The 144,179-nt window shown below is 41.1% G+C and overlaps 1 protein-coding gene across 1 annotated transcript; it reads left to right on the forward strand.

The window, feature by feature from the left end:
- The first annotated feature begins 2,967 nt into the window (after positions 1 to 2,967).
- Positions 2,968 to 44,668, forward strand: prodhb (proline dehydrogenase (oxidase) 1b). The gene is made up of 14 exons (XM_057831733.1): positions 2,968 to 3,369; positions 10,026 to 10,234; positions 20,419 to 20,444; positions 20,616 to 20,723; positions 20,796 to 20,860; positions 20,952 to 21,068; positions 21,157 to 21,230; positions 23,278 to 23,359; positions 23,862 to 23,954; positions 24,019 to 24,165; positions 28,681 to 28,856; positions 29,022 to 29,120; positions 29,189 to 29,277; positions 42,890 to 44,668. Exons 1-14 carry the CDS (start codon positions 3,055 to 3,057, stop codon positions 43,078 to 43,080), a joined length of 1,791 nt encoding a protein of 596 aa, XP_057687716.1. The 5' UTR covers positions 2,968 to 3,054; the 3' UTR covers positions 43,081 to 44,668.
- The last annotated feature ends 99,511 nt before the right edge of the window (positions 44,669 to 144,179 follow it).

Here is a 144,179-nt window from a genome sequence, read left to right on the forward strand (position 1 = left end):
AGTGCGGCAGAGTACTATCTGCCGCAACCTGTGCCTTTTCACTGCGGTTTTATTTCCCATCAGCAAAACTAAATATGTCGCTATCAAACATTAAACTTTAAGGGTTAAAGACATTAGCCAGACTGTGGAAAATCAGGTCAAATAAACGTATCTGCAAACATTATAATGGCGACATGCAGATGTACGGCAACCAGCACGCTCCAATTCCATGTATCAACCCAGTTTGTTATGGATTGCGCATTCAGAGGTGAGGCTTTACTCGTTGCTGCCGCACCTCTCGTTTCATTTCTGTTAGGGCCTCCGCCCCTCCCTCCTGACACCTAACCCACCTTGGGCAGGTGCACGTGTTTTTATCTGTTTACAGGTTGAGACGGGTGGAGCGGCCACAGGTGAGGGCAACTAACAATCAGCCTGCCTTAAAAGCCAGTGGACGCCACCACCTCGTCGCCCAATCAACTCGTCTGGTTCCACCGTCAGTTGTTTCTCGCATTGCTTTGATACGTTCCTCTGATCACCGGCTCACGACTTGTTTTTTCTCTCGCCCCAGGACCTGTTCTCTGCGCGCCCCTTGCCGGATTCCACGCCTGTCTCCCTCCGAGCTCCCTTGCCTCACGCCAGCTCAACTACCCCGAGCCAAGTCACCAGCCCTCGCCACATTCTTGTGATCACTAATAAAAAGATTACGCATCTCACCCCTGTGTGTCTGCTCCGGGATCCTCTCTTGCTCACGCAACCCTAACAATTTCTTTATTTGAACAGGAAATAGGCAAATTCAGCAATTTTGACAATAAAAAATGTTTGAAATGAGTCATACATAAAGAGCAATGGACAAATATTAATATAGATTTGATGCCATAATTATTTTTTTGTCATGATGACAGGTGAGGCTCTGCCTCCCCTGACTGCACGTCACTGGATACACATATGTACATATATATATATATATATATATATATACACACACACACATTAGTTTTCTGTTTTTACACATTAATGAATCTATTGTTGTATTTATCATGTAAGAGAGTCGATTAAAACACTTATGAATAAGCATTGCTTAATAATTACGTTATGTGATTATAACTTTTAAATAGGTGTTTTTTATTCTATATACATATTAGCTTTGTGTTTTTACAAATTACTGAACCCATTGTTGTATTTATCATGTAAGAGAGTCAATTAAAACACTTATTAAAAAGCATTGCTTAATATATATGTAACGTGATTGCACAAATAATATAACTTTTGTTCCTCTGAGGTTGCCGTACACAGCGAAAATCTATGGAGTTGATTTTTTGGTGTAAATAATTTTTGAGTTGGTTGGTGTTGATTTGGGTGTTGTTTCAACACTAGCAGTGTCATGATTTCTCTTGGTGCAGTGTCAAGTAAGTGAGTTGAACACAGACAACCCTGGCAGGGTTATATGTACAGGTAGAGTTAATCAGCCACACTCAATTTAAGTGCACATGTCAGAAAACAAAGCAGGCGCAAAGTCTTGTGGGTGAAGTGACACCGCGGCTGTAAGTAGTGTTGTCTGTAAATAAGTGGAGTGTGTTCGGTTGAAAAACACATGGTAGTGAGCCTGAGTTCTGAGCTTACTTGAGGGATTCAAAGTCCCTCTGTTACATCTAGCGAGTGCAACAGTAGGGTACAATTGCCAGTCCGGCCCATGTTCAGCACTAAGGTTCCCCACTCATCTAGAATATTAACAACATCACAATGAATATTTAAAATTAACACTCCTATTGGTCGAAAACAAAAGGTAGTTACACATTTTGCATGTAAAAGGTTTGAATAGGTATTGCTGAACTTGCTCAAGCAGTAAATTAAGTCTGACTTAAATAATTTATGCATTTTTCATTTATGACATAACTTAATAGTTACTTAACGCAGCTGTGTGTAACCACCATAAGGATCTTGCATAAATACTATTTATTTTTTTGTTTAGTAAGGTTACACATTTTGCATGTAAAAGGTTTGAATAAGGATTCCTTAACTTGTTCAAATGGTTAATTAAATCTTACTTATATCATTTAAGCATTTTTCATTTACCTACATAACTTAATATTTACTTAAAGCATGTGCGTAACCACTTGAAATAAGGTTCTTGCATATCATGTTTCTTTTTTTTTGTGTGTGTGTTGTTGCTTACCAGCTAATTAGTTTCTCGATGTGTTGACCACTCACTTATTTGGAAGAAGACTCCTTTTTTCCTTTTTAATTACCATTTTACAACTTTTTTTTTCAATTAAATTAGACTCAAACTATTTTAAGTAATACTGGAGACCAGCTTTGTGATACTCTACCAACCTCTTTGTATGAGTAATGAATTTAAACATGTGCTCTGGATCCATGTGTAAATAATACCAGTATGCTAGTGTATTTTCAATTTTACCATTGTTCATTATTTTCTAAATACTGCATATAAATACAGTATATATCCAGTTTCTTGACAGTTTATTAGTTTTTTAGTAGCAGCCACATTCTTTTACTACTTATTAGGTAGAACCTTCTCTCTTTAAATCTTTTGTTTACTTAAATTAGACTTGTTCTAAACACTGGAGTAACTTTGGGCTACTACACACCTCTGTATATATGAGTAATAAAGTTACACAAAGTGCTCGAGATAAATGTGTAAATAATTGTGCTAGTGCACGCTTTTTACAATTCTTCATTATCTTGTAAAGATATGTATAGTTTACTACCAGTTAATCAGTTTTTGAGTAGCTACTGCATTCGTTTTGTACTCAATTATTTGGAAGGCTTTGTTTTTCTTCGTTTCAATTGAGTTACCTTTAGTTATTAGACTCAAATTGTTCTGAAGTACCACTGGAGACCAACTTTGGGCTACTCTACCACCTCTGTATTGTGTAATAAAGTTACACAATGTTCTCTGAGCGAATGGGGTTGGTTATCGGAGAAACAAAACACGTTTAAACGCGTCACAGACACACCTCCTGATGCAAATGAGAGCGTGAAGCCTCCCTCGAGTAAACACTCCAACGTGACTTCTCTCTTTAGCTTCATAGACTACCAGAAAGATACTCTCCTCTCATGTTACCGGCTGCATGTGTCACGCGAGCCCGGGCCGAGGCGCCCCTCAGGCGGCTACTCACCAGCCGAAGACCGCGGCTCTCCGATAGCGCCAAACCGGCGATTCGAGCCCAGCACACGCATGTCGATGTCGGAGGTCGACATGTTGACGCAGAAGGACATTCTGCTGTTTCGGGACGGCCGAGCAGTGGGATATCCGTGGACTTCGAGCAGACCAGAGAGGCTTATAAGAGCAAGGACTCGTTGGAGCTACTTAGAAGTCTGGTGGTTCTCAAGATGTGCTCATACGACTTCCTGGTTGATAAGAATCAAGAGGTAACAGGCGGCCTTGCCTATTGAACCCATGTTGCCCTAATAATAGTGTTAAGTCACCCTGCTAAAATGTCTAGCATATGGTTTCTGTACCAGCAAGACCTGGACCAAAATGCAACTAATCCAGCTGGATTTGGTGATTTAAAAAAAACAAAACAAAACTGGTTTTGCTGGAACTGGAATTCAGCATTTAACAAACTGTTACTATTACAATTGGTTAATATTAAATGTAATCTTTTTGAATGAATCAATTCATTATCATACTGGCTATACCGTAACTAATGTGAAGCATCTACTTTGCAAATAAGAAGGATATACTGTACACTTTTGTTCAAACTAGGGTTTCCAACTCTCTGAAAAACAAATAAATAAGGGACACCTCATTGGTAGAACCGGTCGGTAATAATAAGGGACAAAACGCGTCCCTTGAAAGATGAATAAGGTACATGCTTTTGTTTCTGAATACCGGATGATTCCTTTTTTCAAGGGACAGTTGGCAACCCTGGTTAAAACTATCTGGTCCATCAAACAATAATACTATACATACTGTGGTGTAACAGACAGTACTAAAGTGTAATATCAAAGATATAACCATAGATGTCAAGTTAAAACTGGGAGGACAGACTGTGAAACTCATCTTTCAGTGCCATTGACAGCGCTAAATGTCCAATCCGTTTTGACTAGGAGGGCTGTCAGCTATCATCCATCAATGGCAGCCAATGAGTTAAATCAGGCACAGTGACTGGCAGTTTGATGTAAGAAAAAATGAAAGAGCAACACTGCAATATGTCTATTAAAGTGGAAGTTCAGGATTTTTGACATTAAGCTTAATCTTCGAGTTAGCAGGGGTTTAGTTAGTTGGTGGAGTTGATTCTAACAAATTCCGTTTCTTTTGTAAGTTATTTGTTAGTTTCAGGGCTGCGGAGTGGCTAAGGTAGCGCGAGTCAATAGCGCCATTATAGCATGCCAATAAAAAAAAGATAAAGATCTACGAACACATCCAACATTGTCAAATAAATTCAAAACACAGATCATTGTTCCAAAACACCCATGCGGCTGAAACAATGTCACACCAAACTGCCGTAATTCATTTTATTCTGCTGGACTATTTTTTTACAGGCGTAATACGACCCCAATAAAGAGGAGTGCTTCGGTCACTCGTTCTCATGCTGCATTCAAGCAAGGTGGGAAGTCGCACTTATCCCACTTGGAGGGTACCAGTTGTGACTTTAAAGCATACCAAGCAAATGTAAACAGCAAAGATGGCTGATCGCCACAAGTTGTTTTTTATTTTGGCCTTCAAACGACATTTTGACCTCCAGCAAACCTGACTTCTCCTAAGCGGTCAAATAGTGGAGGCGCAGTAAAGATTTCAGTCTGCTGAGTTAACTGACAACCGGCAGCATGCACGAACGGTGTATTTAGAGGCTGTGAAAACATAGAGAAGAAATGGGCAAATGGCAATTGGCATGCAATAATAGTGCCATTGACTTGAGCTAGCTTAGCCACTCCAGAGCCCTGAAACTAACAAATAACTTGCAAACAAAACGGAATTTGTTGAAATCAACTCCACCAACTACCTAAACCCCCGTTAACTCGAAGATTAAGCCTAATGTCAAAAATCCTGAACTTCCGCTTTAATGATCATTTTATACACTTTCAGCGATTCTTGAAAAAAATAAAAAAGGTGCCACATCAGTTTTCTCCCTTAAATCCGATCACTGTCTACGTTTATTGTAAGAAATCATGAACATGATCAGTGTATTGGTATGTATTGGCGGGATTTTGGGAATGGCACTTGCTGAGGCCAGAACAAGTGGCCCCATTACAAACAATTTATAATTAAAGATAATCTGAGAAAAACAATATTTCAGAAGTATGTCGCAAAATGATAACTCTTCTCTTAAAAGAGCACCCAAGAAGAAGCTTTCAGTTTCAAAATGGTTGATAATGCCTGCAATGTTGAAACAGGAAGTGACATTTTGAATCACCACAATAATAACATACTGTACACTTACAAAAGACTACATTACTTACATCAACACAACATATGCTATTTACAGTAGGATGTGTTGATAATCCTATAAGCTAAATAAGGATGGCAGAAGCAGAACATTAGAACATCTTTCTGGAGCATTTAATTATGTTTACGATGTATCAAAACAAATATGATAGAAATTTTTACAATTCAATACAAACAACCCATTTTTGCCGGCATATTTTTATACAGTTTTTATATTGGAGCTCACTAGACTATGTACCTGCTGAACAGTCTGGCTGCATTGCACAATACGTAGCAATTTAACATACAATACAGATGAATATTCAGGATTGCAACAGTCCTGGACAAAACTACAAAAGATGATTTCATTTATCACAAGCTCTCGTTTCATGATTCGTTTTCAAATACGAGTCTAAGAAAAACAACTCTTGGTTGCGTGCGAACCACAGGCAGGCATGTAACTCCCACCTCTCACATTACAACTTGTTTTCCCAGCAAGCTAGTGAGTCTGTTTGTGCAGAGCGTGTTGCTTTCATTTACCTTCATTCTCTCGTCAAAGTTATACAGGCTGACTGGCCGCAACGCAACATCAGTTTGCTTCTAGTCACCGGTACCTCGGTTCAACAGTTTTCTATACAGTAGAGCTTCTAAAGTTGAACATGAATGTGAAATAATGCCTGGAGCAAGAATGTGTTATGTAATGCAATGTGTTAGTACATCTTGTTCTTGTGGGTTTATTTTGGTACCCTTCTGGGGCAGAGGAAACGTTTTTAAGTGTTGGACTGGTTGCCGGTCGAACCCTGAACATCAGAACTGTGATGCAGAATTGCTAACTTTTCTTGACGTTGATTGTGACCCTCCATTTGAAGTGTTTTTGGAATAGTTGCTGCCATTTCATTTCAAAGCTACTTTATTTTTCTGACGATAAGTCACACTAGCCAAAGATGCACAATGAAGAGGGCAAAAACAAGTTGCACTGAAGTATAAGTAGCATTTTTGTGGGCTTAATTTTTCTCCAGAGACCAGGAACAAACATTACATTATAATAATATTAAATGGAAAATAAAAGGCTAAACAGGTATCTGTTAACATATAATCAGTTATTTGATTACTATAGCCTAAACAATACAACATAATTTGTTTACCAAGCTTTCGATCTTACTCAAGATCACTACCGAATCCATTAATTCAATCCTCATCTCCTGTATCACTTCACGCTTTAGTGTAAAAATACATACTGGATATACTCCTGTATAGGTCGCAATTTTTAACCAAAATTTTTGCCCAAACATGCCGGTGCGACCAATACAATGCTCTGACAAGGTATGTGTATGTATGAGATTCTGACGGTATGTTAACCTTAAGCCAAAATATCACGGTTTCACGGTATCACTGTATTGCAATTACAGCTCTAAAATGTGTCACTTTGAGATATCTGGGTTAAAAAAGAAAATTCAATCGAACAGGATTTTTATTTTTCAAAACGTATTAGCAAATTGGAACATAAGTATAATTTCAAGTTAAAAAAAAAATACCAAAAAATAATTGAAATGTTCTAAATAAAATTGAAATAAATGCAGTCCTTTAGGTGAGCCAAAATCCACAGCCACAGCTCAACATTATTACCATCAAAAGTAGTTGAGTTATTTTCCATAAAAAGCACGTGTGTATGGATCGTATCATGTTTACGTTATACACACACTCTCTTTCTCAAAGCAGACAGTTGCCAGAGAGAAAAAAAGCACGTTTTACCACCGCTAGACACACTAAATACACTGGAGTTAACTCTCGTAGCTGGTGGGAAACGTTCATGACAGTGTTTACTGACATTTAGTTTTGTATAAATGCGAAATCATATTGGAGGTGTTCCCCCTCGGCAGCCACCCTCCTCAAACATGTTTTACATGTCGGTTGGCCCTCCTTCTCTAATCTGCGGCCATCTGTAACTTTTTTGTAGCCGAAGTATTCCTACACAATTCCATTCAGCCATCGTGTAGCAGAGCTAACTCACTGACACTGAGCAACAAACGGTGGGGGAGGATTGAGCCTTGCAGCTGCAAGCGGATTTCTCCCTGCATTTTTGGGACATAAAAAATAGCTAATAACTTAGTAGGGTATGATGGAAATTTTTTGCATTTTGAAACCGTGATTTTTTTTCACTATACGATATACCTTGAAACCGGTAATCGGTACATGACCCTTGCCCAATTTAGACAGTCGTAAAACTGAAAAAGCATACAATTTAGAATTAGCTATGAATGCTAATTATACACCTAAATTATAAGTAAAAAAATCTACAAATGTCTAGTATAAAATTTACAACATGTCGCAAAACAAAAATATACACTGTAATTTAGACAAACAAAACTTGGCCAGGAAAGAAATAAAGCGTTAACCAACATCACAGCCAAAGCTGCAACTGCGTAAGTCTCAGCCATCTTGGCTTTCATAACAAACAATGTCGCCAAGTGAGCTCAAGAGGGTGCTCTAGGACAGTGTTTTTCAACCGGCGTGACACTCGCACTAGTGTGCCGCGAGAAATCATCCAATATCGCATTTTATCTCGTCGTGTGGAGTAGCAGTTGGAAGGATGGAACAGGTAGAAAGTCGTGTCGGTCATGTGCAGATGCGCGAGGTATTGCTCTTCTCGCGTTAAAGAACTGCTCGGATTTCTAGCCATCAGCCACCTTGCTGTCTGCGACAGTGTGGACCACAGCACGTCTACTGTACATCATTGGATTAGACTCGTCAAGTGTCGATATACACGAAAGTGTCCTTTCCATTTTATCCATATGTGAAGACCGTCAATCCTCCCCGTGTTTTATTCCAACACATTGTCGAGGACAGCAAGGTGGCTGATGTCTAGAAATCCCAGCAGTTCTTGAACGCGACACGAGCAGCTACCTCCAAGCGAAACAACTGTCGCTTTAAAACAAGTCGATGGACTATTTTGTTCGCCTTCGTGAAAACACATAGAAACAGGAGAAAAACTGCAAAGTTCAATAATGAAGCCCTCAAAGCCAGTTACCTTGTTGCTGAACTTGTTGCTAAATCCAAAAAGTTCTACACTGTGGCAGAGATATTAATACTACCTGCCTGCAAAGCCATTGTCAGTGAGATGCTTGGCCCTGATGCGGTTAAAGACATTGCTAAAGTCCCTCTGTCTGATAATTCTGAGCTTTTTAAGCCTAACTGCTTTAAAAAAAATAAAAACAGGGAGAGACTGAGAGCTGTTGACGAAGATTCCAGCCAGGATATCAGCTTTGTGTTCATCTGAACAGGCTCAAATTTCACACTAAGTAAGTAAAAATATTGAGAATTTTTTAAATAATTGAATATACTGTACAGAAAGTAATTTTGGAACGTTTTTGGTTTGTGGTGTGCCGCAAGGATTTTTTCAATGTAAAAACGTGCCGTGACTCAGAAAAGGTTAAAACACTGCTCTAGGATTGTGCAAAAAAATTCCTGATGATAAGATGAGAAAAATGTTGGAAAATGGTAGTGATAGTAGTGATGAAAAGGAATTTGAGGGCTTCCATCCATGATGATGAAGAAGAGTTGCCATAAAACAGTTAAGAAAGTTAAGACAGTTAAGATGAAAAGACTAGAAACGTAATATATTTACCACATTGTCATTGTTTGTGTCGTGTACTTAGTTTTTACTATGTAGCCTATAGAAGTTGTTACTAAATAAACATAAAGTCAAAAAATAATAAAATGCAACAAGTTTTATTTGTTTCATTCAAATTGGTATCAAAAATTGTTCCAAAATTTTGTCAAAAAATTTCCCATTTTGTGGTGCGACCTACAGTATACAAGGGTTAACCTAAAATACTTACTTTTTTAACCCCAAACTAGGGGTGCGATCTATCTGCTGGAGCGACCCTTACGCGAGTATATACAGTACATAAGTCTTACAAGTATAAGTCACTGGCCTAGTCGAACTATGAAATAAAAGTGTAACTTATGGCCCAAAAAATACAGTAACTGCCATTGTTAAAATATTTGAGCAAATTCGAAGGCAAGCCAGGCATCACAGAATGGATTGCATTTGATTTTTGAGATCATGCTGTTTCTGTTCTGGGTCACAGGAAAGCTTTCAGACTATCCCAAAAGTCTGTACCCTAAAGTTTTTCATTTGCAGGCAGTATGATTTTGCATTCATGAGGCATATATAATATATGACGGGGCTCTAAAAAGGCTCCCCTTTAGCTCCTATCACCTCTCACTTTATTGGTTGAGTTAAAGGGGTTGCCTTTCTTTATGAGTCCCTGTTTTACAGAAATGTCTGCCTTGAGACTTGCATGGAGAGTTCCCTTACTAATAAAGGCGGGTATCACTTCTTTAAAAGTTTTTGCACAACTCGTCTTGTCAGGCAAGACGGTTCCTTTCAAAACAAGCCGAGACACAACCTGCCGCTGCAGACACGATGTGACTGACGTTCGCAGCGTAGTGTCTTCCATCATCTAAGTGTTGTCAAATTCTCCTGATGAGGCGTCACAGGCACCACCATCATGTTAGAATATTCAATAAACTTTGAGACTGAGGGAAAAAGTGTGTACTATCTGCAGCGGCTCTTTGCAATTCACTAGACTGAATGTGTTTAAATGATTCATGAAAGCTACCGTGTTGCATCACTTTCTCTCTCTCTGCTCAGATAATGGATTTCGGAAAGAAGGTATTGGGTCAAAAAGCCTTTGATCAGCTGATGAAGATGACGTTTTACGGACAGTTTGTGGCTGGCGAGGATCACAAAGCCATCAGGCCTCTCATCCAGAAGAACCTGGCTTTTGGTGTGGGTTCAGTGTTGGACTACAGTGTGGAGGAGGATATCAGCCAGGAGGAGGAGCCACAGACAGCAATGTAGTAAGAAAGTTGCATTACTGTATTTCCCAAAAGAGAACAAAATATCTTGTTTCAGCAATAGTCATATTGTACTAGGAAACATAAATTCAGTGGTGTTAAATGAGTTAATTCAGCAAAAATGACATGAATGAACTTATTTACTACTGCTTTTATGTCTACTGCTATTCATGGCAGCCAATGAGTTAACCCTTTATAGAGTAAGTTTTTTTTTTTTATTAAAAAAAAATAAAGACCTGGCGTCCACATAGGTGGACGTCATCTTTTCGGTCATTTGACATGTGTCTGACCCAAAATGTGATGCTTAAATATATGGACAACAGGCATTAAGTAGGATGGTGATTATTTAGTTATTGTTGATAATTAAAAAAAAAAATTTAATGAATAAATATAGTTTTAAATTATTAACATGTCAACAAAACAACATTAGAATGAATGAAAACAGAAATACACTCATGTTATAATCCCCAATAACGCTCTAAAGTTTATTAATAATAAATTAATAGTAAAAAGCATAAATAGCTAACTATATTTTTAAACAATGCCTTTATTGATTTCAGTAAAATAAAAAAAGAATAGCCATTCTAAATAAAGACAATAATGCAGTTTTATCCTTTTCATGTAAGCCAACTAAAAATAAATAAATTGTACTATTTTTTTAAATTTAATTTTTAAAATAAATCAATATGACAATATTTACTTTTAATCGAGTGCCCCAAAAATGGGAAAATAAACAGCCATATGGGGGAAGTACAGTGCCGGCCAAAAGTATTGGCACCCCTGCAATTCTGTCGGATAATGCTCAATTTCTCCCAGAAAAAGATTGCAATTACAAATGCTTTGGTAGTAATATCTTCATTTATTTTGCTCGCAATTAAATAACACAAAAGTTAATGAAAAATAAAATTTAATCATTATCATTTCATACAAAACTCAAAAAATGGGCCGGACAAAAGTATTGGCAGCCTCAGCCTAATACAGTGGTTCCCAAACCGGTGTTCTGCCAAAATATGCTACATCAGCGAAACGTCCTACATTAGTCGAATTTGACACCCAAAGTACTACCGTGCGCTCTAAACTTGTTTTGTTTAGATGCATACAGGAATAATGTACTAAAAAAATGCCTGCAGAAAACACTTAAATGTAGTTTTATCAAATATGCACGGTTTAAATACGCTACGTGACTAATGTGGTCAACTGCTTCAAAGCTAACACAAAAAAACACAATGGTTAAAAGTATGAGAGGGTAATACATGCAAAAAGTATCTTTGAGGCATTGAAAAGGTTCTAAATAACTAAATAAAAACAAAAATAGTGAGTACTCGCCGCTTCTAACCGATGTGCGTATGCGTGTGGATGCATGCGCAAGCGCCCTGAGCATTGTGTAGACGTTTCGCCGTGTAGTAAGGAATGGCCGAACATCGGTCCTCAAGGATCCCTGTGGGTCCTGGTTTTTGGTCCTACAGATCGAGCACAGACCGTTTAACCAATGAGGTATCTGCTAAAACAAGCAGCACCTGACTACAATCAACTGATTACACTTGTAAAACACCAGATTGGTACACATGTGTCGTCCTGCTTTGTTGGAAAGAAATCCAGCACCCACAGCGGCCCGATGTGGAATAGTTTGGGAACCCCTGGCCTAATACTTGGTAGCACAACCTTTATACACAATAACTGTGAAAAACCGCTTCCGGTATCCTCCAATGAGTTTCTTCCAATGCTCTGCTGGAATTTTAGACCATTCTTCTTTGGCCAGCTGCTCAGTGTCTCTGAGATTTGAAGGGTGCCTTGTCCGAACTGCCATTTTCAGTTCTCTCCACAGGTGTTCTATGTAATTCAGGTCTGGACTCATTTCTGGCCACTTTAGAAGTCTCCAGTGCTTTCTCTCAAACCATTTTGTAGTGCTTTTTTAAGTGTTTTTGGTCATTGTCCTGCTGGGAGAGCAATGACCTCTGAGGGAGACCCAGCTTTCTCACACTGGGCCCTACATTATGCTGCAAAATTTGTTGGTTGTCTTCAAACTTCATAATGCCATGAACACGGTCAACCAGTCCAGTGCCAGAGGCAGCAAAGCAACACCAAAATATCAGGGAACCTCTGCCATGTTTGACTGTGCGGATCGTGTTCTTTTCTTTGAAGGCCTGGATAGTACGGGTTGACACTGTTGTACCTTCGGACTGCAGGACAGCTTGAACTTGTTTGGATGTTAGTCGAGGTTCCTTATCCACCAGCCGCACAATCTTTCGTTGAAATCTCTCGTCAATTTCTCTTTTCCGTCCACATCTAGGGAGGTTAGCCACAGTGCCATGGGCTTTACACTTATTGATGATGTGGTGCACGGTAGACACAGGAACATTCAGGTCTGTGGAGATGGACTTGTACCCTTGAGATTGCCCATGCTTCCTCACAATTTTGCTTCTTAAGTCCTCAGACAATTCTTTGGTCTTCTTTCTTTTCTCCATGCTTAATGTGGTGCATACAAGGACACAGGACAGAGGTTGAGTCAACTTGAATCCATTTTAAATGGCTGCAAGTGTGATTTAGTTATTGCCACCACCTGTTATGTGCCACAGTTAACTAACAGGTGCTGTTATTTACTCAAATTAGAGAAGCATCACACAACTTTTCAAAAGGTGCAAATAGTTTTGTCCGGCCCATTTTAGGAGTTTTGTGTAAAATGCTAATGATTTAATTTTTTTCCCCATTCTCTTTTGTGTTTTTTCATTGCTAGCAAAATAAATGAAGATATTATTACCAAAGCATTTGTAATTGTAATCATTTTCTGGGAGAAATTGAACATTATCTGACAGAAATGCAGGGGTGCCAAACCGTGCCAATACTTTTGGCCACCACTGTAAATACTAGAGTTTCACAACTGACAGTAAGATAACTAACATTAGTCATTTCTGACAAACATAAAAAATACTCCTATTAGTATAGTTATATTTTGTCTATTGGTGATGCTCCACCATTTGTGTTAAAACACTAATTGTTTGACGGGTTATCAAACTGCGACATTGATTGTTATGTAATATTAAACACAACCATTGTGACCTTTGTTGTTGCAATGGCGCTAATCCTCACAGTTACCACATGTAAATTATGTAAGTATTTCCCACCTCAATGCCCAAAATATAAACCAACTATATCTCCCCTGTGATTGGCTGCTAAAATAATTCATTACTTCTTAAGAATTTTGTCACATGATGAGTGAGCGTGCAGCTGATGTAAGTGAGCTCATGTAAAATCGTGTTTGACCTCAATCTAGACAGCAACAGCATTCGGAGAGCTCTGAAGTCAGTCATCGACATGATTCATTTCCTAATAACATTGACACCCAACTAGACAAATGGACTTGTCAGGTTAACGCTAATAATAACACTGACCTTTTACTTTTCAAAGATGCTCAGTTTAATGAAGGTCAGAATCAAAGAAAGCTCGCAGTGCGTCAGTAGAACTGTTTAAGTGATGCTGACGTATGCTGACAGCTGATTTAAAGTTCAAACTTGCCATACATTATTAATAACATGAGGCGGCTCAATGAACTCTTTACCATGACTTGCATGCGCTCTCTCAACATGTCATGTGTTACACATTATCATAATGTTGAATTGATTGTTGAAGCAACTGAATTAATGTTGAGTGGACTGCTCAGCTTTTTTGCTTCAACTTTTTAAACATTCAATGTGACACATACGATGTAAGACTTAATTATGAAAGAATACATGACTGTCTCATTCTTAGTAATAAGTTAAAATAAGCAACTGCGATAATCTGGTTGCAGAATCGCATAATCCTTCTTATAATTATAGATATGACTGTGTATAGATTTAACCAATCACACTCAAACTTATGTTAAATGGTAGTCAATACCCACCTTACACAACTCCAAAGTTCACAAGTTCTATTAAAATAAGTAATACAGGCAATATGTCACATTAAAATGTGGAAAACTCTTTGAAATTATTCATTTTGTCTTAGTTTATGATTTAAAGGGAAATACAACAGCTACTGTACAGTATATCATGTGCATTTCAGTAGAAAAGATATTTTTTAATCAACCGAAAAACAAAGAATAAATATTAATATAAGCCAGTTATTCGAGGAAGCGGCCACCCGATATGGGGGTAGACATTTTTCAATGCTGGTAGTTACTGTTTTAACCAATCAAATGAGATTCCCCACCCGTCATCGTGATGTCATTTACATCCATTATCACATGTACCTATGCTCGAGTCTTATCAGTGTGTATGTGCCCGGGTATAACTGACAAAATTAGAGGTCGACCTATGTGATATTTTCAAAGGCAGACGCCGATAAAAGAAAATCAGCCGATTGCTGATGTCTAAGGCTAAGTCTACACTACGACAGATAATGGCCTTAAACGTTCAATTTATTATACTATACGGCATGTCGGCTACACTAATGTACCTCTTGTCCGAATATTTTATTACACGGGCTAGAGAGCTAGCTGATTTCTTAAACACTGGATACCTGGTCTAATGTAGCTGCCAGCTACTTGGTAAAAATCAGAGCCAATGGAAGTGGCGTCATGGATCGTGCCATTGCCAATTTTTTTTGCACCCTTTTTTTGTGTGGCATTACAGCATCGTAAACAATGTAGGGGAATGGTACAGAGGACGCGACTCTCCTGCTCCTCTTTTTACAACTGAAAGAACTTGTAAATTCTACACTTGAATGTCCTGAGAAGACATCGAACAATGCCAAAAAATTATAATCTTCCGGTTTAGAGGTGACCCGCGCGCACGATGACTTCACACACGAGACTGCTCCTTTTTGCCCAAGCGTAGTTTGCGCACATGCAGGCGTTCTTTGCAGGAGCGTGGCATTCATAAAGGCACCTTAAACATAGTACGGACAGGTATGAAATATTGACCGACGTAAAAGGCAAAAAAAAATTATCCGTCCTAGTTAAGCCTGAACGATATATCATTTAAACATCGCCATCGCGATGTGGGCATGCGAGATAGTCCCATCGAAAGGACGTGCGATAGTTTTTTAAATTTTTAATCCAAAAACTTCATGATCTCCGCATAGCCTCCCTCCCTCTCTCAGCTCTTTGTTCCTCAGTCACTTCGGCACTTGCTTATTAAAGTTAACGATGTTGACAGCTGGTTTTCTTTGATGTTGCCAGAGGAGCGCGGACTTCACACCGCTGCATCTGTCAATCATCGTTTAAAGGGATCCAAGGATAGAAAGACATATAGTTCTGAGAATATAAATGCTCGTACGAGTTATACTAATTTGATATTAAAACCCTCTTAATATTTTCGTTTTAATAAAATTTGTAAAATTATTTTAACTTGTACGTCGCCATTATCGTTGTTAACGTCACAGGGCGGCGACGTCACATGGGCTCGCTGCCGAACTTCAACAGTGTGACTCGTGAACTACATAAACATGTGGTCGGTTCTGCCCTTCAAATTTGAACCTGAACGTAATATTGATGAGAAGGATAACCCTGTCGATATTTCACAAAACGGGATGAGAGGTGTAGCTTACATGTGTCAAGTTAGCTAGTGACAGCTAGCACTCCTTGTCTAGTGACGGAGCAGGAGAGTGATGTGAAAAAATGTTTGCAGATCTTCACCGTAATAATAATAATAATAATAATAATAATACCTGTAATAATGTAACGAATCAGGTTCTAATGTGGCAGATGTGTTTGTCGTGGTGTACCTGAACGCACCACATGACTGACGTGACAGAGAGCGAGAGGTGCATTAGAGTTTTTATTTTGTCTTTTAATGTTCTCTTGTTGTTGGCAACAGCTGTGGCGGACAGTTGGCGTGTTGTGTTGCACAAGTTCTGAAATAAATGATTAATAACCTGATGAAGCTGGCGATTCCTTTGGCGAGGTTACAATAATAATAATTGTCACCTTAACTTATAAAGACGAGCGAACGGAGGTCTTAGGAGGACCGTCAAGATCGTAGACATTCTGCAGCTGTTTTGTTGAGCCAGTTCACGGACGTGCACACCACGCTTATATTCGTCTATCATTTCCATCTTCATTTCAATGGTAAGCGTCAGCTTTTTCCTTTTTTCACCAACTGCACTAACATTCTTGGAACCCATGTTGATTTGTCTCACAAGAAAAACCGCTGTGCGTCAGCCTTGCGGGAAAACCAAGAAACTGCAATGTTGTAATAAATTATCATATTTCAAGCATGTCGTCGGATGTAGAAACAAATAGCAATACAAATTTTACGTCGGATGTCGAAAAGATCGTGTGTCGAAGCGATCGTATGATGGGGTACCACTGTATACTTTCTTTTTTTTAAGCACGTTGATCATGAAAGACAATTGAAACACATTATATAAATGTATATATTAGAAGTACTGGTAAATTATTTTCTCTGGTACTTTTTTTAATACTGGGTATGTTTAAACAGACAAAATTTCTTTAATCCAATGAGCGTTTGTATTAAAATTATGATCAGATGCACTGTGTTCATGGACACTGAAAATATTGATCGGATTAGGTCCTGTGTGTTCATGCATCATAACGTCAGTGGGAACAAATTATTTTGACATGCACGGATTGATACCGTGTTCATGTGGTGTATTTAATTTACTTACCGACTTAATTTCGGTAAGAAGCTAATTTAGTAAAGAAGATTTCTCGTCAGTTTACACATTTTTTTGACGCCAGCGTAATAATGAAATGTACACATTTAAAAAAATCTTTTTTTTTAACCAAGTTATCGGTAGAATAGTTTAACAAAAGCTTACCGTTTGTATTTTGATGCGTTCTCTTTTTGTTTTTGTAGATGAATTAATAGGTCTAAAAATGTCTTTTTTTTTTTTTTTTTTTTTTTACTACGGAACAAATGAAAATGAAGTCCATATCTGCTATGTTTTTTTGCTACGACAACAAAAGCACATGAACAGGATGTAGTCGTAATTACCAGTGTGGTAGGTTTCATCTTTCCCAAAGCGTGTGAAGGCAGCTTGACCAAATATACCAAAAAAAAATAGTAGAAGAAGCGGAAGCCCTACTGACTTCTGTGTCAACAAAATATCGTTCTGTCCATTGAGACCAGGGGTCGCGTTAACCGGAAATTTTCCGTCGTTGACCGGTTTTTTAAAACGGTGACGGAAAAAACTGAAGTCCGTCAGTCATTTTGACAGGTTGCAATTCACACCCCAGACTACAGGGTGGCGAGTTAGCATATTAATTGGCTATTGTCTCTCTTAATGCATGACGTCGTTGGCTATTCTGTCAGAATATTGTAGTGTAACCGGGGTCTGGCGGCGGCACCGTGATTGACACATCAACGCGAGGTTCATCACATGACGTCACAACTCCGCCCCCCTGACCGGAGCCGCCATATTGTGTGTCAGCCCGTCATGTTTATACATTACCGCTACGTACATGCCTCCTATTACGGCGTGTTTTTCTGCTCGTTAATATTAATAATCAAAATGGTGAAGGCGTGTGTGGAGGTTGGTTGCTGTAACAGAGAAGATAGCCGGAGAGACTTGAAGTTCTACCGTATTCTGAGAGACGCGAAGATGAGAGCGAGATGGACTGCTGTAATTCGACAAGAAATCTGGGCACCAAACGATCACCACAGACTATGTAGTAGTCTTTTTATATCTGGTAAGATGCATTTAATATATATTTAGAAGATTTTGGGCTGACAACCACAATTAAGATCATTGTGTGACGTTGGTGATTGGGGTCTATATCGTTGCCTCCTTTTCTTTGGGGGCGGAGTTGTTGGCGGTAAGCAGAGTAAAAAGGGAGAAAAATACCACGACTTCCGTGTCTAATTTTTCACCGCCAAGCAAGCGTTACAATATTAATTAAAAATGAATGAAAACTAAATACTATTGAATATGTCATCATTATCATTTTAAAAATTTAAGTGATGGGTAAAAATAGACTATGACCGGATTTTTATGACCCTGTCAGTCAAAATGACAGACAACGAAAATGTCTAGCGCAACCTCTGATTGAGACATTAAACTTTAGCGTTATTTCATGTATATTTCCCCATTTTCCACCATCAAGTTTTTCAATTTCAACATTTTAAAGCTCCAGCAATGTGTTCGTCACATATACAGATCAGTGTAAACTTGTGGAAGTTGTGCCTACCCAGTTTTCCGCTCGCTCTGCTTTTACTAGCTTCTGGGAATAACAGAAAATCATATACTGTCATCACAGATAAGGCCAGTTTGTTCCAAAATTTTGGAATAAAGTTTTTTTCATCCGCACCAATTGGGTTATCAATCGGCATAAACCACCCGTCTCGTTCGGAATAGAATCTTGATCCCAATGAGCTGGATCGAGTTAGAATATTCAGAATGAGCCATGTACATGAAGCATTTTTAATCGGGCTAGAGCTGCAGCGATTAAACAACATAATTCGATTACAAAAAAGCTTCGAATCAAATTTTACTGCTTCGAGGACTTTAATTAGAGTGGCATTGTAATGGTTTGTTTTGAAAGTGTTGGCATTTAGTTTTATTGACTTGGGTGGATAAACTGCCCTCTAGTGGCAACAGTGAATATGACATAACTAATGTAACATGGCTGGATCCAGCTGCTCCCTTTTAAGACCAACATAAGGTTGTTCGTAGTTGTTAGCTCAAAATGTTTTTGTTTGAGCTCATATGATTGTTTATGCATTCGTAATTTAGCAAAGAGGTACGCATATTTAGCAGTTTTTTTTTTGTGGGACTATGTGCTTGAACGATTTGTTAAGAGCATTGTAAAAACAGAAAAGTTAACATTTTCTAGCATTTAAGCTAGCGGACTTTTGCTATGCAAGTTAGCCAGTTGTTATTTTGTTGTACTTCTATCCTCATCTATTATTATTTTTTTTAATACCGTTTGAGGCTGAGCGCAGGTATTTTAATTTATTTTAAAATGCATTTATTGCTCATGTGAAATTAAAGTGCAATTCTGCATAGTTTGAAGAAACACTCAGGAATGTTATTTTGTCTTTGCATTTAATGCTCTTTTTAAATGCAATCTTAGCAAGCCTCCTAAAATTTACTCTGCAATGCATTAAATGTTCCATATCAGATTACTCGAGTATTCGAACTAACTAATTGATAGATTAATTGATTACTTGAATAATCGATAGCTGTAGCCTTAAATCCAACTCGGTTTTTAATCCGAATAAGAGTGTCCATGTAAGGATACTTACTTGCCACTAGATGGTGCAAAATCACAATTAACAAAGAACTTCACCAACACAGTGAGCATAACAGTTTTTTTTTTTTTTTTTGAATTTATTGTCATTGTCATCATCATCATCAACAAATTGTCATCATCATCATCAAAATCAAAATCATAAGTTATCTTATTAGCGTATTGGCCCGAACATAAGAAGGAACTTGTTATAAGACGACCCCCTCTTTTTCAAGACTCAAGTTTGAAAAAAGACTTTTTGAACACCAAATTAATTTTTATACAGAAAATAATGACAGCACATCCTAAACAAAGGATTAGAACAATGTATTTGAGAGTACAAGCATGTTATTTTGCCTCATTCAAATCTTAATGTCTGAACATTTAAATATGTAAACTAAAGTGCAATCACATTCGTAAATGAATGGCTTCTGGTCTTTGAAATGTTAATAAACCAATCTATTGTGATAAAACAACAAAATTGCAATAACTGCATTAACCATCAGAGTCAAGTCTAACTTTAACTGTAGTCTTGAAACAAATCTGTATAAGGAAAAACATTGCAATAAAAATGCAAACTGGTTAAACTAAAAAGAGTAGCTGAGATCTGTCATGACAGAACATCGCTTCAAAGATATCTGGCGTCATCTAGCGTCGTGAATGGGTATAATGTCTAGAACGCGAATGTAAGACGACCCCCTCTTTTTTTAATATATAGTTTTTTGTTATTTCAATGCAAAAAACACCGTCTAATATTCATGCCAATACGGTATATCGGCTAAATATTGGCCGATGGCTGATCTTGTAAAAAAGTCCATATATTGGCCCGCTATATCGGCCGGCTGATATAACATTAATCCCTCCATTATCAGAGGTCAAAGAAATTCACAATATATGCATCCTTAAATACTTTAAGAAAGCATCTTTTACTTGAATATTGTTTATAATTGATGTTGTCTTTTCCTTTAAAATTCTATTTGTGTAAGTTGTTCCTTTACACTTGTTTCTTCTTATTTAGCTCAAGTGAATCCAGTGCTGAGAAAGGTCAGTCAAACTGTTTTATTATACTGTAGGTACGCCTGTTTTTAAATGATGTTCAATAAAAATCATGGACTGTATCGCGAACATTCTGCAAGTTGTTAAATTTTATCTCTATACTTGTTTATTATAAATTGTGTTGGTGTGCCTAATGGTGTGAACTTTTGTCACTGTCAGGTGAGCACAATAAAGACACGCTTGGTGGACCCCAAGCATATTTCTACGCAGACGAGAGTAAATGCGACCAACATATGGAAACATTCATCAAATGTATCCAAGCATCTGGTAAGAAACCTTGTGTAACTGTTTAAAAAAAATGAACAATATAAAATGAAGTCTATCCGCTATCTACATTAGGCGGGAGTTCAATGGACGGCTTCTCTGCCATCAAAATGACCGCTCTGGGCCGACCTCAGTTTCTGGTGAGTTGTTTTAGCTCAAGGACATCAATGTGTCAAAATAATCACCTGTCTTGTTATAGCAATGTGCTGACTGTTCCGTTTGTTCTTCAAGCTGCACTTGTCTGCGGTTCTGGTAAAATGGCGGCGATTTTTCAACTTTCTGGCATCCAGGCAGGGTCAAGATGGAATAGATGATTTGGAGAAAAAGTTGGATGTTTTGCAGATTCAGGTGACTTGCTTCTCCTTATTTTCATCTTTCCTACACACAATATTTGCTCTGTTAGTAGAGTACTTTTAATGCTAACGTGTCCTTGAAGGAATTTTTAAGCAGTGTGGGTGCAAAAGATGACTTCTACAATGTGTTAACTACACAGAGTGACAAAGATTCAGGGTGAGTATGAGTTTTTGAAAGTTGGCATTTTAAAGGTGAAGTTCAGAATTTTTGACATTAGGCTTAATCTTCGAGTTAGCGGGCTCCAATGGAGGAATCTGACCTTTTAGCCGGATTGCCGGAATCACGGCAGCCAAACGGTTGGACCCGCGCTGGCGCAGCTCCAATGACCCGGGCCGGCGAAACCCCGACAACCGGCCAAGAGGCTAAACTCTGCGCGTTCACCGTAGTCTTAACCCCTTGTACTGACTCCATTTTGAAAGCTGGTAAAAGGCTTCGAAACACAAGTTGACAATTTATTCAGGTCGACAGCGATCATAAGGCAAGGCAAAACAGCAACAGACCCAGGCGAGGAGGCAGACTGGAACCAGGGTGACCATACCACAAGTCAACAAAAGATTTCCGAGAAATATTACAACGATTAGTGAAACATTCAGTCTTTTTGAAGGCTCTCGGGGGGCGGGCTGTGGGCAGGAAGAAGGGTGTGTTTGGGCCTTGTTTAGTATTATTGTCTGTTTGTGGATTGGACAGGAGGATTCGGGAGTTACAGTTGTCAGGGCAATGAAGGTTGTGGATTTTGCCACCTGAGCGCCGCATAAGTGCTGAGTGTTCCCTTCTTGGTCGCGGGTTCCTTCTAATCAGATGTTGACAAGATGACATGAGAAGATGTTCTGGACTGTCCGAAAGAACTGATTGCGGGAGTTGGTGGTGCAGACGTGAGCTTGTAGATGTCTTGCGTCGTCGGCGTCAATCTTGCTCAGTCAGTTGCATGAAGCACACGTTGGGCTTCTGTGATCAGAAGGCGTCATGTATCTCTTATGCCCTATGTCAAATATATTCTGCCTGTTTTCCTTAAACTATGATATAAATGCTCTTTATTTAATATTGAGTGTATTAAAGTAATACAAACAGTCAAACAGTAAATACGAGAAAAGGTACTGTTCCCTCACCATTGGATGTCAATAACTGTAGTATAAACAGCAACATTTATAATCCAGCAGCTCTGCAGGGAACATGCTGCAGAGCGGAGTGATATTTTTTCCACCGGTTTGTTTATGTCGTAGACAGCAGCAAGTGACCATAGTTTATATTGTTCCTCGTTCTTCATAGGGAATATGTAGAAACTTTCCTTTGCCCGTTTCTTCTTTTTCCAAAGCCTTTAACTTCACATTTCACCATGTTGCCGTTCTTCAGTCAAGACTCAGTAGACTGATGCTGCATTTGAGGGAGGTGGGAAGTCGGCAGTATTCCAACCTCCAATCAGGAAAAATATCATTGGAACGCCACTTGAACTGGGAGGCCCGAGTCGCGAAGTCAGGAAAAAAAGTACCCCGACTTCATGAGTTGCTTCAGTCTGACGTCACTGGACAAAATGACACTGCTTGTCGAAAAGCAGACCGTCAATTGTAAAACTAAAAAAGGCAGTTTTCAGTGTTTACTATTTATCTCAGCCATCGTTTTTCCTCCACTATTTGATCGCTTACGAGGAGGCAGGTTTGCTGGGGGTCAACATTTCTTTTGATGGCCAAAATAAAAAACAACTTGTCGCAAATAGCCATCTTGCTGTTACATTCGCTTGGACGCTTTGAGGTCGCAAGTGTTACTATCCAATTGGGATTAAGTCCGACTTCCCACCTTTCTCGAATGCAGAGTGAGCATGAGTGGCCGAAGCACTTCTCTCTAATGTAGTAACATTACGCATCTTAAAAAATCGTCAGATGGCAGTTTGATGTGACATTGTTTTGGCCGCATGGATATTTGAAATGATCTGCATTTTGAATTTATTTGACTATGTTAGATCTGTTAATATCATTTTTTATTGGCATGCTAAGACAGGACATTGACTCGCACTAGCTTAGCCGCTCCAGAGTCCTGAAACTAATAAATAACTAACAAACTGCACATAATTTGTTAAAGTCAACTTCACAGATTAAACCCCTGGTAACTCGAAGATTAAGCCAAATGTCAAAAATTCTGAACATCCGCTTTTGCAGGAATTAAAGAATTCTTGTTAACCAGTGATATACCGGACCTGCTGTTTTGACAGGACTATCGACCTCATCGGGTGGGAAAGCATCTTCAGTGACAGAGCAAACTTAGGGGAACTACTTGTTGTTCCAAATGTTCAGGTCAGTCAAGCTGAATTGCAGGATTTAAAAGTCAGGTGATTTTTAAACTCGGAGGGCTAGCTGTTTCAGTGCCATTGTCGGCGAAAGACGTCCAATGCATTTGAACAGGGCTGCTCGGAATTGATCGGACGGATCAGAGAAATTTCTTTTTATTAAAGTTTTTTAAAATTGAAACATAACCCTGAAGAGCATATTTGTAACTTGTACTCAGTTTGTCGATGAACAATTTTTTCATGACGATGACGTTACGATGATGAGCTAAAAATGTGGCTTGGGAGACTAGAATCTTTCACTAGAATCTTGCCCTAAAGTTTGGTAAAAAATGGTTACACAGGTCCTGACAAACTGATTAGTAAACAAAAGCTTTTGCCTTTGTGCTTGGTGGCAGTCATTATATAATCAAATCACACTTCCTGTTAGCCAATGATTTGTTCAATTATTTACTCTGGTCATTCCATTAGGGGTCATTAGTATCCAATAGTCTTTTCACTTGTTTGCTCAGCTTGGTGAACTGGAGCCTCTGCTGAAAGACTTCACTGAAGAGGATGAAGGACAAATGAAGAGAATTCTGCAGCGCATGGATGTTTTAGCAAAGGTAATTTCTCAGAGTGTAATTAACAGTGGCGACAAGCATTGATGTTCTTATTTTTTTTCTACAGCACGCTGTAAAGAATGGCGTCCGCTTAATGGTGGATGCAGAACAAACCTACATGCAGCCGGCCATCAGCAGACTAACACTAGAAATGCAGAAAGTTTACAACAAGGACAAGCCCGTCATCTTTAACACCTACCAATGCTACTTGAAGGTCAGAAAGCAACAATTAACTCTTTTGTGGCCACAATTAACCAACAACTATTTCAGTCATTTAGTCATTTAGAGACACTGTTGACCCCCAAATTATCCACATCCTTTATATAGTAAATACTCTTTACTTTATTTGTTTCATTTTGTATTCATTGATTCATTAATCTTCTGTGCCGCTTATCTTCACGTGGGTCGCGGGCAATGTTCCCTCTAATTTTCCATGTGTCTGAGCAAGCACGCAAGCGCCCTGAGCACACTTAGGACCACTGTGAGCAACATCATATGTGTACACTGTGGCCACACACAAGTATCATGCCTGTTCAAAACCTTGGATCATAGCAAGTTACATGGCTTATTAAAAGAATGGAATTACAGCAGCAAATTTCATTAGTTTACTTTTATTGATTTAATATAAATGATTTGGCCTACTTAAAATGAAAAAGACAAAAACCTTGTTGTTCATGAGATGTATACAATGTTATATGTGTGAAAGTCCTGCTTTAACCATAGGAAGAGTCCTGCTTTGGCCTGGGTAGGGTCAAGTTGTGGCATGAGTGAGTTAATGAATAAAACATAATGAACAACCAGAATGGGAGTATATCAAACTCCCACATTAAAACTGTTCAGACAATAAGGACACTCAAGATTCCTACTTTCCATGTCGAAGCAGCTTTACAGGAGTTTAAAAAAAGAAAAAAAATCTCATCCATTTTCACCGCTTTTGCTTCCATTTCCAAATACTCTGACAGCCATTCTATCCTAAAAGAAGCACATTTCTTTTTTACTTTAGCTAGATGAGTGTAGCGTCACTGCCCGTTCGTTTCGCCATGCTAAAGGGTTAGCATTTGCCTCTTAAGTCTGCTGCACTGTTGTGGCAGTCCTTAAACTGCCTGTGACAGGATAAAAAAAGTCTTAAATAGCATTATTATGTGAATCAAAATCATATTTTGAGACTATTCGACTAAATACAACAATTTGGCAAAGCGCAGATGATGGGAAATTCGTCTTTTAATCTGCCATTTCGCCCCGCCTGTCATTATAGCGCTCTCGCATCCTCAGCTGGGTGATGACGTTAGCAGAGTAACAATTTCTGCTGATTTAGAATTCAGCCCATTGAAGGGGAAGATTCAGAACGAGGAAAATGTGACAAAGAGCAGCAAAATGTCATCATTGTTTTAATATCTCTCCTCCAATATTTTTATTGGATGTTCTTTGTATCTAAGTATTTTTCACCAATTGCTAAATAAATGGTATTGTCATGACAAATAACATTCGTGTGCTAAATGGTATATGAAATATTACAAATGCATTTTATCAGTACGACAGGGCAAAATTACTAAATAATGTTCAAAACTACAGACTTCTTAAGCATCCCGAACAGTATTTTATGCCACCGGAGTTAGTCCAGCCTTTATCGGCTTCGGAGACGGAGAGAGCGTAAACAAAACAGGAGGTGTGACAGCTCGGCGACATGCTAACCTGAACCGAGCGGCTTTCTCGCCTTTCGAAAACGAAAAATCACTCAAAACTACCCGGACTCATGTCACACACAGCGGTGGGCTGATTGTCTTCACCTATCGGCCAGCCCCCGGTGGCGAGCAAGTTTCAGCTCGTCATTCTGCTGCGGCCCCGGCAGGCAGGCAGGCAGTGCTTGTCGCCGGTGTTCTTCCAAATTTTGCACCCTTATGATAATTTGCTCCCGAAGCTATTGTGGTGTCGAATAAGCCCTCTTTTACATTCAGTTGGACTTTCAATGTTATCCAAGGGTGCTAAAGAAACAAGTTACATCGTAAACATACATGTGTAACACAAAAATGGACATAATCGAGAAGGAGACGAGAGCGGGGGGCTCCCCGAGCCCAAGCCTAAAATAGCGAATTCTCGGTATACGCGAAGAGGACCCAGGGGGCCGGATCGGCCAGCCCCCGACGGCGAGCAAGTTAAGGCTCGTCGTTCTGCTGCGGCCCCGGCAGGCAGGGAGTACTCGTCGCTGGGGAATGAACCCCGAAAATAGCACATTTTCCGTGGACAAACCGGCCGGTGTCGGAGTGGCGGGCTGCTCGGGTGCAAACTGAGGAAAGCGCTCTATGGGCGGCCACGCCTTAATTGGCCGGCGACCATGGTGTGCGACAAGCCTTCTTGGTGGAAAGGGAGTATTGAGTATTGTCACCCACAAAATGCAAGCCACCTCCTTACTGAAACATTTGCTATGATCCCAGTATGTGACATAATATAAAACACGAAGCTTACTTACTTCGTTGTCCGACCAATGGTTCCTCGGTTGTCGGACTTGTTTTGCCTATTGCGGCGAACAAGGATCTTATGAAAATCCAAAAAGCCTCACACCACTCTCCCTGGTGTAACAACAAAAGCCTGCAGCACATTGGGCTCGCGTGACACAAAAAATAAACAAATTTAATCTGCAAAATCAGCTGAGCCGTAGTAGAATCCGCAGTCCTTCTGCATGTGTCCTTAGGTAGACATTGATAATATTACCCCAAATAAGGAGAGAAGGCACTCAATTTGGTTGAAAAGCTTGCAATGAGAAAGAGGAAGCTAATTAGCTTCAGCCATCGTTCTAAAAAACACCTCCTTCCCCTTTCTTTTTATTCAGGACGGCCCTAGTAACAAGAGCGATGCCACCCCTAAAGGGATGGGGAGCAAAGCGGGCGACACCGCTATGAATTTGGTTGGCTATGTGTATGCATGTAGGTGGGATTAATACATGAGTGTCAGCACATTCAAGCAAAGCAAAAACTGTCTTGTTGTTGCCTCTTGCCTTTGGGAAGGCAAGAGTCTTCAAGGCTTCTTAAAGAAAAACATTCCCTCTTATAAGCAAAGCATTTCTTCTTTGCAAGCAGCAAAGCACTTCTTCATTGCAAGCAGCTACTGATTAGAGCAATTATATTATACCGTATTGTTCGGACTATAAGTCGCAGTTTTTTTCATAGTTTGGCTGGGGGTGCGATTTATACTCCGGAGCAATTTATGTGTGAAATTATTAACACATTATGATATCATTTCACATGTTATTTTGGTGTTTTGGAGTGACACTGATGGTTTGGTAAACTTGTTAGCATGGTCTTTATGCTATAGTTATCTGAATAACTCTGAATAGCTATGGCCACATTTGCGTTCTGCCTTTGGCAATGTGTGTTCAATTGTATTATTGACTTTTTTATATTGAAATGCATGCTTTTAGTTTGTGGCGCTTTCACGCCCACGTGGGGGCGCACTCGCACTTGTTTATGCGAAGAAGAGCGCTCACACGCCAGAAGAAGACGGATAGCTACGCGGTGTCTCTGAGTGAGTGGGCGAGAAAGAGAGAGAGGGAGAGACACGGCTGCGAACCTACGTTCATTGTTTATGCTTGTAAAATATCTCTACAAATGCAACGCCTGTGTGAATCATCTTTTCTGTTGTTATTGTGTATTTTCCACCCGCGATCGGACATTTAGAGCCAGTTGTGTGGTTGTTTGAACGATGTGCTAATGCTAGCGAACGCATACTAACCGTTTGTGTCATTGCTGTAGTAGCACCTAATTATCATTTATTTACGTTGATGCGAACCTGTTCGGTATTGAGGACGAAATTGATTCAGCAAATTATACGGACTTCCAGCGTCGTCATTTGGGAGTTTAGCTCGCTGTATAGCCAGGACCGAGTGGTAGCGTCCTGGTGAGGACAGTATATTCGCATTTCGTTGTTCATGCACTGTACACTGTACACTTATTCAGCATGTTGTTCTCTATTGTATTTTTATATTAAATTGCCTTTCAAGATGACATATCTGTTGTATGTGTTGGATTTTAATTTCCCCCCAAAATGCGACTTATACTCCGGTGCGACTTTTATGTTTTTTTTTCCTCTTCGTTTGGCATTTTATGGCTGGTGCGACTTATACTCAGGTGCGACTTGTAGTCCGAAAAATACAGTAAACATCTCAATAACTATCACATCGAATGCATTTCATGAAGCAATAGCATTTGGCAAGTAATAAATTGCAACAATATGATTTCTTAAATGTTAAAAACTGTCTTGTCCTTGATGGTGAAACTGGGCCGGGTTAAACCGGTTAAAATAACAAGGCAGATTCAAACACAAACATGTCTATAGCTATGAATCACTGAAATGTCTGTTTACTGCAATCAATTATGGAACATACTATTATAGCAATCAATACAATACAATTTAATAACCATTTAATAATTATCTTATCAGCATGCTACAGTGTTGGCTGTATAGTGACACAGTTACTCGGTTGATGTCACATTCACCTTCTTCCTCAACCTGAGGCTCGAGCCGGAAGTCACTCATATTCATGGCTCGGGATTAAAAAAAAGTAATAAATATATTGATCGCTTTCACACACATCCAAGCGGTCCATTTCATTCAGGAGCATAAAATACTGCGTGTAAAAGAAATAAACATGCTTTTTTGTGTCACGGGCACTTTAAGACCTTATAACACTATGCTGTGAGGTTTTGTTTTGGTCACCATCAACGTTTGTGCACAGGACGCTTTTGACAACATAACTTTGGCTGTTGAGTTGTCTCGACGCGAGGGCTGGCACTTTGCTGCCAAATTGGTGCGAGGGGCTTACATGCACCAAGAGCGGGAAAGGGCATTGGAATTTGACTATGAGGACCCCATCAACCCTGACTATGAGTCTACTAATGAAATGTACCACAGGTGAGTATAAGACTAACTTTTCAACAACAATGTTTGCATAATAAAACCTAAAAATGTCATAATTACAGAAAATATTTACTTGTGTGTTTATGTACTGTATATGTTAATTATTTTTCTTTTCAATTTTAAAACTTATTTAACATTTTTGTGTTTGTCTATATCCAGATGTTTGGATTTCGTACTAGATGAGATTGCCCTCAACAAAAATGCCAACGTTATGGTCGCGTCTCATAATGAGGACACAGTGAAACACACGTTACGGAGGTACATTTTCACTTCTGCTCATGCCAATACTCGTGATTGTTCATTTTTTTCCCCTATCTAACCATCAGAATGAACGAGCTGGGTCTGTTGCCCAGGGAAAACAAAGTGTTCTTTGGCCAGCTACTGGGCATGTGTGATCAGATCAGCTTCCCACTGGGTGAGCCAAACACACACAGACTCTCAGCTAACCTTTCGATGCATTCTCACCACTTAATGTGATGGTTTAAGTCCAAACTCTACCTTGTGAAAATTGGCTTCCCGACCCAGCGGTGACATATGAGGCGAGCCACCTCGCCATTGACGAGTTGTCTCTGTGAGCCGCTGCTGTCAGCTTTCGCCTTGTTGTTTGTCAATCAATCACATGAGGAGAGGCAGCAGGAAGTTGTCCGCTCCACTTGAAAGGGTCTTGCTTTTCTTGTAAGACGTGTGATTTTTTTTTGGAGGAATGGCGCAGCCAATGTGGCAGGGTTTTTGAAACGCAGGGCTTTCATACACTAGAGGAATGGAGCGTGTGGATAGTTTGGGAGAAAAAGAAATTAAATCTGATTTTAAAAAAGATCTTTGAACATTGCAGTGTTGTTTTTGGCAGCCCATTTAAGTTAAGTCTTTTGGATGATAATACTTATTAGTCCTTATCATATTTTAGTCATCTCTAAATGTGTTTGTCTTCATCTAGTTTTTGTTGATGAAAATTCAAGATTAATTTGGTCTAGTTTTAGTCAACGTTTCAACAAAATATTTTCGCCTGTAAAATTTAAAATTTTACACCGAGTATAAATAAATAAAAGTTTCCAACTATTTCACTTGAACATTAACACTCGAGCACATATTGCAGTGTCTACAAGGACAACGCCAACTTGGTAATGATATACACTCAGTGGGGAAACAGTACATTGTTTTCAATTATTTATACCCACCTGGACGCCACGAACTATATGTAAAAGAGTTGTCCGAGGGTTTAAGAGGATGCTCGCTGGTAGCATTAGCCTAATGCACAGACATTAAAGTGCCTGTGACAGCATAAAAAAAATCTTAAATAGCATTATTATGTGACTTATAATCATATTTTGAGACTTTTCGAAGATATACAACAATTTGGCAAAGCGCAGATGACGAGAAATTAGTCGTTTAATCTGCCGTTTAACCCTGCCTGTCATCATAGCGCTCTAGCGTCCCCAGCTGGAGGATGACGTCGGCTGGGTCACAATTTCATCTGATTGAGAATTCAGCCCATTCAGGGGGATTTATTCAGAACGAGGAAAATGCGATGAAGAGAGCAGCAAAATGTCATTGTTTCAATCTCTCTACTCCAATATTTTTACAGGATATTCTTTTTATCTAAGTATTTCTCCCCAATTGCTAAATAAATGGCATGGTCATGGAAATAACAGTCTTGTGCCAAATGCAATATGAAATATTCAAAATGCATTTATTCAGTACGACATGGCAAAATTACTCCATTATGGTCAAAACTATCGACTTCTTGCACCTCCCGAACGTTAGTCTGGCTTTTTCACAGCAGCAGTATTTCGCAAGAGCCCGAGTGTCGAAAGAGAACGCCACAAAGGCGAGATTGTTGAAATTATGAATTTAAAAAAATAAATAGATAAAGCAAATGTGACACACAGAAGGGCTTGCTAAAATTTGTTTAAATATATTGTTCTATGTAAATTTGAATAATTTTATAGTCATCATCATCGGTATCATTGACAATCATTGACAATTACAAAATGTGATATGATTTGCCCGAAGGAACCGAAGAAGAAGACAAAGGCGGACGGGAAGAAGCATATGCTTTTCAGTTTCCCGTCCCCCATACAACTAAAGACGCACATTCAGACATGGTACATACATCAGATGGCCACAAAACTGCAATAAACAATCTGGGTTTAGTAACTCAGCGTCCAGTCAGGCAGCTCGATTAATTTCAGGGCGTACAAGGTTATGGCTTTGTCATGTCCCTGACATTATTGCATCTGTTTGCTGTGGGAACATTTTGTCGTGGCTATGTGTGTGGCAAAAGTGATTATGTGTTATCACAGCTGGTGTGAGTAGCGACACAAAATGCTTTTCTTATAAGTCTCTTAAAAGGATACATTGCTAAGGTGTACATGGTGGCAACAATGATAGCCTTTGTTATCTTTAGTAGATAATCCTTAATGTGTTCAAGATTCTTGTAGAGACTCCTGCCGTTGATAAGTTTCAGTTTACCGTCCACATCCTTGAGCTGTTATATTGGTCCGCCGTGCAGTATTTACAGTTATCTATACTTGCACTCCTGCTGCTTCGCTACTGTGCAGACGTCTCTCTGCTTTGCTCCTGCTTCTCAAGCTTCAATCATCTTTTTAATCATTTTTAATCACCTCTAAATTACTCAGCAAGTCTTGGGATTTTCTTTTAATCTTGTTTATATTGAAACAAAGGCTTTTTGAGCATTTTTGAGCCTTTTAAAGTGCTTTTTTGTCGTTACTGGAACACAAGTCTGCCTTATCGCGACTGGAACTGAGGAATTCGGCTAACGGAAGCTAAGTAGCAACATGCCTCCCCTGTCAATGGATGATTACCACAAACTGCTCCAGAAGATAGCAGTACTGGAAACAAAAATCTACCGGCTTGAAGTGAATATGGAGGTAAATGGACAACTTGGGAATGAAACCACTCTGCCGATCTCCCAAAACAGCGAGTGGGAGCGGACCCACAGAATGCAAACAAACACCATCGAGACTCAACGGGACCCTGGCAGAACCCAGCACTGGCAGATTTACGATGAAAAGGAATGGCCACCTCTGCAGAAGACTGCGTCATCTACTCCGGCACCAGAAAAGAAATTATCACAGATCAAGGCAACAACAAAGGGTCAAAGCAAAGTGCCTCAAGCTGCTGGAATTCTACTGGAAAATAGATTTACGCCACTCTCCGAGACTCCTGAACCCGGGAAAGTTGGAACACCCAGCTCGAAAGAGAGGTACGATGCTAATGCATGTGCTAACAGGCTACAGAGAAAGCGACCCACTGGGCCCCGCACTCTGATAGTGGGCGACATTGCTGTGAATGGGATAAAACACTTTTGTAGCAACAATACCAAAGTATGTTGTTTTAATAAAGCAACTGTGTCTGATATCACAGCTAGTATCCTGAGCATTGCTGCTCAGCATCCAACAGCCACTACTCTGATAATACACACAGGAGCACTCGATATTGCGAAGCAAAAATCAGAGCTTTTTTTTTTTTTTTTTTTTTAATTTCATTTCATTTCAGGCAGTTACATTCATCTTCACAAATACAGATCTTTGCTTTCAAGAAACAACAGAGACAAAAAAAAAGACACAAAACAAAACAAAACAAAATGCCTGAAAGGGAGTGGGACGAAGAAAACTTAAACTTTTAAAGCAAGACTTCACTGAACTGATAAACAAAGTCAGTACTTTAAATACTGAGGTGTTTTTCAGTGGACCCATACCCGTGCCCAGGCTGGGGGATGAAAGTTTCAGCAGAGTGATGATGCTCAACAAGTGGCTCAAAGCTACATGCGCTGGACAATCGATGTACTTCATTGACAATTTCAACATATTTTCAGGGCGCAGGCATCTCTTTAAAAACGATGGCCTTCACCTAAATAAGTCAGGAGTGCGGTTACTAAGCAGCAGCATGTTTTATCTCTTGAGGCACAGACAGTCTGCTTATCTCGAGGAAAGGAGGCAAGCTGTCCCAAAACATCTGATAAACATTGAGGCTGGTGAGCACGCAGGATCGTCTCCTCCAAAAATGGAGCCTACAATCGCTGAAGGAGAAGTGACTAAGCCAGCACTGCCAGGCTGTGACCAACCCTCTGCTGAGGCTCCACTGCCTCAACGGGAGGAGACCCTGGTAGCAGGTGATCGACCTCCTTCAGACGAGACCCAAGAAGCGGCTCCATCAGCTCAACAGGAGGAGAACCACCTGACCGTGCAATCCTCTGCTGACGAGGCCCCATCCAGCCTCAAATCCTCACACTCCAAGACGCCAACACGCCGCCGACTTCAGGATAAGGCCCCATCCAGCCCCAAATCCTCACACTCCAAGACGCCACTACGCCGCCGACTCCAGGATAAGGCCCCATCCAGCACCAAATCCTCACACTCCAAGACGCCACCACTCCGCCGACTCAGTCAGGCTAAGGCCTCATCAAGGCCTAAATCCCCACAGTCCCGGAAGCCACCCCGCCGACGACTTAGTTTGGATGGAATAATGAGTCAACCTGGTCTGGACTCCATGGATCTAAATAGCAAGGTTAACCAGTCTCTTGATCTCCTCAAGTTCATGTCTTCGCTTCCACCCTGTACCTGTCACACCCGACAGGTGCCAGGGGAAGATGGCAACAAACCAACCAGCCTCCCCTGGAATTCTCTCGGGGCAAAGCCAAAGCACTACAACTCTGGAACTACACGGTATTATCCTTCTATGGAGGAAGCCATGTTTGCGACACCAGTATGATATGCACCGGGTCCAGGCTGTGACAACATTACAAAGACTGTTCTGTCCCAGCAAAAGCCGGGGCCCTATGGAGTACAGTCTGTATGCTCAACAATCCCAGTGGTAATAAACAACACAAAAAGGGCTAGATTGGTGAGAAATAAAAAACGTTCAATCAACTCTGCCAACCTGTTAAGCATAGTATGTCATTCCCAAAACTCACCAGTGAATCCAGTCTGGCATCTCCAATTGGCTCTGCTAAATATAAGATCTTTAGCTGGCAAATCTTTCTTAATTAATGATTTTATCAGCAAACATAACCTTGACATGATGTTCCTAACAGAAACTTGGTTAGATAAAGATAAGAGCTCGACAGTTCTGATTGAGGCAACCCCCATAAACTTCAATTTCTTTAGTGCGCCAAGAACCCATAAGAAAGGAGGTGGGGTTGCCAGTCTGATCAGGGACAGTTTCCAATGCACAAATATTTCATGTGGTCAGTTTGATTCCTTTGAATATATTGTCATTCAGCTAAAAAGCCCTTGCAGAGCTGCCTTGGTAACACTTTACAGACCACCAAAGTATAACACAATGTTTTTTGATGAGTTTACCAAAATGCTGTCTTCTGTCTGCATGGACTTTGATTGTGTTGTTCTAGTGGGTGACTTTAACATTCATGTTGATAATCCTGAAGAAGGATGTGCTATAGAGCTTTTAAATATTTTGGATACATTTGGTTTATCTCAGCATGTCACAGTTCCAACACATAACAGAGGGCACATACTGGATTTAATAATATCCAAAGGTCTTAACATCTCTGAGGTCACAGTGAATGATGTTGCTCTGTCTGATCACTACTGCATTATGTTTAAAATGACCACCCCTGTCCATCCTCTGAAAAGGGAAACAGAGGTGATTAGGAAGCGTTACATAAGTGATAACACTTGTGCGTTATTCACACAGGCCTATGCCTCACCATTAACCCCTACAATAGCTCCAGTGGAAGAACTTGTAAATAGTTTCAGTTCCAGTGTGATGACTGTAATTGACACTATTGCCCCGATTAAGACAAAATCTTTGTCAAGAAAGAAGAGGTCACCCTGGAGAAATGCCATACTAGCTATAAAACAAAAGCAAGTTTGTAGACGAGCAGAACGCAGATGGCGAAAAAACAAACTCCTAGTTTTTTATGATATCTACAAAGACAGTCTTCGCAAATACAACCAGGAACTGAAAAATGCTAGACAGTCATATTTTTCAGAGATCATTAGTAGAAACACTAACAATACCCGCACACTATTTTCTGTTGTTGACAAACTGACAAACCCACAAGCATCAATACCTCAGGAATTGGCATCTGAGGTGTCCTGTAATAATTTCGCGGCATTCTTTACACACAAAGTACTAAAGATTAGACAGACTGTGTGCAACTCCAGATTAACAAATGTTACACTAAATGCCTCCCAAAATGTCCCCCCCGTCAATCTTAGACAGTTTAGCCTCTTGGACTATGCCACTTTAACAGAAATTGTGTCGAAATTAAAGCCCACAACATGTTGCCTTGACATCCTTCCTTCAAACTTTTTCAAAACTGTTTTTCATTGCATAGCCCCAGACATACTTCAGATTATAAATACTTCTCTCCAAACAGGAGAGTTTCCTCAGACTTTAAAAACTGCAGTAATAAAACCTCTCCTAAAAAAACCTAATCTGGATGCCTCAACCATTAGTAATTACAGGCCAATATCAAATCTGACATTCCTGGGGAAAATTATCGAAAGGGTTGTGTTCGAACAGATCCAGAATTATATGATGCAAAACAATCTTTTTAACTCATTTCAGTCTGGATTTCGACCACAACACAGCACCTAGACTGTGCTTATCAAAGTCCTAAATGATATTCGTCGGAATACCGATGCAGGCAAATCATCTGTTCTGCTACTATTGGATCTCAGCGCCGCATTTGACACGGTTGATCACAACATACTACTCAGCAGATTGGAACAGTGGGTAGGGCTTACTGACACTATTCTTCAGTGGTTCACATCCTATCTACATGATAGGGATTTCTTTGTGTCAATCGGAAACCATCAGTCAGAACGAACCAAATTCACGTGTGGAGTCCCTCAAGGGTCAATTCTTGGACCACTCTTATTTAACATCTATATGCTTCCGTTAGCTCAGATAATGGAACAGTATGACATCTCCTATCACGCCTATGCAGATGACACACAACTGTACATTTCTGTGTCCCCACATGATTATAGTCCCTTAGTCACCCTGAGCAAATGCATTCATCAAATCAATGAATGGATGTGCCAGAATTTTCTCCAGTTAAATGTGCAGAAGACAGAGGTGATCATTTTTGGGCCAAAAAAGGAAAGGTCAAAGATAAGCAGCCAACTTAGCACAATGTCACTTACAGCTACAAATCAAGTCAGAAAACTTGGCGTAATTATTGACTCAGACCTAAAATTTGATAGCCATTTAAAGTCCGTCACTAAATCCGCTTATTACCACCTAAAAAATATAACCAGAATTAAGGGGCTTCTGACTCAACAAGACATGGAAAAACTTATGCATGCATTCATTTTCAGCAGATTGGACTATTGCAACGGTATATTTACAGGTCTTGATAAAAAATCAGTCAGGAAGTTGCAGCTGGTACAGAATGCTGCAGCCAGAGTCCTCACAAATACAAGGAAGCTGGACCACATTACACCAGTTTTGAAATCGCTACACTGGCTTCCAGTAAGTCAAAGGATAGACTATTAAATACTACTGCTCGTCTACAAAACACTTAATGGCCTTGGACCAAAATACATGCTTGACTTGTTAGAGTCCTATGAGACATCTAGACCCCTAAGGTCGTCTGGAACCGGTCTTCTGCATGTTCCAAGAACAAGAACCAAGCAGGGTGAGGCAGCATTTAGTTATTATGCTCCTCACCTCTGGAACAAGTTACCCGAACGTCTGAAGTATGCACAAACTGTTAGCTCTTTTAAATCAGGGCTAAAAACGCTTTTGTTTTGCACTGCATATCTATAACTGTCTATATATTTCAATCTACCTGCTTTCTATTCCTCTTGTTTTTATCTCCATTGCTGATTTCAATTATTATTATTTGTAGTAGTTTTCGTTTTATTTTTATTTTATTTATTTATTTTTATTCTGTGATTAAATGCGATCTTTTGTCTTCGTTTCTACGTTGTGTTGATTTAAATGTGATTTTTATGATCTTCATGTGATGTAAAGCACTTTGAATTGCCTTGTGTTGAATTGTGCTATATAAATAAATTTGCCTTGCCTTGCCTTGCCTTATCCAGCTATTGTAGAAGTTGTGGTCCAAAAGTGTGGTTTCAGATATCATCATTAATTTTCTTCAGCTGGTCAAGACTAAATCAGCCAAGGTAGCCCCCCACATTTTTACCACACCAAATCTGGCCCCCTTTGCAAAAAGTTTGGACACCCCTGTTTAACTGATGATCCGTAGACGAGGCCAGCTTCTTTCACTTGGTACCAGCTAAATATTATTCAAAAAATAATGATGAAATAAACATCTTGAATTTGATACTGTATGTTGTCGGCGATTAGCCTTGCAATGATCTTAATTGTGGTTGTCAGCCCAAAACCCTCTAAATATATATTAAATGCATCTTACCAGGTAAAAAATGACTACTACATAGTCTGTGGTGATCGTTTGGTGCCCAGTTTTCTCGTCGGATTGCAGCAGTCCATCTCGCTCTCCTCTTCGGGTCTCTCGGAATACGGTAGAACTTCAAGTCCAACCGCCACACACGCCTTCACCATTTTGATTATTAATGTTAACGAGCAGAAAAACACGCCGCAATAGGAGGCATGTACGTAGCGGTAATGTGTAAACACGACGAGCTGACGGACAATATGGCGGCTCCAGTCAGGGGGGCGGAGTTGTGACGTCATGTGATTGGGGTCTATAGCGCTCTCCCGGTGTAGGTTCACTATCCTCTTCCACTCGCTCTCGCTATATAAGCTATATAATTGGCCGAGGAAATGCTGTCCCGTGAAATGCCTGTTTAAAAATGTTCTCGTTGTTACTTCTTGCGTTCGCTTAAAAGTGCCCATTTAAAAAGGAAAAGCGATGGATGATACTCCACGCAGAGCATATTATTAACAAATGTTAAAGTTGTATAAACATTTAGCAAGAATAAGGAACGTCACTGACAAGCGCAGGCCCCCGCGAGTGGATAGTGAGGGGAATAGGATAGTGCACCTACACCGGCAGGCACAGGAAGAGGACCGATGAGGGTGTGCAACAAGCTGCCGGACAAGGAGTATTGTCAGCCACAAAATGCAAGCCACCTCCGTTTTAAAACGTGTGCCATGATCCCAGTATTTGACATAATACAAAATACGATGTTTACTCACTTCCTTGTAAGTCAAATGGTCCCACAGTTGTCGGACTTTTTTTGGCCAATCTCGGGGTGGGGGTTTTTGAAACCCAAAAAGGCTCATAAGCCTCTCTGCAGCAACAAAACCCTGCAGCACATTTGGCTGGCGTGATGCAAAAAATAAACAAATTAATCCGCAAAATCAGCTGAATCCAGCTGAGTCCATCTGCATGCTATAAAGCAATGCTGTATTGTGAGATGCTGACGTCACATTCGCATTCCTCCTGAAGACAGCAAGTTATTCATTTTCATGGCGAGGTATTAAAAAAATGTAAAAAAAATAAAATAAAATAAAATAAAATATATATATATATATATATATATATATATATATATGTGTGTGTGTATATGTGTGTATATATAGTATAAATCGATCGCTTCCACACACATCTAAGCGGTCCATTTCCTTCAGGAGCATAAAATACCGCGTGACAAATGAAATAACATGCTTTTTGCTCTCATAGGCACATTAAAGGCTAAAGCAACATTGCATGTTTATGTGAAAGCTGCATGGAGACTGGAGACTCTGGTGAGTTGGGGAGGGGGCGCAGCACGTCACATGAGTGACACAAACAGACACTGCTACGATGCAGGCTAACTACACATAAAATGTCACACATTGTGAACATGTAATGGAAACTATTGCGCATTTTCGCCGCATTCTCATCTCATCAGACAAAAACTGTCATTGTTATGTTTTAGTTTCCCAAGCCGTTTTTATCTTGTCATTGTCACGTCATCGTCACATAAAAAGTGTTCGTCGACGAAATATTTTCGTTATTGTCATTGTTGACGAAAACAACAATGGTCCAGTGTCGTTTTTGTCAAAGATGATAATGAAAATATTTTAACACTTTTTCATGACGACAACGAGACGATAATGAGCTAAAAAAGTGTTTTGGGAGATTAAAACATAACAAGACGAATGCCCATTTTCGTCTGATGAGACGACAACGAGTTGAACATAGTTTCTGCCATACTGTATGTTCCCAATGCGTGACATTTTCATATTGTACATGCGTCGTGTCACTCATGTGAGAGGTGCTGCCCCCCCATCCTTACCAGTGTTAGGATGTGCTTCAAGTAGGGTATGATTTGTTTTCTAGTCTTGGCAAGAGAGGAAATGCAGTTTTGCTTTGCACAGTAGTTGTGAATCGTAGTGAACATTTAGCGTCACGTGCGTCGTTTTAAACTTCCGGACAACTTTTTTTTTTTACATACAGATAGTTGCATCCAGGTTTGTATAATAAATTTAAAATAATATACAGTTTTCCTGCTGAGTGTTTATTATCATGACAACGTTGCCATTGTCCTTGTAGATGCTACAATATGTGCTCGTCTTTCAATGTTCATTCGAAATAGTTGGAAAGATTTATTTATTCATTTTTGGACGTTTTTGAAGTTTTAAATTTTACAGACGAAAACATTTTGAGTAGTCATCCACTAAAACTAGACGAAGACAACACATTTTGAAATGATTAAAATATGACTAAGATTCAGTGTCATGGGAATGGCGTACCACAAGCAACGTGTCACTTTTGCTCATTAATATTCATGACGTTAGCAATTATTGCTAGGCGGGCCAACCTCTCGTTTGTCCCTAATAGTAAATGCATGGAAATGGTGTATGAACGAGATGATTACTGAGCTAAACCTACTAATTCTGTCCGAAAATGATAACCGTGGTGCCAAATTCACTGGTAAAGATGTAGAAAAACATACAAGTGTTCAGTTAAAGCAATGGCTTGAGTGTCAAGGGCTGAAAAAGACGGGGAAAAAGAGCTGACCTAATCCAGAGTTAGCTTTTTTATCGACACCATTTTCTTGTGTGCATTGCCTTACGTCACTGACAATGACATTCTCCTGTTTCAACAATCTATCGTTTACCACCATATGCCCTGTCTTTCTTATATATTATATTCTCTGGTTGTTTTACGTCTTTGACCGTTCTTGCGGGCAATTTACATTGCTGTTTTTGTGTAGCGATCGCAAATGCTAGCTACTCAGTGACAACCAACGAACACTTTTAATTTTTTCATTAATAACAAATCTTAATTCTATTATTCATTTACACTTCCTCCTCACTATTTTTTTTTTTTACAACAGAAAAGGTAACAGTTGCAGTCACATATAATTTTAATTTTTTTTTAGGTCATTCATTGTCAGACAGAAGCAGCGAGGCAAAACGCTACGCTAAAAAATAAGTAAAAATATCAAAATGGCTTACCTCTTCGTCCTCTGTTGGACCATGGCCCTCAAGAAAATGTTTACTGCATACAAAATGTGAATGGCTTCACCTCACTTGCATTAAACTGGTCTTTTGGACGTCAGCGCAAGTTCATCCATTATTCACATGTTTTCCTCCGGGTTTTTGGTTCCAGGAAACATATGAAGAAAACATCCTTCATATGTCGTAATGTCTAGAGTCGTTTCTAAAAGTTCCATAGTAGCAGTGTTTGTTCGGCATGTTCTTTTTTGAAAAATTACCAGAGAAAATAAGCAGAAATAACATGGATTGTATGCGAGGGCCTGCCTATAATGACCCACTTCCGCGTTACGATGGCAATGTCACGGCCTAAAAATAGCATTCGTGCGGTACGCTATTGAGGTGCTGAGGGTGCTGCAGTACCCTCTGGTGTTGGGGAGGAAAAAAAGTGTTTTGATAGATTCTTTTTTTGTTTGTTTAGATAAATCAATAAATAAAACATAATGAAATAATAGCATATTTAACTTTGGAAATTAAATATATATAGTGAAAAAGTTTTGTTGTTGTTGTTGTTAATAACATGGTCACCACCTGACAGCTACCAGGTATAAGGCCCGATTGGAACGGAAAAGTTAACTGTTGACAGAGGACGCATTAACATGGCACAAAAACAAATTAGCGATTTTTTTCTTGACAAAAACAGCGAAAATTTTCAAAATTCAATTTGAGGTAAAAAATTAGGACTATGATTAAAGATGTCCCGATCGATCGGGTCCGATCACGTCATTTTCAAAGTATCGGAATCGGCAAAAAAATATCGGACATACCTTTTTTTAATATATATATATTTTTTAATTAAATCGTTTTCTAATTGTATTTAACGTTACAGAGAAAATGTCTTACACTCATCCAGAGTCTTTAGTTTTGGCTTAAATTAGGGCTATAATTAATTTATTTTCAATTAATCACGTTAAAATATTTAACGCAATTAACGCATGCGCTATACGACCCACTCACTCATTATCGCGTTCAATCTATAATGCCGCCGATTTACCTATATATAGAGCTAAAAGGCAGCGTAAAATGAGTTGAGTGAATTTTGTCAGCCTTTGGCGCCTTTTTTAAATTGGCTAAAGCCTTAAAATTCCTCTCTCAACAATTAGAAATATTGTTGGAAAGCAATGTGGGGAAGAAAGGTAGTAAATGATCTTTTTCTTTACACCATGTGTTAATTCCCAACGCAGAGAAGATATATCAATTGGTGCCCATATGCACAGTCATGGTTGCATTTCCCTTCATGCATTTGGGCAGAAGTTAAATGGCTACAGTATCATTTACTGAAAGTTCAACAAATACACTAGATGGCAATATTTAGTCACAATATACAAAGTCACATTAAGAATTACAAGTCTTTTATCCATGGATCCCTCTCACAGAAAGAATGTTAATAATGTAAATGCCATCTTGAGGATTTATTGTCATAATAAACAAATACAGTACTTATGTACTGTATGTTGAATGTATATATTCGTCGAGTTTTATTCATTTTTTTCTTAATGCATTGCCAAAATGTATATGATCGGGAAAAAAATATCGGGAATGATTGGAATTGAATCGGGAGCAAAAAAAAAGCAATCGGATCAGGATATATCGGGATCAGCAGATACTCAAACTAAAACGATCGGGATCGGATCGCAAAAAAACATGATCGGACCAACCCTAATTATGATTTATGATATTTGATAATAGTGGCTAGCGAGGGTTAGGTAGTGGAGAACTTCAAATAGCTTGCATTGTAGCCATATTATTGTTTGTTGTTTGTTGGCTATTCATGTGCAATTTATTTTATTGTTGTGAAAAGGGGGTGTTAAACCGAGGCTTATTGGACCTGTTAGTTTTCAAATGTGTTTCTGTGTCATTGTGCCATCTCGCTGCGGGGATTTGTATTATAATACACGTAAGCTTTTTTTCCAATACAAAAACTCTGACACACAGTGTCTGTGAAATAGAACGCTGTCTTTGTCATGGATTAGTTGTAGTACGTTAACTATTCAGCATTTGTGTATACTGCCATTGTGCATGCCTTGTATGGAGAAAAAGTGCGAGCGTGATAAATTTGGACCAAAAGGCTGCTTTTGGATGGGAAAAAAACAAAATAAGATCCTCAGTACCCCCTGCTGGGAGTGGCTTCCAGCACCCCTGCTAAGACTAATAAGTATTTTTTTTCCCATAAGACTAACCCTGGTAATACACCGGCGTGTCAACGCACCGCTGAGGCTCGCCCCCAATTACCACAGGATACATTTTACAAGCAGAGCGTCTGTGGAGCGCCTCGATATACACTACCTACCGTTCAAAAGTTTGGGGTATAAGCGACCCCAAACTTTTGAACCGTAGTGTATCATATGGGATTTTTCATTACGTACACTACGGTTCATAAGTTTGGGGTTGCTTGGACCCCAAACTTTTGAACGGTAGTGTATACTGTATGTCTTCCAGCCTTAAGATGAAAATTAAAAGGGCTGCCAAAAACAGCACTGCCTTGGACTGGAAATAGGGAATGATCACAGCCATCCTAGCCATTAATGACTGTGAATGAGTAACATTAAACACAATTTTATTGGGTTAAACACCCTTACACTTTCCCATGTAATCTCTCATGGCTTTCCACCCAACCTCAGGTCAAGCAGGCTTTCCCGTCTACAAGTACGTCCCTTACGGCCCAGTGAATGAGGTGATGCCCTACCTGAGTAGGAGAGCCCAGGAGAACCGAGGCTTCATGAAGGGTGCCCAAAAGGAGAGAGCGCTGTTATGGAAGGAGCTGAAACGTAGATTGACCTCCAGGGAGCTTCTCTATAGACCGCTATACTGAAAGCATCAAGTTTTTCTTCTCTTGCTGTCTGTATCTCATTCTTTTATTTCTCCCAATACCGCTCCCTCCTTTCCCCCATCACTTGTTGATGATTCCCATATGCTCTATCTTCCTTTACATTTATGTTCATTCTTCATTTTACCCTTCTCTGGTCTGCAAAGCACTTGTATCTATCAAGTGGGCATCTTAAGTGCTCCAACAGGACTCGTGAAATTGTCAACAAGTAGAGGTTGCCAATTTTTTTTTCCATCCACCTGTTCATCTCATGCAAGGACAAAAATCACGCACAAATAAGTGTTTTCATTTAAATGGTAATACGTGAATTGCCTTTTATTGATAAGGTGTATGTACAGTATATTTGAAATTTAGGCCTGTTCATGTGTTCTCATTACATTGCTTGCACTATTACTCTGCTTAGTATTCAGGTAGAGAGTCATCTTTTTATACATAAGCCTGCAGGTCTGTGCACTTGGTTTTATGTTGACACAAGATAACACTCACTGAATAGATCCACACAATTTAGTGAGACCCATCAATTGGTGCTGTTTTTAACTCTCCATGCATTTGTTTTTATCCGACAGTTATAGCTTTCTAAAACTGATCCTTACAGGAAACATCTAAGGACAGGGACTCCTCAAGTTACGAACGAGTTCCATTCCTACCGTGGGGATGTAACCCGAATTTCCGCTTAAGTCAGATTTCCCCATTAAAGGTAGAAAAAAAATCATCAAAATAGAAAAACTAAAATACATACATGAAAAAAATAAGATGTACTTAGTACTGTACTGCCGAGAGGGCGATGGAGAGATAAGGTTTTTTTAAATATTCAATTGCAACCGAAAGAATGGAACATGATTACTAAAGGCCTTTGCCAACGCCAGCAAAACAAAAATAAAAAAACTCGCCAACTCCTTCACCCCTCCATATCTTCAGTCAGACACACAGTTCGTTTAGGTATAGGCTAGAAAACAACACTCAACACATCAGCATTGCAACCTGATGCATAGAGGTAACCTGATTCATACATTACCGTCCTTATTTTTATGTGGCGTGAGTCTTAAATTTTTTGGATTTTGACTGTTGACAACGAAAGACGAAAACGTAAAAACACTAAACTGCTTTTGGCGACGAGCAAACAACGGTTTTGGTCTAAACGCAGTCATCGACTTCATAATCGTATTGCCGGGGCGCGGGGCCAATTAATCGGGGGCCTATCTCCGTCAAAACTGACCAAGTGGAAACCCAGACAAATAGCTTTTTACTTGGAAAATTCTTTTGAATAAATGCATAAATCCCTCAATTCTTTATAGATATGGATGTTAAACAGTCTCGATTCTTGGTTAAAAGCAAAAAAAAAAACCAGGCAGTTAGAATTTATTTTAAGTAAATATATCGAATGTGCTGCTTGTCTTTAAGTCACTGTGGCACCGCCTTACCACAACAAAGAGCTTTTTATGTTGAAATTCTTGTGAATAAATGCTTAAATCCCTGGATTCTTTATAGATATGGAAGTAAAACAGTCTGGATTCTTGGTTAAAAGCACAAAAAAAAAAAAAAAAAAAAAAACGGGCAGTATAATTTATTTTAACGTAATCATGTCGAATGTGCTGCTCGTCTTTAAGTCACTGTGGCGCCGCCTTATCACAACAAAAAGCTTTTTCCGTTGAAATCCTTGTGAATAAATGCTTAAATCCCTGAATTCTTTATAGATATGTACGTGAAACAGTCTCGATCTTTTGTTAAAAGAGCAAAAAACCGGGCAGTTAGCATTTATTTTACGTAAATATTGCGAACTATGATGCCAATGCCGTTTTTTTCCCCACATTTCAAAAATGCATGTATGGTACAAAAAATATAATAATTACTTTGAATCCTCGAACAAATCACTCATTAGACAATCCTTCCTGTTTGTATGCGGTACAGCTTTCGTACTTTTATCCTAAATCCGGCATTAAATCGCTGCATGTGTCGCTGCAACCAACTGCAAATAACTAAGCGAATTCTGGGATGGGCCCCTTGCTTGAAGGCGTTGCGCAGTGGCTGGCAGAATTGTCCTGTCAATACAGTTATGAAGTCTGTGACGCAGCATATCTTTACCGTTGTTCATCAATGTCTCCACTTTCTCCAATATTTTTATGACGTTAAGCTTCATTTCCATGGTCATTGCGTTTCTTTTTTCTCGACCTAGAAAACCCAACTTGCTTCCTTGCTTGCTTGGGCCCATAATGTAAAAAACGGAGGGCAAAAAAGCCAAACACAGACAAGCACTATGCACTCCCTAAGCAGAAACTATAGTGCTGGGGACTAAATGGCGAATGAGGCACGGGCATCATAAAGTCAAAAGAAGGTTGAAGACATCGTAACCCGTGGACTTCCTGTATACAAATGTTTCACAGTGGAAACAGTAAGATATAGTAACATTATTAATTTTAGCAGAGGATAAAAAAATGTCTGTTAGTATTAGTATATTGTGTATCTACATGTGTTGCTCCACTGTTTATGCTTTGATTGACTATGATTGTCTATAACTGTCAATGTCAGTCAACACAGTAAAATGTCATGGCAAATGAGGGTTTTAATTGCATTTAATACTAAATAAAGTTTTGGTTTAATAATGTGTCATGCTCTACTGTGAACACTCAGTATTGCAAGGGCAACACATCCCCATGATAACTCCAGTAGTGGCGGATACAGGTATTTCAAGGAGGGGAAGCTCAGTGTGTCCGCCTCTGAGTGCTTTCTAACGGAGAAGGGGCTCAGCAGCACCCGCTGCTTAGTAGGGAAAGAAACTAGAGTGACAGAAATGACTCTACAAACACAAGCAGCTACAAAAAAAAAAAACAAAAAAAAAAAAACACCAGAAATAGAAGCTCGATTTTTCGTTAGTCGTTTTTAACAAAGTGTCGCTCAGGTGATGAGGAAAGTTTCCGGTTCAACTCAGAACAACGGAATAAAAAATTGAAAAATTGTTCCCGTGGATGTTAAACAACAAGATCGCCGATTTGCTCATTTCGCTGTCAATCAAAAAGGCAAAAGAAAAAGAGGCAAGGTGGATATTTAGAATTTCTTTAAATATAAGATTTCAAAAGCTTTCAACCACAACTGAGCTTGAACCGAGGATTAATAAGTATTTGGTCAATACCAAAAGTTCATCTCAATACTTTGTTATGTACCCTTTGTTGGCAATAACAGAGGCCAAACGTTTTCTGTAACTCGTCACAAGCTTTTCACACACCGTTGCTGGTATTTTGGCTCATTCCTCCATGCAGATCTCTGCTAGAGCAGTGATGTTTTGGGGCTTTCGTTGGGCAACATGGACTTTCAACTCCCTCCACAGATTTTCTATGGGGTTGAGATCTGGAGACTGGCTAGGCCACTTCAGGACCTTGAAATGCTTCTTACGAAGCCACTCCTTTGTTGCCCTGGCTGTGTGGGATGATTGTCATGCTGAAAGACCCAGCCACGTCTCATCTTCAATGACTTTGCTGATGGAAGGAGATTTTCACTCAAAATCTCTTGATACATGGCCCCATTCATTCTTTCCTTTACACAGATCAGTCGTCCTTGTCCCTATGCAGAAAAACATCCCCAAAGCATGTTTCCACCCCCAAGCTTCACAGTGGGTATGATGCAATTCAGTATTCTTTTTCCTCCAAACACGAGAACCTGTGTTTCTACTAAAAAGTTCTTTTTTGGTTTCATCTGACCATAACACATTCTTCCAGTCCTCTTCTCGATCATCCAAATGCTCTCTAGCGAACTGCTGACGGGCCTGGACGTGTACTTTCTTCAGCTGGGGTACACGTCTGGCAGTGCATGATTTGAGTCCCTGGCGGCGCATTGTGTTACTGATAGTAGCCTTTGTTACTGTGGTCCCAGCTCTCTGTAGGTCATTCACTAGGTCCCCCCGTGTGGTTGTGGGATTTTTGCTCACCGTTCTTGGTATAATTTTGACGCCACGGGGTGAGGAGGGAGTTGAAAGTCTGTGTTGCCCAACGAAAGCCCCAAAACATCACTGCTCTAGAGGAGATCTGCATGGAGGATTGGGCCAAAATACTAGCAACAGTGTGTGAAAAGCTTGTGAAGAGTTACTGAAAACGTTTGGCCTCTGTTATTGCCAACAAAGGGTACATAACAAAGTATTGGGATGAACTTTTGGTATTGACCAAATACTTATTTTCCACCATAATTTGCAAACAAATTCTTTAAAAATCAAACAATGTGATTTTATGTTTGTTTTTCCACATTCTGTCTCTCATGGTTGAGGTTTACCCATGTTGACAATTACAGGCCTCTCTAATATTATTAAGTGGGAGAACTTGCATAATTAGTGGTTGAGTAAATACTTATTTGCCCCACTGTAGGTCTGAAATTTCAATCATAAAAGCATTTCCACTCATAGAGACATAATCTGTGGGGGAAAAAATCCAGAAATCACATTCTATGAGTTCTAAAATATTTTTTGTAATTTATTGGTGTTCATAAGTATTTGTACTCCTGAGAAAATAAGTGCTAATATTTAGTGCAGAAGCTTTTGTTTGCAATTACAGAGGTCAGGCGCTTTCTATAGTTCTTTACCAGGTTTTCACATATAGAAACAGGGATTTTGGCCTATTCCTCCACACAAAACTTTAGATCTGTCAGTTTTCCGGGCTGTTGTTAAGAAACACTAAGTTTCAGCTCCATCCAAAGATTTTTTATTGGATTGAGGTCTGAAGACTGGCTAGGCCACTCCAGAACCTTGATATGCTTTTTACACAGCCACTCCTTAGTCAGCTTGGCTGTGGGCTTCAGGTCATTGTCATGTTGGAAGATCCAGCCACGACTCATCATCAAGTCTCTGATTGAGGGAAGGAGGTTGTGTCTCAAAATCTGACGATATATTTCACCATTCATCCTCTTCATACAGTACAGTTGTCCTGTCCCCTTTTCTGAAAAGCAGCCCCAAAGCATGAGGTTTCCACCCCCATACTTCACAGTGGGGATAGTGCTCTTGGGATTCTACTCATCCTTGTTTTTTGGTCCTCACACGACAAGTAAGGTTTGCACCAAAGAGTTCTACTTTGGTCCACATGACTTTCTCCCATGATCCCTCTGCATCCTTCAGATGGTCCCTGACAAAGTTCAATCAGGCGTTCATGTAACGAGCCGGAGGTTAGTTCATCCCATGAGACACAGCAAAAGGAGACTGGACGGGGCTTCCTTTTCATTGCCACAACTTGGTTTATTTAAAAAAAAAAAAAAAAAAAAAAAACAAGAAAATGAAAACAAGCTAAAAAGTGAGTGGCTTCAGGGCTGGACTTCTTGGGGCATGGGTTCCCCCAGGACGACGTCACTGCTCTTGGCACGGCACACAACGGTGGGCACTGCAGAAAAATACTACAAAAATAAAAGCACGGCAAACAGTACTTGGGTGAAAACGGGCAGGCCGATGTGATCCCCTGGGGTTGAGCCCACTAAACGACCGTAATTGGTCAGCCAGAAACTTGACTATAAAATCTCTCTTTAAAAAATCTAGAAACAGTCAATGAAAAAAAAAGAAAATTATTTATTTATTTTTGCAGTCACTGTTTCGGGGTCAACATTTTGTCCCCACCCCCTCCAACAAATGTCAAAACTCCGCCTATGGTCGTAAACAGTGATAAAGAAGCTGATTCTGAGCAAAAGTTGAGCACAGCAGCACATATTTTGTCAATGACATGTACACACAACAGTATGCATTGGATCACTTATTTTTTGACATTTTACGGGAAACTTCCCTTGCAGAACTCCAGCCATGAATTTGGGCTATCGACTTGTCAAATATTACATTGCATGTGACACGTTGCTCAACACACATCACAGACGTCTGATGCATTAATCATCGTTCAAAAGAAACTAGTTAAGTTTTACTGTAGAGAAGCACCAAGAGCTGCCATTCTATTGGTTTAATGAAGAATTGCGTTCTTTTTGATGCAAGGCGTGCCTTTGGCCATCCAGCAAATTCTTTCTTAGAGACAGCTGCAGTTTTCTGTTATGAAGATAATTTTGAAGGCAAAAGGCCATAAGTCAGTAAACTTGGTACACACAGCGTGGGCTCAGTAAATTCTCCCTACATTAAAGCATGGCAGTCAGTAATGGAGGCAGCCAGAGCTAATTTGCTTTACATAATGAAAGCAGACTTTGTTTTGTGTAGGACATTCTTTTGGGTTCCTCAAGTTGACTGCTGCGTGGTTCCACATGATTGTGTTTGTTAAATGGTGAAACTGTGCCCTAGGTAATATGCTTTTCTTGCAACCAAGAAAATGGGTTTCAGCATGTGGTTTATATGCCCAAACTGCCATGATGTGAAATGGACTGTTCAATTAAAAAAACAAAGCAAATCTGATGGATTTCTTGGCTGCCAGTTGGATTCTCAAAGCCATTGATTAAATCACTGAGATCCTGTGTTGAGTTTTTTGCGGTATGTTCTCCTCTCATTCCGTATGGGAATTCACCACATTAATTCAGGTCATTGAAGACTCTAAAATGGCGATTGTTGTCCGTCTGAATGTGTCTTGCAACTGGCTGGCAACCAGACCACGGTACGACTGAAATATTCTCATTGGCTGCCAGTGACAGACGTCCAATCATTCACTGTCAATAGCAGCTAATGAATTAAATAAAATACCATTATCCCCCAAATGTGCAAATGGTTATTTTTACTTACAAAAAGAGGAATTGAAGAATGAAACCGTCTTCAATTGAGTGTTGCTCCTACTTAAAAGCATTTGTCCTAATGATGGCTTGTGTCTTGACAAACTAATATCATTTGTAACTCAAGGCATCTCTGCATTTAGATTTTTCATCGGCTGCAATAGATTGTAATTGTGATGTTTAACTAAAAAATGTTGATTACTTGAGTTACAGTGGTATGAAAAAGTATCTGAACCTTTGGAATTTGTCACATTTCTGCATAAAATCACCATCAAATGTGATCTGATCTTTGTCACACAGATGACAAAACAGTGTCTGCAAACTAAAACCATCCAAACATTGATAGGTTTTCATATTTTAATGAGGATAGCATGCAAACAATGACAGAGGGGGAAAAATAAGTAAGTGAACCCTCTGCCTAAGGAGACTTAAAGACCAATTGAAACCATTTTTTACCAAACAATTTAAGTTAAGTGTGTGCTCAATCACTGACGAGTGGTTTAAAGCTGCCCTGCCCACTATAAAACACACACCATCCATCCATCCATCCATCCATCCATCCATCCATCCATCCATCCATCCATCCATCCATCCATCCATCCATCCATCCATCCATCTTCCGCTTAGTCCGGGGTCGGCTCGCAGGGGCAGCAGCTTTAGCAGGGAAGCCCAGACTTCCCTCTCCCCAGCCACTTCAGCCAGCTCCTCCGGCGGGATTCCAAGGCGTTCCCAGGCCAGCCGAGTGACATAGTGTCTCCAGCGTGTCCTGGGTCGACCCCGGGGCCTCCTGCCGGTGGGACATGCCCGGAACACCTCTCCAGGGAGGCGTCCAGGAGGCATCCGAACCAGATGCCCGAGCCACCTCAACTGGCTCCTCTCAACGCGAAGGAGTAGCGGCTCGACACCAAGCCCCTCCCGGATGACCGAGCTTCTCACCCTATCTCTAAGGGAGAGCCCGGACACCCTGCGGAGGAAACTCATTTCGGCCGCTTGTATCCGGGATCTTGTTCTTTCGGTCACGACCCACAGCTCGTGACCATAGGTGAGGGTAGGAACGTAGATCGACTGGTAAATCGAGAGCTTCGCCTTTTGGCTCAGCTCCTTCTTCACCACAACGGACCGGTGCAGAGTCCGCATCACTGAAGACGCTGCACCGATCCGCCTGTCAATCTCCCGCTCCTTCCCACCCTCACTCGTGAACAAGACCCCAAGATACTTGAACTCCTCCACTTGGGGCAGGATCTCATCCCCGACCCGGAGAGGGCATGCCACCCTTTTCCGGCTGAGGACCATGGTCTCGGATTTGGAGGTGCTGATCTTCATCCCAACCACTTCACACTCAGCTGCGAACCTTCCCATTGAGAGTTGGAGGTCATGGCTTGATGAAGCCAACAGCACCACATCATCTGCAAAAAGCAGAGATGCAATGCTGAGGCCACCAAACCGGAAACCCTCAACGCTTCGGCTGCGCCTAGAAATTCTGTCCATAAAAATTATGAACAGAATCGGTGACAAAGGGCAGCCTTGGCGGAGTCCAATCCTCACTGGGAACGAATTCGACTTACTGCCGGCAATGCGGACCAGACTCTGACACCGGTCGTACAGGGACCGAACAGCCCTTACCAAGGGGCTCGGTACCCCGTACTCTCGGAGCACCCTCCACAGGATTCCCCTAGGCACACGGTCGAACGCCTTCTCCAAATCCACAAAACACATGTAGACTGGTTGGGCGAACTCCCATGCACCCTCGAGGACCCTGCTGAGGGTGTAGAGCTGGTCCACTGTTCCACGGCCGGGACGAAAACCACACTGCTCCTCCTGAATCCGAGATTCGACTTCCCGACGGACCCTCTCCAGCACCCCTGAATAGACTTTACCGGGGAGGCTGAGGAGTGTGATTCCTCTATAATTGGAACACACCCTCCGGTCCCCCTTTTTAAAAAGGGGGACCACCACCCCAGTCTGCCAATCCAGAGGCACTGTCCCCGATGTCCACGCGATGTTGTAGAGGCGTGTCAGCCATGACAGCCCTACAACATCCAGAGCCTTTAGGAACTCCGGGCGGATCTCATCCACCCCCGGGGCCTTGCCACCGAGGAGCTTACCAACCGCCTCAGTGACTTCAACCCCAGAGATCGAAGAGCCCACCTCAGAGTCCCCAGACTCTGCTTCCTCAAGGGAAAGCGTGTCGGTGGAATTGAGGAGGGCTTCGAAGTATTCTCTCCACCGACTCACGACGTCCCGAGTCGAGGTCAGCAGTACACCATATTCACTATACACAGTGTTAATAGTGCACTGCTTTCCTCTCCTCAGACGCCGGATGGTGGACCAGAATTTCCTCGAAGCCATCCGGAAGTCGTTTTCCATGGCCTCACCGAACTCCTCCCATGTCCGAGTTTTTGCCTCGGCGACCGCCGAAGCCGCAGTCCGCTTGGCCAGCCGGTACCTGTCAGCTGCCTCCGGAGTCCCACAGGCCCGATAGGCCTCCTTCTTCAGCTTGACGGCATCCCTTACCGCTGGTGTCCACCAGCGGGTTCGGGGATTGCCGCCACGACAGGCACCAACCACCTTACGGCCACAGCTCCGATCGGCCGCCTCAACAATGGAGGTGCGGAATATGGCCCACTCGGACTCAATGTCCCCCACCTCCCCCGGGACAAGGGAGAAGTTCTGCCGGAGGTGGGTGTTGAAACTCTTTCTGACAGACGTTCCCAGCAGACCCTCACAATACGTTTGGGCCTGCCAGGTCTGGCCAGCAACTTCCCCCGCCATCGGAGCCAACACACCACCAGGTGGTGATCAGTTGACAGCTCCACCCCTCTCTTCACCCGAGTGTCCAAAACATGTGGCCGCAAGTCCGATGACACGATTACAAAGTCGATCATTGAACTGCGGCCTAGGGTGTCCTGGTGCCAAGTGCACATATGGACATCCCTATGTTTGAACATGGTGTTCGTTATGGACAAACCGTGACGAGCACAGAAGTCCAATAACAGAACACCGCTCGGGTTCTGATCGGGGGGGCCGTTCCTCCCAATCACGCCCCTCCAGGTCTCACTGTCATTGCCCACGTGAGCGTTGAAGTCCCCCAGTAGAACGAGGGAGTCCCCAGAGGGGGCGCTTTCCAGCACACCCTCCAAGGACTCCAAAAAGGGTGGGTATTCTGAACTGCTGTTTGGTGCATAAGCGCAAACAACAGTCAGAACCCGTCCCCCCACCCGAAGGCGGAGGGAGGCTACCCTCTCGTCTACCGGGGTAAACCCCAGCGTACAGGCACCAAGCCGGGGGGCAATAAGAATGCCCACACCGGCTCGGCGTCTCTCACCGTGGGCAACTCCAGAGTGGAAGAGAGTCCAACCCCTCTCGAGAGGATTGGTACCAGAACCCAAGCTGTGTGTGGAGGAGAGTCCGACTATCTCTAGTCAGAACTTCTCTGCCTCACACACCAGCTCAGGCTCCTTCCCTGCCAGAGAGGTGACATTCCATGTCCCAATAGTTAGCTTCTGCAGCTGGGGGTTGGACCGCCAAGGCCCCCGCCTTTGGCTGCTGCCCAACTCTCTGCGCACCCGACCCCTTTGGCCCCTCCCACAGGTGGTGAGCCCATGGGAAGGGGAACCCCTGTTGCCTTTCCGGGCTGTGCCCGGCCGGGCCCCATGGGGACAGGCCCGGCCACCAGACGCTTGCTTTCGAGCCCGACCTCCAGGCCTGGCTCCAGAGGGGGGCCCCGGTAACCCGCGTCCGGGCAAGGGAAACCTGAGTCCATTAATATTATTCATCATAAGGGGTCTTGTGAGTCATGCTTTGTCTGGCCCCTCACCTAGGACCTGTTTGCCATGGGTGACCCTGCCAGGGGCTTAAAGCCCCAGACAACATAGCTCCTAGGATCATTGGGACATGCAAACCCCTCCACCACGATAAGGTGATGACTCACGGAGGAGTAAAACACACACCTGATAAGAATTGTCTGGATGAGAAGCATTGTCTGATTTGCATCATGGCTCAGTCAAAAGAGCTGTCTGAGGACCTGCGATCAAGGATTGTTGATTTGTGTCAAGCTGGGAAAGGATACAAAACCATCTCTAAAATTCTGGATGTTCATCAATCGTCAGTCAGAGAAGTTGTCTACAAATGGAGAGAGTTTGGCACCGTTGCTTCTCTCCCAAGAAGTGGCCGTCCACCAAAGGTGACGCCAAGAGTTCAGCGCAGCATACTTAGAGAGGTAAAAAAGAACCCTAGAGTGTCTGCTAAAGACTTACAGAAATCACTGGCACAGTCCAATATCTATGTGCACCCATAAACTTTATGTAAAACTATGGCCAACAATGGTGTTCATGGGAGGACTCCACGCAGGAAGCCACTGCTGTCTAAAAAAAACATTGTTGCTCGTTTAATATTCGCGAAAAGGCACTCGGACACTCCACAGAAGTTTTGGAAAAATATTTTTGTGGACTGATGAAACCAAAGTTGAATTGTTTGGGAGTAACACACAACGTCATGATAGTGGAGGAAAAATGGAATAGCTCACCAACATCAACACCTCATCCCCACCGTCACGCATCAATCAGTGTTCATCAATCGACAATCAGAGAAATTGTCTACAAATGGAGAGAGTTTGGCACTGTTGCTTCTCTCCTAAGGAGTGGCCGTCCACCAAAGATGACGGCAAGAGTTCAGCGCAGAATTCTCATAGAGGTAAAAAAGAACCCTAGAGTGTCTGCTAAAGACTTACTTACTGGTACAGTCCAATATCACTGTGCACACATAAACTATATGTAAAACTATGGCCAAGAATGGTGTTCATGGAAGAACTCCACGGAGGGAGCCACTGTGGACTCATGAAACTATGTCATGTGTGGAGGAAAAATAGAAAAGGTCACTAACATCCACCAACAGCCTCCCCTCTGCCTGGGCTGCCGGCTGTGGGAGTGAAAGGAAGGGGGGGGGGGGGGTCGCGGCTCAGTTCTTTCGTCGCCCCGTGGCGGTTCCTTGGCGTTCCCCTGCCTCCGCCTTCCCCGCTCTTCTCTAACTGGATATCTGCCCTGTGCTTCATCGCGGGTCGCTGACTGGGCACTGGTGTATCGGCTGGGTGTTGTCCTGCACCGGCGGGGGACCCTGCCCTGGGCTTGGTGGGCCGCTGGGGGTCCCGTGGCGTGCCGTGCCGGTTGGGGGCTGCGGCTGTGGCTCATGGACCGGGTGGGTGGGCGGATTGTGGGCGTGGGGTTGGTGGTGCGTCCCCTCTTGCCATCCCTGAAGGCCGGTTGATGGGTGCGCGGGTGGCCCGGGGGACCACCCTGGATCCCGGGGGTGGGGGGACGATGGCTCCTTTGCTGGGCTGCGGGAGGAGGGATGGGCTGCGCTTGACCCCCGGCCCCCGCCCGCCCTCCCTTGCTCCCCGGACTGGCTAAGTGGGGGCCGTGGCCCTGGGTTGGCGCCCACGTGGTGAGCTCCGCGTGGCTGTCGCGTGCCTGGTGGGGCTCACGTGCGGCTGGATGTGATAGGGCACGCTCAGGTGGGGGATCCTGGTGCCGGGATTGGCGATGGGGCGGCGTAGGGTTGGATGCCAACGGGCTTACACTCACAAGGGATTCACACGATTACTGGGTTCTAGTTCACAAAGCTGATTTGTGTATACTCTATCCCTTTCAATCATTTAGCTTATAGACTCCCCTACCCCCGTCCCCCTCTTTCCCTGGTCAACAGGCCCCTCACATGGTGTCAACCGGAAATACATCTAGCTGACGATAGCACCAACATATTTGTAAATGGTCTAGATGCTCAATGTATTTCTTGTTGTAGTTTGTGTTTTTCTTTCTTCTCTTGTGTTTCTTTTCTTGCCTGGTACACCAGACTCACCGCTGTTCCAGCTATTGAATCTGGCCACCATTCACGCGGATACAATTTCCAGGGCGGAGCAAGCCACAGCAAACAGACAGCGGAGTGGACCAATCAGCGACGGGCAGACGTAACGTTAGTAAAATGACGAGAGAAGGACGAGGGACTTGCGCGCGGAAGTAAACATACAAAGAGAGCGGAGTTTATTCAACATGGCTAGCGCGAGACAGACTGTTGTCAATGACTCGTGTCGATGTGTTTATGGTAATTTAAAACGGATTTTACCGTGGATTGGAACATATTCTCAGCTCTCCCGTTCACCATCTGTGTTGGAGACTACTTTCGACGCGCAAGAGTGACGTTGCTCGTTAAGAACCCGTCACGCAAATAAACAAATCTGATTTGTCGATTGATTTTGTACCTGCTCGAAAGGCTATTAATGGGATGGTTCCCAGACTATTTCTCTCAGTGTTTGAAAAATACAGGGAGAATAGTCTGGCAGAGCCAGGCAATTTCTTTTCTTCTGTTCCCCCATAACCCCTTCCTGTTCGCTGCTTTGTCATAATGAACGAGGTATGTTGAGTGATCACAATGGGAGTATGTCAGACTCTCAATTAACAAAATACAAGTTCTGGAGTGGCCATTTCAAAGTTCAGACTTGAACCCCATCGAGATGCAGTAGCATGACCTAATGACAGCGATTCATGCCAGACATCACAGGCATCTGACTGAACTAGCAGTTTTGTCGAAAAGAATGGGCCAAGATTAGTCCTGATCGATGTTCCAGACTGCATCTGGTTAAAGTTATTGCCAAAGTAGGGGCCACAAAATATTATGTGATGGTACACTTACTTATTTTTCCCCTTCTGTCATTGTTTGCATACTATCCTCAATAAAATATGAAAACCGCGCAAATGGTGACGAAAATAATTACGGAGATTCGTGACCAAGAGAGGCTTGCTCGCGGGAACCAAGCTAGGGCTGATGAAGACTGAACCACCTGAGCGGGTTGCGGCAGAGGTGGGCTTCCGTGTCTCCCTCGGCTATTTCTCCTTAAACAAATCAGACAGTCACCCTAATCAATGATCAAACAATTGATTGACAGCTTTACCCAAGTGTTACGTCGACTCAATGACTTTTAGGAAGAAAATTCATGTGAAAAAAAACAAACAAAAAAAACAAAACAAAAAGAAAAAAAATACTGTACATGTACCACAATGTGAAATGCCTACTCTATCTTGTAATGATGTGAGTCCTTGGTCAAATGGGGACGGGACTTGATAAGCTTAGGCTTCTCCCGTTAGCCCTTGTCTGTTCTTCGGTTTTCTTTGGGTTAATCAAATCACAATGCTATCTTGTAACTGTCAATGATACCGACGATGATGATAATAAATTCCAAAACCTATAAATGTTTGGGTGGTTTTAGTTAAAGCAGACAGTTTTTTCATCTGTGTGATTTTGACAAAGATCAGATCACATTTGATGGTGATTTTATGCAGAAATGTGAGAAATTCCAAACGGTTCATATACTTTTTCATACCACTGTATCTGTCTGTCTGTCTGTCTGTCCATCCAATGTCGGTAAAATATGTTATTTCAACAACAACCATTATTGAAATATGTGAGATGACATGACTGCATCTATACCAAAGGAATCCCCCATGTGTCACTGCAATCTGATGTGAGCCAGCGAGTAAACAAATGCGTCCTATGAGTAAACAGATGGGCCTGATGATGACTAATCTCACCGGCCTGAGATGAGGGGTGCAATCTGAAGCAGTGGAAGTGCAAAAGAAGGATGGAATGCAAAGTGCGCACTATATATTACAGAGTCTCCACCGCATCAAAGTCATTCAAATCACTGACTCACTGATTCTTTTCCAGACATCATTAGAGAAAAGTTTGTTTCAACACAAACACTTTTTATAGAGAGTGAAGCTCTCACGGGGCATTACTGTATAATACTGCGTTGAAGTCATGGGCAACAACTAACCTTGACATTTTAGTCAGCATTAATTAAAAGGAATTTAGCAGGACAAATTCAAGATTTTTGTTACATGATATGTTTGCTTTAACAAAGTTTAAGGCTTAATTGGTAATGAGTCACTGCCAATGACGGCGAGACGTACAATACGGCGAGACAGCAATTCACTGCGCTTAGTTTTAAAGGAATGTCTGTGCTGTCAATTCAAGCAAAAGACAGCTTTGTTAGTTAATATAATCCTGTTAACTGAATTTTTACCACAGCATTAAACAAATCTAAATTATAACTGACACTTTAAACCTTCAAATTAAATGAGAGTTGTTTATTTTCTTTCAGAATACTGTAGTTTTTGCCACCCAGACTTACGTGTGCTGTAATCAGGGCCAGCCCTGTCTAATTAGGTGCCCTAGGCCAGTGTTTTTCAACCGGTGAGAGAGATCGTCAGGTGCGACGCGAAAGTTTTTGGTCGTGAACTGTGCAGATGAGCAAGGTATTTCTCATGTCGCATTCAATAACTGCTCGGATTCCTAGCCATCAGCGACCTTGCTGTCCGCAACAATGTGGACGCCAGCACGTCAACTGCACATCATTTGGTTAGACTCGTCATGTGTCGATATACTCAAAAGTGTTCTTTCTATTTTATCCATATTTGATGACCGTCACCCCCCCCCGTGTTTTATTCCAGCACATTGTTGAGGACAGCAAGGTGGCTAATGTCTAGAGATCCGGGCAGTCCTTGAACGCGACACGAGCAGCTATCGAACAGCGGCATGGTACCAAGAATGTTTAAACGTCATCTGCAAACGAAACACCCGTAGCTTCAAAATAAGTCGATGGACTATTTTGTTCGCCTTCGTGAAAACACAGAGAAACAGGCCACTTTTTGGAGAAAAACTGCAAAGGTAAATGGCAAACCCCTCAAAGCCAGATCCTTTGTAGCTGAACATTTTGCTAAATCCAAAAAGTACCACCCTGTGACAGAGACATTAATACTATCTGCCTGCAAAGCCATTGTCTGCGAGTGATGAGGTTAAAGCAGAGGTGGGCAAACCGGTCCTCGAGGGCCGCAGTGGGTCCTGGTCTTTGTTCCAACTGACCCAGCACAGATAGTTTAACCAATGCTGTTTCAGCAGAAATGCGAAGCACCTGACAGCAATCGACTGATTGCACTTGTAAAACAGCAGATTGGTGAAAAGGTGTCCTCTTAATGGGTTGCAACCAAAACCCGCACCCACTGCGGCCCTTTGTGGAATAGTTTGCCCACCCCTGGGTTAAAGACATTCCTCAAGCCACCCTGTCTGATAATTCTGAGCTTTTTCAAGCCTGCTATGTTAAATAAATAAAAACAGAGAAAGACTGAGAGCTGTTGAAGAATAAGGATATCGTCTTTGTGTTCATCTAACCAGGCTCAAGTTTCACACTGAGTAAGTATACATACTGAGAAATTATTTTATAATTAAATATACTGTACTGAAAATAATTTTGGAATATTTTTGGTTTGTGGTGTGCCGCGAAAAGGTTTAAAAACACTGCCCTAGGCCAGGGGTGTCCAAACCAGTCCTAAAGGGCCGCTGTGGGTCCTGATTTTTGTTCCTACCAATCGAGCACAGACAGTTTAATCCTTTACACTCCGCACTGTACAATGGGGGACGCCAGCGCTCCCTGGATTTCTGCATCAGCATTATCGCATCGTAACTAAATGAGTCCGAGGTGACTGAAAAAAATCCAGAAGAAGCTTTTTATCCTCTCGCTGCTGGAATAATCAAATTCTACACAATTATATTGGAAATATGGCATCACAACGACAAGGTAGGGGTAGAAGAATGTGTGGAACACCAGGAGAAGACCTTCCAGTCCGTAGGAGGTGAGTACAAGCAGTAAATTATGCCAAGTCTGATGAGGAGTCTCCAGGAAAGGAGGACATGGATTCAAAGAGGAAGGAAGAGGAGATGATAAACCGGGGCCGGATGTGTGAGGGGCCCGGGGTGGGAACAGCCCACCCAGACGTGAGTCGTGCCCACCCAATCAAAATTCGGGAATATCTATTGTAGTATCGCACTGGATGTAGAGAACGCATGGAGAGTTGGTCTCACCTACTTTTTTATTGCAGGATTAACGGTTACTGTTGGCCGCAACCACGCCAAACAAGCAATCACCAAAACAAGCTGTTTTTCCAACCTCGTTTGTTATCCGCGTGCTTCCTCTCGCTCCTCCAGACACACATTCTCGCAGTCGGCATTAATAACGTCACCAGTCACAACAAAACGTCGACATATTGAAATGGGGGCAAAACACGAGTCACAAGCAGTTGCTCTGTCGTGCATTGTCGTACAAACGTGTTGAACTTTTGTCTTATATGCGGGTTTTTTTTCTGTCGGAATGACTAAATGTTACCGTGTTGCGGGTTGTAACACAAAGAAGAGTACGGAGCCGCATTTGAAGTTCTTCATTCTTCCTCGTGGGAAGAAAAGGACAAGCAAATGGCTGAAAGCAATCAATCGAGAAGCAGTAAAAGAAGACGGTTCCGTGGACCATTCTCGCCAGTGGGAACCTAAATCCAGGCAAAATTACTTTTGCAGCCGACATTTTATTACTGGTGAGTAAACTTTAATCGATTTTTTTCCCCCCAAGTATGTAGCTGCTAGGATTCAATAGACTAGGCACTGGTTATTATTACCATAACCGACAACTCACAAAGCGTTATTTTTCTTTTGCCGTGAACTGCTCTGATCGGTCAATCGGTATATTATTGGCCTGGTGGGAATTGGTTATTTTGCCGTGATGTGTTCACGGCAAAATAACGCTTGGAGGCGAATTACCGGTTACCGCAGAAATAATCACTCCGTATACACTACCAGTTTTCTTAGCTCCACACAGTACATATTCCACGTAATTGATAAAGGTCAACTTACTTGGTGACGTTATGAGGTAGTTGTAGATGTTTCTGAACTCCACTGTAGGCAATTCCTTTGTATTTTTGGATTGTTTATCCAGCTATCACCCGTGACTCTGTATGGGCAGATTTGCAGGCCAATTCACGTTAATTTTAAGTTGTATCGCCTCCTTGCGTTATAATAATAAGTCATGTTTAAGACGTTTTTATGAAAAAAAGACGCAAAACACAGCTGAAATATATTGAATTTCAGACAACGTCCGTGTACAGATGTTTACCTGTGCGTGCCCCATCTCAAAATGGCGACACGTTGCCATGCGAGATGACGTCATCGTGAAATAATAAGTAGTTAGATGAATGAAAAAAACAAAACAAAACAAAAAACAAATAAACCCCCCAAAATTTAATGCAGCCTCAACGGGACACAAGCCAGTGTCCTACTTGTGGCGGTCTCAAGTCTGGAGAAATGCAGAGGGTAAAAAAAAGCCTGCATTGGGGGTGCCCCCTCAAGATTTCTTAGTGCCCACTCTGGTGGGTAAACCTACATCCGGGCCCGTGATAAACAATGACATTGATCCCCTCAAAGAAGGTAATGAGATGCTTCTGTTTTCCCTTTGAAAGGAATAGGTATGGCTCAGCACGAATTAGCCGCGACCGGATAAAAGAACAAAGTGTGCGTGTGATGCAGAGGAACAAGTTGAGGAATTCAAATGGGCTTATACTCATGTGTGAATTTGAAGATACAGTGTGAAAATGGCAATTCGTAAACAAGAGAATATATATATATTTTTTTTACTTCAGATCGACCCGTTGCCAGGGCTCCAATGGCTGAGAGGGTGAAAGGTAGAGCCAGAGGCATGAACAGACCCCTCCCAGATTTAAAAGATGAAGTTTCATTTCATTGAAATGAATAGAAAATGTTATTTGTGTTTCAGGACAATTGTTTTCAAACTATTGTCAAAAAATGCCATTTTTTGAATATATATTACATGTCTGAACCCATCTGAGCCAAAAGACTTGACTTATAGGCTTAGGACCATTTTGCAGGTGTTTCGAATGACATGTGGCAACTGTGTACAAAACTAAGGCTTCTCTAATTCCTTGAAGTTTGTGACCTTAAAGGGATCTACGGATAGAAAGACATGTGGTTCTTAAAGATAAATGTTTGTACGAGTTATAATAATTTGATATTAAAACCCCTCTTAATGTTTTCGTTTTAATAAAATTTGTAAAATTATTTTAACTAGTAGGTTGTCATTGCTGATGTCGCAGTGCGGTGACGTCACAAGGCCACGCTACTGGACTTCCACCGTGTCACTATAGTATGTGAAATAATCACCATGTTTGTATATTAGTATTTGTTGATAGTAAACTTTAAAAAAAAAAAAAAAAAAGTCACTCTTTAACGGCATTAACATGTTCTCGGTTCTGCCCTTCCAATTTGAACCCGAGTGGAACATTAATATGAAGGACAGCAAAATAACCAGAAAAAACGGGATGAGTCGAGTAGCGTTCATGTCTAAAGTACGCTAGTGACAGCACTCCCATGCTCTAGTGACGAGAGCAGGGAGAGTGTTTGATGTCAAAAACTGTTTGCAGATCTTCACAGTAAACTATTGTGCGATCCAACATATTCCAATATTATTATGGAGATAGTTAGCATCCAGAGCTGCCTTGTGCTTTACATATGATTTGGGTATACAGTGAAATAGCAGTTTGATTATTTTTGCTAATAGCCCGGGGCCATGTATCACAACGCACGAAAACGTTTGCCTCTACCGACATGTCTAATGGCGTCTTATCTTATTTTTCTCACCTAAAAGCAGATGTCCAGAAAGCACAACAAAAATAATATTCCTATCCCTAAAAAAAAAAAATAATGTTCACAAAAAAAAAAAAAAAAGCACTTCAATCTGTATTGATGAGGCCCTATTCTCACACAGTTAAACAACAATACAAAGAGAACTGGCATTCCCAATCAAAATTGCTATGCAAAATACTCATAAAACGTACTCAGACTTTGGTCAGACTCTATTCAAACATTTCGTTTAACTGTTGTTTAGCTCCACAAATACATTGGATGACAATATTTAGTCACAATATACAAACTATCAGAGGTCTCGTACCTTGTGAAGCCTGCACTCAAATGACCGTGAAGTACAATGGGTGGGAACTACGGCGTCAGTCGAGGGACAAAAAACACTTATTGGCTTGATTTCTAAGTAATTTAAAACTCACCATTTACACCTTGTGGTGTATTTCAATCACTACCTTACGTACAGTGTATCACAAAAGTGAGTACACCCCTCGCATTTCTGCAGATATTTAAGTATATCTTTTCACAGGACAGCACTGACAAAATGACACTTTGACACAATGAAAAGTAGTCTGTGTGCAGCTTATATAATAGAGTTCATTTGTTTTCCCCTCAAAATAACTCACAATATGGCCATTAATATCTAAACCCCTGGCAACAAAATTGAGTACACCCCTATGAAAAAACGTACATCCCTAAATGTCCAGAAGAAATCTCTGAAGAAAGCCCGCAAACAGTTTGCTGATGACATGTCAACAAAGCACATGGATTACTGGAACCATGTCCTATGGTCTGATGAGACGGGCGGGCTTTCTTGTGCAGCGTCTTCAGAGGAGGCTTCCTCCTGGGGTGACAGCCATGCACACCAATTTGATGTAGAGTGGGGCGTATGGTCTGAGCACTAACAGGCTGACCCCCCCACCTCTTCAATCTCTGCAGCAATGCTGACAGCACTCCTGTAATGAGTCACATGACATTTTGGAGGGAAAATGACAAGCAGTACTCAATTAGGATATTTAGGGGTGTACATAGTTCCAATGCGGCTCACTTTTGTTGCCAGGGGTGTAGATATTAATGGCTATATTTTATGTTATTTTGAGGGGAAAATAAATTAACTTAATTATACAGTATAAGCTGCACACAGACTACTTTTCATTGCGTCAAAGTGTCATTTTGTCAGTGTTGTCCCAAGAAAAGATATACTTAAATATCTGCAGAAATGCGAGGGGTGTACTCACTTTTGTGATAAACTGTAGTTAAAGACACTGTGGAAGAACGGCTGGGAACCATGTGACGTCACTTCTCGGCGACGTCAACAATGGCGAGCTACTAGTTTATTTTTTGATGGAAAATTTTACAAATTTTATTAAAACGAAAACATTAAGAGGGGTTTTAATATAAAATTACTATAACATGTACTAACATTTGCCTTTTAAGAACTACAAGTCTTTCTATCCGTGGATCCCTTTCAAAAGAATAAAAACATTTCATTCTTAAAAGTTACAACGAGGAACTGCTTGAGATATGTGAATTTGCATGTAATGGCGCAATAAAAAGTTGTTTTAATCTTTATGTTGACTTGACAAAATGAAACAATGTTTACTTGATGTTATAATTGTTCAGGTAGTACTGTACATATTTTAATGAAATAGTAAACAATTGATAGCAGATGATATATTTATGACTTAAATTTACATACCAAATTAAATTAAATGATTGAACTCATCAAAACAGTTGTATCCCAAAGCACTTATACAGCTCATCTGTTCTTGCCTGGTACATCAGACTCACCGCTGTTCCAGCGATTGAGTCTGGCAACCATCCGGCGGATCAAATTCCCAGTGCGAAGCAAGCCACAGCAAACAGACAGTGGAGTGGACCAATCAGCAACAGGCGGACGTGCCGTTGATATAGCGACAAGAAACTAGAGCGAGCGGAGAATGGAGAAGTTTATTTAACATGGCTAACGCGAGACAGACTGTTAGTTTTAGCGACTCGATGTGTTTTTGGTCATTTAAAACTGATTTTACCGGTGATTGGAACATATTCTCAGCTCTCCCGTTCGCCATCTGTGTCGTTGTGGAGACGACTTCCAACGCGCAAGAGTGACGTTACTCGTTAAGAAGATTTCACGCAAATAATCGAATCTGATTGGACTGATGATTTCGTTCGCCTCGAGAGGCCATGAAGGAGCTGGGTCCCAGACTATTTCTTACAGTGTTTGAAAAATACAGGGAGAACAGTCTAGCCGTGCCAGGCAACATCTTTTTTTTTTTTTTTTTTTTTTTAAACCTGTCCTGTTCAGCTGTTTGACACAGAGAATGGAAGTCTAAGTGCCCGGATTCTGAACAGTTTTAATGTTTCACATGGAGAGTCTGACATACTCCCATTGTGATCATTCAAAATACCTTTTTATTATGACAAAGCAGCGAACAGGAAGGGATTATGGGGGGACAGAAGAAAAGAAATACAAGAGAAGAAAGAAAAGAAACACATACACAAACAACAACAAGAAATACATTGAACATCTAAACTAGTTACTAATATGCTGGTGCTATCGTCAGCGAGATGTATTTCCGGTTTACACCATGTGGGGGCCAATTGGCCAGTGAAAGAGGAGAATGGGGGTGGGGGTGTCTATAAGACTATAAGCTAAGTGATTGAAAGGGGTAGAGTGTACACAAATCAGTTCTGTGATCTAGAACCCAGTAATCGTGTGAATCTCTTATGAGTGTAAGCCCGTTGGCGACCAACCCTACGCCGCCGCATCGCCAATCCCGGCACCGGAACCCCCAACCCGAGCATGCCCTACCACATCCAGCAGCACGCGACAGCCACGCAGACGGGCGGAGAAACCGCGCGGGCACCAACCCAGGGCCACGGCCCCCACCCAGCCAGCCCGGGGAGGGAGGGCGGGCGGGGGGTCCATGCGCAGCCCATCCCTCCTCCCGCCGCCCAGCAAAGGAGCCACCGTCCCCCCCCCGGGACCCAGGGTGGTCCCCCGGGCCACCCGCGCGCCCATCAACCGGCCTTAAGGGATGGCAGGAGGGGACGCATCACCAACCCCACGCCTACACCCACCCCCGCCCGCCCACCTGGGCCACGAGCCACAGCCACAGCCCCCCAACCGGCACGGCACGCCACGGGACCCCCAGCGGCCCACCAAGCCCGTGGCAGGCAACATCTGTTCATGTTAGGGGTGTCGCGCCAGTCAATCCACCTCACAGTGCCATATTTTGGGTTAATATCAAAGTTACGTTTTGCTGATAACGTGGATTTCACCCCAATCCTCCGTGTCTTTGTGCCCCAAAACAGTGATATTATTCGTTCATTCAGTTTATCTATGCATTGCAGCTCAATAAATAACAATAAATGCCAGAGTCCGCCCCAGAGTGACACATTTAAGGCTAAAAAAATCTGCCCGACACATCCCAATCCTCCGTGTGCTTGTGCCCACCGATAGTGCTTCTCAGCTGCCCAAGGTGCCAGGATGTTCATCGCTGTATTTATTTTCATCCAAACATGCTCAAAAACAACCATAATGGGTCGTGCCAAACGGCCAGGTGGGTTCACGCTCATCACGCTGACTCAAAGTGCCCCATTTTGGACATTAAAACCCAAAATCAGGTTTTACCAGGCTCAACTCTCTCCTGTCAGGTCTGGGAGAGCATTCACCTTCCTGTGTTTTCGTTGTGTGGAGGTGGGCCATCAAGCACCTAACCAATCATGACATGATTCTTCTAAAAAAAAAAAAAAAAAAAAAACCTCTCATTTTGGAACAATCCTAATAACCCTTTATTTAAGTTTTAAAATTGGACCAACAAATGGGCTGTGCGCCATGTCCAAGAAACTTTTTTTTTTTTTTAAATAGCGTCACCAGCCCAAAAATGTCATACGGTCAATGAGCAGTCCAGCTCTGTATGTCTGCCACTGTTTATGGTTTACCTGAAACGAGTGAATAAAGGTTCTGTTCGCACATTAAAGTCCCATTTAAAGTGCCCGTTTTTCCTCCGCCTCCTTTAATCGCTTTCTAAAAGCAGCACCTAAGGGCTTGGATCTTTTCATATTAAAAATCTTTATTTGTATATTCAAAGCAACTGAAGTGAGTCAGACATTCATTTTTCAAAAGTGCTAGCCGCTAGCACAGTAAGGTGATGCGCAACAATACCAGAGAGCATTTTGATTTTTTTTTTCCTTTTCTCAATAGTGTTATTTATTTCCTGGCTTTTAAAAATTATTATTTATTATTATTATTTGGTTATTATCTATTTAATTAATAGTGTTATTATATTATATTATATTACATTATTATTTTTATTTTATTTACTTTTGTTTTGTGAAGAATCCAGAAAGGGTTATTTGATTGTGGCTTTCTGAAAAACAATACATTTTTACATTTAGGCACTCCTGCAATCGTCACACTTTTACTGTTACAAACTGACCCCGGCCCCTCATCCGAGAAGGGAAAAGTTATGTGGCCCTCACAGGAGAAAGATTGGGGACCCCTGATTTATTCCATCAACTTGTGCAACACAACACGCCAACTGTCCGTTGCAATTAACGCCAGCAGCAAAACATTCAAAGAGAAAGTAAAATACCGCACTCTCTATTTTACCGTCACATTAGCCACATGGTGCATTCAGGCACAGCAAAAAACGTCCGCCACATTAGAACCTGATTCGTTACATTATTACAGGAATTATTATTATTATTATTGCAGTTTTTTAAAATGAATAATTTGTTGTTTTTTTTGCTGTGTGTAATTGCCATTTGTAATAGTACCAGCAGTATTTATTAAGGATTTAGTGTAGGTTTTCGGGCTGTGGAACAAATTAATGGAATTATAATGTATTCTTAGGGGAAAATCCTGCTCGACATACGGCCATTTTAATATACAAACAAGGTCCTGGAACGAATTAACTGCGTATGTAGAGGTACCACTGAATTTCTTTTTTGCCCCAAAGCTATTTGGCTGCCCCTCCATTAGATGACACCCTCAGCAACCGCCTAGCTCGCGTATGCCCTGGCTGTAATGGTGAAAAGGTGTATTACAACCCCTAGCAAAAAGTATGGAATCACCAGTCTCGGACGAGCACTCACTCAGACATTTTATTGCGTAGAACAAACTCAGCTTGAAAAAAATAATGAATTAGCTCAAAAGGGCAACTCTTCAGCATTCAGAAAAACTAAAAGAAATGAATAAAACCATTGTGGCGGTCAGTAAATGTTACTTTTATAGAGCAAGTGCGGGAAATAAATATAGAATCACTCCATTCTGAGGAAAAAAATATGGAATCATGAGAAACAAACAAAGAAATAACAATCAAAACACATCTTTACTATTTAGTTGCACCACCTCGGGCTTTTATGACAGCTTGCAGTCTCTGAGGCATGGACTTGAGTATTCTTCATCAATTTGGTGCCAACTCTCTTTGATTGCAGTTGCCAGATCAACCTTGCCAGAGCCTTGCTGTGGATTTTTTTCAATTTCCACCACAGGTTTTCAATAGGTTCGAGATCTGGGCTATTTGCAGGCATGGACATTGACTGGATGAGTCTTTCTCCAAGGAATGCTTGAAGAGTTTTAGCTCTGTAGCATGATGCATTGTCATCTTGGAAAATGATTTCATTATCCCCAAACATATTTTCAATTGAAGGGATAAGAAAGCTGTCTAAAATTTCAATGTAAACTTGGGCATTTATTTAAGGTTTAACCACAGCCATCTCCCCAGTGCCTTTGCCTGACATGCAGCCCCATATCATCAAGGGCTGAGGGAATTTTGATGTTTTCTTGAGACAGTCATCTTTGTAAATCTCACTGAAACAGCACCAAACAAAAGTTCCAGCATCATCCTCTTGCCCAAATTTAGATTCTTGACTCGTCACTGAAAATAACCTTCATCCAGTATTCAGAGTCTATGATTCCCTCTCCTTAGCCCATTGCAGTCTTTCCTGTATGAAAATCCCATTTCCTTCAGGCGATTTTGCACAGTTCTGTCACATACCTAGACTCCAGCTTCTTCCCATTTCTTCTTCATTTGTCTTGTTGTCAACATCTGTTTTCAAGACATATGGCCTTTAGTTGTTTGTCATGACGTTTGGATGCCTTCCTCGGTCTACCAGTACGCTTAACTTTAACAACCTTGCCACGCTGTTTGTACTTGGTCCAGATTTTTGATACAGCTGACTGTGAACAGCCCACCTCTTTGGCAACCATACGTGTAGCTTTACCTTCTTCAAGAAGTTTGATAATCCTCTCCTTGGTCTCAAGAGACATCTCTCTTGTTGGGGCCATTATTTTTGTGAATCCACTTGGTCCAGCAGCCCTCCAAGGTGTGATAACTGCACTGTTTTTAACTGCTGACTAACGAGCAGATCTATTCTGAGGCAGGGGCCCAATTAAGGAAAGGAAATTAACTGGGTGTGTCTGTATTTTCTACTCAAAATGGAGTGATTCCATAATTTTGCTTCAGAATGGAGTGATTCTATATTTATTCACCTGAACTTGCTCTATAAAGGTAACATTTACTGACCACCACAATGTTTTTTTTATTGATTTCTTGTAGTGTTTTTGAATACCAAAGAGTTGCAGTTTTGAACTAATTCATCATCTTTGCAAGCTTTTTATCTGAGTTTGTTCTACACAATAAAATGTCTGAGTGAGTGCTCGTCCAAGACTGGTGATTCCATTCTTTTTGCTAGGGGTTGTATAAATAACTATGAGCAAGAAAACCTCTCTTCACGAACAAGGTTAAAAAACTTTTAGCATGCATTGCAAAGTTTTTTTGGCGTGTGCAAATAGATCAGATAGAATAGATCAGATTTGCCGAATGAATGTAAACAATACGCATTGAGGTAAATTAGCATTTTGAATGAGTTAACTGTGTCAAATGTTTACATCATTCTTACATGCTACACAAAATAATAAATGACAAACTCTCAACGTCTCGCAGTGTGTCCCCCCCACCACCCTCTGACACCTAAGTCTATTTTTCTGTGCCAATGAGTGGCGTCCATGTATTATAGATTATTAGAACACTTTCATCTCCGCTCTTTGAGATGCTTGCTGTTTTCCCTTTGAAAGGAATAGGCATGGCTCAGCACGAATTAGCCGCGACCGGATAAAAGAACAAAGTGTGCGTGTGATGCAGAGGAACGAGTTGAGGAATTCAAATGGGTTGCACGTGTTTTGCCGTCGATGGCAGTGATGGGGTTAATGTGTGGAATCATACTGATCTGGAGCTTCTAACACACAGACTACATTGATCTCATGTCCATCTCTTGGGGGTCATAGATGATTTGGTGTGTTTTGGTCATTAGCTTGGACTCATGGAGTGCTCCCGCAGTGAAAAATGATGCCGCTGTGTCATGGCCACCTGTTGTTTTAAGAAAAATAATTACACCCCTTTACTGGATGCCTTGGTCGTCTAAATGATTGACGACATGAAGGTGTGAATCTGTGAATTAAAGTTAAAAGTGTGTTCGAAGAAGATTTGTCCTGTTTTTCAGTTTTGTTGAAATGTTTTGTTCCTGAATCTCAACTTGATCTACTTGTGCTTACCCAGGCTAAAAGTACAGTACACTACAACCTGCCTTTTTAATATTAAAACAATATATAGCATCTTATTCATTATCTTAGGAGAAAATACAATTCACTGTCATGCTCCAGTGAGTTTCGACATTCATTTGAATAATGGAATTTTTCAAAAGCAGGAAGAAAAAGCACCTGACAAAGCATTGCAGAAAAATTGACCAGATGTGTTTCTCCATAAACTGATTGTCTGCATTTGATGACAATAGACATCCAATAGCCCTTCCCAGTGTCTATTCAGGCAATCAGTAAAATTGAGCAAAATAGATTTTTTTTTAACCTATAGCATGACCATGCATTATATATTTGAACACAAATGGTGGCGCAACACACATGGACAGAAAATATGATAACCTAGTACTGTTAATGATGACCACATAACAAGAGTAAAAATCCTGACTCCACTTGAACTGAATATCTTGAATATCTTATGATTATTAATGATTAGAGTTGTTCGATTATAACATTTTAAGCAGTATCCAAAAATGTCGAACTCCAAAAATCCAATACCGATATCAAACCGATACCGATATATGCAGTCATGGACTTAACATATTATGGCGCCTTGTATTGTGATGCCCCACTGGATGCTTTAATAATGATAAATGTAACAACTTCAAGATCTTCCAAATAAACGTTTTCTTAAAAATAAGACGTCATATCAAATCAAATAAATAAACGTCAACTGAAGTTATTGGAATATTGCCTATATTGCACTTCTAAATCAGTAAGCATAACGGCTGTGCTAAACTGTGACCAGCCCTTGTACAAAGGCAGAAGGCTTCTACATTCACTTTGAAGGCAACATGCAAGTTGGCGCAAAACTAATGAAAAACTGAGTTCGATATTATCCAATATCACTTTAAAATGCTGTTAGTGGACAACTTTATTATTATTGGATTTTTGAAATTATTTTTATGAATAAATAATTTTGTAAATTAACAAAACATGAATAAAAACCAAATTAAGAACAATAAATGAATGAAAATAGACTCTGGTTATGGCCTCCAGTAACACTCAAACATTGATGTATACTTGTATGTAATTTTTTTTTTTCATTTCATTGTATTTAACTACAGGTAGTCCCGGGTGGCAACGTACTCGACTTACGCAATTTTGATTTTTTGACGCCGGAGTCTCATCCGCCATTTTGTCTCCAGTCATTTTGTTTTGTTTTGTTTTTTTAGTCGAATAAACTACTTTATTGTACCTCACATAATCTTTTTTTTTTGTTTTTTTACTTTACTTTATTAATATGACATGTTCAGTCCTCACTAAACATGAAGTTGTTCAGATTTGCAGACAGCAAACAATTGTGCTTTTTGAAGCTTTTCACTTCATTTTTGACAGCTGTAACACACATATGTACATTTTTGTTCAAAACAACACGCATTTTAACAATAAAACACTTTACATGAAAAACAATTGATGTTCAAACGTCCATCTACTCCGATTTGCTAACGTATATACAGTTCTCATGGAAAATTGTTCACACGTAACTCCACAAACTATATCTGTAAACTTAATTACTGCACAAACACATTAATGCATACACAAACATTTATTAGCTGAAACAACTTACAGCCTTATGTGAGCCAAACCATAGCAAAGCTGTGCTTTATCCATGTCAGACGGGGGTCTGCTCCTCAGTTATAAGGCAACAGTCCAGCCAGACCCAACACTTCCACCAGTGGGCAATCATAGACTTTATAATTATATTGATGGGACACGGGCGCGGGGCCTATCTCCGTCAAAGCTGACCGATTGGAAACACAGACAAAGAGCTTTGTATGTTGAAAATTCTAGTGAATAAATGCTTAAATCCCTGAATTCTTTACAGATATGGACGTAAAACAGTCTCGAGTCTTGGTTAAAAACAAAACCAAAAAAAAATAAACGGGCAGTTAGCATTTATTTTACAAAAATATGTCAAATGTGCTGCTAGTCTTTAAGTCATTGTGGCGCTGCCTTGTCACTACAAAGAGCTTTTTACGTGGAAATTCTTGTTAATAAATGCTCAAATCCCTGAATTCTTTATAGATATGGACGTAAAACAGTCTCGATTCTTGGCTGAAAAAAAAAAAAAAAAAAGGGCAGTTAGCATTTATTTTACGTAAATATGTCAAATGTGATGCTAGTCTTTCAATCATTGTGGCGTCGCCTTGTCACCACAAAGAGCTTTTTACGTTGAAAATTATTTTGAACAAATGCTAAAACCCGTGAATTCTTTATAAATATGGACGTAAAACAGTCTCGATTCTTGGTTAAAAGAAAAAAAAAAGGGCAGTTAGCATTTATTTTCCATAAATATGTCGAATGTGATGCTAGTCTTTCAATCATTGTGGCGTCGCCTTGTCACCACAAAGAGCTTTTTACGTTGAAAATTATTTTGAACAAATGCTAAAACCCGTGAATTCTTTATAAATATGGACGTAAAACAGTCTCGATTCTTGGTTAAAAGCAAAAAAACTGGGCAGTTAGCAGTTATTTTACCTAAGTACTGCGAAGTATAACGCCAATGCTGTAGCGGCTAATTTCTCCCATTGATTTATTCACGTTTCAAAATGCATGCATGGTACGAAAAATATAATAATTATAATAATTATATAATAATTAATCCTTGAACAAATCACTCCTGAGACAACACTTCCTGTTTGTATGCGGTACAGCTTTCGTACTTTTTCAACCTAAATCCGGCAGGCCCCCTACTTAAAGGCGTGGCGCAATGTACGATGGATGTGACCCGTCAATATAATTATGAAGTCTATGGGGCATCACTAAACTATTCTCCATCACTAAACATAATACAATATTCTTGGACTTTTTGGATAGTTATTTTGGGATACTTAAAGGGTTAATTCCGACATACGCAGAAATTCGTTTTAGAGCGTAGGAACAGAACTCATTTGTAAGTCGGTGACTACCTGTAATCATAGGCGGAGTTCGACTTTTGGGGCGGGGGGGCACAACATGTTGATGACCCCGAAACACAGTGTCAGCAATAAAATTAACTTACAAGAATATCTATAATAATAAGTTGAAAATGAGCGTTATTTTGTTTCCCATTGTTCTTGAGGGCAATTCTAAATCAGGCTGCTGGCAGGACACCCATACTTTTCGCCAAGATCATCATCCATTGAATATGGTACGCCTGCCGGTGTCGTGCCAATGTAGTTACCTCAGTCAAAAATTGTATCCCCTGCGCGGAGCCTTATGGAGGTACATTTGTGTCTTCATTATTCGATTTGAAAAAAGTTGCTTCAATCAAAGAATATATTTTTTAATGAAAAAAAGTCACTTCAATTAAAAAAAAAAAAAAAAAAACGTGTCGATTGAAGTAATGTTGTTTTGTGTTTGGGCATCATAATGGCAAGGACATGTGTGTCTTTATCATTCAATCAAAACATAAGTTGTTTCATACAAAAAAATATATTTTCAAAAGAAAAATAATTTCAATCAGAAAAAAAATTTTTGAATGGGAAAAAATGTTTGAGAGTCAAAAATTTGCATTTGGACACTTAATTTTTCATTAAAAAGGGTTTTCTTTGATTTCAGCAATCCTTTTTGTGTTTGGGCCATATTATGGGTAGCACATTTGTGTCTAAATCATTCAATCCCCCCAAAAGTTGCTTCAATCAAAAAAAAAAAAAAAAAAAAAAAAAATTCAATCAAAGAAAAAAACATCATTCGAAAAATAAAATTGCCCTCCGCTATTTTTTTGGGGGGGGGGGGGGGGGGGGGGGGGTAATATGCAATGCAAATGACCGTCTAGGGGGCTAGTCACATGATCCGTTTGAAAAATAATTTTGATCCATTATAAATATCGTTTTTTAAAAAAATTTCATTCAATTTTGTTTGTTTTGTTGCTTTCCAACTTTTATATATATAGGAAAGTCAGTTACATGCAATGAAACTTTTCGGCCACCAGGGGGGGCCTGGCTCCCCTACCCCCCCTTAAATGGTAAATGGTAAATGGTGTTATACTTATATCGCGCTTTTCCACCTTTCAAGGCGCTCAAAGCGCTTTACACTATCTCGCCATCCACCTACTGGTGACGCAGCACCAGGAGCAACGTGGGGTTCAGTATCTTGCTCAAGGACACTTAGGCGAGTTCATCAACTCCGCTTATGCCTGTAATCGCCTGCCATTGACAGTGCAAGACGTCCAATCCATTTTCCTCTCCTAGTCAAAAGTCTAGCATTGTCAATGGCAGCCAATGAGTTAAATTACAGCCCTGTAAATAGTTAATGCCAAATATAATTTGACATAAAATTTGACCTTTTAGTCTTCCGTGACCAAAAGGAAACTTAAGGGAATTTGCCTAATCTCACTGTAGACGGAAATAAAGAACCTTCAGCTGATGTATTTAATAGAGTGGAGAATAGGTGAGGGGTAACAAGAGAGCAGGGTCAGCAGTATTAACTTATTTGATCCACCTCCAAACAGGATATAAATAATTGCTTGTTCTATTTCCGGGAATGTGAATCACTCAGCACCTCCTCTCTATTCCTACACAAACTCGTGCAGTTCGTGAGGCGTCAGCTTCGGGCTGCAATGATGCCAGAGAAAGAAAGAGAGACTAGTGTGGCATGTTTTCATTGATTCCTCCTCCTTTCTTGTGTTTGTGTAGGATTTATGCTACATTTTGTATAGAGAGAGGGCACATGAGGGGGAGAAGGGTTTCCGCTTCACGTTTTTGGAAGGCAGCATTTCTAAAGATGCTGTCGTGATGAACAAATGAGGAAAGAGATCCCACACTATTGTTTTATCATACACTCAAAAGGAGCATCTGTATAGGCGTCCGTGTGGGAATATATGTGATGCCAATCCTAAACATTGGGGGGCAGTAGTAATCTTTACTGACTGTACAGTTTGCCTTATGTGTCTATGTCTATATGTGTGAGATCCACTGCGGGACATTCTCTACGATCCCCCCCCCCCCCCCCCCCCCCCAAAAAAAAGGGTTCTTTAAAAAAGGCTGCATGAGAATTCTTCGTGCTTTCAAACTGACCTATTTCCAGGAGATTGTGGGCTTGGCTCACGCTGTTACATTTTCCCTCCTTCCATATTCTCTATCATCATAAGCAGGATTTTGAGAATGTGGGATAAATAAATATTGGCAAGAGTTTTAAGGCAGAATTAAATACATGGAAAGCACCAGCAATGGTTTTGATGGCTAAAAATAGAGTCGGAATACCCTTTATGTCTATTTTTTCGCATACATGTGACAGCTGCACAGCAACACATAAAATCCAGACTTTTTTTTTTTTTTTTAATGGGCACTCTGCTCCCCCCCCCCCCCCCCGCCAGCCCTGCCACACGCACACACTAAAATCATTCTAGTACAATGGTACCTCGACAAACGATCCTTTCGACATATGATCCTTTCAAGATCCGAAGTAAAATTTGACTCGAAAATATGCCGATTTATGACAGCAATTTCAGAGAAATCAACTTGAAAAAAGGAAAAAGGTGACACCTAGCAATGAAATAAAGATGGAAATGACAGAAAAATATGAGGATGGTGTGCACATCAGTGAACTGGCTCAAAAATACGGCCGGAATCATAGACTTTATAACCTATTGACATGACACGGGAAACGGTGCCGATTCGTAGGGGGCCTATTTTCAAAAACTTTAAATTCAAGTATTTTCCGAAACCAAAGCTGCTACCGACCTAAAACCAAAACAGGCACCTACCTTAGCCGTATATGAGTCTCCATGAGCATCGGCATAAAAAAAAATTCAAAGTCGTTCCCTTATAAAATCCCGATTATTTTCTATATAACACAACTTAAAATGGCTATAAAAGTCTCAGATTTAACACAAGATGCACAAAAAACACAAAATGCAGAGATAATCACCTATATTTTCAGGATCAATAGCAATATTTAACATATCATATAAGTTTTTGACTAAAATAGCAACTTTTTTTTTGTTTAATTTCCTGCAAGTTTTCAACAGCTGATAAATCACTCAATTTAACATCAGAAACTTAATACTTGAGGAAAACATGCAGAATCAATTATGAATAATATGTAAATAGATTATTAATATATTCTATATATAATCACAACTTATTATAGAATAGAATAGTCCTTTATAATCATTATACACTATATACTGTTAGCGAATGAGGCTAGCGGCCGCCAGTTTTTCTGGCGAAAATTCTTGTGAATAAATGCTTAAATCCCTGAATTCTTCATAGATATGGACGTAAAACAGTCTCGATTCTTGGTTAAAAGTAAAGAAACTATGCAGTTAGCGTTTATTTTATGTATATTGTCGCAGTACAATGCTACTCTGTTAGCGAATGAGGCTAGCGGCTGCCTGGCGTAAACAGAGCTTTTCTGGCAAAAATTCATGTAAAGAAATGCTTAAATCCCCGAATTCTTCATAGATATGGACGTAAAACAGTCTCAATTCTTGGTTATGAGCAAAAAAACCCTGCAGTTAGCGTTTATTTTACGTATATATGTCGCAGTTTAATGCTACTCTGTTAGCGAATGATGCTCTGGGCTGCCTGGCGATAATAGAGCTTTTCTAGCGAAAATTCTTGTGAATAAATGCTTAAATCCCCGAATTCTTCATAAATATGGACCTAAAACAGTTTCTAGTCTTGGTTAAACGTAAAATATGAGGCTAGTCAGTTACGAAAATTAGCCGCCTCCATGTGTAGACAAAGAAGAAAAATTCCTGCAAATAAATGCTTCAATCACGCATGCATGGTACAAAAAATATCATATTTACCTTGAATCCTTGAACAAATCACTCCTGAGACAATCCTTCTTGTCTTCAACTATTACTAAATGCAGCTCAGCCCCCTCTGATAAGGCGTTACGCAATGAATGGCGAAGTGACACGTCAATAGTAATGAAGTCCATGCCGGAATATGTCTATGATATCAGCAGTCCTCCTCCAATCTCTGTTTGGCAGTCTTTAAGTTAAGGTGACAATTATTAATATTGTAACATCAGCAAGGAAGTCGCCAGCTTCGTCAGACTTTTAATCATTTATTTCAGAACTTGTGCAACACAACATGACTACAGTCCGCTAGTGTTGTGTTGGTCGCGAACGACTCGTTCTTTGAGAATGAATTGTTTAGGCGGAACGAGACTGAAAGAATCTCCTCCTGCCATGAGCATCGCTAGACATACAGTGAGGAACAGGAGTATTTGCACCCCTTGTGATTTTGCAAGTTCGCCCACTTAGAAAATGGGTAGAAGTCTGAAATCTCATTAATAGATGCATTTCCACTCATAGAAACATAATCTAAAAAAGAAAAACGGAACTTACATTGTATGATTTTTAAATAATTTATTTGTAATTTACTGAGGTTCATAAGTATTTGTACCCCTGAGAAAATCAGTGCTAATATTAAGTGCAAAAGCTTTTGTTTGCAATTACAGAGGTCAGACGCTTTCTGTAGTTCTTCACCAGGTTTTCACATATGGAAACAGGGATTTTGGCACATTACTTCTCACAAATCTTGTCTAGATCTGTCAGATTTCGGGGCTGTCGTTAAGGATCAAATCATCCAAAAATGTTCTATTGGATTGAGGTCTGGAGACTGGCTAGACCACTCCAAAACCTTGATATGCTTTTTACGAAGCCAATCCTTGGTAATTCTGGCTGTCGCGTCAGGCCATTGTCATGATGGAAGACCCAGTCATGACCCATTTTCAGTGCTCTAACTGAGGGAAGGAGGTTATTCCCTAAAATCTCACAATACATGGACCTGGTCATCTTCTCCTTAATTCAGTGCAGTCGTCTAGTCCCATATGCAGAAAAACACCCACAAGGAATGATGAGTGGAATTAAGACCAAAAAGTTCCATTTTGATCTCATATGACCACATGATTTTCTTCCATGATTCCTTTGGATCATCCAAATGGTCATTGGCAAATTTAAAAAAGGCCTGGAACTGGGATAGGCTCCAGCACCTCTGCGACCCTCGTGAGGATAAGCGGCATGGAAAATGAATGAATGAATGTCCTGGTTTAAGCAGGGGAACCTTCTGTTCCATGCATGACAGACGTCCAACAGTAACCTTGGAAATCCTTTCAGCTCCTCCTGTGTAGTTCTTGGCTGATTCCTCACCATTTTTAGGATTATTGAGACCCTAAGAGGAAGATCTCGCATGGAGCCCCAGTCCAAGAGAGATTGACAGTCGTGTTTAGCTTTTTTCATTTTCTAATAATTGCTCCAACGGTGGATCTTATATCACCAAGCTGCTCGGCAATTGCCCCGTTACCCTGTCCAGCTCTGTAGAGATCTACAATTCTGCTCTTTGGTCTTGCCCATGGTAGCAGTTGGATTATGACTGACTGTGGGGTGCACAGGTGAAAATAATGAGCTCAAATGGGTGGTGTAAGGGTCGGTTACTCATGGGGTAAAGGTGGACTTTTTTCAAGGTAGACTGACAACTGTTTGAGTGTCATAATTATTGCTGATTCTCAGGGGTGAAAATACATAATACCCTAGTAAATTACAAATAAATTATTTAAAAAATCATACAAGGTGATTTCTGGATTTTTTTATCGATTGTCTCTATGAGTGGAAATGCATCTATGATTGAAATTTCAGTCCTCTACCTGCCTAATTTCCTAGGTGGGTAAACTTGCAAAATCACAAGGGGTGCAAATACTTCTGCTTCTCACAGTATTTCACTGGGGCACGTGCCCCAGTAATGATCAGCAGTGCCCTATTATAAATTTCACCGGCAAAAATGAATACATAAAATACTTGGGAGTTTTAAGGCCACATAGCATGACCTACAGAATGTGCTTATTTAATATTGTCATATAACAATATTCACTCTGTAAACACAAGGGCTTTAAATACACAGGTTAATAGTAGCGTGAAACAGTGTTATTGGCTGGGCAATGAGGAGGTGGATCAAATGGGGATCATTGAAGGCAATCAGGGCGTGCAGCAGCAGGACCATGACAGTTTACTGAACGTAACATACTTATAGCTGCTCTGCCATTGGTTCTTGCCTAGCATATTCCTGGCATCAAATTAGCTATGATATCTACCGTATGTGTATGTGTGTATCCCAGTGTCCCCTATTCATTCGCCCCTTTGGCCACGAGGTGTTCCGACAGCTTTATGCACAACTCTCATTTTATATATGGAGGAAAACACAGGCAAGTCTGAAAAAGCAGTTTCTGCTCTTTAGAATAAACTGCTTTATTTTAAGCCAAACAAACTGTTATGTTTGTTAGAACAGTATGTTTATATGCTGCCATAGCAGTTTCATGGCGCACTAAGCCCCCAAACTATTTTTGATTTCTCCGTTTTACCCTGGAAACCCCCGTTTACAGACGCAGCGCAACCGCTTTTGTTTCAACCCAGCCATAAAAAGATGGTGAGTAATTATATTTGTTATTTGAAATGTCGTATTTTTAGCTTAGAATCATTAATTGATATCTAATATTTAGTTTAAAAAACACGACTTTAAAAATTATTCATTTGCATATTTTGAACTTTTAAACAAATTACGACACAATAAAAAAATAGTGTCTATAAATAGGTCTCGGATATCTACCTCATAACTATCGCTTAGTTGTATTTTTTTTCTATTTTGTCACTGTCGCATTTTCCCCAATATCTTAGATGGTAAATAATTGATCCAAACAAAGAAAATAAAAAAGTTTAAAAAGGTAAATATTTGAAAAAGAAAATCTCGACCACTCCTGGATGTCTGCCATTTCTGCATTGCGACCCTTGTTATATTACCGTGTTTCACCCAAAAGTCCAGCTGTGGCCATTCACAGCTGTGTCTTGATATATATATATATATATATATATATATATATATATATATATATATATATATATATATATATATATATATATATATATACATACATATTTAATGCAATAATATAATTGCAAAATGTATTTGTTACATGTTTTGATGCACTTTTATACTTTATAAAAGATTTAGGGGCTTGGAATGGATTAGGGCATTTACATGGAAAACATCTCTACTTACAGAATTTTCAGTTTATGAGACTACTTCCAGAACCAATAAATTTCGGAAGTAGAAGTACCACTGTATTTGAACCATTTGCCCAATAACCTTGGACAAACTCACAAATCGGGTCACTACTTTCTCAAGGCAGCACCGCAAATTGATCATTTTATCATTTTAATAGTACATGTAGGCAACAAATAATGATAGTTGTATTGATAACAAACAATGATGAATATAGTTTTGAAATCATTAAGCCTGTTATTTAACTCATTGGCTAATAGATGTCCAATCCATTTTGACTGGGAGGGGTGAATAAACGAACATTCATTCGCCCTTCCCAGTCAAAATGGATTGGATGTGTCGCTCCCGCAAAGGCACTAAAATATGAGCATTTACAGCACGTCCTCCCAGTTTATTTGCATTAGACTAGTATTGTTGTCAATGGCAGGAAAAGTGAAGACAATCAGTAATTTTGCTAAGGAATATACATGAAGTAGAGGCATGTAGTGCGCTTGAGCAGGCTAAATAAAATCATGTGATGGGTCGGTTCTGGCCGCCTGGCATCGAGCTTGACATCCGAGCTCTCCAAAAGCTGGCTTCATTGTAGCCAAACTGCTCTGGTACCCGCAAACATTAACTGTTGCGAACACAGTAATCCCGTCCCCCACGTTTGAGAGATGACTATCAGATTTATTCATAGTCGGAAATGTGCCGCTGTGCATGTAATGGGACACTTAAAGGCTGACATCTGAGCATCATGGCTGGACCGCACGTGGCCACCGTTTCACCATCATATGTGGGCTACAAATTGATTTGGTCCGAGTAGGAAGCGAAACAATCACAATCAAGAGGAAAGGAATTAATAGAGAAAGGGAGGGGGATCTTGCCATTTGATGTGATGGATTAAACTCTCATTGGAAGGGACACATTTATAAACAGGGTAGTAGTTAGCCATATGTTAATACAGTTAGCATTAGCTGGCTAGAGTGAGGCTTTCTTCCACATGCCTTTCAGGGTGATTTTCGCTGAATGCATTAAACAAGGGACTGCAGAATTCAACTTGAATTTCGACTAAACACATTCACACACAGCAGCAGTTGCTGCACTTCACCACAATTACATTTTATAAATCTAAAATTTAAGCCGATACTTAATGAGCTAGCTCCCTCCGTATGCATTAGTGCTGTACAACATGACGATATACGTACAGTATATCACCTCAGTGAAATTAAACTTTCTATCGACCTTTTACAAGTCTATCGTAATTATCGCCATAAATAGAGCAGTTCCTGAAATGCACATTTTGGCTTACCATAGCGCCCAATTTGCGACTTGCTACATTGATGGGATTTCATTCGCAATAGTAGTGCCACTTATCAGCCTCAAGGTGTCCATATCTCCACTCAATAGTTAACCAAATGGCTCCACCTGCCAACTGTAAGTGAGTAGTGCATGCAAGACAATTTAAAATAGGAACACATATAATAACAATTTGTTCCAATATCAATATTAGTTAATTTATTGCTAATTTAATATACAACAGTCTTAAAAGTCAAAACCACTAGTCACAAGTATAAGTAGGTAATTAGATATTGTCATATTGGATAAAGATGCACAGATACCGATACCATTATCGGTATCGGCGAGTGCAAACAAAGAGGGCGCCGATACCATTTACCGATCCAGTATTATGACACCTGACTGCAGCCTTTTTTTCTCCTGACACTCACTACATTCTCTGTTGTGTTATGACACGTGATCACTTTGCATGCCAAGCAGCTATCTCACTCTTAACCAATGCCGGTGCAGCTTTTTCATATGTAGGAAAAACAAACTACGAGAAGAAAATGTTGGCGATCTGGACATATTTCAGATCATAATCTCCGTCAAGTACAATAACTGCATGCTAGATTTGCGGCCCTGAAAGTTTCGAGAGGTGGAGTTAAATCGGCCAGTTTCAATACCTCGAACCTGATGAAACATTTGAAAACGAAACGTGAACCAACACAAAGAGTTTGAGGCTACAACAGCAACAACTGCTACCAAGAGAAAGGTCAGCTCACTTTGTCTACTTTACTTTTTTCCTTTTAATGAAAGAAATGCTGCAGTAATTTGAGAACTGTTTCAAAAATAGGGTTGCCACCTTTTTTGTTCTTCTGACAAAGTTTGCACCCTCATCAGAATTTGCAACCGAAGCTGTTGTAGCAGTGAATCAGCCCTCTTTTACATTAAGTTGGACTCTCAATGTTATCAAAAGGTGCTAAATAAACAAGTTACACCATAAAAATACATGTGCTACACGAAAATGGCATAAATTAATGCTTAACGACAAGGCAAAGACGTTAACAGTGAGAGCGGCGTACAGTTGTTGTGTGCAGCTAACATGGCAGGATGTGTCTGAGGAGAACTTTTGTACATGCCCGTTCATGATCAAACGTAAGTAAATATTCCTTTCTTTTAAGAAAGTTTTTAGTATTTACTTTGGAATTACTGCATTCTCGGGCATTTTTAACATTACTCGCATGCGCAGAACCGCAAAGTTGCAATTTCTGATGTGTGGCAAAATTTGGCAAGAACACCATACAGGCAACGAAAAAAAGGGACATCCCCAAAACTCCTAAAATGCATAGAAAAGTATCTATTTATTTATATACACTATATTCCGTATTGGTTCAATACGGAACACAACTTTTAATTACCAATTCGGTACGATTCCTTATTTCAAAGGACGGGTCGCAAGCCTATTCAAAAGTGCTGTAGAAGTAAGCAAAGTAAGCTAGACTAAGTGGCTAAATGTGTGTTGCTGCTGGTGCACAGAATGCTAATGGAGAGACAGAATGCTGAGGTCAATTATCATTACTTATAATTTCATGAAAGTTGCACTGTTTGGCCTTTGAGAGCCAAAACTTGGGGTTTAAAAAAGTTTATTCATTCATTGTATTTTTACTTTCTAACTGTTGGACTAGTATTATACATGTTTTAATTTCATGAATTTAGCACTATTTTGGCCTTTGAAAGCCAAAAGTTTATTTAACTATTGTCACCACTAATGTTATATACATATATAAATTTCTAACAAAATGGTATTGGTATGGTATTGTCCGATACTGCACTGCCAGGTATCGGTATCGGGGCTAAAAAATGGTATCGGTGCAACACTAATACTGGAGCAAAAATATGTACGCTACTGCGCTGTTTCTGTTTACACTGGATAGTTCTAGGTTGCAGGACAACTTCATGCTGTACATTTGTGGCAATATTGGTTTCAGGTTTGTTTAATGTCCAATTCAAGAACAAAGTGAGTGCCCAGAACCTTTCCTACAGATTTGGAAGCAGCTTGATTCTTCTAAAACCCAACAAAAACCTAATGTTCATCTAGATGTAATTTGCCTGAAGGCATAGACTTTTATGTGATGTTGTTTTGGTGTTGTTGCGTATTGAATGTCCTGAACCTAATAAGAATCCATGGTGAGTAGCATTTCACGTAGAGTAGGGTATTCGTTGCTTTACCCCATTGTTGCATTCTCGAGAGATGGCGCCTTGCGTGGGGCAATTTATTTATTTTTTTCCCGTACCATTAGTTCGACTTCAAGAACAAACGCTAGTCTTTGGAATGGGAAAAATATTTCAAGATCCAACACGACCATAATTAATGCCTCACAAATGATGCTCGGAAATGTTGACTTTTGGCAAGCCATTTTATCCTGAGATGAAAAGACGTCTGATCCATTTTGATAGGGAGGGATAGCAGTTAATTGATAGGATGTCTGTCGTCGTCAGTGAAAGTGATTGAGTCAGTTTATGAGATAACTTTATAGCCATTAGAAAAGTAAGCAGGTTGTTGATCTGTGTTGTCAGTTTCAGTGTTTTAAGTGGTGATATGTGAAAGTTACTGTGTGGTCAATGTACAAATTTTTGGTAACACTTTATAATAACTATCCATTTTACTAGTTAATAGATCATTAGTAAACTGTTGATAAATGATTTATTGTTGATTTGTGAAGTATTTGTTAACAGTTTGTAAAGCATTTACAGGGTGTTGTTAACCTGAAACACAGTTTGTATAGAAACGTTTCAAGTATTTGTGTGTAATGTTTGGCATTTCTATCTTTTCAGGTTAAGAAATGCTGTTCACTTCAATAGAAAAGGCATCTTGATAAGGCATTTTGCAGGCAGCGCTCATGTTGCACATTTATGAAAATCTGCCATAGAACCAACAAATATTTGTTCTTTTCTTTGTATATTTAACCAATAAAACTTATGACCTTCAACATAAAGTGTATATAGTTTTATTAAGATTCATCAACTAGCATGGGCTTTTAGAATTGGGTCAACCATATTGGAACACCCTGTAAATGCTTAACAAACTGTTAACAAATACTTCACAAATCGACCATAAATCATTCATCAACAGTTTACTAATGATCTATTAACTTGTAAAACGGATAGTTATTATAAAGTGTTACCAAATTTTTATTTTTTAGAGCAACTCTGGTTTGTCTATGTCAATGGCAGTCAGTGAGTTAAGGAAAAATTGGTTCATGAAACTTAGTTTGAAATGTATTAACCCTCCAATTCCTGGTCACTCAATATCCATTCATTTTGTAATGAAATTGTATATGGTAAATTGGTCTGATTTATTTATCTCAGTTAAAAAAAAATACCCTAGACTCTACAAACTCTATCATTATTTTCTGTACAATCTCTGGCTTTTTTAATCCTCTAAGGATAAATAATAGCAACAGGTTTTTCGATGTCATTGTCCATAGTCCAATATTTGTAATCAGAGGTCATCTCTCAGTCAAAATGCATCGGACATCTACAGTCATGTGAAAAAAATTAGGACACCCAATGGAAGCCTGTGTTTTCTAACATTTTTGGTCATATGGATAGTTAATATCAATATTAACAATATTGAGAGATTCAAGTAATAGAACTAAACAATTAAAGCTGAATTTTTTTTTTTTTTTTAAAGTTCCTGTAAAATGTAATTTTAAATAAATCAGTTTCTGTTGAGGAATAAATTAGGACACCCCCACATTCAATCCCACTTAAAATGGCTAAAATCACACACAAGTGTATCACATCAGGTACACATGATTAGAACATAATTACCCAGTGCTTTGAAGGAGGCTTGCCTTATTTAAACCTCTTATTTAGTTCGGTCTGCCTCTGACTGTTGAAGTGAGAGAAAACACCATGGTGAGCTCAAAGGAGCTGTCTGAGGCCTTCAGAAAGAACATAGTAGACACTTAAGAGTCTGCTAAGGGATTTCAAAAGATCTCAAAAGAATATTAAATCAGCCATTCCACTGTCCGGAAAATAATCTACAAGTGAAGGACATTCAAAACAACTGTCAACATGTCCAGGTCTGGCCGTCTAAGCAAGTTCACCCCAAGAGCAGACTGCAAGATTCTAAAAGAAGTCTCCCAAGAAGTCTCCCAAAACCATAAAATGTCATCACGGGACCTACAGCAGGCTCTTGCTGCTGTTGACTGAAAGTGCATGCCTCTACAATCAGAAAGAGACTTCACAAGTTTAACCTTCATGGGAGGTGTGCAAGGAGGAAACCTTTGCTCTCCAAGATGAACATGAATGTAGAAAAAGACCAGGTCTTCTGGGAAAAAGTTCTTTGGACAGACGAATCTAAAATTGAATTATTTGGACACCAGAACAGAGGACATGTTTGGCGTAAACCAAATACAGCATTCCAGGAAAAGAACCTCATACCAACTGTGAAGCGTGGATGTGTCATGGTTTGGGGATGCTTTGCTGCAGCAGGACCTGGCCAGCTCACCATCATAGAATCCACCATGAATTCTATTGTGTATCATAGGGTGCTTGAGGAACATGTAAGATCATCTGTGAAAAAATTAAAGCTAAAGCGAAATTGGACCCTGCAACATGACAATGACACAAAACATACCAGTAAATCAATCAAGGACTGGCTGAAAAGGAAGAAATGGAGAGTCCTGGAATGGCCTAGTCAAGCCCATATCTTAATCCCCTTGAGATGCTGTGGGGTAACTTGAAACGGGCTGTACATGCAAGAAACCCCTTAAACATCTCACAGCTGAAAGTATTCTGCGTTAAGGAGTGGGGCAAACTTTCTTCAGACTGATGTCAAAGACTGGTGGATGGCTACAAAAAGCGTCTCAACTGAAGTTATTTCAGCCAAGGGGAGTAACACTAGCTATTAAGGTGGTGGGTGTCCTAACCTTTTCCTCAGTTAGAACATGCATTTTTGTTGATATACGTATTTGGTTTAATGAGTAAAACAATGTTAATTTCTGTTGTTTACCTGCAATTAAACCACTTTCTTTTCCAGTGACAAAGAATAATAAGGTCAGACATTAATATGTGAACATTTCTTAACAAAGAACTGAATATTTTATTGGGGTGCCCTAATCTTTTCACATGACTGTACAGTATCTCCTTCAATGGCAACCAATGACATCTTAAGTTGTACCATATTAAAACTTACTTTTTTTCAGTAATACTGTACAGTAAGAGTTTTTTCTCCACTGTGGGAAAAAAATCATATACATGCTATATTACTGTTAGAAAAATGTGGTTTGACCACATAGTGAGTTACTCTGCATTGCTAGCACATACTCCACTGTCCTGCATTCACCTCTCGCCTTGTCCTCTCTCTTTTTTCCCCCGTTTTAGAAATTGCTCTGGCTAACAAGCGTTGGGCTCTTGGGCAGCATTAGTGAGGTCTTGCCTCCAAAGTCCCCGAAACTGCCATGACAAGAAAGGTTTCAAGGCAGTCCTATCTGCTTGATTTTCTTGTGATAAAAGAACAAAGCAGTTAGGAGTAGAAGAACGAGAAGAGCCGAGTGTGCATCATCATAACAGAGTTTGAAAGGCCACAAGTTCAGCTCCTGAGGGGGGACGAAATTGCTCAGCTCTGATTTCCCTGCGTTCTCGGACTGATAAGACAAGTTGAGTGTGTTTTGTTTGTGTGTATGTGCCTCCTTGGTGGCATGTGCTCCATTTATTAGCGGTGTGTTGTGCATGGTCACAGGCGAGGATTACCTCCGTTTTGATTATCACTCATTATTATAGCATTGCCTACGCCTCATATCGCTTCTCCCTGCCTGCTGTAACTAGGGGCGTCACTAGACCTAATACAGTACTGGGGCACTGTAGAGTGAGCAAATTTTTGTTTTCAAGGACCTATCATGAAAAGTCAGCGCTTTAAACAATTAATAATCAAACCAAAATACACGTTTCTGTAAAAAAGTGACTTTTTTTTTTCGTTTTTCAGCCATCTGTACCATACGTTTCGGACTATAAGGCCCACCTCACCATAAGCTGCGACCCACCAAATTTGAAACGAAAAGGGCATTTGTTCATAGATAAGCCGCAGCTGTCCTCACTGTATTATGGGATTTTTACACCAAAAGATATTAACCGGTAACACGTTATTTGACAGCGGCATCATACGACGGTCATAAGACCAAATGAACTACCATGCTTCAAGACGCTTCATTTGGCCATCACTGCTCCCTTGGGGTAGACAGCCAACCTCTGATGCCACCTGCTATCAACACTGTTGTTGTCCAACATGCCTCCTAGCATGCATTGCAGCGCTACAGATGTAAATAACAATCAAAATGTATGTTCTGTGCTAATTATTTCTTCAGTTTCTGTTCCAGTTGTTTCATTAATTGCTAGTTATGGTATTTGGTAACACTTAATTTGACAGTGGCACCATAGGACTGTTATAAGACCATCATAATTATGACATGACACTGCCATGAGCATTAATGAATGCTTATGACTAGGGTTGTTCCGATCATGTTTTTTTGCTCCCGATCCGATCCCGATCGTTTTAGTTTGAGTATCTGCCGATCCCGATATTTCCCGATCCGATTGCTTTTTTTTGCTCCCGATTCAATTCCAATGATTCCCGATAATTTTTCCCGATCATATACATTTTGGCAATGCATTAAGAAAAAAATGAATAAAACTCGGACGAATATATACATTCAACATACAGTACATAAGTACTGTATTTGTTTATTATGACAATAAATCCTCAAGATGGCATTTACGTTATTAACATTCTTTCTGTGAGAGGGATCCACGGATAGAAAGACTTGTGACTTTGTATATTGTGACTAAATATTGCCATCTAGTATATTTGTTGAGCTTTCAGTAAATACTGTAGCCATGCCCAAATGCATGATGGGAAGTGGAACCATGACTGTGCGTAATGCTACCAATTGATATATCTTCTCTGCGTTGGGAAATAACATAAGGTGTTAAGAAAAAGATCAGTTGCTACCTTGCTTCCCCACATTGCTTCCCATGATATTTCTAATCGTAGGGAAAGGGATTGTAAGGCTTTATCCAATTAAAAAAAGGCTCCAAAGGCTGCCAAAATTCACTCTACTCATTTTACGCTGCCTTTAATCTCTCTATATAGGTAAATCGGCGCCATTACAGATTGAGCGCAACAATGCGTGAGTGGGTCGTGCAGCACATGCATTAATTGCGTAAAATATTTTAACGTGATACATTTTTAAAAAAATTAATTACTGCCGTTATCGGGATAAATTTGATAACCCTACCTTAAGGCTAAACTAAAGACTCTGGATGAGTGTAACATATTATGTCTGTAACGTTAAATACAAATAGAAAACGATTTAATTAAAAATATATAGTATATATTAGGGCTGTCAAATGATTAAAATTTTTAATCGAGTTAATTACAGCTTAAAAATTAATTAATCGTAATTAATCGCAATTAATCGCAATCCAAACCATCTATAATATATGCCATATTTTTCTGTAAATTATATATATATATTCTGTAAAATAAATTGTTGGAATGGAAAGATAAGACACAAGATGGACATATACATTCAACATACGGTACATAAGGACTGTAGTGGGCATTTCACTCTACTGTCATTTAAATCTGTCTATGCTGTCCTCACTCCGAAGCGTCTACTTTTTCCAAAGCTAGACAGCTAGTGAACGACGCCTTAATAATCAGACTTCTTCCTTTTTCATCTGATTTATTAATAAAATGGCCTCAAACCACTGTCCTCTTTGGACCGTTGTGAAACAACAACAAAAAAGTACACAGCATTGCATTAGCAACAACGTTAGCTTAGCACGCTGTACAGGTTCACTAAACATAAACAAAAAGCGTCTCATACAAAAAATATAACATTTCGCTTACTAACATAATATGTACATTCTTTACAACAACCATACTTACGGACAAATCTTGTCCAAGGATCATATAAGCACAACATTATCAGCCTGAGACGTCGTGCAGCCATAATGAAGAAAAGAAGAAAATAATAAACCATGTCGCAAAGCGACCACAAGAGTTCGCTGTTGGACAGCGCAAAAAGCCTTGCTGTAAAACTTACCAAAAGGCAGAATACTTTCTGAGCGGGACATGTGCGTTAATTGCGTCAAATATTTTAACGTGATTAATTAAAAAAATTAATTACTGCGCGTTAACGCGATAATTTTGACAGCCCTAGTATATATTAAAAAAAGGCATGGCCGATATTTTTTTGCCGATTCCGATACTTTGAAAATGACGTGATCGGACCTGATCGATCGGCATCCTGATCGATCGGGACATCTCTACTTATGACAGATGTCATTTTGTGTTGATCTGGCGATGTGGTGGTGCGTCTGCTGGGCTTTTAAGCTGGCTGATGATGATTGCTCACAGCTGGCCACTCCACCCATCTGATGTTCGACCTGTAATCAGGCAAACTCCGCTCACCTGAGGCGGAGCTCAGGAAGGAGGGGCGGAGGCCCTAACAGAATAGGCAGTTGAAATCAATAGGAAGGTCGCGCTGACACATTGCGTTGCCGACATTATTTCTAGTGACGCTACACAGCTTCCATCTAGCCGGTTAGATGTCCTCAGCAACTGCAGCTTCCAGAATGTCATCCTGCAAATAGCAAGGAAGTCTGGACGAGCACGCTCTCTTCCAGCCAGTGTTGGAGGCGTCCAAGGGTCCTCAGTTTGTTCCTCCACCCTGGCTTCCATCTGTGGAGAAGGTCAGAATTTATTGGGGGCGAATCGGTCTCGGTGAAGGACGACCACCCAGTTTCTTAATCGTGGTTGCCATCGTACATCCCACTTTTTAAACCAGTGTTGCGCTTGTAAGAATTGGGCCCTTACTTTTTACTGTTTATTTTTCCCTGCACTCAATCATGATGTCAGTCACTTACCAATAGGAAAGTCGCGCTGACGATCAATGCATCACTTTCTAGTGACGCTGCAATAGTTTTTGGAAGAATGTCTTTTCCTTTAGTCTTTTTAAAACATGTTGGAGATACACAAGCACTGTACATCCCATGCAAATGACCTGTATACATTTTGTTTTGTGTAAATTTCAATAAAATATAGCTAAAATTAGATGCATAATACTTTTATAAACATTCTTTACTTTGAATGACCGGATATTGCTGCCGTTTTAGTGCCTGTTTGGTGCGTGCTAATTAGCAGGGCTTGATCCGGCCGCAGGTTGACGGATCAGAAAATAGACGTCGTCTGTATTTTAGTTTTGACGGACCTGAGAGGCGGAGGGCCCAAATACACCAGATGAATCTTCGTTCCGGGTCCGGTCCGGCTCTGTGTTGACTGCGTGCCATGCAGTACGTCAAAAACAGGCAAATCATACCGGCTGCACACGGCTGCAGTCCGACAAGTCCGTCCCCCCGTGAGCTCTCGTGTGATCGAACGCTATATTGTGGCATTTAAAACAGTGCTTCTCAATTATTTTCTGTTACGCCCCCCCAAGGAAGACGTAAATGTTTCGCGCCCCCCCCCCCCCCAACTCTCTGCCGCCACTGTAAATAGTATCATTTGTCTATATTACTATTATAAGTACGCCTCAGCCTAACATTGTGTCCTTTTTTTTTCTATTAAAGAAAAAAAGTAACATAGATCAACTTATAATAAAGTATAACTTTTTTAACATTGTGTTGCTTGTAACAGAAAAGACTTAACGCGCATCAATTTGCCTGAAGTTAAAAAAAAAAAAAAAAAAAAAAAAGTCACATCCAAACTGTAAAAATACACTCAAGGTACATTTTTGACCATTTGATACTGAAAAATAAAATGTAATAAAATCAGTAAATAATAACAAATTCAAATTGATTAGAAACATTTACTCTTCCGGACAACATGCCAAAAAATTTGACCGAAAAAAAACAAAACTGAATAGAAGGGGGGAAAAAGGTCTTTGAACAGAAGGAAAGTTTTTATTTTCGCTGATTCACCACAGTGCTCACTGGTTTACTGATATAACACTGACAAAGCGGGACGATTGTGACAATTGGCTATACTCGGCACATTTTCGCTGAAAAACAATGAGATTGAGGTCTAATGTCTTCAAGTGGCGTCTTAACTGATTTGGCTTCTCCGCTATAATCATTTTTAGACTCAGTAAACAGTGGTCTTTCCTCATTTCCCACTATATTAAAAGTCAAAGGCAAACGGCCCGAAAAAAGCGCATTCTCGGCGGCCGAGGGAGAACCGTAGGTGAGGGCGGTGGTCGTGACGATCCCAAGCCGAAAACGGCACTTCTCGGCCCGACACGTAAGAACCGAAGAAGACAGTGGGTCGCTGCGTGAGTCCAGCTCTGCATGAGTCTCTTCCGTGTGCTCTTGCTTACTTCAAAAATACTGCACGCACTTTGAAAATGAGAGCGCCACTGCCACCCACGGAGTGGATGTGCAAGTACACTTTATTCTAGTACGGCAAAAAAAAAAAAAAAAAAAAAAAAAAAAAGCATGTTCCCCGAGGTCACTCGCGCCCCCCCTGGCATCGCTCTGCGCCCCCCTGGGGGGGCGCGCCCCACCATTTGAGAAGTACTGCATTTAAAACAACGACAAACACACGGCGTCTGTACTCATCAGAGAAGCAGAGAGGGAGCACATTTTTTCCCTTGCATATTAGTACAGTACTTTAGTTATGTCTGTCTCCTTATTCCAGATTGACTGCATCATGTTGAGATCAGGGCTCCGTGTGTGGGTGTATGGGGACTGGGGTGGGGGGGTGTCTATTATGCCCTTGGTTGTGTTGGTGGGCTTATATATTTGTGCACATTTAAAATTTATGGCACATAACATCTCATAAAGCTGTTATAAACAACTGTTAAATAATGTGTAATATTTATCAAATGGATAGCGTATTATATATACTACACGAACTAAAAAGCAGTGTGCTTGGAATTGGTGTCTCATCACTGCAGATTCCTGTGTCCGTTGCAAACTGTTGGTTTTTCTATGAAAAGTCAAATGTAAAGTAAAGTAAAGTAAAATGTAGGAAAGAGAAAAGAGAAACTTCTTGAATAGACCACCAGGTCAAAACTTGTAGACGTCTCTCTATATTATCTTTCGTACTTTTCCCCCTCGACTCTGTATACAAACCAACACTGTGTGTGTGCAGGGCACAAGAAGTTCTGCAGTGGAACCACTTCCTTTCAGCTGCCAACAATCAAAACATATCACTAAACCAAGCCATTTTAAGTACTTTTAAAAAAATACACCAAAGCAACAAACACATAAAACCAGATCACACAATTCTAACTAAACCCATAAACATACCATGGCATCTATGGCTACGTCAACACTAGCACAGATAATTTTCTCAATCATATTTTGTCGACTAATTTTATACCTGTCCACACTTCGTTTAAGGTGCGTTTAAGCCCCACCCCCGCTTCTGCAAGGTACGCCTGCATTTGCGCAAACGAGGCATGCGTACAAAGGAGAAGGCTCATGTGTCACGTCATCGCCCGTGCTGTTTACCTCTGAACCGGAATCTTTGTACTCGCCGGCGGGAAATATACTACACCTTTTAGACCAGGGCTCGGGAACTCTATCTTGTGATCACGTTTTTTTTTTTTTTTTGTGATCACAATTGAACGTATCATGCGGGAGCGAGAGAGTGAAGGGAGGGCTTATATGAGCAGTCACCGAGTTGTGATTGAAATAAATCTTTACAAAACAACAACGAAAGCCTGCCCTCGTTACTTGGGATGTTACAATCGATGCTCAGTTACGCTCTCACCACTTGGAAAATAACAAACAGAAACATATGGTGTGGCACGTATATTTCCTGGAAGTGGAAACTGCAGCAAGCAGGGCTTGTGCATAACAGTGGCGCTCCTGGCAGTGGCGAGTTTTGACAGGTGAAAATGTCATCAAAATGAAACTGATCTAGCGCCTCTGTGACTTGGGGTACCATGCAGTCCATTTTTCGGGGTTTAATTTTCCTCTACGCATTTTTATATACTCCAGATCGGCCAGCATTATGTTGGGAGAGGCCAGCCCTGCTGCTGGCTGATCGGTGACAATGAACTAATCTGCGATGGGAGGACCACAAATGGGCACTGAATTGAAGTATATTATTGCGATGTACGTTTGAAGGTTCTTGAAAAATGTGTGAATGCGTGATCAGCTCATCACAGCTTGTTCAAGTCGAGCCAGCCTGCCCGCGGAAAAGAAAAGAGGAGCAGGAACGCCAAGTCGTGATCGTCCGCTTCCATTGTTTACAATGCCGTCATGCCGCACTAAAAGTGGCGATGGGACGCTCCATGATGTCACTTCCTTAGTATCCAATAGTGGTGCGGTGACAGCAGTCCATATTAAGCCGTGGGTAATATTAACCGCCTATATTATCTGTGTGGCAACCAATCCGGACAAGTGGTATACTAGTGTGGCCGACATGCTGTATAGTCGAACTAATTACACGTTTAGGGCCATTGCTCATCCTACTGTAGACGTAGCCTAAGATAAGAACAGGGTCCATTTTGACATTATTACCTAGGGTTAGGGTTAATAAGGGTAAGGGTGAATAAGCAGCTACGTACTTTACGTAGCGTGTTGCCCACTAGGTTGAAATCAACAATATTGAAAGCATCTTGTGTTTTAGAATCGGTTTTACAAATAAGGAAATTCTTAAGATTATGCCTCATCTACATCAAATTTTGATCAATAGAAGGATTTATACTAATGCTTCGTTGTAGCTCCCAGCTAAGGTACATGTACGTAAAGTCCGTAGCAGCTTATAGCTACATTACCCCTACGTAATAATAAGACTTTATTTCTCGTAGCAATAGAACGACTTTAATCTCGAAGTCCTTTTATCCCCAACTTTCTTTCTTTATTTGGCCCTAGTACTCTGTCGTAGACCAAGGAACACTGCTCCGACGTGTTTTCTCTTTTACTGAGCACAACAGAACCAACCACCGGCCAGGTTCTCTAGGAACACGTCACAGGCAGTGCAGTACCTTAGAATTCTGTGCAAAGCGTCAGTCAATTTCAACACATGCTAATTGGTCCCGAGAAAAATAAAATTGGACATTTTCATGAATTTATATAACCCCGCCGAACGCCCCGGACAGGATGTTAAAGAGTGGACATGTCCGGGTAAAAGAGGATGTTTGGTTACCCTACGTCTGTGCCCCCCCAAAGCCCCATTGCAATGGCAATGGCAATGACAAAAACATAACATTTCAAATTTTAAAAATGCTACTTGCTACTCAGTTTTTGGCAAAAAAAAAAACATACTATTCCGCCAAAATTTGTCAAAATTATGACAAATAAATTGACTCAGAAGCTTCACGTTTTAGTATTTTGCATGTGAGATATTTGAAAATTGATGGATGGGATGTAAAATATCCTCCAATTCTAAAATAATAATAAACCATATGTTATCATTCACTATTCTCCACGAATAGCGTGTCTCATGAGCCAGGTTGTTTGAAAGCGTTTGGTCCGAGCATTTGCTGCTTACAAGATGCTGCTGCAGTTTACAAATCTTGGAAAACAATTTCGCTTCCACGCACCTCCCATTGTTCTCCGTCTGCTTGTTCCCGTGCGGCCATTACAGCCCGTTCACCCCTTGATCTACTCGCTGGTACTGAATGCATCGCTACCCGAGGGAAGCTGCACAGATGCCTGCTATTTGTGATGCAAATCCTGTACTTGCTGGATTTACTCTGCATATTAAAAAAACAAAAACAAAAAAAAAACAGACACACCTGCATGATTGTTGTCCTTTCCATTGTTTGATGAATGGCTAAAAAATGAGTGCGTTTTGAAAACTTTACATGATTTTGCCAAAAGTTGAAAGTCATGTCGAAAATTGAAATGGATTTCGGTACACTAGAAAACCCGCCTGTCTCATCAGACCATAGGACATGGTCCCAGTAATCCATGTGCTTTGTTGACATGTCTTCAGCAAACTGTTTGCGGGCTTTCTTGTGTACCGTCTTCAGAAGAGGCTTCCTCCTGGGGTGACAGCCATGCACACCAATTTGATGTAGAGTTTGTGGCATATGGTCAGAGCACTAACAGGCTGACCCCACCACCTCTTCAATCTCTGCAGCAATGCTGACAGCACTTCTATAAGTGGCTTCGTCCTGGGGTGACAGCAATAGTCAGGCAATAGTGTACCGCACGAATGCTATTTTTAGACCTTGACGTTGCCATCGTAACTCGGAAGTGGGTCAACATGGACACGCACTCGCATACAATCCATGTTATCCGAGTAAACATGGCTGCTATGGAACTTGTAGAAATGACGATAGACATTATAACTCATGAAGGATGTTTTCTTCATACGTTTGCCGAAGCTAAAAGCTCGGAGGAGAAAATGTGAAGAATGGATCAACTTGCGCGGATGTCCAAAAGACCAGTTTCACACCAGCAAGATGAAGCCATTCACATTTCATATGCAGTAAACATTTTGTTGGGGGCCATGGTTCTACAGAGGACGAAAAGGTAAGCCATTTTGATATTTTTACTTATTTTTTAGCGTGTCATTTTGCCGTGCTGCTTCTGTCTGACAATGAATGACCTGAAAAAAATCAAAATGGTATCTGACTGCCACTGTTGCTACCTTTTCTGTTGTACAAAAACAACTTTAGTAAGGGCAAGTGTAAATAAAGTATATAAATAAGATTAGTTATTAATGAAAAAATTAGAAGTGTTCGAAAACCAGAGGATATAATATATAAGAAAGACAGGGCATATGGTGGTAAAGGATTGATTGTTAAAACAGGAGAATGTCATTTGTACTCACATTTGTATGTTCTTCCACATCTTGACCAGTGAATTTGGCTCCATGGACATCCTTTTCGGAAAGAATTGATAGGTTTAGCTCAGTAAACACCTCGTTCTTACACTATTTCCATGCATTTAGCATTAGGGAGAAACGCAAGCTTGACCCACCTAGCAGCAATTGCTAACGTCATGGATATTAAGGAGCATAAGTGACGTGTTGCATGCAGTACGCCATTGAACGGACAACTAGTGTCCAGGGTGGTTTGCTGCGTGCACGCGCTCATCGACACAACTTGTTAGACCCAGATACTCTGGGCTTCCCTGCAGATATCCATGGAATAAATATCGTTTTAAACAGATTATGCTACACAAGCACTTTATTAGGATTGTTGTCAACACTTGTGTATGTAAATCTGACGTTTGTACATTGTTTTCTTCTTGGAGATGCGTGTGGCAGCCTGACAGTTTTTTTTTTTTTCTTTCATGGAGGGTTGGTTGACAGTTGCAGTCATATTTTTCGGGATCAAATCACCATTCCGCCCCCGAATTTCTTACCGGAATGGCATACCGGACCGTTCCGGCCCACTTTCATCCTCAAACCCTATCCCTCCAGTTTAAAAAGAATTTGACGTCTAGCGCAAACAATGGCAGCCAATGAATTAAGGAGTATCTGACTAAGCCATGATAGCAATGACTTTACATTCAAGTGAGTATGCAATAAATTTGTATTAAAAGAAGAAAATAACAATTTATATTTTCTTCAAAAATGTGATATTGGAACAGTATAGGGATCCGCTGACAACACACAGCCGGGTATCGGAATCGGGAGCCCCAAAAAATTATATTGGTGGAACATTAATTTTTCATGATTTTTTTATTGTCAGTTGAGGGATTAAAAAAGAACAAAATAACAATTTTCATTTTTTAAAATAACATTTTTAACAAAATGCATTCCATCATTCCGTCAATTTTTTACATGTACAGTAAAGATTGCTTCTGAGCATAAAACAAAAAGGGATGAGTGTCTAATTTTGAAATATTTTAGTTTTGTGAACACACAGTACAGTTTCGTTCGTTCTCGTTTTTATGTTTTGTTCAAATAAGGATTAGATTCTGTTTGGCAGGTATAAATGAATGGTTAACTTTCTAAATTACCTACCTGAAATACATATGAGGTGACAGTGAAAAAAATTCTTGAATAATTAATATCACCTGCGTTGTTCAACAGAGTTCCTCCTTAACCCTCTTGCTTTTTGTCCTCCTGTACTGTAATATCTGCACAAATTTTAATTTCCTATATATATATATGACACCCAAGTTGTGAAAAGCTCACTTTTGATCACTCAGAGCAGGAGCACACTGGACAAAACCAAACTGTTCAAACACAGAAAAACAGAATCATGTCAGTACAGTTGAGTTGAATGTTACTATCATTGGATGACGAGGTTTGAATGTAATGAACAGCTCACAATGAATAACGATTTGAAAAATTAAAATGGGTACTATACTTTAACTGACTTCATGTTGATAAGATTGTCTTATAAATGGTATTTTCTTTTTAAGATGGACTGAAAAAAAATATCTGTCGTAACTATTTTATCATAAATGAACAACACACGTTTTTTTAAAAACAAACAAAAAACAAACACTTAAGTGTTTTCCTATTTGTCTCCTTTAGAAAATGACAACAGCAGCTTTTCAATCCACTCCTGTGGTGTTTACTCGACTATCTGATGATCTGATTCGACTCAAATGGATGTGACAATCACCTGTCACAGTCTCTTTCCCATCAAAAATACTTGAGCTGTCCAGATTTGCAGTCATCCTGTGGTGACAAAATGTATGTGGTTTTTACGAATAAAATACTGTGGCAGTAGTCCTTTGCTGATTTCTTTGAAAACCCTTGGGGCAAGTAATAAAATGCCTGAAATATGAGCCAATACTATTGTCTTATTTCTATTTAATATTAAGTATTATTGTGTTTTTTCACATTATTATTTTACTGTATATAGTTATAAATACATGTATAAATTAATACATTGTTAATAAAAGATAAATTAATTCAATTAATTTGAATAAAAACAGAAATACTCTGTAATGTGGTTATGGCCCCAAGCAGTTGTGTGCACTGACAATTTGGGGGGCAGGCTAGGGGGGGGGGGGGGGGGGGCACCTTTTGCAGCCTATGTAACTGCCAGCCTGGCTGCCTCGTTAGAACAATGTGAATTCATAAAAGAAAGAAAGAATATTGCCGCTGTATTGCGTAGTTAAATATTTATTTATACAGTCCATTTAAATAAAGAGCAACCTATTCAAAACTAGCAAGGGTCAACAAAACACTTTAATTTTCTTATTCTTTCCTTTCAAGGCATGATTGCTGCTACAAGTAGTTAATATAAAAAATAAAAAAATAAAAAAAACAAAAAAACCCAGTATGAATAAGCCTGCTTGGTGACATTACAACAGGGCACACACACTACAGAGCTAATTTTATGTTTGGCTTTTTGGCAAATATGTTGCATTGTTGTTATAACAGCGTATCTGTGTGCCCGTACTCAAACGAGAGAGCCTACAGGTTTTTTTATTTTTTGGTGCTCATTCACTTTCTACTACACATACACACTCAGTTTCTCATCCTCCAAGTGAGTTACAAATATATATTTTTTGTGTTTGTTTATTTTAGTATTTTAGTAGCAATACTAGTACTAAGCATTCAAACACATGACTAAATATTGAGCTATAATACTGTTTTGGATTTTTCTTTTTCCTACCGAAACTGGTTGTGTGCTGGTCGCCATGTTACATCAATTAATTACATTTATTAATTGAAATATGGCGAGTGGCTAGCCTAGCTTGTTTGACAGGAGGGACTGGGCAGCAGGGGAATTTCCAAAATTGCAGAGACAAAGGCTACTTCATGTTTAGGGGGGTACTCACAAACACTCGAGATCTGACTCCTTGTTACGTCCCACGGACGGCTCGCTAAGGGCGTAACGTAAAATGGGCCACACGAGTTCACAAGTGGCACAATTTTTTTACAATAATCAAACTCGCAATGAGCAATGGATACAGAATACGGAGAAGCGCGGCTTCAGGGTAAGCCCAGGCCAAAACAACAGACAAAAGGAAACTACCCTTAAACCCCACCCGCTAACTAAACCCTGATCATAAAAAGGAAATAACAAAAAGACAGCCACTACCCTAGCTTCTTACACCAAACAAAACAGGAAAAAATGGGTTGAACAGAAATGGCAGCTTACCCCTACTGCTTCAGTGCTCTTATTTACGGTGGTGAACAAAAAAACGATCCAATAACGAATATACACAAAAGATCTCACCGAAAAAGCGGGAGTGTATCAGACTAAGCAAACAGCTGGCGAGGAGGACCGCGGCACGACTGCTGTCAATGCGACCTTCCAGAGTGTTGACAGTGGCTGGTTATTGAAGTTTTGCGCCCTTCATTTGTGACCAACCAGCGGCGACCACGTCGTCTGCCATTCGTTAGTGTCAGCCCACGTCATGTTGGGAAGGGAGGCAGCCAGCTGGCGGAGGCGACGATCAGCTAACTGAAAGAGTCTCAAAATAAAACGAGTTAAACGGCCAGGGCCGTCACACTCCTTATGTATTACCAGGCCCGGAGTGACTAATCGGGAGCTTCTGGACGATTCCCGAAGGGCTGGCCGGCCAGATGGGCCGGTCCGGGTTTTATTAAAAAAAAAAAAAAAATTACACTGTTATAATTTTTTGTTTGGTATTTATTTATGACAGTGTCACTGAGTATAACTTACATTCTGTTACCGCTGTCCCTGTGGGCCGTCTTAAAAAAAAAAAAAAAAAAAAAATATATATATATATATATATATACAGTTTTTTTTTTTTCCAGACTCAACCTCACGTGTGCAGACGAAAAATACAGCATGCAACTCCGCCCCCTAGTTGTAGTCTGTATTGAGCCAAATTAGCTGCTATCTCGGTGCTCGGATGGATAAAAAGAGCAAGAGTGGCGCTGAAAAATAAGAATTAAAAAGAGAAAAGCACTCGTGAAAGAATCGGCAAAATGCGCGAAAATAGCTAATTTTTTTCATGCAACGACCTTCCTGCCTCAAACTACAGAGGATTACAACGAAAGTGGTAAGGCCAGATGGCGAATAAAATGCAATATGTAATTGTGGAAACTTTGGCTTCTTGTAGCACCTCACAAGGGATATGTAGCAGCAAGCATTAGCCATAATGAACACACGACAGGTGTAGAGCTGGAAGGTAGGATTACCATGTCGTTCAGCGAGTGAACATTAGAATTAATATAATCAATTACGTGGCGTTTTTAAAGTGGAAATGGAAAATGGAGGATAGTATCATTAGAAGTTGTTACAATGTGCAATACGTATTCTTTATTCTTCATATTGTTATGTTTGCTATGTTTGTTTCAATATTTGATGTTGCAGAAAAGGTCTTATTTTGTAATTTATTTTAGGGCTGTCAAAATTATCACGTTAACGGGCGGTAGTTAATTTTTTAAATTAATCACGTTAAAATATTTGATGCAATTAACGCACGTGCCCTGCTCAGACAGATTTACATGACAGTACAATGACATGCCCACTTGTTAATTGTGTTTTATGGAGTTTTGCCGCCCTCTGCTGGCGCTTGGGTGTGACTGATTTTATAGGCTTCAGCACCCATGAGCATTGTGTAAGTAATTATTGACATCAACAATGGTGGGCTACTAGTATATTTTTTGATTGAAAATTTTACAAATTTTATTCAAACGAAAACATTAAGAGGGGTTTTAATATAAAATTTCTATAACTTGTACTAACATTTATCTTTTAAGAACTACAAGTCTTTCTATCCATGGACCGCTTTAACACAATGTTAATAATGTTAATGCCATCTTGTTGATTTATTGTTATAATAAACAAATACAGTCCTTATGTACCGTATGTTGAATGTATATATCCATCTTGTGTCTTATCTTTCCATTCCAACAATAATTTACAGAAAAATACGGCATATTTTATAGATGGTTTGAATTGCGATTAATTACGATTAATTTTTAAGCTGTAATTAACTCGAATAAAAATTTTAATCGTTTGACAGCCCTAATTTATTTTTCAAATGTATCATTTAATATAGTTTTTTTAATATCCATTTTTAGATTTGTTCAAAATATGTTGTGTTGCACTTGTTAAAATAAAGCCACCTTGTTAAACAACCATTACCTGCACTGAATTGGAATGCACAGAATTACAGTACACAGCTTTAGAGAACACTGAACTTAACACGTGTATGCATAATGACATTATTTTAAATGAGTGGGCCGGTCTGAGGCATGAAATTCCAGGGCCGAAAATGAGTCCCACTCCGGCCCTGTGTGTTACCTCTACGTAGGGGCTGCAGGCATGGGCGAGGAGAGAGCGTGTATGGCAGCTGTTAATTGTTCGTATTGCTTCTACTTCAATTAATACGTCGCCTTCATGTCCGCACTGTGAGATCACAGGAGCACGTGTGTTTTGGAGAATAGAGGGCGTTCTCACAGAGATTCTGGCTACGGCGCTTGGGAGGGCACATGCATTACTAACAATAATGATCATGACTTAATAGCCTTGATAAGGGCACTTGCTCCGTTAAGAGGGCAAGGGCCAGTGCCTGAGCACCACCTGGAGTCTATGTGTGCACGCGTATGGCCCCAAGTAAAATCTAAAGTCATTGCATGCCATTGACTGCGATTGATGTCCAATTCATTTGAACTGTGAGGACATGCCGGGAATGCTCATCTTTCAGTGCCATTGACGGTGCTAGAAATCTGATTCATTTTGCCTGGGAGTGGCGAATGAACATTCCCTCCTGTCATATTTCTCGGGAGTGCAGGCGATGTGGACCCAAATTCAGGGAAATGGCATGGAGGCGAGGCAGACAGGCGGTGAAAAACCGATTTAATTGAGGCTACCGAAAAACAAAGTGCAAACAATAGACTAGGTGATCCAAGGACACAAAGGCAAACAAAAGTCAGGCTAACAAATCAACTAACAGGGAAACGAAGCACGAGGGCACAGGAACATGAGGAACAGGCAAACTGGCATAGACGCTGACATGAACATGAACAATGCTGCAACAAGGACACAACAAAACGGGGAGCTTATATACAGTACACAGAACAGGGGGTAACGAAACAATAGGGCACAGGTGGGTGACACGAGAGGAAGCAGATAGGTGAATACACAAGGAGAAGGCACAACAAGTAAAATCAATGTGTAATCACGGGGACAAGCCACACTAAGAGGGAACAAACAAATCCACATTTTTTATTTATTTATTTATTTTTATGTCAACACAGTCGAAGCCACCTGTAGGTCTTTTGTACTTCTTCATGCCAAGTAAGAGTCAACCTTCTACTGAGCAAACCAGTTTCTCCCCCAACCAGATAGAGCATTGTTTTTCAACCGGTGTGCCACGGCACACTAGTGTGCCATGAGAGATCGTCAGGTGCGCCGCGAAAGGTCGTGTACTGTGCAGATGAGCGAGGTATTGCTCGTGTCGCATTCAATAACTGCTCGGATTCCTAGCCATCAGCGACCTTGCTGTCCGCGACAATGCTAGAAATCCAGGCAGTTCTTGAACGAGCAGCTATTGAACAGCGCCATGGTGCCAAGCATGTTTAAACGTAATCTCCAAACGAAACACCCGTCGCATCAAAATAAGTCGATGGACTATTTTGTTCGCCTTCATGAAAACACAGAGAAACAGGCAACTTTTTTGAGGAAAAACTGCAAAGGTAAATGGCAAACCCCTCAAAGCCAGATCCTTTGTAGCTGAACGTTTTGCTAAATCCAAAAAGTACCACCCTCTGACAGAGACATTAATAGTACCTGCCTGCAAAGCCATTGTCTGCGAGATGCTCGGCCCTGATGAGGTTAAAGACATTCCTCAAGCCCCCCTGTCTGATAATTCTGAGCTTTTTCAAGCCTAACCGCTATTACAAAAAAAAGAAAATAAAAAACAGAGAAAGACTGAGAGCTGTCAGTTGGAGAATAAGGATATCATCTTTGTGTTCATCTAACCAGGCTCAAGTTTCACACTGAGTAAGTATACATACTGAGAAATTATTTCATAATTAAATATACTGTACTGAAAATAATTTAGGAATATTTTTGGTTTGTGGTGTGTCGCGAGATTCTTTCCAATGTAAAATCGTGCCATGACTTAAAAAAGGTTGAAAAACACTGAGATAGAGGACTAGCAGTTGAAAGACTTAGAATAAAGCCTGTAAATTGGGGACTAACCAGTCCAAAACCTGGTTTAAAATGCCACTTTGCCTGGATTTAGCCAACTTCCAAAAATAGGGCCCTGCGTGTCTCAACCTTCACCGAACCCCTTAGACTGACTCACCTGAGGTTCAATCGAACCAAGGTTGAGAACCACTGGTCTAGTTGGTTGTCTATTGGTATAGTTGTTTTGCTTTGTTTTCAGTTTTTTTTTCTCTCTCTTCATTGTGTGGACTTAAAGCGGAAGGACAGGAATATCCCAAGAAATAAGAATGCTGGACGAAGAGATCAGCGGTGGGATTAAATAAGTTTTTCTTCTTCCCACTCCCTTTCGAGCGCAAATAATTATTCAGAGTTTTACTGTATTTCTGTTTCTTTGTGCGTGCTCGAAATAAAAAGCTTCATTCATTCATGAGTAGATGTCATCATTAATCTGAAACCAGCAGGCGCTGTCTTTTTCTGGTGACCTGACATATATTAATTGTGTAGTATCATTATATATTCAATACTTCTGGTCAGATGATGAAACCAAATGATTTAAAAAGGGATATTAGTGTGTGTATGGTACCATACACCATAGTTCATTCTATGAATCACGCAAACATTTGCACGATCACATTAACAAGATGACACTGTTAATGTGACTCGATACGAATGTGCGTGGACACACCGTTTGTAAAGTCAAATTGTAGTATGTAGTAAATTCAACTTCATAAAAAAACACACTTTTATATTTGCACAAAAGTTAGACAAGGACACATTTTTTATGTTTTCAACATTTTCTTCCTCATTTCTGCTCTTTTCTTGTTTTTCTTTGGCTGGCAATTGGTTCAACTTTTAGACCTCCTTATGCAGCACTGAAAACATTTGATGGACGAACTTCAATCACCCATACACACTCCCTAGGGATAAATTCTTGGAGCAGATTCTGCCTTCCTTTCATAAACAGTCAAAGACAACAGATAAAAGCCTTTAAATACGTGTTAACTCATGCCGTCGAGCACATACTGTAAGAATGATAGCGCGCCGCAACAGCTCTTGGTTTGACAACGATGAATCAAGGCAATTCGAGGCGGAATGTCTTTGAAGCTTTGTTTTTATTTGTTTCTTACATTGACAAGGAAACAAAGATGCAGCGAGGTGTGGGCTACTATTTCCAAATGTAAACAAAGGCATTCACAAGCGCCCGTGCACATCTGTCTCAGTGTGTAGACCTTTCTCGGTGGCTTTTTTCAGCATGAAGACTCCAGATAGAGTGAGCATGCGAGCACATAATTCAACTCCTTTGACATCCTATCATCACCTGTGAATTCACGCTCCCAGCCTTGGAGGACGATTGTGGGAGTTGGTGAAAAAGGCAGCCCTGGGTGATTTACACAGTTGGAGAGTAACACGTTACATTTACTCGGTTAGATTTACTTGAGTAACCATATGAGAAAAATGTAATTTTAAGAGTAGTTTTACCATGCCATACTTTTTACTTTTACTTGAGTAGATTTGTGGAGAAGAAACACTACTCTTACGCCGCTACTTTGGGCTACAGTGGAGTTCTTATATTTTTCCTTTTTATTCTACATTACAGGTAGTCCCCAGGTTACAGCAGACCCGATTTACGCAATTTCGACTTTACAATGCGATGAGTCTCGTCGTTTTTTTTAATTTAATTTTTTTTTTAATGTTGACCTTTTTTTGGGATACATGCTTTTATTTTGGCTTAGGAAGAGTAGAACGCCTCCCTCGAGGGTGCATGGGAGTTTGACCAACCAGTCTACATGTGTTTTGTGGATCTGGAGAAGCCGTTCGACCGTGTGCCTCGGGGAGTCCTGTGGGGGGTGCTCCGGGAATACGGGGTACCGAACCCCTTGGTAAGGGCTGTTCGGTCCCTGTACGACCGGTGTCAGAGTTTGGTCCACATTGCCGGCAGTAGCGGTCCTCAGTCGGAAAAGGGTGGAGTGCCCTCTCCGGGTCAGGGATGAGATTCTGCCCCGGGTGGAGGAGTTCAAGTATCTTGGGGTCTTGTTCACGAGTGAGGGTGAGAGGGAGCGGGAGATCGACAGGCGGATCGGTGTAGCGTCTGCAGTAATGTGGACTCTGCACCGGTCCGTAGTGGTGAAGAAGGAGCTGAGCCGAAAGGCGAAGGTCTCGATGTACCAGTCGATCTACGTTCCTACCCTCACTTATGGTCACGAAATGTGGGTCGTGACCGAAAGAACAAGATCCCCAATACAAGCGGCCGAAATGAGTTTCCTCCGCAGGGTGTCCGGGCTCTCCCTTAGAGATAGGGTGAGAAGCTCTGTCATCCGGGAGGGACTCGGCGTCAACCCGCTACTCCTCTGCGTCGAAAGGAGCCAGCTGAGGTGGCTCGGGCATCTGGTTCAGATGCCACCTGGACGCCTCCCTGGAGAGGTGGTCCGGGTATGTCCAACCGGCGAGAGGCCCCGGGGAGAACCCTGGACACGTTGGAGAGACTATGTGTCTCGGCTGGCCTGAGAACTCCTTGGGATCCCACCGGAGGAGCTGGTTGAAGTGGCTGGGGAGAGGGAAGTCTCGGCTTTCCTGTTAAAGCTGCTGTCCCCGTGACCCGACACCGGAGCAAGCGGAAGATAATGAATTGATGGATGGAAGCGTAGAACAGGAAGCGAACGCATGTTCAGTCGCGCCCGCCCAACCCACACGCGCACACACAGAGCAGCTGAGTTACAGAGGTGACAGTCTGCATGCATATTTGTTGCTTGTAAAGAATCCAGAGGCGACAGGTGTATATTGTGAACGTCACGAGGACAGGGGGAACTCTATGTGCACGCTTTACAGCTGAGTGTGCAGGATTGACGCTGATGGAGGGGCCACGTAATGGAGGGGGGAGCTCCATCCTGCCTGCCAGACCCAGGTCTGGCATGGTGAAGATGATTGGCCAGTCAGCCTGCGCCTGACAATTAAGAAGACGAAAGGACGCCGCCATCAGCTCTTCTGGGGACCAACAATGGACAGTCCAGAGCAATGGCGGGACATCCTTTCTTGCCACAAGGAACGGCGGATAACAAGAAGACTCCACGGATGAGAATATGAACACTCAGCGCTCCTTTTGCGCTGACAAAATCTCCAACTCTGGTTGCCCTTGGCAACTGTGATGCATGGACTCCTCTGCCCTATCTGCAACAGACAATTACCCTAAACAACACCTAAACATATCCCTGTTTCAGCCCACAGCCCTCCCCACCATAGCCTTCAAAAAGAATGAATGCTTAGCTAACAGCTGTCGCATCTCGGAAACATTTTTGTGTACTTGTTGTTTGTCAAACCCTGGATCCAGTTTTCCTCTTCGTCTGGGTCTGTTTGCTGTGTTTGCCTTGCTATCTGATTGCTCTCGACTTGGAATAAATTGTAAACTTGTATTTTGAAGCCTTTTTCCAGCTTTCAAAATGGAGTCAGTACAAGAGTTTAAAACTAAAGGGAACGCGACTTTGGCCTTTTGGCCTGGTTGTTGGTATGCCCTGGCCCGGGTCCTTGGAATTGCACTAGCGTGGTTCCGGCAATCTCGCTATAAGGTCAAATTCCAACACTACGACTTACAAAAATCAGCGGTGAAAAAGCAATGTAATATCACTCCGACCTGCTCCATGCAGAGCTGCTGGATTACAAATGTTGCTGTTCATCCTACAATTATTGATATGCAATGGTACGTCTTAATATCTCAATCCTGAAAACATAGTCAACACTATTGATTGCATAGGTTATCAGTGATTTTTATGTGTGCCTACAGTATGTTGTTTTTATTGACATGCAAGGATTGCACCATTGACTCGTGCTAGCTTAGCCACTCTGGAGCCCTGAATTTAACAAATAACTAACAAACTGCATAGAATTTGTTCAATCAACTCCACTGACTAATTGAAACCCCGCTAACTCGAAAATTAACCCTAATGTCAAAAATTCTGAACTTCCCCTTTAATCATAACCTAAACAAAAATACCAGATTTCATCCTGTTGTTGAAATTGTTTAAGAAAACGATACAAAAAGTCTGACTCTCAACTCTACGTTTTGGTGCTTTCCCTCCATTCTCCCCAAAATGGTTCATCATAAGGTCAATAGCAGCCCAGACCCTCATTATCTGGGTCTACCTTCTTCCACAACAATTTAACATGCCTCCACATCCTGCTACCTTTATAGTCTACAAACTCATCACATTTTAATCCACCCTGTAATCCAATTTTCTTTGCTGGTGTACTGTCAGTAGAGTCCCGGTTACATAAATATCAATTCATAAATATTCATGTACATGGCTGTGTTTGTGTTTAGAATCAAACGACACTACTTTTTATCAGAGGCTGAGGGTTGCATTTCGGTCACTAGATTAAAAGGTCATCTAGTGTTTCGTTATTTGGAGTAAAAGTTAAAATATCAGCGCTGTGGAGCAGGATAGGACAGGATTAACACTCTCCTGGATGTGTTTGTTTTTGTGTATGTGTGTGTTTATGAATGGCACATCGGTATGCCCTCTAGATGTAACTATGAAAGCCGTGACATTTAAGGTTTAGACACTATCAGTCGATTAAGCGCTGGGAGTGTTTGGGTGAGAGGATCCGGAGAAGGGTGGGCGGTAGAAAAAGGTGTAAATTGTGGGGGTTGGAGGTTGGGGGGCTGTCAGGGATTTCCACAGAGTCGCAAAGCAGATGGTGCAGATGTGAGTGGGCGATCTCAATCTCGGAAAGGGCAGGTTTATCCAGCAGCCGGGTGCAAGTCCAGGGATTCATCTCCACCTCGCTCTCCGTAGAGAATTGCGCCGCTTACCAGCTCATTATCAGGATTTGGCCGAGCTGTGAACATTTGTATGTATAAGCGGGACTAGCACTATCAAGCTGCATAGTAGCGGGGCTCAGTTTGATGGAAGCAGGCAGTTCGTTCTTTTTTTTTTTTTTTTGGCTGCATGTTGATGGAAGACACTAAATTGTAATTTAAGGTGTGAATTTAGTGAGTTTAGGTTTATTAATAATTATTTGTGTACAGTGGTGGAATGTAATGAAGTAAAAGTACCTTGTTACTGTACTTAAGTACATTCTTGTGTATCTGTACTTTACTTGAGTACAAATATGAAGTGGTATTTTTCACTTTTACTTTGCTCAATTTTACAGCAGGTATCTGTACTTTTTACTCCATTACTTTTCAAATTGTCGCCTACGTTACATGTCACTTTTGTTTCCTTTTTATCTCATTGTCAATTAATAGTTTATTTTTCATGCCTTCAGTGCTATCTATAAGCCCAGTGCAATGCCGTAACTGAGCAGTAGAGGCAGCAACATGAGTACAAGCAAGATTAGGCAGGTGAACAAGATATTGACCAATAAAAACCACCACACTCTTGTACTGTGGCGGTATACACCTCACAGTTGCTTGCAATCTGACATTAAGCTAAGTTTTGGAGTTTTTGAGCTTGTTAAGTATCTGTTTACAGTGCAGTCAATTTACTGCTTGTTTTTTTCTGTTCTGCGCAGTTTTAAAAAAAACTAAGCAGTCAATGAGTTTTCTGAGTCTTTCTTTGAATATTCACTCACATCTCTGCATGTATGTACTGTATGTATGTAAATTATATATGGCACAAAACACCGACAAGGCTGAAAAAGCTGTTTATGCTCTTGCACCCCTCTTTAAAAAAATACTGTATTTTAAGCCAAAAGAATTGTGTTTGATCGAACAACAAGTCTACATGCTGCCATAGCCGCTTCATGCCGCTTTAAGCCCCCAAACTATTTTTAATATTTCCGTTTTACCCTGGAGACCCCTGTTTACAGACACCGCACAACCGCTTTTTTTTCAACTCAGCCATAAAGATAAGTATATTTATTATTCAAAATGTCTATCATTTTTAGCTTTCAATCATTCATTTTTGCCAAATATTTAGTTAAAAAAAAGACTATGAAATTATTCACGTGCATATTTTACACTTTTAAACAAAGTATGTCACAATGAAAAAATAGTGTAAGTGTTAGGGCTCCTGCTCCTCCCTCCTGAGCCCTGGCCCACCTCCTGCAGGTGTGCCTGTTTTTATTTTGATTACAGATTGCACGAGACGGGGTGAGCGGCCACAGGTGATGGTGATGATAATCAGCCCTCTTTAAAAGCAGTGGACGCCGCCACCTCGTCGCCCGATCAACGTGTCTGTTTGCTAAGTCAGTTGTATCTCGCATTCTTTACTTAATTCTCTGATCACCGGCTCACGACATTTTTTGCTCTTGTCCCAGGTCCTGTTTTTTTGCGCGCCCCTTGTCGGATTTCACGCCTGCCTCCTTCCCGAGCTTCATCGCCTCACGCCCACTCGGCTACCCCGATCAGGAAGTTCCACTGCTTTTGTGTTGGACACAATAAAGCATTTTTATTCATTGCCACACCGTGCCTGTGTCTGCATAAAGATCCCCTCCATTCCGAGAATCCTAACAGTTTGATCGGGCCACGATGGATCTCGCAGACAATCCTTCCGGCTCTCCCAGGTCACTCCGGGACCAACACCAAGCCATTGACTTCCTCTTCCATAAGGTAACGGCCATTTCCCACTCACTCCGGGCCTTACAAGCACAACTAGCCCCGTCACCTCTTCGCCACGCCGCCGCCTCGCCAAACCGCGTTCCAGCAAGTAACCCGCCGTCATTTGCTACGGGCCGAGAGCCTCACGTCCCCGCTCCGGCGCCGTACAATGGCAACCTCGGCACTTGTCGCGCCTTTCTGTTGCAATGTAGCCTAGTTTTCGAGCTACAGCCACACACATACCACGAAGATAGAGTGAAAATTGCCTACCTTATTAGCTGCCTAAGCGGGGTTGCTCTCGATTGGGCGTCATCAGTCTGGGAGCAGGGATCCCCCGTGTGTCGCTCGTACGCGTCCTTCACCGAAGAAATGCGCAAAATATTTGACCACCCAGTCCGCGGCAAAGAGGCAGCCAAACGGCTCATGTCGGCTCGCCAAGGGTCTCTGAGCGTCGCCGAATTCTCAGTGGAGTTCCGGACGTTGGCCGCTGAGAGTCGTTTTAACGACGCGGCCCTACAAGAGGTATTCCTCCGCGCATTGAACGAGCCTCTCAAGGACGAATTGGCCACCCGGGACGAGCCAGATTCCCTGGACAATCTCATCAGCCTGTCTATCAAAATTGACAATCGCCTGCGTGAACGCCAGAGACAACGCAGGGTGCGGCCGGACGCCCCGCATTTGCCCCTCACAGTCTTCCCGCGACCATCCCCGCTTCCTGTCCTGGCCACTGACACGGCGCCAACGACATCACCCCCTGCTGAAAGGACCGCGCCAATGCAGTTTGGCCACACCAGGCTGTCGCAGGAGGAGCGTACACGCAGGTATCTTGCACAATTATGTATTTACTGTGGTCAAGGTGGGCACTTTATTTGCAGCTGCCCGCTGCGTCTGGGCTCACCCAGAAAAGGGGGACTACTCGTGAGCCACATGTCCAATCATTCCTCAAGCCGGCTCCAGCTCACAGCCACACTCACCTGGAAGGACCAGTCCCGCACAGTGACCGCCCTTGTGGATTGTGGTTCTGACGAGAACTTCATGGATCGTGGCCTCGTGGAGCAGTTGGGGCTGGTTACGCATCCGCTTCCTGCCCCGTTAAAAACCACAGCACTCAATGGGCGTCTCCTTTTTAGTGTGAGTCATAAAACAGAAGCCGTCGACGTCATCTTGTCCGGAAACCACAGAGAGGTGAGCTCCTTTCTAGTTTTCCATAGTCCCGGCACACCGTTGGTCCTCGGCCTGCCATGGCTAAAAACACACAACCCTGCCATAGACTGGACACACCCCAAGCTAACTGCGTGGAGTGACTTCTGCCATGCTAACTGTTTGAAATCCACTTTAGTGCCTGCTCGTCCTGTCCAGAGCATGGGACAACCTGACCTGTCCACGGTACCAAAATGCTACCACGACCTGGGGCAGGTGTTCGATGAAGACCGCGCAGCATCGCTCCCCCCACACCGTCCTTATGATTGTGCTATCGACCTCCTTCCTGGTGCGGCTCTTCCCAAAGGTCGCCTCTTTAACATCTCGCTACCAGAAAGGGAGGCGATGAAAAAATACATTACAGAGTCCTTAGCAACTGGTGCCATTCGCCCGTCGTCTTCCCCTGTAGGTGCGGGATTCTTTTTCATAGGCAAGAAAGACGGCGGCCTGAGACCCTGCATAGACTTCCGAGGCCTGAACGAGATAACAGTAAAAAACAAGTACCCTCTTCCCCTTCTTGATTCCACGTTCACCCCCCTCCAAGGTGCTGCTATTTTCACGAAACTCGACCTACGTAGCGCCTACCACCTTGTCCGTATTAGGCAGGGCGACGAGTGGAAGACCGCCTTTAATACACCCATGGGCCATTATGAGTACTTAGTAATGCCATTTGGACTCACAAACGCTCCAGCGGTTTTCCAGAACCTCATTAACGACGTCCTGGGAGACATGATTAACAAATTTGTGGTGGTCTACTTGGATGACATCCTCGTGTTCTCCCGCACACCTCAAGAGCACGAGAACCACGTCCGTCAAGTGCTCCAGCGGCTCCTTGAGAACCGACTGTACGTCAAGGCAGAAAAGTGCGAGTTTCATGTCCCGGAGACCACGTTTCTCGGCTACGTCGTAGGGCAGGGTGAGCTACGCATGGACCCGGCAAAAGTCACTGCAGTTCTGAACTGGCCTCGCCCCTCTGACCGAAAGCAGCTACAGCGGTTTCTCGGTTTTGCCAATTTTTACCGCCGCTTTATCCGTAATTACAGCCGGATCGCGGCTCCACTCACGGCCCTCACTTCCACTGCCAAGCCGTTTCTTTGGTCCAAGACTGCAGACTCCGCCTTCAGCGACCTCAAGAGCCGTTTCACCTCTGCCCCGGTGCTAGCTCATCCCAACCAGTCGCTGCAGTTCATGGTGGAGGTCGACGCCTCGGAGATAGGCGTGGGTGCTGTGCTATCCCAACGCCAGCCCGCCGACGGCAAGATACATCCATGTGCCTTTTTCTCCCGCAGGCTCTCTCCCGCTGAACGCAATTATAGCATCGGGGACAGGGAACTCTTGGCGGTAAAACTGGCCTTGGAAGAATGGCGCCACCTCCTGGAAGGGGCATCCCAGCCCTTTGTCGTGCTCACCGACCACAAAAACCTGGAGTACCTCAAGTCCGCCCGGAGGCTGAATCCACGACAAGCCAGGTGGGCCATGTTTTTCTGCCGCTTTGACTTCACCCTTTCATACATTCCAGGTTCCAAAAACGCCAAACCAGACGCCCTGTCACGCCAGTTCCAGACCACCGAACCCAAGGAGGAACCTGCCCCCATTCTTCCACCAACCTGCTTCCTCGCCTCAATGGAGTGGGAGATTGAGCGGAAGGTGAAGGACTCCCATGGTGAGCACCCAGACCCCCGAACTGGCCCGCAACCTGACCTGTTTGTGCCCCAAGCTCTCCGTTCCCAGGTGCTGGAGTGGGCTCACTCCTCCCGGCTGTTCTGCCACCCCGGCATACGTAGAACGATGGCTGTGCTGCGCCAGCGGTTCTGGTGGCCGTCAATGTCGGAGGACACCAGATCCTTTGTTTTGGCATGTACAGTCTGCGCCCGCAGCAAAACTACCACCAAGCCCAGCTCTGGACTTCTCCGCCCGTTACCCATTCCGAGCCGCCCTTGGTCTCATATAGCGCTAGATTTCGTCACCGGTCTGCCTCCTTCCAAGGGTCACACAGTCATACTCACCATCGTGGACAGGTTCTCCAAAGCCGCCCATTTCATCCCCCTTCGCAAGCTCCCGTCAGCCACAGAAACCACAACCCTGCTCACTGACCATGTATTCCGTTTGCACGGCATTCCTGCAGATATAGTCTCTGACCGCGGACCACAATTCACCTCACAAGTTTGGAAGGCTTTCTGTGCGGCCCTGGGCGTGAGCGTGAGCCTCTCCTCGGGTTACCACCCACAGACCAATGGCCAGTGCGAACGGACTAACCAACAGCTCGAAGCGGCCCTCCGTTGCACTACTCAGGCTCACCCCAGCACCTGGAGCGATCAACTGCCCTGGGTCGAATACGCGCACAACTCCCTGCCAAATGCCTCCTCGGGTATGTCACCGTTCTTGTGTTCCTTGGGTTACCAACCCCCGTTGTTCCCCTCACAGGAACGGGACCTCGCCGTCCCATCGGTCCAAGGACACATAGATCGTTGTTCCAGGGTCTGGGAGCAAGCGCGCGCTGCACTCCTCCGCGCCTCTGAGAAATCCCGTGCCCAGGCTGACCGTCGCCGCACACCTGCACCCAGCTACGCCGTCGGCCAAAAAGTGTGGCTGTCTTCAAAGTCCCTGCCACTGAAAACTGAGTCTGTTAAGCTTTCCCCCCGGTTCGTTGGCCCTTTTGAGATCACAAAGTTAGTGAACCCTAGTGCTGTGCGCCTTAAGCTCCCTGCCCATTTCAGAGTCCACCCTACCTTCCACGTCTCCCAAGTCAAGCCGGTTTCCACGAGTCCCTTGGCCCCCCCTGTTCAGCCGCCTCCGCCACCTCTCTCGGTCGATGGGGGTCCTGCCTACCGTGTGGAGCGGCTTCTCGACGTCCGCCGTCGTGGCCGGGGGCTCCAGTATCTGGTGGACTGGGAGGGTTATGGCCCGGAAGAGCGGTCCTGGATTCCAGCCCGGTGGGTGTTGTCCCGCGAGCTGATCCGTGATTTCCACCGCACCCATCCTGGAAGTCTTCGTCGGGCGCCAGGTGGCGCCCGTAGGAGGGGGGGTCCTGTTAGGGCTCCTGCTCCTCCCTCCTGAGCCCTGGCCCACCTCCTGCAGGTGTGCCTGTTTTTATTTTGATTACAGATTGCACGAGACGGGGTGAGCGGCCACAGGTGATGGTGATGATAATCAGCCCTCTTTAAAAGCAGTGGACGCCGCCACCTCGTCGCCCGATCAACGTGTCTGTTTGCTAAGTCAGTTGTATCTCGCATTCTTTACTTAATTCTCTGATCACCGGCTCACGACATTTTTTGCTCTTGTCCCAGGTCCTGTTTTTTTGCGCGCCCCTTGTCGGATTTCACGCCTGCCTCCTTCCCGAGCTTCATCGCCTCACGCCCACTCGGCTACCCCGATCAGGAAGTTCCACTGCTTTTGTGTTGGACACAATAAAGCATTTTTATTCATTGCCACACCGTGCCTGTGTCTGCATAAAGATCCCCTCCATTCCGAGAATCCTAACAGTAAGTAGATCAAGGATATCTACCTCATAATTATCGCTTAACTGTATTTTTTTTTGTTACTGTCGCATTCCCCCCGATATTTTTAGATGATAAATAATTGATCCAAACAAATAAAAATTGAAAACAAAAAGCATAAAAGAGTAAATATTTGAAAATCTCGACCACTCCTTGATGTCTGCGATTTCTGCATTGCGACCCTTGTTGTATGACCGTGTTTCACCCATAAAATCCCCCAAAAGTCTGGCTGTGGCCATTTACAACTGTGTCTTGTCACTCGGTGAGACTTGTTACACAGAGTTTTTGGATCGAAACAAGGTAAGTACGCGATAATATCTCGTTAAAATCATGGTTTCTTTAATTATGCTCTCTCATGCTCTGCCCTCGAGTTAGGGTTTAGAGGTCTAGAAAAAAAAAAAAAAAAAACCCAAAACATTAAATGCCCCCCTGTTCAAAAATGTTCTTCCCCCAGAAAATCGAAATTTTAAGCTTTCCAGTGATGTACCACACATGCATATAGGACAATTTTGAAATTTGGCCAAATTTGGGGTCTCAGAGCGGAACTTCAAGTCACCTGAGTGTTTTCCGCCGTATACTGCAAATACATATAATACATACGTATATTACATTTTGTCACCGGAGAAAATACTTTTACTTTGTACTTGAAAATTTTAAAGCACGTACTGTTGCACTTTTACTTGAGTGATTTTTTTCTTAGATACTTGTACTTTTACTTAAGTAAATTTTTGCATCTGTATCTGTACTTTTACTTGAGTGAAAAAAATAAGAAAGAAAGAAAGAAAGATAGAAAGAAAGAAAGAAAGAAAGAAAGAAAGAAAGAAAGACCTGACATCCACATAGCTTACGTGGACATTGGTTTACAACTGTGAATACCAGTTCTCAATTCTAATCATCTATCTATTATGACTTCTTCTTCATTTCCTTTTGGCTTTTCCCTTCAGGGGTCACCACAGCGAATCAGTTGTCTCCATCTAACCCTCTCCTCTAAATCCTCTGCTCTCACACCAAACACCTTCATGTCCAGTTACAAACAACCAACCAACCCCCCCAAAAAAACCCAAAAAACAATTAAGCGATAGTTATGAGGTACAGTAGATATCTGTGACGTATTAACAGACACTATTTTTTCATTGTGACGTAATTTGTTGAAAAGTCTGTTGAAAAATTTTTAGTCTTTTTAAAAATTTTTTTTTAAAAACTCAATATTAGACATTAATCAATGATTCTAAGCTAAAGATGATAGACATTTCGAATAATAAATATAATTACTTACCTTCTTTTTATGGCTGGGTTGGATCAAAAGCAGTTGTGGGGTGTCTGTGAACGGGGGTCTCCAGGGTGAGACGGACAAATTAAAAATAGTTCGGGGGCTTAATGCGTCATGAAACTGCTACGGCAGCATATAGACATATTGTTCTATCAAACACAACAGTTCTTTTGGCTGAAAATACAGCAGTTTATTTTAAAGAGGGGCGCAAAAGCAGAAACAGCTTTTTCAGCCTTGTCTGTGTTTTCTGCCATATACAGTATCTACAACCCGGATTCGGTTGAAGTTGAGAAATTGTGTAAAAAATAAAAATAAAAATAAAAATACACCGATTTGAAAATCCTTCTCAACCCATATTCAATTGAATACACTACAAAGACAACATATTTAATGTTCAAACTGATAAACTTAATTGTTTTTGCCAAATAATAATTAACTTAGAATTTCATGGCTGCAACACGTCCAGTAGAAGTTGGAAAGGTGGCAAAAAATACTGAGAAAGCTGAGAAAAGCTCATTAAGCACCAATTTTGGAACATCCCACATGTGATCAGGCTAATTGGGAACAGGTGGGTACCATAAAAGGAGCCTCCCCAAACACACTGAGTCATTCACAAGCAAGGATTGGGTGAGGTTCACCACTTTGTCCACAACTGTGTGAGAAAATAGTTGAACAGTTTAAGAACAAAATTTCTCAAAGCAAAATTGTAAGGAATTTAGGGATTTCAACATCTACGGTCCATAATAACATCAAAAGGTTCAGAGAATCTGGTGAAATCAATGCAAGTAAGCGCCACCGTGACCATGACCTTCGATCCCTCAGATGGCACTGCCTTAAAAACCGACATGAGTGTGTAAAGGATATCACCAAATGGGCTGAGGAAAACTTCAGAAAACCACTGTCAGTAAATACAGTTCGTCACTACATCAGTAAGTGCGGGTTAAAACTCTACCATGAAAAGAAAAAGCCGTTTATGAACAACATCCAGAAACGCTGCCGGGTTCTCTGGGCCCGAGCTCAGGTAAAATGGACTGATGCACAATGGAAAAGTGTTTTGTGGTCTGATGAGTCCACTTTTCAAATTGTTTTTGGAAACACTGGACATCGTGTCCTCCGGACCAAAGAGGAAGCGGACTATCCGGACTGTTATCAACGCAAAGTTCAAAAGCCAGCATCTGTGATGGTATGAGGATGCTGCTTCGGGCCTGCAAATCAAGTTAATTGATCGGGCTCGGACCGGGTCGGGCTGGAATTTTTAGGCCCAAACTACCAATAAAAAGGACATACATATTCGTAGAGTCAATGGGACTAAACATACAATCATTCTGCTTCATGTGGTGATGCGCGATGAATTATTTCTTATAGTTAACGTACCAAATGTTATTTTATCGTCCTGACAGCAGGCTTTATTTCTTTTCATGGACATAAGTAAACTGGCATATTGACGCAAATCACAAATCACACGATCTGTAAATTCACTGCCAACAAACCCGTCGCGCTCTACTCGCCGAAGCGGTGTTGGATTTCGCCGTGAGGGTGGATTTTAGTTCCTCATAACTCCGCATGATTATCGCGCATTCCTCCTCCGTGAAGTAAGGTGCCCGTGCCATCGTCACAAGTAGTGTTTGACTCTGGTCTCCGCCCCTTTTATGTGAACGCGCAGTAACTCTGACTGGGTTGACACATGTTCGACTAATCAACCTCATAATCAGTCTCGTAGCACCGATTGACCACAAACTGGACAACCAGGTTTTGTCAACTCCGGTTACCCGCTGGTAAACTGGATTACTTCTGTGGAGGTTGAACTGCGTTCGTAGTATAGGCCACGAGTTCTCATCTGGCCTGCTTGCAGTCTAGACCTGTCTCCCATTGAAAATGTGTGGCGCATTATGAAGCGTAAAATTTGACAGAGAAGACCTCGAACTGTTGAACAATTGAAGCGGTTCATCAAGAAAGAATGGGAAAGAATTCCACATGAGAAGCTGAGAGAATTAGTCTCCTCTCTTTCAAAACTTTTATTGAGTGTTATTAAAAGGAAAGGTGATGTAACCAAGTGGTAAAGATGCCCTTTCCCAACTTCTACTGCTCGTGTTGCAGCCATCAAATTCTAAATTAATTATTATTTGAAAAATAAAATAAAGTTTATGAGTTTGAACATTAAGTATGTTGTCTTTGTAGTGTATTCAATTGAATATAGATTCAAAAGGATTTTCAAATCATTGTATTTTGTTTTTATTTACATTTTACACAATTTCCCAACTTCACCCGAATCCGGGTTGTATAATGGATCCATTTAATTATTCTCCGGACTATATTTAACCTCACTAAGGCGTTTTGCCTCATTTTAGTAAACAGGCTAAGTGCTCACTTTTTACAAAATTTTTATTCACAGAACGCTCTCGCAGGTCATGAATTCACCAACTATGTAAAGTCACGGTTGCGACGTGCGTACAAACAATTCTTTTCGCCTGTGAACGGCACGACCTGCGTGAGTGTTCTGTTAAAAAACACAGAGAACAGTGACCCTGGTTTGACCAACCAATTGAATGGAATATAATAATATCAAATATTCCTTTATTAGATTTAAAGCTGGGCTGCTTCAGAAGTTTCAAAGAGCTGCATGTGGCTCCTGAGCCACAGGTTGCTGACCCCAGACAGAGATGGTTGCTTTTGCATTACATGCAAAACTACCATCAATTAAAAAAAGTAGTGGTCAGGGAAGGAGAGCCGAAGATGCACAGCATGTGGTGAAGTTCACACACGTACAGTTTTGTACTGCTTCTTCGTTTTTGTTGAAATCCCGAGCAAGTTATACGCAGTCCTACTGTGATGATTACTACTATTTACATAGCTCATGCAGCTATCGGCATCCCACCAACACAGAAACGCTAACCAATCAGGCTATTTCTCAGAGATGTAAAATGCTAAGGTGTGATGTTACTGACAGCATACAAAATGCTGTTTCAGCCACTTTCATAATCCCCAAGCAGGCACTTTTCTCCTTGACTTCAAACCAGGAAGAAAAAAAATCACATCACCAATTAACGTAAAAACCACTAATGCTACAAATTTTCAATTTTTCCCATCAGCCAATATTGACGTGGTGATTGACGTCCGACCAAAAGAAGACGGGACTCTTGATGCTGTTCTGCCAGATTTGGAATATATCTAAACAGGTAACCAATTGCAAATGGGACACGTGAGATTCCTGCCTGCAGGCTGGCCAGGGGGCAAGTTTCATCATTACTATCATTCCACGTTCTCCAATTATTCCGCAGCGCTCTGCGTGTAACATACTGTGGTGTTTTTTTCCCCCTTCTAACTGTGAGACATCTATTACCAGGAAAATGAAACAGGGTGGGCGTAATGTACAGAGGCACAAAGAACAATACGTCTATGGACGGGAGGACGTGACATTTGGTGGTTTTTGACATTTATCATCCTCTGCTGACCTTTGTGCATGGGGCTGACAAGCAAATGCAGTACGGTACAGTTTGTTTTATCAGGCAGGAGAGTCAGATCAAATGGGTCTATTCAGATTTCTATTCAATCTGGCATTTTCAGGTAATTGTATGTTTCACAATTCTTTTTTTTATTTTTTAAATTCAAAATATATTTAAAAAACACAAAAATGACATTTCTGAAGAAGTTGCATTGGAAATGTTTTGATGGTGGTCAAACTCCTGTGATTTTTAGGGCACTTCCTGTTGCTTTTGGTCACCTACTATTGATTTTTTTTTGTGTGTGGCAATTTTGGGCCAATGTCTCTTGATTTTGAAGCAAGTCTAGGCCACTTTATGTTGATTTTAAGTAACTTCCTGTTGATTTGGGTGGCAATTCCATTTCAGGATCAATTCCTGTTCATTTTGGGGCAATTCTGGGTCTCATCCCCTTGATTTCAGTCCATTTCCTGTTGATTTTAGCGCAATTCCAGGTCACTTCATGTGAATTTTACGTCATTTCCTGTTGATTGGGGCGGCAATAACATTCCAGGGTCACTTCCTGTTCATTTTGGGCAATTCCAAGACACGTACCGTTGATTCCTGACGACTTCCTTTTGATTTTGGGCTAGTTCTGGGTCACATCCTGTTAATTTGGGGTCACTTGCTGTTATTTATGGGGCAAATATGGGTCATTTCTTGTTGAATTCATCTCACTTCCTATTGATTCTGGGGCAATTCTGGGTCACTTCCTGTTGATTTCGAGCCACTTCCTGTTGATTTTAGCGCGTTTCCAAGTCATTTTATGTTGATTATAGGTCATTTCCTGTTGATTTGGGCGGCAATAGTAAACCGCACGTAACACTTCACATATTCATGACGTTAGCAACTGTAACTAGGGGGGTCTAACTCGCTTTTGTCCCTCATGCTAGATGCATGTAAATAGTGTACGAACAAGATGTTTACTGAGCTAAACCTACCAATTCTGTCCGAAAATTATGTCCCTGGTGCAGAGGTTGCGCTAGACTTTTTCGTTGTCTGTCATTTTGACTGACAGGGTCATAAAAATCCGGTCATAATCTATTTTTACCCGTCACTTAAATTTAAAAAATGATGATAATGACATTGTGGTGACCCTTTGTTTGGCATAATTCACCTTCCGTACTTGTGTGTCCATCTGGCCGAGCGCGTTACCGGCTACGACAGTCACGTGACAGAGACACTTAAGAGCCGCGCGCGGTCCCCTCACTATCCACTCGCTCTCGCTATATGATTGGCCGAAGAGTCGAAATGCTCTCCCGTGAAATGCCTGTTTAAAAATGTTCCCTATGTTACTTCTTGCGTTCGCTTATAAGTGCCCATTTAAAAAGGAAAAGTGATGGATGATACTACACACAGAGCGTATTATTAACAAATGTTAAAGTTGTATAATCATATAGCGAGAATAAGGAACCTCACTGACAAGCGCAGGCCCCCGCGAGAGGATAGTGAGGGGAATAGGATGGTGCGCCTACAGCTAACAAGACTCTTAACATTGCATACCGCTTCAACATATTCAATAGTATTTAGTTTTCATTCATTTTAAATTAATATTCTGTCCGAACAAGCTTAACAGAGAATCCACACCGTGCCATCACACATCAAGCAGATGAATATGTAACTTTTTCTCCGCAGTGACAAAAACAGCTGACTGTGGCCCCAGTATGTAGGTAGCCTACCATATGTAGCATATGGAGCAATGAAATTAACAGTTCACCTGCTGTGGCCTGAACGTCGTCTCACACTTTCCTCCTGGTGCGCATGGACTTGAATTGCGTGCCCGCTTGTGCAGTCCCTGTTTTTTCATCTCTTTTATCAACACCATCGTCGTTTTAGGGCTTTTTGAAGAAACTTCAGACACTCAGTTGCCTTGACATTTTTCAGAGTAAGGCCAACGACGTCATGCATCAAGAGAGACAATAGCTAATTAATATGCTCACTCGCCACCCTGTGGTCTGGGGTGTGAATTGCAACCGGTCAAAATGACGGATGGACTTCAGTTTTTTCCGTCACCGTTTTAAAAAATCGGTCAACGACGGAAAATATTCGGTTAATGCGACCCCTGCCCTGGTGCCAAATTCACTGGTAAAGATGTGGACAAACATACAAATGTTCAGTTAAAGAGATGGGTTGAGTGTCGAGGGCTGAATAAGACGGGGAAAAAGAACCGACCTGCTCCAGATGTAGCTTTTTTATCAACACCTTTTCTTGTATGCATTGCCTTACGCCACTGACAATGACATTCTCCTGTTTCAACAAGCTATCCTTTACCACCATATGCCTTGTCTTTCTTATATATTATATCCTCTGGTTGGCTTACGTCTCTGAACTTTCTTGGAGGTAATTTATATTGCTATTTATGTGTAGCGATCGCAAATGCTAGTCAGTGACAGCCAACGAACACTTTTAATTTTTTCATTAAAACCAAATCTTAATTCTATCAATTTATGTACACATCCTCCTTACTAAGGTTGTTTCTCTACAAAAGAAAAGGTAAAGCTGTTAAATCTAGAACCTACCTGTAGGCATGAACAGGCTTACTATAAAAAGACCAAGGCCAAACATGGCTAATTTATTTAAATATCCGTATTTTAGAAAAATCTGCCTACATGACTCTTGTGATATATGATTAAAATTTTGTTTTCCGCCAGTAATCTTTCAAAAAAGAATGTGCTGATTAAACACTGCTGCTATGGAACTTGTAGAAACGACTCGAGACATTACAACCATCCACATATTAAGGATGTTTTCTTCATAGGTTTTCTGAAACCAAAAACTCGGTGGAAAAATTGTGAAGAATGGATCAACTTGCGCGGACGTCCAAAAGACCAGTTTAACACCAGCAAGATGAAGCCGTTTACCTTTATACAGTAAACATTTTGTTGGGGGCCATGGTCCTACAGATGACAATCCTGATCCATTGCCTGACTCGGTAAACAATTTGTACAATAGTAGTTGCCGAGGTAGGCCATTTTGATATTTTTACTTCTTTTTTAGCGTGGTGTGTTGCCGTGCTGCTACAACCACTGGCAAAAAGTATGGAATCACCTGTCTCGGACGAGCACTCACTCAGACATTTTATTATGTAGAACAAACTCAGATAAAAAGCTTGAAAAAAAAATGAATTAGTTCAAAAGTGCAACTCTTTAGCATTCAGAAACACCAAAAGAAATGAATAAAAAACATTGTGGTGGTCAGTAAATGTTACTTTTATAGAGCAAGTGCAGGGAAATAAATATAGAATAACTCCATTCTGAATAAAAAAAATGGAATCAGTCCATTTTGAGTAGAAAATACAGACACACCCAGTCAATTTACTTTCCTTAATTTGGCCCTTTCTTCAGATTAGATCTGGTCATTAGTCAGCAGTTAAAAACAGTGCAGTCATCACACCTTGGAGGGCTGCTGGACCAAGTGGATTCACAAGAATCATGGCTCCAACAAGAGAGGTGACTCTTGAGACCAAGGAGAGGATTATCAATCTTCTTGAAGAAGGTAAAGCTATAAGTATGGTTGCCAAAGATGTGGGCTGTTCACAGTCAGCTGTATCAAAAATCTGGACCAAGCACAAACTGTATGGCAAAGTTGTTAAAGTTAATTGTACTGGTAGACCGAGGAAGATATCCAAATGTCATGACAAACAACTAAAGGCCATATGACTTGAAAACAGAAGATGTACAACAAAACAAATGAAGAAGAAATGGGAGGAAGCTGGAGTCAAGGTATGTGACAAAACTGTGCAAAATCGCCTAAGGGAAATGGGATTTTCATACAGGAAAGCTAAAAGGAAACCATCATTGACACTTAAACAGAAAAGAAGAAGACTGCAATGGGCTAAGGAGAGGCAATCATGGACTGTGAATGACTGGATGAAGGTTATTATCAGTAATGAGTCAAGTATCTGCATTGGATAAGGTGATGATGCTGGAACTTTTGTTTGGTGCCGTTCCAGTGAGATTTACAAAGATGACTGCCTGAAGAAAACATCAAAATTCCCCTCATTCCTTGATGATATGGGGCAAAGGCACTGGGGGAGATGGCTGTGGTTAAATCTTCACTAAATGCAGAAGTTTACATTGAAATTTTAGACAGCTTTCTTATCCCTTCAATTGAAAATATGTTTGTCATTTTCCAAGATGACAATGCATCATGCCACAGAGCTGAAACCGTTAATGCATTCCTTGGAGAAAGACTCATCCAGTCAATATCATGGTCTGCAACTCGCCCAGATTTCAACCCTATTGATAACCTGTGGTGGAAATTGGAAAAAAAAAAAAGGTCCACAGCAAGGCTCCGACCTGCAAGGATGATCTGGCAACTGCGATCAAAGAGAGTTGGTAACAAATTGATGAAGAATACTCATCAAGTCCATGCTTCAGAGACTGCAAGCTGACATAAAAGCCAGAGGTGGTCCAACTAAACACTAGAGATGTGTTTTGATTGTTATTTCTTTGTTTGTTTCTCATGATTCCATATATTTTCCTCAGAATGGAGAGATTCTATATTTATTTCCCTTTACTTGCTCTATAAAAGTAACATTTACTGACCACCACAATGTTTTGTATTCATTTCTTTTAGTGTTTCTGAATTCTAAAGAGTTGCACTTATGAACTAATTCATTATTTTTTTTAAGCTTTTTATCCGAGTTTGTTCTAAGTAATAAAATGTCTGATTGAGTGCTCATCCATTGATTCCATACTTTTTGATTGGGGTTGTAGCAGCACGGCAACACGCCACGCTAAAAAAGAAGCAAAAATATCAAAATGACTTACCTCGGCAACTACTATTGTACAAATTGTTTACCGGGTCAAGCAATGGATCAGGATTGTCATCTGTAGGACCATGGCCCCCAACAAAATGTTTACTGCATATGAAGGTGAATGGCTTCACCTTGCTGGTGTTAAACTGGTCTTGTGGACGTCTCCGCAAGTTGATCCATTCTTCACAGTTTTTTCCACCGAGTTTTTGGTTTCGGAAAACCTATGAAGAAAACATCCTTAATATGTGGACATTTGTAATGTCTTGAGTCGTTTCTACAAGTTCCATAGCAGCAGTGTTTAATGTACATGTTCTTTTTTGAAAGATTACCAGCAGAAAACAAGCAGTACCAGCATGGGTTGTATGCGAGCGCACCTCTATGTTGACCCCCTTCCGGTTCCCGATGGTGACGTCACACAGCCTTGCAGTCTAAAAATAGTATTCGTGCGGTACGCTATTCAATTCCAGGTTCAGTTCCTGTTCATTTTGGGCAATTCCGAGACACATTCCCTTGATTTCAGACGTCTTCCTGGTCGATTTTGAGGCAGTTCTGGGTCACTTCTTGTTAAATTCCGTGTCACTTGCTGTTGGTTTTTGGGCAACTACAGGTCATTTCTTGTTGAGTTCATCTCACTACCTATTGATTTTGGGGCCATTCCAGGTCACTTCCTTTTGATGTCAGGCCACTTTCTGTTGACTTTGGAGCAATTCTAGGTCACTTCTGGTTGATTTTAGGCCATGTCCTGTAAATTTTGGAACAGTTCTGGGTCACTTGCCATTATTTGGTTGAATGAGCCATTGTAAATGTTTTTTTTTTGTATTAAAAAAACATGTTACCGTAAAGAATCACATACGTGGTCAAAGCTTTCCCACAAAATGAAGACACAACAATCAACTTCTTCACGTGTTAATTCAGGTATTTTGCATATCGAAGGCGTACAAGTGATCACCCACACCTTGATTTCACAGTCCTTTCACACACCAAACTAATCTATCGCTTGTGTGATCGCACCACAAAGCCGTGCCAACTCCTGGCTTTATGTGCCATAAAATGTCATGGCACACTAGCAGGCAGTTAACAATTTTGATTTAGCCTCATCACATCTCGGTCAATACTGGCAGGTGGTGCCATCATGGCTCGTAAAGTTTCTTCAGTCTACATGCCTTGCATGAAAGCTAGCATTTTAGTCCCATGGTGCCAAGCACGCTCCTCTTTCATCTAGCGGTAAAACGACACCCTGTTGAATCCCTGTACATTGTCATTATATGTGTGATTATGGAAAGCAATGAAAGCTCAGGCAATGTGTAGACGAGTTCTGTGGACAGTTTGGCAAAAGTGGATCGTGACAAGCCATCTGTGAAGGGCATGAATTTTTTTTTAGAGTAAACTGTTAACCTGTCAAAAGGTTTCAAAATGTTTTATCAACGTGTTCCAGTCAGTCACTTTAAGGTATGGGTAGTTTTGTTATCATTTGTGAAAAAAAAGTTGTGATGACCTGACAAGAAAAGCAATAGAAATGATGGCAGTGCCTATCCTTGACGGCAACAGATGTCCAATCCATTTTGAATTGGAATGGCAGCGGATGAACATTCGTCACTACTACTGACAAACTAGGGCAAAATGCTACAATGGTATTAAAAAGTATCTGAACCTTTTGGAATTTCTCACATTTCTGCATAAACTCACTATCAAATGTGATCTGATAGTTGTCAAAATCACACAGATGAAAAAACAGTGTCTGCTTTAACTAAAACAACCCAAACATTTATAGGTTTTCATATTTTAATGACGATAGTATACAAACGACAGAAGGGGGGGGGGGGGGTGATAAATAAGTGAACCATCACATTTATTATTTTTTGGACCCTCTTTTGGCAGCAATAACTTTAACCAGACCCCTCGCATTTTTGCAGATATTTAAGTATATCTTTTCATGGGACAACACTGACAAAATGACACTTTGACACAATGAAAAGTAGTCTGTGTGCATCTTGTATAATAGAGTTAATTTATTTTCCCCTCAAAATAACTTAAAATATAGCCATTAATATCTATACCCTGGCAACAAAAGTGAGAACACCTCTATGAAAAAACGTACATCCCTAAATGTCCAAATTGAGTACTGCTTGTCATTTTTCCTGCAAAATGTCATGTGACTCGTTACAGGAGTGCTGTGAGCATTGCTGCAGAGATTGAAAAGGTGGGGGCTCAGCCTATTAGTGCTCAGGCCATACGCCACACTCTACATCAAATTGGTGTGCATGGCTGTCATCCTAGGAGGAAGCCTCTTCTGAAGACGGTACACAAGAAAGCCCGCAAACAGTTTGCTGAAGACATGTCAACAAAGCACATGGATTACTGGAGCCATGTCCATGTCTGATGAGACGGGCGGGCTTTCTTGTGTACCGTCTTCAGAAGAGGCTTCCTCCTAGGATGACAGCCATGCACACCAATTTGATGTAAGGTATGGTATGGTACGTATGGTCTGAGCACTAACAGGCTGACCCCCCACCTCTTCAATCTCTGCAGCAATGCTGACAGCACTCCTGTAACGAGTCACATGACATTTTGGAGGGAAAATGACAAGCAGTACTCAATTTGGACATTTAGGGATGTATGTTTTTCATAGGGGTGTACTCACTCTTGTTGCCAGGGGTTTAGATATTAATGGCTAATTTTTGAGTTACTTTGAGGGGACAATAAATGAATTCTATTATATGAGCTGCACACAGATGACTTCTTATTGTGTCAAAGTGCCATTTTGTCAGTGTTGTCCCATGAAAAGATATACTTAAATACCTTCAGAAACGCAAGGGGTGTACTCACTTTTGTGTTACACTGTAAATTTTTGGGTGGAAAAAAGGAAGTACTTCTAACACTGTTGTTTATAGCATCCGTTCTAATTTTTGTCTTAGTCTTATGTACGAAAATACTTATTAGTCTTAGTCCTATTTAAGTCATTCTTCTTCATTCTTCCTCACCTCCGTGAAGTTGGCACCATTGCAAATTTATAGAAAAATTATGCAATTATGCATTCGTTTGTGCGAGGTTTGGGCTTGTTTGTGCTGAAATTTTTTGTTTGTTTGTGCTGCCATTGTTTTTGAGATGTTAACAATTCTTTTATAGGTCAATGTGAGGTCAACTAGCCACCCATTTTGATTTACAATTGCTAAAATTGGTGTCAATCTTTTATCGTTTTATACAGTAGATATTTAGATATTAATTTTGAGTGATGTCATCTGCGGAGTCCCCCAGGGCTCTGTGCTCAGTCCAACCCTCTTCACCATTTACACGCTACCCCTCGGTCATGTCGTCAGCAGGCATAGAATACAATTCCATTGTAATGCTGACGACACACAACTATATTTCAAGGTCACTTCGTCCTCCACCCCCTCCTCCTCTGTTTCTCACCTTGACTCCTGCCTGGAGGAGATAAAGGCCTGGATGAGTGAAAACAGAAGCTATTCAGATAGGTACTACTCACCAGCTCTGTTCCGCCCCCATTTCCTCCTTTTTCGGCCATACATTTTCCCTCTCCCCTTCTGTGACTGATTTGGGAGTCAGGTTTGACCCCCATCTTACCTTTAACTATCATATCAATTATATGCGCATATTTCACCTCCGCAATATTGCCAAACTCCGGCTATCTCTCTCCCGTCCTGCTGCAGAGAGACTAGTCCATGCCTTTGTCTCCTCCAGGTTGGACTATTGTAACGCACTCCTCATCGGGATCCCTGGCAAGAGCCTACAAAGGCTTCAGTATGTCCAAAACAGCGCTTCCAGAGTCCTGATGAGGGTGCGTAAACACGAGCACATCACCCCCACTACACTGGCTCCCTGTTCACCTCGGTATTGAATTAAAAATCCTCCTTCCCACCCATCACTGTCTACACGGTGTAGCCCCCACCTACCTCACCGAACTCCTCACATCGCATACTTCAGCCAGAACCCGGTCAGGCCAACAGCACCGTCTACTCTCGCCCAGGACTCGGCTCAAGACTATGGGCGACAGGGCCTTTGCAGCTGCTGCTCCCCGTCTGTGGAACGCCCTCACAGACCACCTCAGAGCCCTGCAGACGGTGGATGCATTTAAAAAAGGACTAAAAACTCACCTTTTTAAAAAAGCTTTTTCTAGCTAATTTTATTTGACTATCTTATTTTTATCTGATTGGTATCTGGTTTTATCTGTGCTTCTGTCTGTTTTGCTTTTACTCTTTTATTCTTAGTCTTTTTATTTATTTTTTATTTTTTTTTTTCTGGCAATGTGCACTTTGAGATTTGTTTTTCAAATATAAAGTGCGTTATAAATAAAATGTATTATTATTATTATGATGACCACAATCGCAGCGACTCCGTCGCAGCTGACGAAGTGTACCAACTTTCTCAATAACAGAGGGGTGTCCCAACAACTAGCGCAAACGTAGCACAAACGAATGGCATCCCTTTGGATCCATTTTGCAGTAAATGGGGGGGCTGTGAGTCGCGTCATCACTCGAAATTAATATCTCAGGCCCCCCAAAGGGTGCCATTTTTTTCGTGCTAGATTTGCGCTGGTTGTTGGGACACCCCTCTGTTCTTATGAATTCTAAATATCTGTAAAGCTATAGCATCACAAACAAAAATTTTCACTGCACAAATGAGCACAAACGTAGCATAAACGAACGGCACCATATCAGGTCCATTTTGCAATGAATGAAGGGGTCCGTGACATCATCACTCGAAATTAATATCTCTAAAACACTTGCAGCACAAATGAAAAATTTTACTGCACAAACGTAGCACAAACACCATTTTTAGACATTTTTAATCAAAATGGGGGCCTGGTTGACCTCAGATTGATTTATAAAAGAATTGTTAATGTCTCCAAAACGAAAGCAGCACAAACAATTTTTTTTCTGCACAAAAGAGCAAAAACCTAGCACCAACGAGTGACATAATTTTTCTATAAATTTGCGTCTGATGGGGGGCCAACTTCACAAAGGTATGAAGACCTCATTGATTGTACGAACTTGACTCGACAAATTGAATTATGCTAAATTACACATGTCTTTTTCCCAATTAATTCAACTCATAGCAACATGTCAAAAATTCACATGAAAGTTTTCACACACGTCGGCGTACATAGATAGACAGATGCACATCTTTGCATGCCAGCTCGTCTCTGCGGGTAATGAGCAGCGAGATGATTAATGGCATTAATATTTCTCTGTGAGTTTAAATTGTTCCCAGTAGCTCCTTAGCATACATAGGTTAGAGCAATTTAACCTCTTCTCATTCTCTGCTCCCTCCAACTTGGGCCAGATCCAGCACCGGTCGAAGTGATTATGCTGAGGGAAAAAAAATGCATAAATCATACTTTGTCAATTCAGATTTCTCCCCCTTAACGCACCCTGCGTCGACTTGGCAATTTACATTGATTCACAAAGGCAAGTACAATACACAATGGGCACAATGGGTCTGTTTAGCCTCACGATTGTACTTTCAGGAGCCAATTATGATTCACGGTATTTTTAACACTCTCTGCGGCTGGTGTAATTTGCATATAGAAGTGTCTGTATTTTTCCAGTAACTCCTCACAATGAGACACGCGAGTCATACAGCATTGTCTCCGGCGTGCAGGCATCTCTTCATCCTTGCATGCGCATCAGACGTCATTGTCACAACACACCTACGCACTCACCTCTCCAGACATCCCCTCCTTCTTTAGGAAGGTGGGGGGGCAAGAGCTGAGATTCCTCATTGAGCCAATTAAGCTGATGGGGAGCTGCGGTGCTGGCGTGAGCATATGTTTACAATCTCATTATAAAGTGTTCTTCCCTATCTTGATCATTATTCAGTTCCACGAATAATTCCTGGCTCTTTTAATTTGGCGAGCAGCAAAGCCCACCGGGACTGAGGTAAACTGAGATTTGAGTACCTGTAAATCAGAGGTGAAAGTAGGGGGTGGTGTGGGGGAGGTTGGTGAGCTATATGTACAGAACTGACAGAATATGTGCTGTGGTAGATATTAAAATAAGAACATTTATAATAAAAACACCTATTGACCAGTGTTATTTTTTGCAGCCATTTTAATTTTCTTCTTAGTCTTAGTCTTTTGGACGAAAATACTTATTAGTCTTAATTATATATTTTAGTCATTTCAAAATGGGTTTGTCTTCGTCTAGTTTTAGTCCACTAAAACTCAGCCAAATTTCGTCTAGTTTTAGTTGACAATTTTCAAAATGTTATTGTCCGTAAGTTAAAAGTTTTCATCCATGAGTAAATACAACCCTTAGCAAAAAGTATGGATTCACCAGTCTCGGACGAGTACTCACTCTGACATTTTATCATGTAGAACAAACTAAAAAACAAACAAAAAAAACAATAAATTAGTTCAAAAGCGCAACTCTTTAGCATTCGGAACAATAAACAAAATGAATAAAAAACATTGTGATGGTCAGTAAATGTTACTTTTATAGAGCAAGTTTAGGGAAATATATATGGAATCACTCCATTCTGAGGAAAAAAATATGGAAACAAACAAAGAAATAACAATAAAAACACATCTTTAGTATTTAGTAGCACCCCCTCTAGCCATTATGACACCTTGTTGTCTCTGAGGCATGGACTTGATGAGCATTCTTCATCAATTTGGTGCCAACTCTCTTTGATTGCAATTGCCAGGTCATCCTTGCCGGTCGGAGCCTTGCCGTTGAACATTTAAAAAAAAAAAAAATTCCACCACAGGTTTTCATTGGGGTTGAGATCTGAGCTATTTGCAGGCTATAACACTGACTGGGATGAGTCGTTCTCCAAGGAGTGCTTTAACAGTTTTAGCTCTGTGGCATGACGCCTTGTCATCTTGGAAAATGATAAATATATTTTCAATTGAAGGGATAAGAAAGCTGTCCAAAATTTCAATGTAAACTTATGCATTTATTGAAGATTCAACCACACTCATCTCCCCAGTGCCTTTGCCTGACATACAGCCCCATATCATCAAGGACTGAGGGAATTTTAATGTTTTCTTCAGGCACTCATCTTTGTAAATCTCACTGGAACAGCACCAAGCCAAAGTTCCAGCATCATCACCTTGCCAAGAGTCAAGAATCTGCATTGGACAAGGTGTCAAGAATCTGCATTGGACAAACATTATTTGCAATCAAATAAACTCGCCTGGATGCTACGAACTGTATGTAAAATGTTTTCCAAGAGTTCAAGAAGACACCGTGTCACGCTATGCTAATGCGAACGCTATCCTTACGCCACAAGGTAGTTTAGTGTGTGATGGTCACTCAGCATACACCAGGGGTGTCCAAACGTTTTGCAAAGAGGGCCAGATTTGGTGTGTTAAAAATGTAGGGGGCTGACTTTGGCTGACGTCCTTTACGTAGAACAATATATTTAAGCAAATTTTAGCAAGCCATTATGTGTGTCACATTTGCCTTATTATTTTTTAAAATTAATAATTTCAACAATCTCGCAACTAGCCTTTGTGGCTAGGCTTTCGACTCTCGGGCTCTTGCGAAACATTGCTGCTGTAACATTAAAATAGCTTCAAGTTGCTTCAATTTTTCGCTACGTACCTTCCCTGTAATCTTGTCCTACATGTCAGCGTGTCTTGTTTGGTAATATCGCCTTACATTAAACTCTTTAAAAAAAGTGACTGTCTCTTTGCAATTGAGGCAGACACAGTTGTTGCGTATTTTAGTGAAGAAATAGTCCAATTTCCACCTATCCTTGAAGCGTTGGCCGTCGCAGTCAACTTTCTTTTTTTTGTTGATTGTCGCCATTTTAGAAAATTGGGAGTAAAAGGTCACACGGGATAATGTTGCTTAGAGTCATACTGCCTTTTAGTGGGTAAATGAGGAGCAGCATTTAGTGTGTAAGCTACTTCATATGCTGGTAGCAGTACTGCTGACCAATTTATTAAGCCTGTGTGCGGGCCAGACGTTATTGATTTTATGACAGAGGCTGGGGGCCAGATGAAATTTGACCACGGGCTGCATTTGGCCCCCGGGCTGGACTTTGGACATGTCTGGCATAGACCTTTAAAGGCTAAAGCATAGCCAAGAAAATAAAATAAAACTTCCCAAGCAGCACCTGACACACATTTCACAAAAGGAGCCTGGAATGGGCACACGCTTAAGCCTGTGTGTGGGGCGGGGGGGGGGGGGGGGCGATGCTGCACGTCACATGAGTGACACGACCAAACGCTGCTCAATGCATTCTAACTACATATACAATATCACACATTGTAAATTTATGACCAGGGGTGAAAGTGGCTCGAATTTTTTGCCGGAACTCCCAGACGTGAAGGTTGCCACAGAGCCAGAAATTTTAAATTTTTTTGTTTTTGTTTATTTATTTATTTTCTTTTTTTTTCGGGGGGGGGGGGGGTGTTCAAACCTCCTCAAACTACTGAAAAGCAAAGAAAACTGTTTTGGCAAAGTTATTTCTATAAATCATACAATAATTGATTTTCATTCAAAATTGTATTTTTTTCAATGATTTGCTAAACAAAAGTTAACAAAAACAGCAATAACCCCAACCTCCATCTCCTAATTTATATTTTCCCTCATTTCCTCACATACTAAATGCCAAGTCTCAATTTCAACTACTTAAGAACATCGGATGTATATTAAAATGGAAGTTAATGTAAACATTTACTTTTGATCTTTTTTTTTTTTAAATAATAAAAATATAAGTAACATGCATTTAGAAAAATAAGTACAAATAACTTATATTATGCAGTGTGAAATGGAATATATTTTGAAGATCGGGCAAACATTGACTTTTTTAAACCATAAGGAAATGAATAAGTAGCCTAACATAAATGAACAAATATAAGTCCAAAGTGCACATTAACAACTAAGATGTTCTGAACCTCCCCATCAGAGCAAATATAAATAAATATGATAAATAAGCCACCTTAACGCTTGCGTAACTCTTGCTCTTAAAGATTTAATCCATTTTCTGTGGCACTGCCCCCCCCTTTTTTAAAATATTTTTTTTATTTTTGCTGTTTCAGAAAACATGCACATTTGAACCAATCAGAGCTAACTATCTCTGGTGATCACATGTCAGCATGTCATTATGTCAGCCAATTGAACAGATAAATGAGTCAAGGTGTTTTGCTTTGCTGCGTGCATTCGCACATTGACGTGTCTTGTCATAGTCAGACTCAGATAACTGCAGCAACTGGGGAAACCTCTATGCCGTCCGTGGAATAAAATATATAATAAATATAGGTGAAAATGGATTACGCTGCACAAGCACTTTATTATGCTTGTTGTTAACACTTGTGTATGTAAATCTGATGTTGGTAGATTGTTTTCTTCTTGGAGATGAAATGCATGTGTGGCAGCTTTGTATTTTTATTATTTTTTTTACATAGCGTTTTGACAGTTGCCGTCATATTTTCGGAATCAAAGCACCGTATACCAGAACAGCATTCCAGCCCAGAATCTTATACTGCAACTGCGTTCCGGCCCTGAATCTTATACCAGAACTGTGTTCCTGACCGTTCTGGCCCACTTTCACCCCTGTTTATGACGGAAACTATGGCGAATTTTCATCTCGTTTTTGTGTCATCAGACGACTACTGGCATCCATCTCGTTATGTTTTAGTCTCCCAAGACATGTTTTCAGCGCGTCATTGTGACGTCATCGTCATGAAAAAATTGCTCGTTGATTAAATATTTTCGTTATCGTCATCGTTGACGAAAACAACACTGCCATTGACTGGGACAGTTGGCAGCGATCATTTGCTGTGCTGCCTACCTCTTCTGGTAAAAATGGATTTGACTTCTAGCGCCGTCAATTGCACCCAAAGAGTTAAGGATGATTAAAATGCTGCTTTATTTTGACTGAAGATGAAAGGTTGGTAGCAAATGGAAATGGATGGGCCCAAAGAAACAGATAACACCTATTGTAAATGACTTTCATGTTAAAATTGAGGTTTTATATTTAGATGTGAGGAAATGAGGGAAAATAAAAATTAGGAGATAGAGGTTAGGGTTGCAGCTGTTTTTGTTAACTGTTATTTTACAAATAATTGAAAAATACAATTTTGGATGAAAATCAGTTTCTCATGTTTGCCTTGTGATAATATGTGTAATGCAGTCGCATATTGCATGTGCAAAACCATTTTTGTGTGTGTGTGTTTTAGATATATACATTTGCTAAAAAGCAATTTTCTCTGCATTTTTTTGGTTTTAGGAGGTTTGACCCCCCCAAAAATATGGCTCCGTGGCGACCTACATTTCAGGGAGTTCTGGCAAGAAATTCTAGCCACTTTCACCCTTGGTCACAGAGTGGATGCAGTGAATTATTATGACCATAAGGTGGCAGTAATGTACTGTAAAATGTTGATTGGCTCTAAACTGTTGTGACTCTAGCCAGCACAATAGTTTTCTTTTTAATCATACTGTATATTGCATAAATGAAAAATCTGATCCTTTCCCCCCCCGATTCCAATCATCTGAAAAATGGCCTGATTGTCTCGATTTCCGTTCACGTGACCGGATCTGAACATCCCTAGAAATTAGCAAATTGATCGGTGCACCTTGAGTATTAATGTAATGCAAAAGGGTGGTCAATCAAGGATATTACTATAACTTCCTTCTACTCAATAGCTCAAAATCAAAAGTCCTCCTTGAAAGCTTCACTGTCATGTTCTCTAATGACAATCTCTCCTTCTACTCGGGTTAAGAGTTTGGGTGTCATCCTCAACAACACGCTCTCCTTCCACTCCCATATCAACGACATCACTAACTCACCCTACTTCCACCTTTGCAATATTTCTCGCATCCTCCCTTCTCTCACCTGCCATACCGCTTCCACTCTTGTTTGTAGTCCTATCACCTCCTGGCTCGATTACTGTAATTCACTGCTCTTCGGTCTCCCGAAAGTCCCTCCAGAAACTGCAGCTCCTCCAAAACTCAGCAGCATGCCTGATCGCTCGGACCCCCACCACACACCATATCACCCCCATCCTCCATCAACTTCACTGGCTCCCAGTTAAACAAAGAATCAACTAGAAGATCCTCGTCATTATTCTCAAAGCCCTCCATGGCATGGCCTGTCCCTACATATGCAATCTCCTCTATATTAACTGTCTCCCCCGTTCACTTCACTCTTCCTGTATCCTCCACCTTTCTGTCCCCCGTGTCCGTCTCACCACCTTTGGTTCTAGAGCTTTTAGTGACTGTGTCCCTCAGCATGGGAACTCCCTACCCCCAATCTTCGCAACATATCTACCCTCTCACTTTTCAAATCCAGACTCAAAACACACCTGTTTACTCTTTCTTACCTACCATGATCCTCATCTCAGCATTGCATCTCTGCTTTTGCAGATGATGTGGTGCTGTTGGCTTCATCAGGCCATGACATCCAACTCTCACTGGAGTGGTTCGCAGCCGAGTGTGAAGCGGTTGGGATGAAAATCAGCACCTCCAAATCCGAGACCATGGTCCTCCGTCGGAAAAGGGTAGAGTGCCCTATCCGAGTCGGGGATGAGATCCTGCCCCAAGTGGAGGAGTTCAAGTATCTTTGGGTCTTGTTCACAAGTGAAGGCAGGAGGTTGCTGGAGATCGACAGGCGGATCGGTGCAGCGTCTGCAGTAATGTGGACTCTGCAGCAGTCCATAGCGGTGAAGAAGGAGCGGAGCCGAAAGTCGAAGCTCTCGATTTATCAGTCGATCTACGTTCCTATCCTCACCACGAGCTGTAGGTCGTGACCGAAAGAACAAGATCCTGGCTACAAGCGGCCGAAATTTGTTTTCTCCACAGGGTTTCTGGGCTCGCCCTTAGAGTTAGGGTGAGAAGCTCAGTCATCTGGGAGGGACTTGCCGTTGAGCCTCTACTCCTTTGCGTCAGCTGAGGTGGCTCGGGCATCTGGTTCGGATGACTCCTGGACGCCTCCCCGGAGAGGTGTTCCGGGCATGTCTCACCAGCGGGAGGCCCCGGGTACGACCCAGTACACACTGGAGAGACTATGTCTCTCGGCTGGCTTGGGAACGCCTTGGGATCCTGCTGGAGGAGCTGGTTGAAGTGGCTGTGGAGAGGGAAGTCTGGGCTTCCCTGCTAAAGCTGCTGCCACCGCAACCCGAACCTGGAGCAAGGGAAGATGATAATATGGTATGGGATGTTTATTCAATGCATTAAGCAAGATTCCTTCTGCTGGGATGCAAATGATAAGAATGTTTGCCTTCCCCAAGCTGCACTGCTGGCCCACGTCACAGAGTATGTGATGTGAAAGTAAAAGAATGAAACTGATTGTAAAATCACCATTTGCATTCAAAGAGTTAATCTTTCTGTGTCATCAGTGAAAAAGTCAGAAGCTAAAAACTGCAAAAGAGATCATATGATGCCTGGAGTATTTTGATATCATTTCAAGTAGTTTTGTTTGCTCGACAATTCTTCTCTAGTTGCTAAGCAACCATATGTAGAAGTTATTGATACTAGCCAAGAAACTCCATGGCCTTATTGTTTCTGTGAGCATGAGGTATGTAATGTACATAAATTGATGTCCGAATATGGAAGGACCTACCCCTGCAAGATTAGTTATGCAGTACATTGGCTGCGTCATGGCTGGTCCCAATTTTAATGTACTTGACTATCCATGTACTGAAAAATAATGACATTAAGCGGTGCATATGTTCATGCTGCGTGGCAACATACAGAGCATGCATTCACATGTTAAGCAACTGAGTGATCATGGAGAATCACGCACATTGACAGTCACAGCATCATCACAGCTGGTGAAATTGACTGCAAAAAATATAGTGCCATATAGGTAAAACACATGCAAAAAACACCCATTTAGGAATAATTTCAACTACAATGTGTCCATTGTGTGTAAGCAGGAGAGTAGGAAAGAGAGCACTCCACATGGCAACAAGCATATTAAAGATCACGGATATAGAATAAGTCATGAATAATATTCATGAGAGTGCTATGAAGCTTGAATGTACCATTACAAGACAAGACATCACTTTAAATATGAGGGGATGATTTATGCATATGCTGTCACAGATTATAATTCATTTTCCATCAAGCAATAAGACAGAGACAAACTTTTAAAACATACTGGAAATAACCTATACATTCACTCTCTGGCTAGAGTTTGTATCAGTGGGGAACGGTAATACATCATACCAATGTTGTTTTTGTCAACGATGACAAAACCGAAAATATTTCGTCAACGAACATTTTTTTCATGACGATGACGAGACGATAGCGAACTAAAAACGTGTTTTTGGACAATGAAACCATAGCTGTCACTATCAGGTGACGGGGCAGCTCCCTCGGACATTGCGCCACGTCTTCCGCACGGAGGCCGACACAGGCAGGCGGAGCTTTGTTATAGTCAAACACACGCTGCATTCTAACGCCGGATTTAGGTTGGAACAGGACAAAAGTTGTACTGCATACAAGCAGGCAAGAGTGTCTGAGGAGTAATTTGGTCGAGGATTCAAGGTAATTATTATATAAAATAGCACCACGCATGCACTTTGAAATGTGGTGAAAAAAATGAATGGAAAAAATTAGCCTTACATTATTTTGAGACATAGACTTCATAATCCATTGACCTGACACTTCGTCATTATTTGCGTCATGCCTTATCATAGGGGGCCGAGCTTCATTTAGTAATAGCCGAAGACGGCAAACACTCATGTCGAATTTAAGCTTGGATTTTTGAAGAACTACGAAAGCTGTACCGCATACAAACAGGAAGGATTGTCTCAGGAGTGATTTGTTTGAGGATTCAAGCTAAATATTATATTTTTCGTCCATGCATGCATTTTGAAACTTTATAAAAAAAAATCAATGGGAGAATGGGAACCGCTACGGCATTGGCGTCATTCTTCGACATATATAGGCTACGTAAAATAGATGCGTAACTGCCCGTTTTTTTTTGCTCTTTTAACAAAGAATCGAGACAGTTTTACGTCCATATCCATGAAGAATTCAGTAATTTAAGCATTATTTCACAAGAATTTTTAACAGAAAAAGCCATTGTGGCAGCCCCCTTATCATAACAAAGAGCTAACGGACTAGCATCATTCTTCGACAGATTTAAGTGAAGTAAATTCAAACTGCCCTTTTTTTTTTTGCTTTTAACCAAAAATCGAGACTGTTTTACGTCCACATCTATAAAGAATTCATGGATTTAAGCATTTATTCACAAGAATTTCAACGTAAAAAGCTCTTAGCTGTGGACTTGAGGTAAGGCGGTGCCACAGTGAACTTAAAGACAAGCCGCACATTTGCCATATTTACGTAAAATGAATACTACCTGCACGGTTTCTTTTGCTTTTGACCAAGAATGGAGACTGTTTTCGTATCTATAAAGACGGGCTATCTCATATGTATTTTATCATACACATTTTATATTTATTTAAATTTTATACTTACAAGTCACTTTTGAGATTTTAACTTATCATGCACTGCAAAGGGAAATGCTCCAAGGCATAGTCCAATATTCATTTATATGCAATATTGTATGTGCCATACTTACTCACCTGCAATATTCAAAGCCTTAACTGTCAAACTGCTGCTACATCACTTGGATTATTTGCACTGCCTGAACATAGGGCTATCTCATACGCTTTTTTTATTTGTTTATTTAGATTTCATACTTGCAAGTCACTTTTGAGATTTTAACTTATCATGCACTGCAAAGGGAAATGCTCCACAATTTCATTGTACAAAGGTATAATGACAATAAAGGGCTATTCTATTCTATAAAAAGTTGTGATTTTATATAGAATTTATTAGTAATTTATTCTTATGATTCTGCATGCTTTCCTCAAGTATTAAGTTTCTGATGTAAAAATTGAGTGATTTATTAGCTGTTGAAAACGTGCAGTAAATAAAAGAAAAATAAGTTGGTATTCTGGGCAAAACTTACATGTTAAACATTTCTCTTGATCCTGAAAATATAGGTTATTATCTCTGCATTTGGTGATTTTTGTGCATCTAGTCTAAAATCTGAGAATTTTATACCCATTTTAAGTTTTGTTAAACTTATATATATAAAAAATATATATATATTATTTTATTTTATTAGGGAACGACTTGAATTTTTTTATGCTGCTGCTCATGGAGACTCATGTATGGCTAAAGTAGGTGCCTGTTTTTGTTTTAGGTCGGTAGCAGCTTTGGTTTTGAAAATATTTAAATTTGAAGTTTTTGAAAATAGGCCCCCTACGAATCGACCCTGTTTCGTGTGTCATGTCAATAGGTTATGAAGTCTATACTTGAGATATTTAGGGAAAATGAATGACAACTGCCTGTTTTCTTGTGCTATTAAACAAGAATCAAGACTGTTTTATGTCCGTATCTATAAAAAAAATCCGGGATTTACGTATTTATTTACAAGAATTTGCAACTTTTTTTGTTACGGCCGCCACGTTGGATTACACAACAGCCCAATAGCTTGAAAAATATGAAATAAATGAAATGAATGATTACTGCCTGGTATTTTGGTTTTAACCAAGAATCTCGACTTTTTTTTACGTTCATACAGGTATCTATAAAAGATTTTTTTCGCGATTCGCGCATTTATTTACAAGAATTTTCAACTTAAAAAGCTCTGTTTTGTGACGGCCGCCATATTGGATTTGTATCTCTAAACTGTAATTTAGACATTTCTGCCTCCATATAAAAAAATTCAGCTTTTACGTGTTTTATTTAATGTAACATTCCAATCTAATAACTTTCAGTGCAGCACCATGGGGAAGAAGTATTGGGTTGTTGGCTGTAAGATGGAGGAGGATGGAGCAAAAGTTCATGGACAGCGACAAGTTCATCTCCCTCGAGGACCTCAAGGAATCAAGGCAGAGATACCTACAAACTACACACATGCTTTGTCCACAACTAGCTGAAGATAAAAGAAACTTTGTCTCTGAAAATAAATTTTTTCTCCGGCAATTTAATTTTTATATTTGATTTTCGTTTTGTTTCACTTACAATCGGCAACTATGCAAGCTCCCTGGCCAGGAAGGTAGGAACTCCTCTGTGGCTGAGTGCTGCAATCAGGAGCTTGCCCAGTAGGAGAACATGGAGATCGCCGTGGAGCTCGAGAGGGGTGACTCTATGATGTTCGACTCCCTGGTCAAGCTTGTCGACAGGGGAGAGCTGCAGACGGGCCGGGCGGTCCTCAAGTGGCCATCTCTCCCCATGGCCCAAGAAGGTGCACAGGTTTAGGTTCCTCTCCTTGCCATGCACCACAGGGATGGCTTCAGGCACGTGTTAGAGTTCCTGGCGGCCTCAGACCCGACCTTGCAGGGGTACATATGCCAGGAAGGGCACAGGTTGGCCAACAACATTTTGCCAAATATCAGCAGGTCCCTCTTCAACTGTTTTTTGCGTGAACCTCTCCTAGGATGTGACTTCAGATGCAAGGAAGAACAAGGCCTTGGAGTGGCCGACCGGCAGAGTCAAGGAGGGCAGGAAGGAGACGGCGAGGGACAGGGACTTGTACAAGTCCAGGAAGCTGACCGGGGCCCACAAGTCATAGGCAAAGAGGCTATGTGATTGTTGAAAGACAATGGCCAGATAGCTGATAGCAAAATGTGCTGAGCCAATTGTGACATTGGAATTCAATAAGTTTTAAGATGATTATCGTCCAAAAGACTAAGACGAAAACTAAAAAGGCTGCCAAAAACAACACTTCATCATACAGTACATAGAACATTTCATCCACAATAATAATAATAATAATTGTTCAATAATACTTCTCAGTTGCCATCAAAAGAAATTATGATTTTTTTAATTTTTTTTTTTTTTTTTTTAATTTAGATATTGTCCTCGGCGACAACTTGGTCACTGGAAACAAGTAAACGAAATACGGAGCTAATGTGGAGAATGTTAAAGTACTGTAGCTAAACTAAGCTAAGCTAAGATAAGCTAAGCTAAGATAAGGTATAAGGCTAAGATAATATTTAGTGAGCAGACCCTTACCTAAAACTGCAATTAAAAGAATGTGCACATGTTAAAAAAGTACAAAAAGCTGATGATGGCTGTTGATCGAAAGTGCTGGAGTGTAGTAGCTTGCTAATCTAAAAGAATCTTGCGTTCGCGTTAGCACTGTGGGACTGTGCAACACTTTTGGCAAGGCAACTATTCAATTCTCGTCAATTAATTCAGTTGTAATTTGTTAAATATATAAATGTGTCCTTAGTTGATGTCACTTACTGTTGTTCCATACATACAGTATGCATTCCACATTGTTTGTTGTGGATTGACAAATGTTGTGTTTTTGCCACAAGGTGGCAGTTAAAACTATTTTTCAAAAGTGCGACACAAAATTACACAATAATAGCTTGCCGCTTTTTTTTTTTTTTTTTTAAACATTATTGCTTGTGAGTATAATAGAGAGAGACGGTAGTCGCATCAAATGCAGCGTTAAGCTGCAACAACCTCACCAAATACTAATGACTGTGTGTGGCTACTTGTTGAACAAGAAGAAAAGCAACTTAGTATGAAGTGCGATCTATGTGTTTTTTTTTTCTTGCCATCATGAGACACTGTTTGATTAGATCGATCTTTCCTCTGAAGCGATGTATAGTGCGGAAAATACAGTAGTCACTGGCTGGTCAACATCTGTTTTTAAAAAGACCTAATAGATGACTCAAATTACCGTAATTTCCTGACAATAAGGCACACCTGACTATAAGCCCCTAGCCACCAAATTTGACACTAAAACGGCATGTGTTCATAGATAAGCCGCACTGGACTATAAGACGCAGCTGTCCTGTATTATGGGTTATTTACCCCAAAAGTTAACACTTTATTTGGCAGCAGCATCATTAGACTGTCATAAGACCAAATGAACCACTATGAAGCTTTGAACCAATTGGCAGCAGAGCTTCATTGCTTCAAGAAGTTAATTCGACCATCATTGCTCCCTTGGGGGTATATATATATATATATATATATATATATATATATATATATATATATATATATATATACATAATATATAGACAGTTTTTTTTTTCCTATCGACATGGCCATGTTGTGTTGACGAAAACGTATGCGGCGATCCGTTGCCGACTGTTACGGTACATGACGTCACCATTTTGTTTCGGTAATACTTCACTCTGATTGGTCCAAAGGTTGCGCTACACTTTTTCGTTGTCTGTCATTTTGACTGACAGTGTCATAAATATCCGGTCATAATCTATTTTTACCCGTCACTTACATTTTAAAAATGATAATAATGACATATTCAATAGTATTTAGTTTTCATTCATTTTTAATTAATATTCTGTCCGAACAAGTTTAACAAGAGGCAAACAGACAGCGGAGTGCACCAATCAGCGACGGGCAGACGTGCCGTTAGCAAAGCGACGAGGGCAGGACGAGGGACTTGCGCGCGGAAGTAAACATACGAGGAGAACGGAGTTTTGGAGAACGGAGACAGACTTGTCAATGATTCGTGTCAATGTGTTTTAGCTCATTTAAAACTGAATTTACCGCGGATTGAAACGTATTCTCGGCTCTCCCGTTCGCCATCCGTGTTTTTCTAGAGACGACTTTCGGCGCGCAAGAGTGACGTTGCTCGTGAACAACACGTCATGCAAATAAACAAATCTGATTTGTCGATTGATTTTGTACCTACTCGAGAGGCTGTGTCCCAGACTTGTCTCTCAGTGTTTGAAAAATACAGGGAGAACAGTCTGGCCGTGCTAGGCAAACACTCAGTTGCCTTGACATTTTTCCGAGTAAGGCCAACGACGTCATGCATCAAGACAGACAATAGCTAATTAATATGCTCACTCGCCGCCACCCTGTGGTCTGGGGTAAGAATTGCAACCTGTCAAAATGACGGATGGACTTCAGTTTTTTCCGTCACCGTTTTAAAAAACCGGTCAACGACGGAAAATATTCGGTTAACGCGACCCCTGGATTGGTCGAATGATTTCGTCTGTGTTAAATTTTGCTCTTTTCACTCCTCATAAAGCACAGAATTTAGTTTCTTGAACTCATTTGAGTCCACGTTTATTGCAGCTCGGCAACTCGGGCCATAACAAACGTAACACAACACAGACTTCCTGTGTCCGTCAACTATATGTGTCCCTCGGGAAACTCAAACCCAAATAACAATAGTTCCTATTGTTACAGTCTACAGCAGGGGTTCCCAATGACCGGGCCGTGGACCGGTACCGGTCGATAAGGTGCGATAAATAATTTATTTACGACTGCATTCTGGCCGATTGACTTTGGCCTGTGCCACTTAACACACCAATATCCCTGTCTACTCTAGATATACAACTACAGGATTGGAGGTCGTCATAGAAATGCATTGATTGGGCTGTTAGCACTAATTCTCGTTTTGTATATCTATGCGCGCTTCGACTCAATAACAACGTATGACGTAGGTCATCGCCAATCACATTTCTTCCCGGAAATAATTAGCCCCCACACTAGAATGACTGAATAACAAACGTCTTTGGACAGACTTTTTACGGGGAAAAGGGAACCTGACGAGCCAGAAGATGTGCCTACAATCTCAAAGAAAACAAAATTTATGCTACTTCCCAATCACTAAAGAAGAAGAAGAATTCGTGACCCGTATGTGAATAAACCGAGTGATATTAGCATGTCTGTGCAACAGGAATATCAGCTTGTAGAGATTGCAAATCACGGCGACCTTAAACGTACATTTGAGACAACAACTCTACCGAAGTTCTGGATTAAAGTCATTTTGGAATATCCTGACATCGCTATGAGCGCGCTGAAAACTGTGGTACAATTTCCAACATCGTGTATTTGTGATGCTACCTTCTCTCACTCTCCCATCTCGGGACCATCTCGTCTCAACGAAACAAACTCAGGCCTCCCACTGATTCAGCGGGTGAGTTGTATTTTTCCCTGCACTTAACACGACGGGGCTAAAAACAAATTTTATATTTGCTGTATTTTTCTGGCGCACATTGCCGGTGTTCTGACAAAGTTGGCATGTGCGTAACGTTAAAAAGGACCGCGAATGCAGCGATTCCAAAGTGCACACTACAAACTGTCTTTAAAGAAAGGAATATTAACTTACGTTTGCCATGTTAGGGGCACACAACAACTGCACGTAGCCCTCTCACTTAACGACTTCGCCGTGTCGTTAAGCGTTAATTTACGCCATTTCCGTGTTGCACATGTATGTTTATGATGTAAATAGTTTTTTAGCACCATTGGTTAACATTGAGAGTCCAACTGAATATAAAAGAGGGCCTTTTTCACCACCACAAAAGCTTTGGGAGCAAAATTTTATAAGGGTGCAAAATTTGA

Source organism: Corythoichthys intestinalis, chromosome 3 (genome assembly GCF_030265065.1).
Source record: "Corythoichthys intestinalis isolate RoL2023-P3 chromosome 3, ASM3026506v1, whole genome shotgun sequence".
In the NCBI taxonomy this organism is placed as follows: domain Eukaryota; kingdom Metazoa; phylum Chordata; class Actinopteri; order Syngnathiformes; family Syngnathidae; genus Corythoichthys; species Corythoichthys intestinalis.

Excerpts from the sequence above, each read along its gene's own strand:
- prodhb (XM_057831733.1), top strand. The coding sequence starts at position 3,055 with ATGTTACCGGCTGCATGTGTCACGCGAGCCCGGGCCGAGGCGCCCCTC. Across the intron at positions 23,955-24,018 it reads GCATGGATGTTTTAGCAAAG|CACGCTGTAAAGAATGGCGT; the intron begins GTAATTTCTCAG and ends TTTTTTCTACAG. Across the intron at positions 24,166-28,680 it reads CCTACCAATGCTACTTGAAG|GACGCTTTTGACAACATAAC; the intron begins GTCAGAAAGCAA and ends GTTTGTGCACAG.